At 43.5% G+C, this 144,179-nt stretch overlaps 1 pseudogene; it reads right to left on the bottom strand.

Moving 5' to 3' along the window:
• Positions 1–103,160: 103,160 nt before the first annotated feature.
• LOC144768040 (epidermal differentiation-specific protein pseudogene) lies at positions 103,161–104,310 on the bottom strand (annotated as a pseudogene).
• Between the last annotated feature and the right edge of the window lie 39,869 nt (positions 104,311–144,179).

A 144,179-nucleotide genomic window follows, 5' to 3' on the forward strand; every position in this document is an offset into this window, starting at 1 on the left:
CCCCACCCTCCCAAAGCCCCCCTACTCCCACACCCCCCTTGAAAGGCAACAGGACCGAGGTCCTTGCGATGGGAGAGCTGGTTCAAAACGATCTCCTCCGGTGTCATCACCCAGCTATTGACAACCACGGGGGAAAAAAGAAAAAAGGGAAGAAAAAAAGTATATAAGACCCAAACTTTTCCCCTACAGATGGCCAATACCCCCACTCAAGGACCCTTAGGCTCTTAAAGAAAGAAAAAACATAGAAAGGCACAGCTTTAGGACCTAAAGTGAGTTTGAAACCTCCTTAGCCTGTACTTCAAAAACCAAAAATCTGGTCTGACCCTAATAGATAATTTTCAGTTTGGAGGTAAAGAGCAAAAATACTTGGGCTCCCTTTGATTGAAGAGGTGCTATTAGCTGTCGGAGCTGCCACCTCTGCTCAACCGTAGCTGGACAGAAGTCAGGTCTTACAAAACACTCACATCCTTTCCCAGCCCACCTCCTATCTGGCCTGGCTAAATCATAAATCTTCTCCCTGGCAAGATAGTTATTCAAACATATTAAAATAGCGCAAGGCTTATCATTGGTCTGGGCAGTCCGCTGCCTCCGCTTAAATGGGAAATGGCGTGCCCGCTGAACTTCAAGTTGACAATCTGTAGTAGCTTGGGTTTGTTTAGAAATCTCATTCACTCAGAATGTCTTTATTACTGCATTCTTTATTCTATGTTCCATAAGTGTCAGTTGCCAGCTTTACTCTGTAGCTACAGTCGCCCTGCTCTGATGGTCCAGCTTATCTTCTATAAAGCTACAAACTGGCTATAACATCGAGTCTCCATTGCTTGATTACAACATCCTTTTTAGCGACGGGTCCTGGACCATCACACCGAACCCACAACCGGCGAAATCAAATTGGCAAAATCAGAATAAAGGAAAGAAGAGGTAAAGCGTACAAACAACGGAGCTCTTCTGTCGATTTGACGCTTAAAGTAAGAGAGACATTTTTTAATACTTGCGGAGGTGTTTATGTAAAATGGGAGCAGGGCGGAAGAATAATTAAAAGGAAAAGAACGGAAAAACGAGAACTGGAACGCAAGTGCGAGTGACTCAGAGCGTATGCGTTTCACTGTAACGAACTTCGCACTTGAGGTTGGAAGCGCGATGAGATCATCTCGGCACAGGCGTACTTCTGCATTCCACAAGTGAAACGCATGGCCATTTTAATGATGTCACTATTGATCTCACAATTGACTGTGCTTCTTGATGATTAGAAGTTTCGTGCCAGACAATTCCAAACGTGTCACAAAGGGAGCGGGAAATAGTACTTGTATAGTAAATTTCTTGGACTTGTTTTATGTGAATTCATTCATTGGGCACGATTGTCAAAAGGATATTATTAAAGCGCTGATGTGCACAGCAAATGTAGACAGCATGGTCTACTGTCCATAAATGACACGCTGATGTGCACAGCTTTGCACATTTTTGCTGAAATAAGTGAAGTCTTTATTACGCTCAGGTACACAACCATTGTTTACACTCGCAAGTGGAATTTTAAATTGAAGTTAAAACAAAAGCTACGACAACGCTGATACTTACAGCAAATTTTGTTTTTGGCTTAGAATCATAGAATCTACTCATATTTGATTCTACACTGACATCTAGTGGATCTTTTTGGTAGTATTTTTTTTCAATTTTAAAATATATATACCAGTTAACAATTTGGCTAAATTCATATAAATATGCAGAGTGTAGCACCTCCTTCACCGTTTTTGGAGACACCTGGTGATCCACCTATTAAGTGGAAACAGTGGTATGATGGGTTTGAGACTTATTTAGGTGCTATTGGTGCGTCAAGGTTCAGACCAGAAAGAAGGAAATATTTACTATTGTATTCGTTAGGGTATGAAGGAAGGGAAATCCTTCAACATCTTCCTGCTATTACGGTTGACGAAAACAATCCTTTGGATGAATACCAAGAGACATTAAAAAAACTTGAAACAAGGTTTGATGTCCAACCAAGTATAGTTATGCTTCGACACAAATTTTTCAAACGCAAACAACAAACTGGAGAAAATGTAGACACTTATATTACTGCGCTGAGGAGCTTGATTTCTGAGTGTCAATTTGAAAACTTTACAGATCAGTTAGTTAGGGACCAATTTATTTGTCATTGTGTTGATAAGAACATTAAACAGAAGCTTTTGTCACTTGGGAATCCAACGTTGGAGGAATCTATTAAAGTAGCCAAGAGCATCGAAACATCTCAGTTATCAACGAAGGAGTTGGAGGAAGAGAAGAGAGAACCAGTTTCTATAGTTAAAACAAAAGACAGTAAAACTCAAGATACTAAAACTACGGAAAACAGAAATTTTGACAGGCAAAATTCTTGGAACAATGCTAACCCATTCTTTTCTAGAACCAATATTTGTTTTAGGTGTGGTTTTAAACCACATTTTGGTGGTGCAAGGTGTCCGGCAAAGTCAGTTGTGTGTAAAAATTGTAATAAGTTAGGACATTTTGCCAAAGTCTGCCAAACATTTAAGAATAATTCACGTCCTAAACCTGTTCAAGTAAAATGTGTCACCGAACAAAATATCCAAAGTGATGAAGAAGACTGTGTTGCGAAAGAATTAAGCAACATGGTGGTTGTTGTCAGAGATGATGGTGTCATTATGGGTAATCCAGAGTTATGTGTTGATCCCTATGTAGACATTTTGGTTGGGGATCGATCTTTACATTTGCTTGTTGACTCTGGTGCTCGCATTACAATGATTACTTTAGAGCTGTTCAAAGCAACCTGGCCTAAAAGATCTTTGTTACCCCCTGATAGAAAAGCAATAAACTATGAAGGTCGTGAAATCAACCTATCAGGGTGCATTGAAGATATCCTAGAGTTTAAGGGGCGGAGGATAGCCGGAAAGATTTATGTAGCCCATAAAGGCTTGAATATTCTGGGCTGGTCCCACCAAGGCTTATTTGGAATGGTACTTAGACCAGGATCAAAAGAACAAGTTTTGGCTATAAGAGATCATCCTGATCTAGAAGATCTTGTAAGCCATTATCCACATGTTTTTTCTGGGGAATTAGGCAAGATAAAAGGATTCCAACATGAAATTATTGTAAAAGAAGGCACCTCCCCGGTTAAACATAAACTAAGAAATGTCCCTTTTAGTATAAGACAAGACTTAGAAAAGGAATTAGAATCTCTATGTACTAAAGGAATAATTGAACCTGTAGAGTCCTCTTTATGGTTGTCCCCCTTAGTAGTGGCTCGGAAACAAAATGGTGAGTTGAGAGTCTGTGTTGACCTTCGTTGCCTGAATAAGGAAATATGGATAGATTCTCATCCTCTCCCAAACATTAATGAAATGTTGGCCACACTTAAAGATGCTAAGATTTTTACAAAACTAGATTTGGCTTCAGCCTACCACCAGGTTGTACTTGCTCCACATTCAAGAAATCTCACGGCTTTTGTTTCTCCGTTTGGAACATTTCAGTATGCCCTTTGGTCTCTCTTCGGCAGCGTCTGTATTCCAACGCCTAATGTCAGAGATGCTGAAGGGGATCAAAGGTTTGTCTGTGTTCCAGGATGATGTTCTTATCTTTGCTCCTGACAATGCAACACATGACAAGATTTTAAATGAAGTATTGTCAAGATTTCAAGAGAAAGGTGTGGTGTTACGAAGAGACAAGTGTGTTTTCAGGGTTAATGAGGTTGAGTACCTGGGACATTTGGTGAATGAGAATGGTATTTTTCCAAAAGTGAGTTTAGTAGACTCAATTGTTAAATCTAAAGCTCCTTCAGATAAAGCTACTCTTAAATCTTTTCTTGGCATATGTGAATTTTATTCTCGTTTTGTGCCAGATTTTGCAAGCAGACTGAGACCCCTCTCACGTATGTTAATGAAAGGAGTTGTTTTTGATTGGGATAAAGAGTGCCAAGAAGTGTTTGAGTGGGTTAAACAACAGTTGACATCTCCTAAAGTTCTCAAACATTATGATCCATCTCTTTTGTGTACTCTTACGGTAGATGCCAGTAATGTAGGATTGGGTGCAGTTTTGGCTCAAAAGAAGAATGGAGAAGTTAGAACAATAGGTTATGCATCCAGGGTATTGTCTGCATCAGAAATAAAATATTCTGTTATTGAAAAAGAATTATTGGCGTGTTGGTGGGCCGTTATGAAATTTAGGAATTTTATTTGGGGACGGAGGTTCTGCCTCCAAACAGATCATAAACCTCTTGTTTTTATTCTTAGTGGCAAGAATGTAAGGGCTTCCACACCTAGAATTTCAAGATTTTCCTCTAAATTACTTCAGTTTGATTTTTCAGCTGAATACATCCCTGGTTCCAAGAATGGGTGTGCAGATTTTTTATCCCGTTCTTCTGATGTTGTTGAAGTTGAAGCAGATCTAAAGGAGGAAGATCAAGAAGATTTTATTGTTGCAGCTGTAGATGTTCCTCATTTGTGTGCAGTATCTGAAGGGACGTGGCGCAAAGCCCTTGCAGACGATTGCTCATTAGCCAAGGTGATGAAGTTTGTAGAAAGTGGTTGGCCTAAAGAAAGGAATTTATCTTTTGATTTTAAAACTTTCTTGCAGGTCGCAGATGAGTTAACCATCAAAGATGGATTGCTGCTTAGAGGGGAGAAGTTTGTCCCTCCGATTACTTTAAGGGCAGATTTAGTTAAGAATTCTCATGAAGGACATTTAGGAGCAACTTTAACTAAGAAAAGGGTGCGCTCTTCTTTTTGGTGGCCTTCTATGGATAGTTTTGTCGACGAATATGTAAAATCTTGTGTTATTTGTTCTAGCTGTGATAAGGCTACTAAGTTACGCATGTCTCCGCTGACTCCCATTTTATTGCCTTCAGCTCCATGGGTTAAGTTAGGGTTGGACATTGTTGGTCCTTTTCATGCTCTGGATTCTTCGTCAAGATTTGGGTTGGTCCTCATGGACTATTATTCTAAGTGGCCAGAAATCAAATTTGTGAAGGAGGTGACTTCCAGGACGGTTATTGATTTTCTTAATGATGATTTTTTCAAAGAGGGCTATCCTGAGTTTTTGATCACAGATAATGGCACACAATTTATTAGTTTGGAATTTGAGAGTTTTCTCCAAGGTTGTAGTATAAAGCATTTAAAGAGCTCAGTCTATCATCCTCAAACCAATGGTTTGGTTGAGCGTATGAATAGGGTGTTAGGCGAATGTATCCAATGGGCGTTGTCCAATAAGTGCATTGTAGCCAATTCAGTGAGGAGTATGTTGTGGTTTTACCGTACTATGCCTCATTCAACTACAGGTGTGTCACCTTTTGAATTGCTTCGCGGACGCAAAGCTGCAACTTTATCGTATCCTGCGTGGATGTCTAAGTGGGTGAAAGGGAATGTTTGGACTGATGAGGGTGTTAGAAGTCATGTTGAATCTGTTCAAAATAAACAAAAGTTGTACTTTGATGACAGAATGCGTGTCAAGGACATTTGTGTTAAGCCAGGTGATGTTGTGTGTGTCAAGAAACCAGTTCATGTTCAAAAAGGGTTCTCTAAGGTTGGTTCTCCATCAAAAGTATTGGATGTGAAAGGGAATGCTGTGAAACTCAGCAATGGTCAATGGTGGAATAAATCTCGGGTGTTAAAAACATCTACACACTCATGTCCTATGTATAATGGTACCCAGCCAGAAAGTTCCAATTTTACTCATTCAACTCTGGTGAACAATGGTACTCATCCTGGAACTTCAAAGTCTTGTATAGATAGTGACAATTTGAGGCATAGCATGCGTGTTATACGTATTCCTCTTAGATACAGGAAGTGATGTATACTTTTCATACATTTTATATTTTTAGTACTGTATAATTATTTCCATTTAGACAACTTGTAGTTTTGGGTTTTTTTTATGTTTAAGTTTCCTTTTTGTCTGTTTGTAAAGGAAGACCCATGTAGTAGTTTGGGTTTGTTTAGAGTTTTATTTATTATAAAGAAAGACCCATGTAGTAGCTTGGGTTTGTTTAGAAATCTCATTCACTCAGAATGTCTTTATTACTGCATTCTTTATTCTATGTTCCATAAGTGTCAGTTGCCAGCTTTACTCTGTAGCTACAGTCGCCCTGCTCTGATGGTCCAGCTTATCTTCATTAAAGCTACAAACTGGTTATAACATCGAGTCTCCATTGCTTGATTACAACACAATCCCATTGCTTAGCCTCCGGAAATGCTTCAGTAAACAGTTCGACCACAAACTGCCCGTGTCCAAGCCTTTCAAGGTCTGTGAGTTTCCACAACATGTCCTCCGTTTGAGTTTTAATTAGGTCTGTAATACCCCTCTGAGTGGCCTTGTCATCTTCCAGAGTGGAAATCCTCTCTTCCGCCTCACCGTTTCTAGAGGCAATGTCAGAGCATGTTTTTGCTACACTTCGAATTGAGTTTTGCACCCTTCGGCATGCGCCCTGAGTTCGCACACTTTCTTGCAAAGTCTCTTCACATTGGGCCATAATGGTCTGATAAATTACTGCAAGTGTCATCTCCCCTGGGGGTCGGTGAGAGGAATTGCCCTCATTCCCACCCCTGCATCAGTAGAATTACCCTCCGGACCAATCTATGTGGAAAACAAATAGTCCCAGACTAATGAGCCTGTATTCGGGCATGATGTTGGGAGCCCCTGCTCTCTAGCTGCTTTCTGGACTGTACGAGGACCATAAGATGAGGCTTCTGAGTTTAAAACTTCTTTATTTCGCCAATCACCCAGCTCGCTGTTGTCATCAGTCCAATCTTTATCCAAGCTGGCATCCTCCTCAGATGACCCAGTATGCTCAGATAGGGAATAGAATTTATCGCAACCTTCTATATCTCTAGCTTCTCCATTTAAATTTGCCATAACACTCTATGAGGCCTCTTGGCCCACAGTACCTAACACAGTTTTATTTTGATGCAGCAGCTTATCAGTCCTTTGGTCAGAGGGGGCTCCAGAAACAACTGTAGGCACCGTTGAAACTACCACTCCCAGAGTTCCACTTGGCAGGGTTGAATGATCTACAATGTTAAAGGGAGCTTCGGGAATATTATCAGCACTCTTGCCTCCTACCTCCTCCTGATGCCCATCCACGCTCGTAGAATCAGACCCCTGGGCCACTCTATCTAGGGGGACCGTACTGTCATCCAGTGCTGTTGACCCCAAAAGAGACAAAGAAGCAGCGGCATCCGCCTTATCCGTGATGAAGGCTCCCAAAAGTTTTGGAGTAGCTGGTGCTGGCTGACCGTGTTTGTTCTGTCAGCTGCTGCGGCGTCTTCTTCTTATTAGCCTGGGCTTTAAACATAACGGGGAGGGTCTGTCTGGATTTAGCTGTTGCTGGTATCGCTGTCTCCACGGGAGCCGACTTGCCATCAACCGCATCTCCGCCAACTCCCGCACCCAATAGTTGAGCTGCTGGTGACTGCCCCTCCACACCAGCTGACTTCACAGAGCCGGCTCCCGGGCTGTCGAGACACGTTCCGCAATGGCAGTGACTAGATTCCTCCCCTGAGCTTTGGGAGGCATGACGAAGCATGGAGAACCAGCCAGCCAAAACTCATCCATGTTAGGCAATTCTAAATCTGAGATTGCACTTAAAAAGCCTGTGATATTCCATAGGTTTGATTTCATGCTCTGCACAATACGCTGAAAACATTCATCAAAATATCTACCCAGTGGTTCATTTATAGAGCCATAACCAGATACTATAGGGCAGACAGTTCTCAGCTTGTTCTGCTCAATTTCCACAGATGGCTGTGTAGATTGTGAAGTTGCACTGATGTGTTAGATGCACTGACTTAGCAATTTGGAATACGAACTCTCTGATCCCTATTTTGGGCAGTCAGGATGAGCTGAGCCTAGTCCCTCTTTACTTTCTTCAGAACTCAGGGAGTACACCTGAAGGTGGAATGCATTGTTTTGTAAAATGTGCTGCTTTCAGTGGTGGAGGTTACCTTTTGAAGATTTTTTACCCTTACATTTCTTTCTCCCAGGTGACTCAGATACTTCCACTTCAGTTGAACTCATTAGACAACTAACCACTTGCAACAGTTATGGTTTCACACTACAAGTTTATTTCTCTCTGTATCATATTTGGTACTCCTGCCTGAATCGATACCTGCTATAATGAATTTCTCTCCATGGTGTTGTCAACACTCTATTTAAAATCACCTTTCTCAATAGTAAGTCAAAATAATGCAAGAGAGTGAGCATAAGAACGGGTCAGCATACGTCTGCTTCTAAGTGACAGCCAGAACCAAATATAGTTAAGCCTGAAGGCTTACATAGATTCTGCCTCTAAAAAAGTGTTCAAAAAGCTCTGACAAATCTTCCCAACATCATCTTTTATAGGGATTTAAACACAGAAGCCACACACATATTCAGTGGTGTGAAATGACAAAAAAGTATACACTAGTAATGTTACAGAAAACCAGTTATTATCCTAATACATATGACACATCAAATACATTTTGGAACACCTACTAATTGCATACTGTTTAATTAGCTGTGCATAGAAAATGAAGAAAATTACCTGATCTTTGTATGATGTGCTAATGCAAAAGACCATTCAACTAATGAATGGTCCCTAGAAAAAAAACTTGCAAATGACCTTTAAAGTTACAAAGATAGGAACATCTTGAAGATTGCTTCCTCAAGAAGAACACACATTAATACAGTAATGTTTTTCTAAATTAACAAGACCATGAAGGAACCTTCTATTTTGCTTTTTTCTGAAACGGATACTATTGCATATTTGTTCAGGGGTTGTATGGATTCCATGGAGCAAGCACACATATTCCTCCAGGTACTTCTCGCAAAGCAACATCTCTTTCAGAAATATGTAGAATACATTTTTATTGGATCTTTTCATTACATAACACAATAATAGGGAGGTAAAGCTGAAGGGAATGGCAAATGATGAAGAAAAGATGTGTGACTTTTAAATTGCATTTAAAGGGGGCTCGAATTTAATTTGCAAAAGAAAAAACATTTTCAGTCAAAAAATGTTCTAATGTTATTAATAAAAATCTGTTTCTCTTTAATTTTCTAGTTTGGCTACTGCTGTTCTCAGTACACAAGGACCAAGAAGGTCGTCAAGCTGGCATGTTCTTATGTTTTATGGTAGTCAGCAATAGTTTTTCATTTGTAAAAAAGCATCAGTGCTGGGCCCTTGTCAGAAGGCGACTGTAGCTTGCACCACCCTTTCTTCCTCCCAGCTCTGCCAATGACAGTAACTACTCAACTACTCACCATCACACTCCTACAAATGTGACAATATAAACTATTGGAGGCACCCAAAGCTGCAAGAATGACTTAGACAGCAGTTGTTAGTAACTTGAATGTATATTGAAATCATAAAGAACTGTTGTTGTGCTCCTCTCATAATTAAAGAAACAGCACCAACATGTGGCAGACTGTCATAGTGCTGGTGTTGACAATTAAGTGCTGGTGTATTACATGCACTCCTGGAACTGGGTCTGATGCCTTAGGTTGCCACCTGGCAACTATTCTGCAAACAAGGATTGATTGTCAAGATCTGTAAAAAAATATATAGTATTTATCCCCCTTTTTAAACATATATTTAAAACGTCAAATACAAGCAGAAGTCACTCTAAACTTATTTCGTAGCTGTTTAAATGATTTTTTTAAAATTATTTTAAACTAACAGGGGGAGTTTTGCCCAGTTTAAAAGAATGTAGGTGGCCTGAATCGACAAGTCTATATGTATGTATGCAGTATTTAAATAGCGCAGATTTAGTCAACACATTCCTTAGTCCATAAACATGGAGAAATTGCCAGTAGTTTTCTCTAAAAAGGATAGCCCTCCTTCTGATGTTCCAACTCTCCACTTCTGATGTGTCCACAAAACTGCTTAATGTCTCTTGAAGTCTGCGCTTTCATTGGTTTGAGATTGAAGTGTATCTGCTGTGCGTTGTTTTCAACAGATGTGTTTCTGCAGTGGTGATGGAACAGTTTTTACAGTAGGGATGCTGCCATCAGTGCTAACTCACTGACATCACAGGAGTAGTGAAAAATCCAAGCATTCCACAGAACACGTGCATCACATGAGCCAGGCCCACGTAGCGGGGGAGGGTATGTGCCCTGTTTTGCACTTTATGATGTAAATCCTTTTATTGTATTTTAGTTGCAAACAGTAAATACCGCACCCACCTACAACCACCGGCCGGTGGGGAATAGCATGGCTTATAGGCAGCTTTTAAGAGAGAGGAGTAGAAGAGAGAAAGAAGAGAGAAGGAGGAAAACCAAAGGAGTTATTAAATTTTTTTGTTCTAATTTTGCATTTTTAGTTCCATAGTAGGATGTGGGTTTATAGGGGAATAGGGTGGGAAGTGTTTTAATTGGGAGAGAAGAGGGACAGAGGCCTACCCATTGCCCAATGGTCAGCATGGTAGGGTTCTAGCCCTCGTGTGGCGTTGCCTCATTTCGGGAGGGTGCAGTGGGAAACCACAGGACCCTTAAGTACCAGGGGCAGGTGAGCTCAATGAACTCGGAGGACAAATAAGCCACAGTGGTTTCCCAGGTCTTATGAAATTTGGGCAGCATGAGATTAATTCTGTCTGTAATCCTTTTCATCCCCACTACCTCCCAAACTCGATGAAGACAATCTAGTTTTGATGGGATGTCTTCCGTACCCCACTTTGCTATTAGCACCTGCTTAGTCGCCCCAAGTGCCAAGGTAATTGCTCTCCCCCTACAGGTCTTTACAGGGTATGTAAGAGGGTTGAAAGTCCCAACAAGATGTAGCTAGGGAATCTGGGAAGCTCCATCTGATGGATATGGCCAACAACAGATAGGATAGTGTCCCAGAAGGCTTGTATTTTAGGGCATTGCCATAGTATATGGGTCAGTGTGCCTACCTGTCGGCAGTTATGCCAGCAGAGGTCATTGCTAAGGGTTCTCCAGCCGGCTATACGTGCCAGGGTATAGTACCAATAATGTGCAATTTGTAGTAGTATTTCCTTACCCGAGGTACTGCATGACGAATCCTGGACCCTGTGTATGATATCTGTACACTCCTTCTGAGAGAATTCCCGTTCAAACTCCGATTCCACGCTGTGCTGTGCAGGGAACCCAGCGGAGTTCTTGGCCTTGTTGAGAAAATTATAGATATCTAATAAGAGACGTTTGTTTGAGGTGTGGGTGGATTTGGTAAGGGGGCGACCTGCATGTGCGCGCACCTGTGGTTGTGTGTCCCAGTAGCGAAGTGCCATGTACTGCCAGTACACCTCCTTGGGAATCCCGTTACCAGTTGTGGAAAGTCCATAACTTCCTTTGTGTCAAATAGGTTGCCTAAGCATTTCCGGTTCACTTCCTGCCCTTTCAAATACGCGTTCCCTACGTGAGCCGGAGGGAAGTCCGGGTTCCCTGTACAAGGAGTCAAAAGGGACACAGCAGTCGAGAGCTTACATCTCCCCTGCACCTTATCCCATACCTTCATGGTGGATCTCAAAACTGGGGAGAGGCATACACCCAGCGGATGGTGTCATTTGGGAAGCCAGGGGACCTTCCAGATGTGGATACCAGCCACCCCTCTGTCTATAAAACACTAATGTTTTTCAGATTCTAGTTGGTACCACTCCAGCATACAGGGTAGTTGCACTGCCTAAAATAACACCCCAAACGTGGGAATCCAAGTCTCTCACCCTCCTGCTTCAGATACGTTAGGTGGCAAGCAATTTGCGCTTTCTCCCCCCATATGAAACCATTGACTAGTTGCTGTAGTTGAACCAATATCTTGGTTGGTGGACATAATGGGAGTGTCTGCATTAGGTAAAGAAGACAGGGCAAAATCGTCATCTTAAAGGCATCCACTTTGCCTAGCAATGAGAGGACGTGCTTCCTCCAACTATGCAGCTCTTGTCGAACCTTGGCCAGTATCTCAGAGTAATTCACCTGGGCATTCTTCACAGTTGATGGGAAGACCCAGATGGGATTTGGTTGGCTGGCAACAACAAGAAACATAATGTTGCAGCAGCCATTACAGGTGAGTTAATCTTTTGAAAAACAAATAAATGTCAAAGGTTTGGTGTACAGCCAACAAAATCGATTGCAGCTGCTTACTAATGGATGTATGACGTTACAACGCATGCTTTTACAACGCATGCCATTACGACGTAGGTTTTACAACGCAAGTCGTTACAACGACTTGCGTTGGGGGGTGCTGGATAGTGAATAGTTTAATTTACTTTTCCAACTCCAGTCCCGGGGGATAGTAGGGAAGGTGTTCGATAGTAAATTAAACTATTCCCTATCCTAGAGCGCCCTCCAGCGCAATTCGTTGTAATGACTTGCGTTGTAAAAGTTGCGTCGTAATGGTAGTGTGTTGTAAAAGTTGCGTTGTAAAGGATGTTTCCCCTTACTAATCTGTTAGTACATGGAAATAAACCAGAGTGATAGGGGTTCATTAAAATGTAAGTAGATGACCAGAGGACATTGATGGGAGGTGTACCCTTGACTTGAGATTGGAGGGATAGGCTTCTGCCCATAACAATGTACACTGGTCCAGCAGGCCCTTAGTTTTCTATGTTACTCTCTTGTGGAATGCAAAGGAAATATTCCAGTGATGGGATTCCATAATAGTCATCCCGTGAAATCTTTGGGATGGAAATACAGGAAATGTCATGATAGGAAAAATACATTCCCAAGCCTCATTGTTAAATTCCTATTCTAGCTTCTTCTTTAAGCAGGAGAGATTTTGTCATAAACTCTATTTATTATGGAGTGTGTTACCTAGCATTACTATTTATTTTACCAGAGCCATCCTGATTCACGGAGGTGCGATTTGTCCATCAGCTGTACAAAGGATCTGATTGTCCAAGTTATATGTCACTTTTGTGGTGCAGTCTTTCTCCTTCCTTTTAGAAAACATATTTGTATTTATTGATTTTGCAACATACAAAACATATTACAGATTGCATCTTTAGGCTGATGCATTACATAATCATGTTGCTATCACCATTGTACACAAATGCAATTGGAGACGGGGTAGCTAAGATGGGGGAGAAAGAAAGGTTAGGAAAGAAAAGAGTAGAGAGGGGAAGTAAGGAATGTGGGGGAGGGTAGCCAAAGAGTAATCAATGACAGTGTTCACTTAGAGCGATCAACCGATTGCTAGCTGATAAAATCTGAAATAAGCATACCTAACAGCTAGAGTAGACTATACCAATATATGAAAATAGGAACGGGTGGGGAGTTACTCTCGAGTGATTTACAAAGGTTACGTGGAGCATGTGGAAAGTAGCGACGTTTGTGGTACGGCCGTTTAAATGTTAGCCTATGGGCTTTATTTATTTATTTTTATTTAATAGAGTTTTATATAGCGCTGACTAGACCCGGAGGTATCAGAGCGCTTTACATGAGAATCAACAATGTAACAGAAAAGGTTCAACAATTACACAATAAATCCCCAAAAAATAGGCAATACAATTAGGAGAGGAGAGAAAGGTAAGAGAAAAGTAGTGGAGGGGGCAGGGGAGGTGAGAGAGGGAGGATAAGGGAAGAGACAATAAGGAGAGACGAAAAGAAGTCTGTCTAAAGACCGACTGGGTAGGTGAAGACCAAGGAGGGAATCCACGGCCCATCTCACCTGTAGCTAAACCAGGTAGCTCCATCAGGCATCAGACAAAAAAAGTTCAGTCTCAGGTGTCGAAGGAAGAGGTTCACAGAGAAACAGGATGGGAGGGAGAAACGGCAGAAAGACGAAGGAAAGTCTGCCCAAAGACCGGCATGCGCCTGCATGCATCTTAATAATGACTTGCTTCTTGCAACATTGTGTAATAGCATTCGCCATGGCCTGTGGATTTCAAGATTTAACAGAAGAATATTGTGCATGCCCACGGGCCGTGCAGCCCAGGGGTCACATTCCTCATTATTCAGCACAAGTATCCGCGACTCACATGCGACTTAAAGTAAATTATAGTCACCCAATGACACTGCAAATTAAAATCACTCTGCAACGGTCGCGCAAACTTGGGATACTAATTGTCTACCCTTTGTTAATGTATCCTTTACCAAACAGAAAGAGGCTTCATTCTGAATGTAATGCATTCCTGAAAGCAAGAAACCTGACAACTTCCTGAGGCATTGGAAAACTAAAAATTCATCTTTGTTTTAACACAGCTGCTGCAGTTCTAGAAACCCCAGAATGGCAATTGTGCCCGACACAGAAAATGAAAATGCTGCCCGTCGTGATGCGAGGAGGCACAATAGCGTTATCGATGTCACCCATGCGCAGAATTAGCCAAATGCGCAGTGAAATTGTTTTCTCCTATTATGCCCAGTGCAAAAAATAAAGCTGATTATAACCAATGTTCCTCAGACATCAGTGCAAATAATCAAGCGCCGGTCCCCACATGAAGGCAGCCACACGGCCCAAACTCCACCCCAGTTCCATATCTAATCAAGCTGAGGCATTTATCGGTACACACCAGCCCGGCACATTTCATGATAGGTTGAGGCTTGGCACTGGTTCGAATGAATGCCATAGCGTAGCGCAATGCTTAGCACGTAGCACCACGCTATGCTAAAATTGCCCTTCTTCCCCAAAACACAGCGGGCCTCATTTATGAGAAATGACGCAGCGCTGCATGAAAGCAGCGATGCGTTACTTCTCAGAGTGCACTCCTTGCGACATACCTGATACGTCATAATTAATGTATGACAAATCATGCCGCAAGGAATTACAGATACGTCAGTATTTCTGACGTAACTGTAAGCGCAAAAGTGACGCATTGCTGGAGTGTGTCACAAAAGTGATGCAACTCCAGCAATGCGTCCTTTCACATGGGGCAAGCCCCATGTGAAAGGGCCTGCGTCAGTCTAACGCCTGCAGTGAGGCAGGCGCAAGATTTTGACGCAACGGCTTCCTAGAAGTGATGCAGTGAAATCTCATAGATTTCCCTGCGTCACTTCTACGAGGCTTTTTGCGGGGGAACTGTGCAGGAAGAGGTACGCCGACTCCAGGAACCCAACAACACATTACATTTCAGTTGCTTATTGAGGCACTGGTGTTTGACAAATATGTCTGACAAATATGCCCCTCAGAGGCACGTGGCAACACATTTGCAAAGGCAGCCGCTGGCAGTAGATGTATTCCAACACTTATTCCAAACAGCCCAGAACAACAACACAAGGGAGGGGGATGTCTCGCGGTGGGAGGAGGAGGATGTCATGGGGGAGGGGGGATGTCGTGCGGGGTTGGGGGGATGAAATTAAATATAAAACAAAAGCACAACTTAGCTGACTGCTGGTCCGAGTCCGCGCCACCTCTGCTCCCCTTGGCGCCTTTACCGTGGAGTGGACCGGCAGCCCCTCTCAGACAATTCTGGCGCTGCTGAAGCGAGAGGATTGGCTTGGGGCACAGGTTATTCTTCGCCCCCAGCACGCCCATTAGGAGTCCGAAGGGCTCCTAATGGGCATCCGCAAAAAAGCACAAACACAAGTGCGCATGAGTGGGCAGGGGTAAAAAATGTGCCCTCCGTCCCCACTCATGCTCACTTATGGTGCTGGCAGCTGCCCCTGGTGAAAATCATGTTAGTCAACAATGACGCCAGACCGCCCACCCCTTCAGACTCTGAAGGGGTGGGCGGTCTGACGTCATGCTGACTGACATGATTGTCAGGTCTCCCTCGGCGTCTTTGAACTTAAGTAAACTGATTCAGTTTACTAAACTTCAGAAACGCTGAGGGAGCTGCGGGCGGGGGGCTATGCCCCCGCGCCCCAATGAACGCACCGCACCAACCTGTTAAAACAATGATTTCATCTCATGGTTTCAGTTATGTAGCACTCACCTCAACATCATCTCTTCTCTACTATTTACCCCTACTCAAATCAAGCATTTGAAACTAAAGTGATTTCTGACAGTATCAGTATAGCCTATTTCATCTGTAAGATAAGCGGCACAGACGTTTGGTATAAGATACTCAGCCAGATTCATGAAGCAAAATTGCGATCGCAATAGCTGCGAATTAGCTATTGCGATCGCAATTTACAGAAAAGCAATCCATCATGTGAAAAACACTGTTTTTGCGAGTTCGCAAAAAATAATTTGCGAATTCGCAAAATAAATCGCAGAATTTAGGAGGACCCCCAATAGCGAATCGGAAATTGTGAGAATCCATGGATTCTGCATTAAAATTTGCGATTCCGCTAAATATCCGCAAACGCTATTCATGAAAACTCGCAAATAGCGAAAAACCCGAAAATTGCTATTTGCGAGCCGCAATTTAAGGAGTATCAAAAGCAGGTGGTAACCATTAAGAAAAATAAAATAAAAAAATTAGCCACAGGTGCTGACCTGAACAAACACACTTAAGGAAACACAGCAGTAGCATGAGGACTCTCACAATGCCAGGACTCTACATGGTGGTCAGGCGGCGCAGGCTCCAGGCTGCAGCACGGAACAGACGCAGGATCCAGGAGAGAATATTCCGCCTGCGGGTCACCCTGCTGGGCCAAACAAGGGAGCAAATTTATGCTAAGTACCGCCTGAATGGGCCAATGATTCTTAAGCTGATCCGGGACCTTAACCCACTGATGCAGGACCCAACAAGGATGACCAATGCCGTGCCTACACATGTCCAGGTCTTGTGCTGCCTGCACCTACTGGCCTCCGGAAGCTTCCAGGGAATAGTTGCTGTTGCAGGGGGAATATCCCAGAGCACAATGTCCCGCTGCCTAAAGAGTTTCCTGGAGGCAATGCTGAGCCGCCTTCACCACTACATCTCATTCCCCACCACCCAACAGGACTTGAATGAGACCAAGGTACAATTCTACAACGTTGCCCAATTTCCACAAGTCATCGGATGCATTGACTGTATCCACATTCACATCTGCCCACCAGCACAAACGGAGTACATGTACAGAAACCGCAAAAACTACCACTCCGTCAACATCCAGATGGTGTGCAACGCATAGACTTACATCACGGACATAGTGGCACAATACCCGGGGAGCACACATGACTCCTTCATTTTCAGACACAGCGGCATTCACACACGACTGGCCAGGGGAGAATTTGGCGAAGGACACCTACTAGGTAAGTACACATGCCCCCATATAATACACTGTGATCATGTAGCTGCGCAGAACATGCACTCACCCTTTGCTCCTTTCATGCAGGTGACAGCGCCTACAGTCTCCGTGAGTACCTACTCACCCCTTACCTCAACCCTGCAACACCACGGCAACGGCGTTATAATGCAGCACACATCCGCACTAGGAATTGCATTGAGAGGACATTTGGGCTTTTGAAGAGCCGCTTCCGCATTCTGCATAAGACTGGTGGTGCCCTCAAATACGAGCCTGAGGTCTGCTGCCGCATTGTTGCCGTCCGTGCAATACTGCACAACATTGCTACCAAGCGCAGGATACCTGTTGAGATATCTGGCAGTGAGTTGGAAGGGGACAACATCCCACCTCCACATGCGCGTCATGCACCTGGGGAAAATCCTGCAAAAGGACACAGGCGCAGCAACCACATCACTAATAACTATTTCTAGTGCACCCATTCCCCTCACACAACACTGCACTCATGCATGACAAATGTAATAATGACATGAGTTGGAGTTAAAGTGAGAACATACATTTTTATTGTTAATTCACAATAATGTGGCCTTTGTTTTTCTTGGTGTCACATGAGGACAGCATTGCTTAATACCTCCCCATGCAGGGGTAGAGGGCTGGCTAAGGTGTCCAGCATGGCCCTACAGACAGTGTTCAAGGTGTCACTGGCATCTACGTCCAGACGCACCGATTTGTCTCTCAGGGTCCTGAGGGACGGTGTTGGGAAGTGATCCTGCTGTGGGCCTGCTGCTGCGGCGGCGTTCAGGCACCGGCGGCAAGGACATGCTGCTGTGGACGACGCTACCTCGCTGACATCGTCACCCCCCCGGTTCACCATGGGCAGTGGGCTGCATGCAGAGCACTGCTGCTGTCAGCAGATCAAGTGACCTGGCAACATCCTGGCAACACTGTACCATTTGCCCATGCATGGCAAGTGACCTGCGGGAGAGTTGCGATGTCGCATTGCCTACTATGTGGTTTGACCTTGTGTAGGCCGACAGGCGGGCCAGTAGTTGGCGGTGGCGGCGGCGGCTCATGTCCTGCTGGGCTACCAGCAGCTGACTATTTTCACGGACAGCTGCGGTCATCTGTCCGACATTGTTGGCAGTCTTCTGCAGCTGAAGATGTATCGCTGCCAGGTGGCACGCCTGTGTTTGGTGTACCGCCAGCATGCGGCGTTCAATGGCCATGCCAGGATCAGGTAGATGGAGTGCCCTGCCCGTGCCTGTTGAGGCTTGACGCTGCTGGCGCCCCAGTCCGCTGGACTGGGATCTTGCTCTGGCTGTGCGCCTCATCTGCCTCCTAGCCGCTGGTGGTGTGGCCTGTACAACTGCCGTGGGTGTCTGCTGGGGTGGTGGCTGGACACCTGTGGCTGCAGGGGTGGCCCTGTCCACACGGGGTGGTGGTGGTGGAATCACTGCAGGTGGCTGGGATGGCCCTAGTTGTAGGTCAGATTGGCCCTCAACCTCGGTGTCCTCCCGGAACTCATCGATATGTAGGGTCTCGCTGTCAGTGCTGGGTTGGTTGGCAGCACCTGTGATATGAAAGGGTGCATGATTAATGAAATGTATCTTGCACATGAATAGTTGCTACATGCATGCAGGCTTGCTTTCCCTGACTGGCTTTTGGAATTACTTTGATTTGACAGGTCTGGCTGTGTTGGGCTATCTGGGGAATTATAATTACACTACAACTACCACAATGCATTAGGACATTTCAGGTGTGCATGGCCTGCATTACTGGGGATGTCATTTTGCTAGCTCAGGAGTCATGGGCATTGTTAGGGGACAGGGTCGCAGTCGCATGGCACTTATCTTGTGTTTGTTGGCTGTGTCAGGACGAGTCCAGCTGTGTAACACCCACGTAGGCTTCTGGTGTGAGGGTGTCCTCGACAAGGTCTTCCAATGGAGTGTTGGGTGTGGCAATTTGATCCCCTCCACCGCTGGCAACTCGCTCCCCAAGCCTCTCCGCAATGCGCTCCTTTGCACGACCTCTCAGATCGTACTAACGCTTTTTCAAGTTGTTGATTGACCGCAGGGTCACCCCGACTGCATTAACTTTTGCGCGGATGCGCAGCCAGATCCGGCGCTTCTCTGCCTCTGGCACCCTCCGGGAGTCCTTGCCGAAGAGGTGTACATGGTCTTTAACTACCCCCTCTATGAGGTACTCAAGTTCTTGTTCAGAGAACTTTAATTTTCTCTTCCTTCCTTGGCCACTGCTCCCTGCTGCTTCCTGGGACATGTTGGTGGTATGTGTCCTGCTGGGGTGCTGCAAAATCACAGTTGTGGAGCTCTTCACAATGCTACTTCCACTGTCTGGCTCACTGATCTGTTTGTGGGAGGGAAAATCCTACTTCCTGGTTGTGATTTCATCAATGGGCTCGAAATGTGACTTCCCGTTTTAGCGAGATCGCAAATTGCAATTTCGCTAATTGCGAGATCGCAATTTCAACACGGAAAACGGGCGATTCTGCGAAATTTAAGCGATTGTGGCAAAATCGCAATCGGAAATTGCGGCTGATTGTGATTCACATGTTTTATTCACATTTCTTCATGAATGCCATTCTGCCATTTTCAAATTGCGATTCGCTATATTTCGCCATTTGAAATTCGCAGAATGGCACATTGATGAATCTAGGGGACTGTGTCCTAAAATTGGTAAAAGGATCTTAAATAGAATTAAAGATTGAACTGGGTGTATCATGGGTATGTCCGAATGGAGGTTTCATAATTTGCTAACCGTGAAAGCTATACGTGCCGTTAATTATATGGGAATAGCTCTTTTTAGGAGATGGATGCTTTATTGTACTGCGGCCATGATCTACGAGATATATTTGTCAGCATCATCAGCCTGTTTTAGGTGCAGATATGAGGAGGCTACTTAACTGCATTCACTGGTACTCACTGATGCAATATTGGGTTGATATGTTCTGGAAGGTGAGTGTACATTTGAAAACAAAATTAATGGAACTGTATGAGGCATTGCATCCTTCCCAACAACTCCCAATGTCAATTGGCCAGCTTCACCTTTTTCACGTCTCTACTCTAGTGGCCAGGTGATCTATTCTGACGAACTGAAAAACTAATATTGTTCCCACACTAGAACAGTGGATTGAAAAAAATGCAGAGAGTTAGAGGACAACAAAACTTTTGTGCACTTAGATCGGGGCAATAATAAAGAATTTCCACAATAGCAAAAACTGGGATAATTATAAAGAACCTCTAGGAAACTGATGCATTTTGGAAGCACGTTTTAAGGGGTAATTGATTTATGATTCCTATAATGTAGGTATTTATTTTTTTAGGTGTTGGAGAATTGTATCAAATGTCTGTTTTTCAAGGAGGAGCTTTGCGCGCATCCGTGATGGCCGCGTGAGCACAGGGCTCCCGAGACCCTCGCCGCCTCCCGCATCTATCCTGGATAATATCCTGATTTGAAGGAAGATCATTGAGGACACAGCCCGGCTGATTTACTAGCTGCTTTCAGAGACGAAATCGGACTTCGTGTTCCCGAGTTACGCCATCCTGTATTTTGTGGCCTTCTCCGTGGAGCCGCCTGGGCCTTGAGTTGTGGCTATACCCGGACAGTAATTCAACAACAACGGCTAATGGGGTTCAGCCCGCAGCCCCACTACACTTTCAGTTTTGTTTCTCCTGCCTAGCGTATCCCTTCATCGGGGTGAGCGCTGATCGCGACTGGCTCCTGTGCCAGTTCATTGGCTCGGGGCTAGCGAAAGCGTGGCTGTGAACTTATATTGACTCGTCTCTGCCTCTGGTGTTTTTGTGGGTCAACTCTAAGGAGCCATTTGGACCAGATCTCAAGCTTCCCTTCGGGGCACTCGGCTCGCCATGACGGGCAAGCCCGAGGGTGACAAACGGAAAGTCAAGACCACCTTCCGAGGAGGCTCAGCCCAGACGAATGTCATGGACCGCTACACACTTCCTAAAGGATCCCCCGGTGGCGCACCTAAGATCCGTGATGAGGCGATTGACGACCCTGCTATGTTGGCGGACTTAACGCTACAGGACATAATGGGCGCCATTGCTGGCATCAAGACTTCGATCGGCCAACAATATGATGCCCTGGCCCTGAAACTGGATACGGTGGCCATTGATGATAATCTAATCAGAACAGATCTGGCTAAGACAAACGAGAAGGTGAAGTCTCTCGATCTAAAGACATCCAGCCTCACGACGGATATGTCCGACTTCCAAACAGAAGTACACAACCTGAGAACTGCCAATGACTTCTTTGCTCATCGCTTGGAGGATTTTGAGGGCCGTGCACGACGCAACAACGTGCGTATTATTGGGGTCCCGGAAAACTCTAGTTCACTCTCTACTGATCTTCGTGTCGAGGACCTTATCCTCAATCATCTCGCACCCAAGGGCCTGAGCAAATCCTTCGCGGTTGAATGCGCACACAGGGTGCCAGGGGGACAGGCAAAGCCTGGTTTCCCCGCTCGTCCGATCATCGCAAGAATCTTTAACTTCAGGGACCGAGACGCCATCTTGCAGACGGCACGGACAAGTGGTCCTACGCAGTTCGAGAACGCCACGGTGAACTTTTATCCGGACTTTTCTCAGTCTGTCCAGAAGCAACAAATGGGATTTCAAGGGGTGAAACGGCGACTCAGAGACATGGAGTTGAAGTATGCGATGTTGTTCCCGGCCCGGCTGCGTGTGGAGTATGACAATCGGACATTCTTTTTTGTCCGGCCTGAAGAAGCGAGTGATTGGTTGGACACGCTGCCTGCTCGTCGTGCTGGCCGTAACCAAACTGGTGGCGCTGAGGGGGGCTTAATGGACCAAGAATGACAATGGTGTCTGAGTCCTGAACACTATCCACCATGGACAGCTACGGCTCACTGACTTCTTTGATCGTTCTATGTGTATCCTTGGGAGCGGCGGGGACAGAGGGACCCTTTCCTCCTCTGGGGTTTCTTTGTGTAGATTAGTTGTTTTTGCTAGGGCGACAGGCACACTGCAAATTGGGGTGGCTTCTGAGTCTGTGCAGGGGTGCAGGGTGGGGGGAGTTGTGTTGGGTATTACTGGGGGGAGGGGGGAGTGTGTGGGGATTGTTTCCTTTTTCTTTTTCTTCAAGGCAACGAACTGTTACGACTTCGGACATTGGTGTGGTGCTCGTTCTGAGATGGGAGTTCATCGTGGGCTTGGATGGGGGTAGGGGGTTGATGCTACTGTGCTGGAATGTGAATGGGTTGGGAGATCGAATAAAGAGGGGGGTGGTTATGCAGCTCTTGCGGCGCCTCTCGCCCGATGTTGTACTGCTACAAGAGACACATTTGATTGGGAATACTTGCCACGCTCTTAACAGGCGGGGTTATCGTCTTGCTGCTCATTCTGGATTTACTTCTAGTTCTAGAGGGGTGGGTATATTGCTTAAGACCTCACTCCCCCTCGAGGTTGATGACGTGGTCCTTGACACTAGGGGTAGATATGTTGCACTTGTGGGTAGGTGGGAGGGGAGAAAAGTTTCATTAGTATCGGTGTACGTTCCTCCTGGTTTAGAATCCACAACATTTGCAGACTTGGGGCGGGTGGTTTTGGGTCATCCGGAGGGTGTTTTGATACTAGGTGGTGATTTTAACTCCGTCGTCTCAGGCAGAGCGGATCGCTATCCACCCAGAGACCTTACAGCTGCGCAATCCTGGTTGGGTGGATTTTTGGAGACATTGGGGCTTGTGGATTGTTGGCGGCTTATGCATCCAGAGCAGACGCAGTTCACTTTCCACTCGGGCGCACATGGTAGTCTTTCTAGATTAGATTATATCCTGGTGCCGGCGGCCCAGTCCTCTTCGATTGGGGAGATTAGGCACCAAGCTTGGGGTGTATCGGACCACTCCCCTCTCTGGTTTCATTTTAACCTGACCGCGGGCGCTGAAGGGAGGTTGGCACCGATTAACCCCTGGTATCTTCTTAACCCCAAAACCCGTACTGAATTGATTAAATCATTAGATTTGTATTTTGCTGAAAACGTGGGATCTGTGTCCTCGCCTGTTTCATTGTGGGAAGCCTTCAAGACTGTTATCAGGGGACAGGCATTGTCTTTGATTGGGTGTGCTAAGAAATGTAGGAACGAGACAGTTGTACGCCTCGAGACAGAAATTACTGAGTTAGAAAGTGCATTGGAGCGAAACGTTACTCGGGACGCATTGCATATCCTCAGTCTTAAGCAATTACAATATAAAAATGTAGTTACTGATGCGGCCAAGATGATGAGTAGGGAACAGGAGGGACGACTGTATGATGTGGGTGACAAGGCAGGAAAATTGATTGCCTGGTTAGACAGAAAGGAGAGAGCGAGCCGTGTGATTCCTGTGATTGAGAAATCGGATGGTGTGCGTGTGACAGACCCTGTTGACATTGTTGAATGTTTTGCTGATTATTTCCGAGAGGTTTATACCTCGGTGTCCGACAGGCCCGAAGAGGATTCTCAGTTGTTACTTAGGGATATCGCATTGCCTTGCTTGTCAGAGTCTGATCGGGACTGTTTGGATGCTGCACCCTCGGTGGATGAGGTAGCTCTCGCGGTGTGCTCTATTCGCTCCGGAAAGGCTTTGGGTCCCAATGGCCTTCCCATCGAACTGTATAAACTACGCCCTGACACGCTAGCGCCATATCTCCGAGATATGTTTTTGGCTGCGCGAGAAACTGGCTCCCTCCCTCGGGATCAGCGTCTTGCGACCATTGTGGTGATCCACAAGGAAGGCAAGCCACGGGATCATTGCGCATCTTACAGACCTATCTCGCTCCTGAATGCTGAGCCTAAGATTCTTGCCAAGTTACTCGCTAACCGCCTGATTACGGTGATCAGTGATCTGATTCATCCGGACCAGTCGGGCTTTATCCCACATCGTAACACAGCATTGAATTTGCGGTGTTTGCATGGGGTTCTCGCGAGGGCAGCGGCATTGAGTGAACCGGCCATCTTGGCGTCCCTGGATGCCACGATGGCCTTCGACACAATCGAATGGCCGTATCTTTGGGCCACACTTGCCAAGTTCGGTTTTGGCGCTGGCTTTATTAGCTGGGTGAAACTCCTGTACGAGACGCCACTGGCGCAGGTAGTGGTGAATGGTCGGGTCTCCGTGCCCTTTGCTCTTGGGAGGGGCACACGGCAGGATTGTCCTTTGTCCCCGCTTCTCTTTGCTCTTGCGTTGGAGCCACTTGCTGCTTGGCTGCGGTGGGAACCCTCGATGAGGGGTATATATTGGACTCCGGACTTTGAAGATCGTATTTCATTGTACGCGGGTGATATTTTGTTGTACCTCACGTCTCCCCAAAAATCACTTAATGTGTTTTTCGACTAGCTTAACTCCTTCCGGAAGAACTCGGGCCTTGTTATCAACTGGTCAAAATCCCATATTTATGTACTCGCGGGTGGTGTCCCCCTTCTGCCGCGGGGATGTCCCATCCAGGTGTCGCAGTCTGGTTTTAAATACTTGGATGTGTTTATCTCATTGGACCCTGCGGTCCGCTATGAACATAATCTGCTCCCCCCACTCCAACATTTGCGTTCGGATGTAGTGAGCTGGCGCAAATTACCATTGTCTCCGCTGGGGCATGCGGCCCTTTTTAAAATGATGTCCTTACCGCGGTTTCTATATGCACTCCAGAACAGTTTTGATGTGATTACGTCGAAGTACTTCCGAGAGGTAGAATCCTTGCAGAGCCAATTGATATGGGGCGGACATTCGCGCATCGCTCTTCCAAAGTTAACGCTTCCCTGGTATGATGGCGGCATAGCACTTCGGATATTATACGGTATTATTGGGCTTCCCAACTTGCTGCCATCAACCATGGGATGTATGGTCCGGCGTTGAATCCAGCGTTTGAAATGGATAGGTGGCTGCTACCGGGTGGTGACTATAACAGGGCGCATTATTCGGGATCTTCCCGTCTGCAACTCTCAGGTCCCACCGCTATAGCCGTGCGAGTGTGGCATAGCGCGACTGCGGCTATGGGCTGGAGAGATAGATTAACCCGTGCAACTCCGCTTTATGCCTCCGTAAAATTGGGTTGTCTGTGGAAGACGAAGGGGTTTGACAAATGGGATACGATCGGTATTAGTAAAGTGCGTGATCTCTGGGTTAAGGGCAGGGTAAAGACCTTTTCGGACTTACAAGTTTAATATCAGCTGAGTGATAGGGAATTCTTTCGTTATGTTCAAGTACGTCATGCCTTGAATTCAGTTTTTCCTGTGGGTAGTGACGTTCCAGAATCCTCCCCCCTCGAAGATCGTATATTGGATGGTCATGTGCCGGATAGCACTATTTCTTTGTTTTACAAAAAGATGATCAATGACCGGTCGAGCTTGCTTGACCGCCTTCGGGACACCTGGATTGCTGATGGTATTGAATTAGACGATGAGGGTTGGCAATCTGCGGTCTCCTCTCCTAGGGAGGTTGCGATTCCGGCCCGCCTCCGCCTGGTCCAACTCAAGATCCTCCATCGAATCTATGTCACCGGTCCCCGCCTGATCCATATGGGCTATTCCGCGGATGGCTTATGTAGGCGTGGTTGCAGTCTCCTTGGCACCTTTCTTCATATAATTTGGGAATGGCCTGAGGTGGTGCATTTTTGGAACCGTATACATGATGTGATGAGTGATGTAACGGGTATTGTGATGATGCCAGAAGCCCGACAATGTCTATTGAATGTATGGGGACCGAATGATTATGATGTGTCACAGCTTCGATGGGCGACTCTTGCCAATATGATAGCCAAACGAGATATTGCACAATTATGGGGGTCCCAGAGGCCCCCCACAGTGACTGCCTGGAAAGAGAATATGGACTGGTGCATGTTTAGAGAGAAAACGGTATGTGTGGCGAGAGGTAGACCCAGAAAATGGGGGAAATTGTGGAACCCATGGAACTCGTACCAGGGAGATATATGTACGCCCCCACTCACTGAGATCTCTAGTCCTCCCCAATCGCCCTGACCCGGCATTCCTGCTATGGTGTGGTGTACCTTATTGTTGACATGCAACTCTCACCTCCGACCCCCTTACCTGTAATCGATAAATTCTGTCTTATGATATCGTGTATCTCCCGTCCTCCTTGAGCACACGCCTAATGGTTGCACTATTGTTATATTGCCTTGTTTGTTTTTTGATGTTTTATTATAATAAAAAGTTACAAACAAAAAAAAGTCTGTTTTTCTGTATTTTTTCACTTTTCTGTTAATTGTTTTTTCTTTCATGAAATGTTTGATATTAATTTAGTTACAATGTATTTAGTATTTGCTACAAATAACATTTTATGGCTGTTTTTGCTAAATTTCTAAAATAAATGTTTTAAAAAATGATATTTATAGGTTAAAAGTATTGTAATTATAATAGAGAAACATATGTAATAAAAGAATGCTTTTTAATTTTATAAAAACAGAACGTAAAAGTAAGCAAGGCAACAGTGAGAAATAAGCGAGAGAGAAGCAAGCAGAAGAAAAGAAGAAAGCAAAAGTGAATTAGGTAATGATGAGTGCCAGGAAAGAACTGTAGAAAAAGGTAGCCAATAGAAATCAGATGTAATCTTCTGATGTAACGTTAGTGAAGAAACAGTGTAGGAAAGTAGGATCTGCTTTTATGGTTACCCCCACTTTTTTGCTTGATCTGATGCTGTTTCTGACTAGTCTGACTAGGATCCTGCCAATCACGACCCCACTCGCTTTCTCCCCTAAATTGGTATGGTAAGTACTTAGGTACATCCCAGATTGGACACTGGTATAGACTTATCAGTCCCTAGTATATGGTACTAAGGTACCCAGGGCATAGGTACACCAGGGGTTCCCCATGGGCTGAAGCATGTACTATGCCACCCATGGGAAACCACTCAATTTGTGACTACAGGCCTGCCATTGCAGCCTGTGTACGCTGGTGCTAGAACCACTTACGAAAGATATAGGCTTCCCCTATAATCTAAGGTCCCTGCATTTGAATCCTATAATTCACCCCTAAGGCAGGCCTTTCAATCCTGAAGGCGGGGGGCCAGGTTCTTAGCTTGAGGGTGCCCCGGCATGAGCATGATACCCCTACAGCCTATGGGGTCCATTCACCCGGGTTGTAAGTGAGACAGCCATATAACATATAAATGTAAATACAAATGTAGTTAATTTATATAGCGCTGTATCACCGACCGGTTTCTAAGCGCTTGCTTTGGGAACCCGTCCTGGTTTTCCCCTGTGAGATAACCCATTACTGGGCATCCTCAAGGTGAAAGCCAGGCATCCCGCTGCGAGGGGCCGTCGTGGAGATTAAGCAAGCTATTGCCCAGAGTTGCAGAGTGGGACTCCATGATTGGAATAGGCACTGAGGCGAGAATTGTCAGGTCCGGGCAAATTTGAGCCCAAGACCCGCCGAGGCGGGGAATTGAACCCTGGTCCCGGCCAGACATCTGCATCAGGGTCTGCCGTTCCAACCACTTGAGCCACACTTCTCCACATAGAGTGGCACTGCATCATTACGCGATGACCATCTCAAAACTGGCTGTAATGAATCCTATCATGTTTGGTATCAAACATGTTGGAACCATACCCCCACACCATAAACGGAGTGGGAAGTATGATTCCATATACTGTAAAGCTACTCCAGGAGGCCTACAGAGCTCCCGGTACCAATCTTCTAGACCTGGACAGCACAACATGGTTGCTGCTGACCACAGACACGATTCTGCCCTGCTGCTGCTGAGCCAAGATCATGCAGGGGAAGGCAAACCAATAGGTATCCTGTCACAGGGAGGTGTGACCACCTCTCAGACAGGGGTTAGTGAATTGGGGGCAGGTGGGAGCACTTGCCAGACTGCTTGAAGGGCATACGTGGTGCCTTTCTTGCATAGTCTAGTTCAAACCAGCTCAAGGGAGCCATTGGCTCTGGCTCTGGTGTGAAACTGGTCAAAAGGCATCGGAGTATCCTCTCCACTGCCCGTCCCCTCCCCTGAGAGGGAACCCTGAATCATTCCAACCCTTTTCTTAGGCTACTTAAGGACTTATTTGAGGGTGGGTCCCTAGATTTGGTATGGGACAAGATTAATTTCAGACACCACTTCTTCTTCAACCGTCTGGGCACTCTAGACTTTGCTTGACTTTGCTCTGGGCACCAAGGCTGCATCTGGAAAGACTCCTGCTGATCCTGATCTCATCAACCTGCTTGTCTACTGCAACGTCCTTGCCTGTGCACCATACAAGAACCTTCAGAGGCCTGTAGGCATCTAAGTCATCTAAAGCAATCTCCCTTGAAGTGAAGGAGTCACTTCTCTGCATCTGCAGGCACCACAACTAAGCTGACTGGTCTGCTGATCCTGGGTTCCCCTAGATTCTGAAAGGCTATGCAACACAGGTCATGGTTTTTCACATCCCTCGAGGACTGCCCTGTCTTCTCACTAAGTTTGAGACCAGTATCCCTCTTCAGAACCGCAGGAACTGAAACCCTGTGCACAGCATCAAATTGCAGTTGCAAAGGCTTGTTGGCTTTCTTTCACCAAGATCTTTGGACTTCAAGTAGCCCAACCTCAAGGATCTCCAGTGACCAAGATATTTGTCCTCATCATATCACTTGCACCGTGGGCCTGCATCTTTTGTGAGCTGCTCGAGGGCATCATGCAACTGCAGTGCCTCCAGCCTGTGAGTTCTCTTGAGGGTCATCTTTGGATTCTTTGGGCTCCTCTGATTTCACGCGACCTGCCCTGATGCCCCTGCTTGTGGTGAGTCACCTGGACCTTGCTGGGCCCGGCGCTGCACCTTCTTCGCTTTCCACATTGGGGGCAGTTGCCAAGGCTTGTTGGTGCTCCTGACGGACCCTGACCCCTCAACCCTCGACATCCAACGTGGGACAGCTCGTGAACAGCTCCTTGTCTTTCACAGCCTCGCCTGGTCCTCACAGCTGTAGGTCCAAGGTCACTGTCATCTCTCCTGCAGCACTCAACATCGGTGGGCATCATCTTCTGTGCCTCCTGGTCACTCCTGAGTGGTATAGTCTCTGCACTCTCTGCTTGTAGGTACTTCTAAACTTGAACCCACCTTTGGGTTCCACTGCACACTTTCACCTTCCCCAGCAGCGGCATCTTCCTGAAGTCCTCCATTGGGTTCGATGGCGGTTTTCAACAACACTTCACACCTATGCACCTGGCTTCCCTGGTGTAGGTATCCTGATTCCTAGGGTATCCACGGGTGGGTGGGATCTCCAACCTTATGTCTCCCACGAGGTTTCTTCAGGGTCCACTGGGAAGAGTCCTTCTTTAAAATTGCAACCACGACTTACCCTTTGACTTGCATTGATCCCATAGTCGTGTTTCCACTCTACATGCGGCCTCCGTGGGGCTCCTGGTTACTTATCATGGGTGGTTCCTTTGATACCCGTCACTTCTACATCTTTTGGGTATAGTTTTGGCTCATGGCTCACATACCACTATTTTAGTATATGGTTTGGTCTCCCCCTGGTAACCACTGTGTATTACATACTACTTACCTGTTTCTACTGAAAAGTATTGTGTGCATTGTGTATATTTCCGGCTATGAGACATCTGTCTGTGCTAGTGAGTGTCTTATAATAAATACATGTTATTATAAATACACTGTGTGGTTCCTTTTCACTTAATCAAAATTATGTTTTGGTAAAACAACCTGCTTTACTCTCTTTCTGGGCAAAGCCTGAAGGCTGCTCTCCACAGCTACCACTTAGAGGGCTTTCTAAGGTTGTCTAAGACCACTAAAATCACGATAAGGGTTGTCTGGATTGGTGCAAGTGTACTCGATATACCAAGCCAGCATCTCACAAACAGTATGTATTCTATGTTCATCACATGGAAAGTTTCACCATGTTAATACAGATAATTTAGAAACATTTCTCCAAGATGATAGTATAACTTTGAAAGCAAGTGCGATTAAAAGATCATACAATTAAGTTTTTGGAGATAAATTATCAAAGCTAGGTGATAAAGAGCCTTAGAAAATATTTTGGAATTAAGCAGTATATGACATTTAGAAATCATTAAATATTTAGACCAAACTGAGTTCCAGGACTTTGTAACATGAGTACAATAATATAACAAATGTATTAAAATATCATTACATTTGGAACAAGACTAACATAATGAGGAAGTAGATGAATCATATTCAGAAATGCTTTCCTGAGTAACAACACCTCTATTGTAAATAAAAAAGAGGCACTACTTAATATGGGCAGCTTTGGAGGTAATGATTTGTTTGGGCAAAAGTCTTCTTCCCATAATAATTCAAGACGGTTTTTAATTGTAACATTACCAGGTATAGTATCATGGTAAACCATATCCAAAGGTGTGAAATTAATTGGTGTGGTTGGAGGGGGATGGAACTGGTGAGTGAGAAAAAAAAGTGGAGAGAAGAGGAAATTAATAGGGGTGGGTGGAAAAATTCACTCCGCTCGTTGAGTTTGCGGAATTCTGGAATACCGGGTTTAGGGTGTAGCGTGGAGTTATTAAAGAATTCAAACATACATCGCTTAATGGGATTTTTTTCTATGAGCGCATGCAAAACTTGTTTTGGAGCATTCTGGTGAGCGGTACAAGACTTTCCTGCGCCTACCGATGGAGCACAAGATGCGGCTGCTGCTAGTGGAGCTTTTGGCCACAACATCGGCTATTTCCTTATGCTAGCGAGCGCAAGCCACAGCAGCTGCACCTCGAGGAAATTGACTTTTCGAGAAGCAGCTAAATCTCCTTAAACACATTTTTGCGTTGATATTCTACTCCAGGGGTACTCATAGTACGGCCCGCGGGCCGCCAGCGGCCCGGCAAGCCTTCCTTGGCGACCCGTGGACCTTGCAGACATTGTATCAGTTTTAAAACATTTTTTTTTCAAGAGTGTCAGTAAACCTTGCCGGTTGCAGCAGCCTGGACTCGGAGAGGCTCTGCTCTATAAGGGCTGGGAGATTCCAGCCATAGAGTGGAGCTGCAGGGGCCTCAGAAGAGGGGAAACAGAACAAAGCCTCATTAACAAGTTAATGGTCTAAGTTTTAAAGACCTGTGAAGTGCTCGGGGCTGTGTGCACGCCAGGCAAGCTGTCTCATCCCGGGCTGTCACACACGAGGGGGGGGGAGACCCTTTGAACTCAATGGGCGTTGCACGCCTGTATGTGGCACGTATATTTCCTCTGCAGCAGGTCATGCTCCCCCGAGTAGCATTTGTTTTATCAACACAGAAGGGATCAAAGTCTGAGTCACCCAGCCTTACTTGGAATCTCTGCCCTCCAGATTACACCTGATCTCTGCCGCGGCGGTCCAGCCAGCTCTCGTGCACCCTCTACATTAGTTTGTCATTACTAATGTGCTGCAGATTTTGGGAAGGCTGGGGAAGGTTGTTCGATGTGTGCAGCAAAGAGCTCTTGACTTTCGTGATATTTCTAATAGAATTATTACACCTCGCCTAGACAGAGATAGGGAGACGGAGACGGAGAGAGAGGGAGAGAGTCAGGGGAGGGCAAGGGAGGGAGAGAGAGAGGGAAGGAGAGTCAGGGGAGGGTGAGGGAGGGAAAGAGTCAGGGGAGGGTGAGGGAGGTAGAGGGAGAGTCAGGGGAGGGTGAGGGAGGGAGAGAGAGGGAGGGTCAGGGGAGGGTGAGGGAGGGAAAGAGTCAGGGGAGGGTGAGGGAGGGAGGGAGGGAGAGTCATGGGAGGGGGAGGGAGGGAGAGAGAGGGAGGGAGAATCAGGGGAGGGCGAGGGAGGGAGAGACAGAGGGAGGAAGAGTCAGTGTAGGGCGAGGGAGGGAAAGAGTCAGGGGAGGGCGAGGGAGGGAAAGAGTCAGGGGAGGGTGAGGGAGGTAGAGGGAGAGTCAGGGGAGGGTGAGGGAGGGAGAGAGAGGGAGGGTCAGGAGAGGGTGAGGGAGGGAAAGAGTCAGGGGAGGGCGAGGGAGGGAGGGAGGGAAGGAGAGTCAGGGAAGGGGGAGGGAGGGAGAGAGAGGGAGGGAGAATCAGGGGAGGGCGAGGGAGGGAGAGACAGAGGGAGGAAGAGTCAGTGTAGGGCGAGGGAGGGAAAGAGTCAGGGGAGGGTGAGGGAGGGAAAGAGTCAAGGTAGGGAGAGAGAGGGAAGGAGAGTCAGGTCAGGGCGAGGGAGGAAGGGAGAGACAGAGGGAGGGAGAGTCAGGGGAGGGAGGGAAAGAATCTGGGGAGGGCGAGGGAGGGAGAGAGGGAGGGAGAGTCAGGGGAGGGCGAGGGAGGGCGAGGGAGGGAGAGGGAGAGAGAGTCAGGGGAGGGTGAAGGAGGGAGAGTGAGGGGGGGAGGGAGGGAGGGAGGGAGGGAGGGAGTCAGGGGAGGACGAGGGAGGGAGAGAGAGGGAGGGAGGAAGGGGGTCAAGGGAGGGAGAGAGTCAGGGGAGGGAGAGGGAGGGTGAGAGTCAGTGGAGGGGGAGAGTCAGGGGAGGGCGAGGGAGGGAGGGATAGGGAGGCAGGAGGGAGGGAGACAGAGGGAGGAGATGGAGAGAGGGAGACAGAGGGTGAAAAGGAGGGAGACAGCGAGAGAGAGTTAGGGAGACAGAGGGAGGGAGACAGCGGGAGGCAGAGGGAGGGAGACAGAGAAGGAGAAGAAGGGAGACAGGGAGACAGAGGGAGGGAGACAGAGGGTGAGAAAAAGGGAGACAGAGAGAGGGAGGGAGACAGAGAGAGGGAGGGATACAGAGAGAGAGAGGGAGGGAGACAGAGGGAGGGAGGGAGACAGAGAGAGGGAGTCAGAGAGAGAGAGGGAGGAAGACAGTGAGAGAGAGGGAGGGTGACTGAGAGAGACAGAGAGGGAGAGAGACCGAGAGGTAGTGAGGGAGGGAGACAGAGAGAGAGAGGGAGGGAGACAGAGAGAGAGCGGAAGGGAGACGGAGAGAGAGAGCGGGAGGGAGACAGAGAGAGAGAGCGGGAGAGAGAGAGCGGGAGACAGAGAGAGGGAGGGAGACGGAGAGAGAGAGGGAGGGAGACATAGAGAGAGAGGGAGGGTGACGGAGAGAGACAGAGAGGGATAGAGACCGAGAGGTAGTGAGGGAGGGAGACAGAGAGAGAGAGGGAGGGAGACAGAGAGAGAGCGGAAGGGAGACGGAGAGAGAGAGCGGGAGGGAGACAGAGAGAGAGAGCGGGAGAGAGAGAGCGGGAGCCAGAGAGAGGGAGGGAGACGGAGACGGAGAGAGAGAGAGGGAAACAGAGAGAGAAGGAGGGAGACAGAGCGACGGAGGGAGACAGAGAGAGAGGGGGAGAGAGAGAGAGAGAGAGAAAGAGAGAGAGGGAGGGAGAGAAGGAGAGAAGGAGAGAAGGAGAGGGAGAGGGAGGGAGGGAGACAGAGGGAGGAAGAGATAGAGAGAGGGAGGGAGACAGAGAGAGGAGGGAGACAGATAGAGGGAGGGAGACAGAGAGAGAGAGATGTGTGTATGCTTGGTCTGGTGGCTCAGTGGATGAAGAAGCCCGCTGCAGGGGCCTGTGTTCAACCTCAGGGTCACAGTATTTTTTGCTCCAGCCCCGCCCCCTCTCACTGACCCCACCCTCACCGGTGCGGCCCTCGGCCACAAATCACACTGTAAATTTGGCACCTGAGAGAAAGTTTGTGAGTACCCATGTTCTACTCCAATGGACCATGCAAGTTGTTTTTTTTTGCACTAGAGGACTTTTTTGATTTGACTTTATTCGTCAACAAGATGAAGTGTCTCAGAGACTCCAACCTCCTGTCCAGCAGGCTCCTCCCAGTGCTTCATCCATATACTGTGAACTTTTTTTTGGATTTGGAGCTGGAAGCATCACTCTCTTTGACTGCTGCATATATACTATTGGATTAAGGGACCAGGGGCCCGATGTAGGTCGGTCGGTAACGGCCGAAAATCGGTATTTTCGGCCGTTACCGACCGGTATTTAGTAAATGGTATGTAGGGCCCAGAATTTTACAGATTCGGTAAATTTACCGATCGGTAAATTTACCGAATCTGTAAAATACCGATTCGGTATTTATACCTATTCGGTATTTTTGATATGTAGGTGGGACTCTTCTGAGTCCCACAAGCCTTACAGAATCGGTATTTTACCATGAAATCCAACTTCATGGTAAAAAACCGATTCCGGTGTGCATGCACATGTGTGCATGCACACCTGTGCCATATGACAGGCAGACCTGCCCTTAGGGCAGGTATGCCTGCCACATGGCCCCCGAATCTTTTTTGGGGGTGCTAGAGGGTGTCAAAGTGACACCCCCTGCACCCTTGTCAAAATCGGTATTTACCGATTCGGTAAATACCGACCGGTAATGCCCCATTCATTCCTATGGGCTTCAAAGCCCATAGGAATGAATGGGGCATTACCGGTCGGTATTTACCGAATCGGTAAATACAGATATTTACCGATTCGGTAAAAGGAACATCTGGATGTTCCTACATATCCACCCCTTAGATTTACCGATTTTTTATTACCGAATCGGTAGGATTCGGTAATTAAAAATCGGTAAATCTATTTTACCTACATCTGGGCCTTAGTGTTTGTGATATCACAGGTAAGTTTAAAAACTGTTGCATAGGAGTGTTTTTTTCATTTCATTTTTCATCTTTTAATTATAAATGTTGGACAGTTCAGTAAATTTTCTCTGTGTTTATTAATAAATTTGCAATGTATTCATTTATTTTACTATGTGGCCTAGTCTGTCAATGGGCCATCCAGCTAGTACTAGCCTCGGGTGCTTGAAGCAACTGTTCCCGTGGTACATGGTGTTTAGAACATAATTTACTGTTTTAGTGTAGGGATGGCACTGGACTAAATAAACAATGTGTTTTTTATTGGGCATTTCACATTTTGTTCTGCAAAAACTGCATAGGCGGGGTATTAATTGATGTTTTGGTAGGATGTGTGTTGTAAAAAGGTTATAGCTCAGTTCATTTTAGTTTTTGGCATTGCTGAATTAATTGTAGTGTTTTCTTCATTGTTACCATGCCTCCTTTGTCTGGCCAGTGGGTGTGCTTGCCATAGGCATCTATTTGTCTTTGTTCTCCATGCCATATTGCCAGGGTTAATTTTTTACAGTTTATGTTCAAATGCCTTCATGAGTTCTTTGTTGTGGCTATGCCTCCTTGCCTGCTTTTGTTGTTTGACCATGTGGTTGGTGGCCATTTTGTCTACTAAGCCAATGTGCTTCTGCATGTGTTCTTTGTTGTAGCCAAGCCTTCTTGCTTGCTGTTTTTTTTTTACCATGTGACCTGTTCCATTTTCTATAGCCAATGTGCTAGCCATAGGCCTTCATGTGTTTTTTTGTTATGACCATACCACCTTGGTACTGTTGTTTCTTACCCATGTGGTTTGTGGCTATTTTGTGTAGCTGCCAGTGTGCTTGGGCCATAGTCCTACATCTGTTCAGGTGTAGCGGAGGACAGATGCACTGACTTAGCAGCTTGGAATACCAACACTCTGATCCCTATCTGAGGTTGTTAGGATGAGCTGAGCCCAGTCCTTCCTGGCTTTTTTTCAGAACTCGGGAAGTAGTGGCAGAGGTGGCATCTCATATGGAAAGTCGGAGTACAATAGAAAGTAAAATGCATTGTTTCATGAACATGTGCTGCTTTCAGATGGGGCAGGCACTTATTGAAGATTGTTGGTTGTTTTGTTTACATGTCCTGGTCCAGGCTGACTCAGACACTCCCACTTCAGCTGAACTCATTAGTCATCTAACTTCTTGGGACAGTTACAGTTTCACACAAGTTTATTTTTGTCTGGGAGGAGTGTCCTATCTCCTCTTAGCTAGCCAATTGTCTGCATCATATTTGGCACTCCTGCCTGAATCAGTACCTGTTATAATACATTTCCCTAAATACTATTAAAAATAATTAACCTTTACTGCTAGGTCTCCTTCCCCCCTGTGCTAAGCCTTTTTTGGCTAATTGGAGAAGTTTGCGCTTAGGCCACTGTAACCTTTTGTCCACCAAAGGTATCCACACCAAATTTGCGTCCTTTTATTCCTACAGCTTAACGATTCGAAAGGTATCCAGGGTTTGTGGATTCCCCTGGAGAGGATCAAGAAATTTGCCAAAATACAGTTCATTTTTCTTTTTTTTTAGGAAAAATGGGACAGAAGTGCTGCAGAAGAAAGCATCTGGAGTTTTCCCTGAAAAAGGTATCAACAAAGGGTTTGTGGTGCTAAAATCACAGTCGTTCCAGCTTTAAGGAACAGGCAGACTTTTGTCATAGACTATTTTTACTATTTTTTGTGCTTTTAACCTCCTTCCAGGTAGTGGTAGAAGTGGGTGTAAAAGCAATAGTGGATCATGGAGAATCATACATTTCTGGAAAGCAGACACACTTCTGAATTCAGAAAGGGGTCATTTATGTAGATCCTTCTTGGTGTTTTTTTTTTATAGAAACTAACAATTGAAATACAAAAATACTGAAATTGATTCAGAAAAAAAATAAATTGCCAACATTGTAAACTGTAACATCTTCTGAGTATGGCGAGTTTTTAAGAGCTATATACCGTTATGTCTGCTAGATCCTTATGGTTGTGGGGATATATAGGACTTGTAGGTTTACCAAGAACCCGGAGTACCCAAAGCCAACAACTCAGCTGCATCTTACAATTGTTTTTCATTATGTACCGGGTATATAGCAAATCATTTGGTAAAATATAGAGTGAAAAATAGGTACCAAGGAAACCTTTATATTTCTGAAAAGGGAATAAAATATAGATTTTAGAAGCAGTAGTTATTTGCACATCTCTGAAATTGTGGGTAACCATAAAATCATGTGAATTAGAGGACACTTTTCAAAATGACTTTTTTTTACACATTATCTTAAATTTGGCAGGCAGAAATGCAAAGAAAGTCAATTGGTAATAACACTGGGTCCACTATTCTGTGTTCCTCTAAGCTTCTCAATAAAAATGGTACATCACTTGTGTGGTAGACAGCCAGGGGAATCCATTATGTGGTGCCTTGTGTGGCTTCCACCAGCTTCTCTTACCCAGAATCCCTTGCATTTTCCTCACATTTCTGTGATGAAAGTTCCGGAATCTGCGGGTAGCCACAAACTTGACCCTCCCAGCATTTACTAAAGTCACCAAATGAAAATGGTACCTCACTTGTGTGGGTGGACATAGAACTCACAGCAGGAAACTGCCCAAAATTAGGCAATCTATAATAGATCTAACAACAATATGGCTACACTAAAAATAGTCTCACTTAACATATTTGGCCTCAACGATATTAAAAAAAGACAGAAGGTCGCAGTGGGGTTGAAATCAATGGAAGCTAACATCGTCTGTATGCAAGAGACACACATTGAAGGATCTCAGCAATATTTGCTTAAAACACTGGGGTATAAACTTATTATTGCTTCAACACAGGGCGTACGAACTAAGGGGGTGGCGATTTTAGCAAAAGGGGGCGGGCTCCAATTCAATAGAGTGTTGTCTGATAAATTCGGCAGACGGGCAATTGCTGAATGCCTGTATAATAGTGGGCTAAACAGACTGACACTTTGCACCATCTATGGGAGCGTTTCAGATGAACTAGAGATGCTGATTGATATATCCAACGAGCTAACACACTAGCCCCTACCCCTCATCATCTGCGAGGAACTCAACTTACATCTGCCAGGGGATTGGACAATTGGTCCTGATTACAAATATCATTCCATTCCAAGCTATTTGCTCCTGAGGCACAGCCGGGAGCAGGGACACACTGAAAGCTTTTTTAACTTTGTGTAAAATCGTGTAATTGTTTTTAAAAGGGATCTTGGGACTATTCACCGCACAGCGAGCAAAACGCTGACGCGGGCGGGTGCTTCACATAGACCTCACGCCATTGGCTGGTCCCAAGGCCACGCCCACTGATTCCTGCCACGCCCCCTTACCTGCTACAAAACGTGCGCTGACTACGAGCGTGGCGTTTCCAAGCTATTTGCTCCTGAGGCACAGCCGGGAGCAGGGACACACTGAAAGCTTTTTTAACTTTGTGTAAAATCGTGTAATTGTTTTTAAAATGGATCTTGGCACTATTCAACGCACAGCGAGCAAAACGCTGATGCGGGCGGGTGCTTCACATAGACCTCACGCCATTGGCTGGTCCCAAGGCCACGCCCACTGATTCCTGCCACGACCCCTATTTCCTCCCACTCCATTACCATAAAGGATGTGTTTGTGCCGGAAGCGCAGCGGACGAGCGCAGTGGGCGCGACGATTGCGCGCCGAAGGCGCGCATAAGGCAAGCTCGTCTGCGCTCGTCCGCGCCGAGGTAGTGCCATGGGCCACCTACGCTGCCGGTTACGATCTAACACTTCAGGAGCTACTCCCTGCCGGTCCACCATACTCAAGAGAGATGCTCCTTCAAATCGGTAAGCAGCATTCAGATAAAGGTATCCTTTCCTTAGTACCTACGTCACACCCTCTAGCTGATGTATTATGTGACGCTTTTCTGAATTGTGGTCTGCTAAATGTCAGGTCTCTTCCTAAACACTGTACTGAGATCCAATTGCTAATGGATTTTCACGAGTTAGATATTCTGTTCATGCCAGAAACCTGGACTCGCCCTGACTGCCTGGTCGACCCTGGTTTTGCCTGCCCTACCGGGTTTAAATTTCTCCACTCCCCTAGGCCCACTGGGAAAGGTGGAGGTGTGGGAGTGATTTTCAGAGCATCTTGCAGCATTAAGGTCCTCACATTAGACCCTACTCTGGGCACTGAGATACTGGGACTTTCAATTCAGACCCATTCTGGGACTATTGTCACAGGATTAGTTTGCTATCGCCCACCAGGACCGTTTAGCCTTCTACAGCAAGAAGCACTAATTACCACCCTGACCAATATCGCTCTATCTCACCAGAAGCTACTTATACTCTGTGATTTTAATCTTTGGCGCAATGGCACACTTAATCTAGCTTTGCAGAACCTCCTTTCAGCCTGTGATAGCCTTGGTCTCTCCCAACGGGCCTCTAAGGCCACTCACAAAGCTGGCCACCTTTTGGACCTGGTCTTTACGATACCAGATCTGGTGGTAATGGGGGACACCCTGCCGATGGATTGGACAGACCACTCACTAGTCAAATTTTTCCTTCTCAAACAGAAGGGTGCCAATAAACCCCCTGTTCGTACTAGGGAATTTGAGTGTAAGGATTGGAAGGCTCTTTCACGCCTACACTCCTCTGGTGATCTGTTCCATCTGCACTCGCTCTTTGAGGTGAACAACAGTACTGATGACAACTATAACTCTCTTTTCACCAGCATTTCCTCGGTTACTGATGCCCTAGCGCCTCTAAAAACCCGGACCTGTAGGAGAAAAGACTCTGCCCCATGGTTTAACGATGACTTAAAAATGTTAAAACTGGGATGCAAACAGGCTGAGAGAAGGTGGAGACGCGACTACAATGTAATTTCTAAAGAATTGTGGAAAACTAAAATCCTTGCCTATAAGATCCTTATTAAAAAATCCAAAGCTGACTATTACTCCTCTTTAATTTGTAACACCACCAACAACTCCAGGAGTATTTTCAACATCTTAAATAGCGTCACTAACCCGGAGTGTTGCAAAAATGCGATTGTCCCATCTCAACATCTGTGTGACAATCTGGCCACTTTTTTTAAGGAGAAAATAGATCTGATCCTTAAAGACCTGGATACCCCTCCTGACATTGATACCCCTTCTAGCCCATGCCTCGCCCCTTCGAGAGACAAATTACCTGTTTCAGTTTTATCCTCGGAAAATTTACTGTGCAGGTTCCTGCCGCTTACTTTTGATAATTTTTCAAAGCTAGCCAGGGGGATTGTCTCCAGGTCTCCTTTGGACCCGGTGCCTCCTAAAATCTGGAGGGAATTTCAGGACGAACTTTCCCCCCCCCTCTTTCTTGTTTGTAACCAATCCCTTGTAACTGGCACCGTCCCAGCCCACTGGAAACGGGCGTTAGTCTCCCCCCTGTTAAAAAAACCCTCCTTAGATGCTGACTGCTCCAAAAACTATCGGCCTATCTCACTGCTGCCGTTCCCCGCCAAGATAGTTGAAAAGGTGGTTAGCAACATTCTTTCCACCCACTTGGAACATCATCTACTACTTGACGAGGACCAATTCGGTTTTCGCCCTGCCCATGGGACTGAAACAGCCCTCATCATCGCCATGGACGAACTTCAAAGGCGTGCAGACAGAAGACAGGCTTCGTTTCTGATCCTGCTCGATATGTCTGCCGCCTTTGATACGGTGAACCATCAGATCTTGCTGAAGCGGCTGTCTGAGGCAGGAGTGAGAGACACAGCACTACTCTGGTTTCATTCTTTTTTGCAGGGCAGGCAGCAGGCAGTATCTATGCCCCCCTTCCAATCATCCTTTTCCCCGGTATTGCACGGAGTCCCGCAGGGCTCCGCTATTAGCCCAATACTTTTTAATGTCTCAGGCCGCTAATTTCACTCATCAAAGGCTTCGGCATTAGAATTGTCAATTACGCAGATGATACACAGCTGATCCTCTCCTTAGATGGAGAGGATTCCATCTCTGTGGAGGTCCTGCATAACTGTTTACGAAGCACGGCAAGGTGGCTGAAGGACAATTCACTTCAGTTTAATGTCGGGAAAACCGAGGTGCTCTTTAGTGCTGGTGCGAGGACTCCTCGTCCTTTTCCTAACAACTTGGGTTGAGATTCTCCAATCTTTATATTCACTAGCTAGTGGAAAGGCGGCAGGATTGGACAGGATCCCGACAGAATTCTGCAAGAAATTTGCTGACCAATTAAAAAGAATAATGGCAGCACTCTTCATTCATATATTCCAGGGGGAGAGCCCACCGGCCTCATGGTCAGAGGCTAAGATTGTGGTGTTCCTGAAAAAAAATAAAAACCCTCTTGTCTTAGGATCTTACTGTCCTATTACATTAATCAAAGGTGATTCCAAAATTTACTCGAAACTTTTAGCAACTAGACTTGCACCAAAAATAAATAAAGTAGTATCATATTACCAGCATGGGTTTATACCAGGAAGGTCAACAACTGACCATATACAACGAGTAATCTCTTTATTTGATTACACAGAGTCAACAGGAGACCCTATGGCGCTTATCCTGCTGGATGCAGAGAAGGCGTTCGATAGGGTCTCCTGGTGATTTTTGTGGGCTGCAATGTCTCATTGTGGAATCACCAACAGATTCATCAACGCTACCCAAAGGCTATACAATAATCCTAGCACCAGGGTATTGGTAAATGAGCTTCTATCGGAGAATTTTGCGATCTCAAGAGGGACAAGGCAGGGCTGCCCTTGCTCCCCTCTCCTTTTCGCAATTTACATTGATCCATTCATCCGATGGCTGGAGAACCTTGCATCAATCCCCCCGATTCAAATACGCAACCATAATACTAAAATCTTAGCATACGCCGATGATATCGCGCTTTTTATTAGGGATCCCAATCTAGCTATGCCTGTGATAGAAGAAGAGGCATATCGGTTTGGGCTAATCTCGGGCTATAAATTGAACTCCAATAAAACTGAGATTGTTCCTAATAACAAAATTACGATGAGAGACTCAAGAGTGACCAAGGAGGCCGTATATTTAGGTGTTAAAATAAACGCGAAAATTGAAAATATCGTTGTGAACAACATAACCCCTCTATTATTACGTACTAAGAAAGAGCTGATCCGACTGAATAATTTACATCTCACTATTGGTGGTCGCTGTATGTGATCAAGATGATTTTTTTGCCCCGTTTTTTATATTTCTTTCGAACTATTTGTCTTGAGTTTCCTCCCCATATTTTCAAAACTATAGATTCTATGTTTTCTAGATTTATCTGGGGATATAAGAAACCCAGACGGGCACTTAAATGGCTTATGCCACCAAAGGAGAGAGGAGGATTATCCCTGCCTAATTTTAAACTTTATTATTGGGCCACCGTTCTAAAATACTGTGTCAAAATGATCTCTCACGATCAAACCAGGCTACCGATCCCGACCCCGCAAGAAATTATACTAGGAGAAGAATGTACTGGCTGCTTCTGGCGGCATGTAAATGATAGCTATTTTAAGAAAGTTAAGTTCAAAACTATTGCAGGGGTGTACAAAGTGTGGAGCAATGTACGTAGGCTCTTGGGGTTTGGAAGATACTCATACTATACTCCAATGAGTCTTAATAATGATCTTCCAGAAATTTTTCTGGATAGCTGTATCAACAGATGGGTCACGGCGGGAGTGGTACAGCTGGGCTGTTTTTACACATCAGAGGGCTTTAAGATGTTTGAAGATCTACATGTAGAATATAATATTAGCCACACAGATTTTTTTAAGTACCTGCAGGTTAGAGATTTTTTAGCAAAAAAAATTGGCGGAAGGTGCCATTTCAGGAACAATCAACTGATTGATAATCTCAGTAAAAATAACACACCTAAGATTGGGGAAATATATGAGTCCCTGAATTCAGTCTTTCCAGATGATTTGAATAAACAGTATTCTTTTTGGCAGATCAAATTGGGAGTACAGCCTACTATTCCCCGCCACGCATACGAATTAACCCAAACATCATTAATGTCGATAAAATTACAAGCACAATGCTATAAAACATTCTTTTGTCTATATTACACACATGAGAAAATTGCAAAATGGGCGATAGGGAAGGGTACTACGTGTCCACGCTGTGCATTATTTGGGGCTGATATTATACATGTGTTTGCAACATGCAACACGCTAAATATTCTGATCAAAGATATATCTGAATTCTTGTCTGAATTGTGCCAAATAAGAGTGGACGTCTCAACTGAAGAAATTATGTTGGGGGTAGCAAACTGTGAGCGGCAATTAAAATATGCAAGGGTTGATCTTTGTGGGCATGGGAATCCTCCGACTCTGTATTGCTTCTTCTTGGCTCGATCCCAATTCCCCTACCTTCCAACAATGGAGGGCTAGGCTACTTGCGACCTGCAGTCTTGAAGTTGCAATTTATAAAAATAAAGGATGTAACAAAAGAAAAAAGGGTCTGCAGATCTGGGCACCGTTGCTGCAGTGGATTCAGAGACATACATAGGCTGCCATATATCCATTATCTCGTATTACTATCTATTCATCATGATTTAACTGCTTCCTCCACATATGTCCTAATGAACTTTAATGTATTAACCACGGATCTATGAATGTAATATGTCTTTTCGCATATTATTGGTCTTGGGGGGTGGGGGGTGGGAGGGTGGAATTTGTGTATATAATGGAAAATTGTCAATAAAAAGATTTTTTTTTTAAAAAGGAAACTGCCCAAAATGCAACGTGGACACATCACATTTATCCAATGAATTCTGACCCTTTTTTTGCAATGTGCCTAGCTGTGGATTTTGGACCGTAGCTCTGCCAGCACCTAAAGAATCCTACCTAACCTATAGATTTTTAAAAACAAGACCTCATGGGGAATCAAGGATGGGGTAACCTGTGTAGCTCTCTGTAGTGACTTAATTCTCCCTAGTGCATCCTCTTCTCAGCTGCTCAGCTAGAATGAATGTGATGCTTGCGTGGAATGTTGGAATGCCTGATGACAGTGTGATTGGAATGTTAGTGTGCTTGTTGGTATGTGAGGAATGACAGTTGAAGAGTGTAGGCTGAGCAGCAACCATCTAGCTCCTGGTGGGAAGTCTAATGAACTTAACAAGACTTATAACTTATATCTACTGAAGCAACCAATAAAGCTCTACAAGGAAATACATCCTGGCTACCTCTTGTCATCCTTGGAACCTACTTACAACACTCTCACCAGGTCCTCTTAACTCAAAATCCCTTTCAATCCTCAAATTTTGTCAAACAAAACCACATTTTCCACAAGTGTCGGAGTTGCAGAGTTCCGGAATCTGCATGGATTTACAACCTTCCACCCATCCAGCTTTTCCCAAAGTCTCCCAATAAAATGTATTGGTAGGTCTAGTCCCTGTGACAGGAAACATTTCTAATAACAACGTTGGAATTACATTTATCCACAGAAAACTGACCCTTTTTTTTGCAATGTGCCTGGCTGTGGATTTTGGGCTCGAGCTCTGCCGGCATCTAGGGAAACCTTTAAAAGCTGTACATTTTTGAAAACCAGATACCCAGAGAAATCCAGGCTGGGGTGACTTGTGTGGCTCTCACCTGGTTCTGTTAGCCAAAATCCTTTGCAAATCCCAAACTTTGTAAAAGAAAACCAACCTCACATTTCTGTGATGGAAAGTTCTGAAATCTGCAAGGAGCCACAACCTTCCACCCACCCAGCATTCCCCTAAGTCGCCTGATAACAATGGTACCTCATTTGTGTGGATAAAAAGACCTGCAAATTATTTTGGGGTGGAAACATTGGCATGCCCATTTTAGGCAGCCCCCACCCCTACTGAAAAAAAATCCCTGGTGCCTAGTGGGCTGTCTGGTCCCAAGGGGGCAGAGTTTAGGGGCTATTGCCCCCATCTGCCTCCTGGGGACTGTGGCATTTTAGTGAGGGGGTGGGGGAATTTGTAATCCCTGGTGCCTAGTGTGGCAATTTGTTTTGAGGTGGGGGCATTGGCATGCCCATCCTGGCCAGCCCCCCACCCCTATGTATAACAAAATTAAATAATCCCCGTCAACTAGTGGGCTTTTTGCCCCACAGGGGGGCAGATAAGGAGCCTATGCCCCCATCTGCCTCCTGGGCGTGACATAAAGAATGTGGCATTTCTTTTGGGGGTGGGGATATTGGCATGCCTATTCTGGGCAGCAACTGCCTCTAAAAAAAAAACCCTGGTGCATATGGGCTTTCCGCTTCCAGGAGGCAAATCAGCCCCACGAGTACCGAAACCATGAAACTGAAACTAAATTTTTTTTCTCAGTGTAATGATGTCAGCACGTCATGCATGCCATCATCGTTACATTGAAAATGTTTAAGAAGCCTCGGTTGGGGAATCTCAAAAGCCAAAAAAATATGAAATTCCTCTGCTGTTTGCAGCGAGGGATTTATTGCTTATGTGCACATGACGGAATGGTTCCATCATGAGCACCGAACAGGTTAAGAGGGTTGAGTAGTAGTTCTTTCGAATGACACAGGCAAGCTTTAAAATCAAAAGCATGAAGGCTTCTTAAAATTTTACAATATTAGAGAAAGCAAGCTAATGATGTATTTCTCAATAGTAAGTTAAAATAGTGCAAGCAAGTCAGCATAAAGTTGAGCATGAGACTTACATAGAGCATGCTGCTCCAAAAGGGGGTTACAAAAGCTCTGACACATCTTCCAAAAACATAATCTTCTAAAGGGATTTAGACACAAAATCCACACACATATTCAATGATGTAAGATAATGAAATAGGGACGAACTAGCAATGTATCAATCTATTAAACCAATCTTTATCCTAACACTTACAATACATCCAATACATTTAGGAACATCTATTATTTGCATATTGTTGAATGAGGTGTGCATAGAAAATAAAGGAAATTACCTGATGTCTGTATGATGTATAAATGCAATAGACCGTTCAACTAAAGAATGATCCATAGTAAAGACGCATGCAAAAGGCCTTGAAAGTTACAAAGACAGAAATATTCTGAACATTGCTTCCTCAAGAAGAACACAAATAAATACAGGGGCATGTGGCTAAATTAACAAGACCATGATGGAACTGTCTATTATGCTTATTTTCGGAAACGGAAAAGCACATAGAGAAACACATGCATGTGGAAAAGGCTGGTTCATATAAAATAAAATTGCTAATTTCTTTCGGCAAACATGAATAGACATCAATGCAAGCTTTTTAAGACCTAGTCATGCTAACTAAATTACATCTACATTATACATTATTTTCTAATTATTTAAAAAATTATTTTCAAGCTTAAAAGTTCCGAAAGCTTTATTATTATTATTATTATTATGCCCATTATGGTTAGAAGTAAATCTATTTATTACAGTTAGTGGTATTTTTAGTACACCACCACCAATCGCACTAATCCATTTACCCATTGTTTCAAAATCTTTACCAGTTTCTCTGAACCATTCAACATCTGTCTACCACACATCTGTTTCTCCCAAACAATGTACTTCACACAAATGGTTTTTATCATTCTACCTTTAATGTTCATGAAATTATCTGGCACTGCAGAACCTTAGTGCAACATACCCACCACCTTTTTTCCCAAAAGCATGTCTAAAGCAGGGCTATTCTGGAGCACCATTGCATGAATGGCAACCACTTCTTCATTCATTTTAGTTACATCCTTTACTGTATTAGTAGCCAAATATTCTATCAAAGGTGACTACTTTCTAATCTTATCATCATTCATAGCCAGATCAATAGGGGGCTACAGACATCATATACATCCAAAATAGATCACCCACTCCACGTTTCACTTTTTTGTAATTGATTCCACTTATTCATTCAACCTATTCAAATGGTAAATCATTAGGGAATTTAAAAGCTAAATAACAAGATCCTACCCAATTTCTTGCAATGTTAAAATAAGCGTTTTGATGCAAATGTGATGAATATGTATACATGCAGGGTGTTGACGTATGAACTGTGTAATTATGGCTAGACATACTTATTTATTCCAATCATAGCTGAAGTTTACCATCTATAATGCCTTGTTCACAAATCTTCCCAAAGCACCTACGTAAATATCCTGGGGTTGTGGGCATTCCATTGAGCAAACACACATACTCGTCTGGGGGCTTCTACCAAAGGAAAACCTGTTTTAGAAATGTGTAGAATACATTAAGAATGAATCTTTTGTATTCAGTAACAATATAATATGGAGATAAAGCTGAAGGAAAAAATTAATGACAAATGATGAGGTAAAGCTACATTACTTTAAAATTTCATTTAAATGGGGTGAACTTGCACAAGAAAAAACATTTTCATATGAAAATAAATTTCACTATATCTGTATATTTATAAAAATCTTTTTCACTTTAATTTTCTATTATGGCTACTGCCGCTTTTAGTACACAAGCACCAAAATGGTCATCAAGTTTGCTTGTTCTTCTTATGTTTTATGGTGGTCAGAAACAGTGTTTAATTTGTAAAAAACATAAGTGTCGGAGCCCTTGTCAGGAGGCAATGGTAGCTTGCACCACCACCCTTTGTCCCCACCAGTGCTGCCAATGACAGTGCCTACTCAACTACTAACTCAGACACTTCTACAAATGTGACAATTCAAACTATTGCGGGTCCTAAAGCTACAAGAATTGTTTAGACAGCATATATTAAATTTAAATGTAGATTGAATTAATAAACAACTGTTGTGGCGCTCATCTGAATATTAGACAAACTGTGCCACCATGTGGCAGACTATCATAGTGCTGGTGTCGACCATTATGTGCCGGTGCAAAGCACTAGAAACCACCCGCTCAAATTAAGCACTGGGCTGCAATGTCATGGGGTTAGAAAGCATTCTGAGAAAGCAGCTATAACAGCAGCATTGATATGTTGTACAGAAAGAAAAGAACTGCAGCACAAAATCAACAATAATATGTTTATTGCAAGCCAACCACCACTCTGCGTTGCTGTCGTATTACATTCACTTCTGGAACTGGGTCTGATGCCTTGGGTTGTCACCTGGCAATTATTCTACAATTAAGGCTTGTTTGTCAAGATTGGTTAAACATATATAACATATTTAAAATATCAAATACAAGCAGCAGTCACTGTAAACGTATTTCATAGCTTTTTAAATTATTTTTAAATGATGTTTTAAACAAAGCAAGAGAGCTACGCAAGTTTAAAGAATGTATGTGGTCTAAATCCTCAAGTCTGTATGTATGCATGTTGTATTTGAATAACGCGGGCCTAGTCAACACATTCCTTTGTCCATAAACACGGATAAATTGCCAGAAATTAGCCCTCCTTCTGGTTCTCCTACCCTCCACTTCTGTTGTTACTACAGAGCTGTTTATTGTCTCTTGCCTATGTTTGCATTGGTATGAAGTTGCAGTGTATCTGTTGTGCGTTGTTACCTCTTATTTTCAAAATGTCCTTTATTGGATTTTACAGCAATAATTAACACCCTTCCCCCCACCCACCTCGATCAGACAGGTACAGATATAATAATAGCATTTTACATTTCCTATTGTAGACAGCATATGTATTTTAGGGCATCATACATTTAAGGCTAGTATATGAGACTGGAGCAACTCTAAAGAATTTGACAACAAGAAAAAAGAAAGCAGAAGCACCAAATAAAATTAAACAATCAAAAGCTCAAAAGTGTCAAGTTTGAGCTGTGCTCCGAGCCGAGCCCTGAGCCAAACTCCATTGTAGTAATGAAGACCAAATGTTTAGTCCCCTAGTCCGCCGTTAATTAGTTTTTTCGTTTATAGATTGCAACCTCCAGGTTGGAGATAGCTAAAAGCCTAGCTAAGCATTGTTGGAAGGACAGAGCCATTGGATCTAGCCACGCAGAGGCTATGCCTAGACATAGAACCGCCATTGCAATAAGATTAACTCATGGCTATCAACGGAGTGATCCATATCGGCGGCCCCCAGCAGAATTACTTCACTGGATAGGACCATATTCCTTTGTAAGACAGTAGTCAAAAATGTCTCTATATCTTGTATTAACTTTGTTAGCCCACTACATAAGGCAAAAATATTAACGGAGTTGGCTTTAAAGGCATTGCATCTAGGACTGCATGTTCCCTTACCAATTCCCCATTTGGCAATTTTGTCTGGTGTATAATAAAGAGAAAAGCAGGTTTTATAAAACTGTGTCTGGAGTTTGGAAGACATGAGGATGGATTGAGAGAGAGATTAGGCATGTTTAAATCCCTCAGCGGATATATCTACTGTATCCTGCCATTTCTGGGAGGTTTTCTCTAGATCATCCGGAAGCATAGCTATCAGAGAGGAGTAAACTCCTCCAATAGTGTGGAATCTAGATTGAATGATTAACTCATTAAAAGCTGTCTCTTCACTCCAAACTTTCCCTCTTAGTTTTCGGATAAGAAAATCACTTATTTGTAGGTATTTAAAAGAAATCTCGCCAGTCCAGGTGGTACTCAGTTTTTAACATTTCAAAAGATTTAATCCCAGCTGGGGTGAAGAAAAAACCTAACTGTGACAATCGGGCCCTACTCCACCTAAGCAGGCAGTTATCTCTAAAGATGGCTCCTGGAAGTATAGGGTTATCTACTATGGGTGTGTAGTATGAAAAAACTAAACTGTTTGCGGACTATATATTTTTACACCTTAGGCTTGCAGAGCAAAATATAGGAACAATGTTGGCAGAGTTCAAGCAGTTTCAATCATTTGGAGGGTGTATAATTAATCACAACAAAACAGAAATATTGAGGTTTAACACCTCTTGTAATATTATCCCTGGTAAACTGACCCGATACCTTGGGGTATACATAACTAATTCTTATGCAGAGCTTTATTAATTGAATTATGAGGCAGTGTTAAAAAGAATCTGAGATGTATTAGATAGATGGACACTTCTCCCTCTAACACTCATTGGCCGAGTTGCTCTTATAAAAATGTTAATCTTACCTTTATTAATATTTGTATTCACAAATGTCCCAATAAGAATAAATACAATGCATTTTAAAGAATTTGAAGCACTTTTTCTACAGTTCGTCTGGAACAAGAAGGTACCAGAGTAAAATCTTCAGGCTGCAATTGAAATCTAATCAGGGGGGACTGGCATTGCCCCAGATATGTAAATATTGTGAAGTTTCCCCTATAGACATATTGGTTCGCATAATTGAATTTAAGGGTTACTTAGATAACTTATTTTTTAATAAGATGGCGAAAGAAGCTAGATTTCAGGCCCTAATCTTTGTAAAGACAACTAAACTCCTAAAAAAACTCGATATAAGACACTACAAGAGTATCGCATGAGACTCCAGTCATTATATTCTGTAAATGCTGTGTCTGCAGGATATGACTATTTGCAGCTTAGGGAATGTAAAGTTGGGGACTTACATATTCAGTGCAGTCATCCACCATCCAAGGTTCTGGAATGCAAACGACTTTAAAGAGATGGGTCACTTTTTGGTAGGAGGGAGATGTATTACTTGGCAGGAACTTCAAGCTGCACAGGGGGACCGCTGCAGGCTCTATTTCTTTGGATATCTATAGATTACTCATCTCGTGAAAAAATTGTGTCTTGCGTCCAGCGCAGGCACATCATCACTAAGCGGTGTGGGTAACTGGTACAGATTTCCTGCGGAGTCAAGGGGCATGCCAACTAATAAAGAATTTTGGGGATAAAATTACTGAGACAACGCAATGTTCGTTCTCTCAGGCCAAGTGGCAGACAATCTCACAACTTGGTAACAAGGCCTTAAGGGCTGCCAACTTAAAGCAAATGTCATTTTTGTCACATTGGATGGCATATTATACTCCTAAAACCCTCCAAAAATGTAGAATGTATCATGAATTAGATGATAGATGCTTTCGCTGCCAGCAAATGGGAGGAGGAGATTGGCTCCATACTTTCTTCAACCACCCCATACTGGCCCAGTTCTGGGAAACAATATTGTACACTGTTAGTATTGCCTTACAGATAAGAATTGCGGCACGCTTGTCAAAGTAGAGATGACCTTTGCCAAACTTAAAAAGGGCGGAGGATATTTATTGTGATATTATATTTATTTATTACTCTTCAGAGGCACAATCTTTGATTCTGCAGAACTGTAGGACAACTAGAGTACCTACATATTTAGAATGGCATAATAAAATGATTCGAACAAAGGGTCAAAGCTATTAATAGGTTTGTTGGGGTTTGGAAATATATGGAGTGAGTAGAATAGGGACAAAGTGTAAATCAGAGTAAATTATATCAGAGCTGATTGTGATCATAGAAAATCATTGGTTGTTAGGAGGGGCGAAGATGAGTTAAAGCACTTTATTGAACCTTGGCTGGTTGCAACTATGAAATATATGAAATATGTACTTTTTTTAGTATTTATTCATACTGGTACAATGCACTTTATCTAAGTCTGTCAGAGGCACAGTAAATCATGTTTACTGTCCTAGAAGGATACGTCTTTTTAAAGCAAGCAGATGTTTCTTAAACGTATTCCTAGCACAATGCGCTTTACTCTGTGTTTAAGAAAGGCTTAGAAATATAGGCCCACATGTATCAAAGCAAAAACCGGTCGCAAACGCGCAGATTCTCAGAATCTGCCCCTTTGCGACCGGTATTGTTGTGCAAAAATCACAATTTAAGTAATCTCTAAATTGCGATTACTTAAATTGCGATTGCATTTATTGGAATCTCAAATTGAGATTCCTTAAATACAATGCATTAAAGTGAAAAAAATAGCTATTCGGCTAATAGGGGGTGTAGGAAGGTGGCTACCTGACTATGGTTACCCCAGATTTTTTGCCTGTGTTTAGCTGGTTTTTTGACTTAGTTGACCTGGTTCCCTGCTAATCAGGGCCCCAGGCCATCTGCTCTCTCTGTAAAATGGATTCCATGTACCCTAGGTACATACCAATTGGAAATGGACTCCTTGTCAGCCCCTGTAGAATGCACTATAGGTGCACAGGGCACAGGAGCCACTAAGGCCTACCAGGGGCTGCAGCATATCTTTTGCCACCCCTGGCTGGTTCTTAAATTGACACAACTGGCTGATCACTCAGCTGGGGTAAGGTGGTGTACACACCCCTTGCTTAGATATAGTATACCTATGTCTAAACCTATATCTGGACACATGTAAACCTGTGAGCCACTCCTATAGACAGGCCTCACCAATCCTGGAGGCTGGGTGCATGGTTTTTATGTGAGATGGAGCTCTAGCATGAGCTGAGCCTGTCTGCAGCCGTCGGGAACAAATCCCTAAGCTGTTTCAGGATAATGCCATACCATATACTATTAAGTGCCTTATAATCCTCGCGGTTATTTAGCAACTCTGGTTTGGCTTTATCAAAACATGTCGTGTAAGGTGTCATACGCTTTGGAATACCATCCCCTCGCCAGTTCTGGCGACGGGGATGGCATTCCACCCCTCTAGAGGGGTAAGACATGTTACTTCACTTTAATGCGGTTGATTTCTCCAAAGGCCTTAAGATCCACAAAATGGATGCCTCTGCCACAGACAAATGTCTGGACCCCTGGAGCTGACCGAAACCCAGACAAGGGGGTCCTGGACAAAGGGTTTCCTGTCACAGGAGGGTGTCACCGCCCTCCAGACAGGAGATAGTGTATTGTAGCAGGGAGGTTTGAAAGAAACCAGACACTGCCTGGGGCGCACAAGGCTGCCCCTTGCATAATCCGGCCAAACCGGTTCTGGGGCACTCCAGCCCTCGTGCCAGGGCGGCCTGGATCAAAGGAAGGGGGTGTATCCACCCACTTCCTGGGTCCCACCCATAGGAGGGGACCTAGCAGGTAATCACGCCCACCAGATTCGAATAAGAGTGGGAGCAGTGCCAATGCACATCAGATTTCCTGGAAGAAACATTTGAAATGATATTCTGGACCCTTCGCCCTCCATCTCAACGTGGAAGCCCGAAGAATCTCCCTTGTGGTCAAGGAGTGACCACCCTGCAGCAGCAGGCACCATCCAGCCCTCGACGTCTACTTAGTTGCAGTTCCCGCCGGAACTCGAGCGACTGAGATCGACGAGATCAAGCCTGCCCAGCTTCTAACAGCCCGATCCACAGTCCATGCAAAGCTGAGACCCGTGGAGGCGACCGGAAGCGTGGGGCACGCCATCTTGAAGTGACCACGAGACGCTGACCGTGCAGCCCACGAGTAACCCTCGAAGCTGTACACCGGGGTTTGAGAAGCCCCCACCCTGAGCTACTCCTGAGCCGAAGTTCAGCCCTCCACACTCGACGAGTGCTGCGTGGGGCCCTTTGGCACGATTTGGCTCAACGCGTTGGCCCGGTCACTTGCCAGCTGGCTTGTGGTCCCTGTGCCGACGAACTACAAAAGAAGACTCGTGATTCTGGTTGCTCCAGATCCACACCAGCTCCCCTGAAAGGGAGCCCCGACTCTGACCTTCCTGGTCCGAGTGAGACGCCATCTTCCAATCCCGCGTGGATTGCTCTTACCAAGGCTTGTTTGCTCCAAACCGGAAGCCGACTGCACCGACGGTGAGAGCCTGCGTGGGACAGATCGTGACCTGCTCCTGGACGTCGCAGATGCCCCAGAGCCCACGTGACAGCGAAGAGAAGCGCCTCGACGACCACCTGATTGCGCCCGACATTGCCTGGTTCCGTCCTGGTTCCACCCTGGTCACTGCTGAGTGACCCAGACTCTGTCCCCTCTGCTTTCAGGTACTCTACAACTTGAGTCCACCCTTGGACTCCACCGGACACTTCGTCTTCACCCTGCCTGCAGCCCTTTCAGCTTCAAGCACCAAGAGCCTGCGTGTCAAAACCCGACGCCACTTCGACCCTGTGCACCCACTTCCTGTGGGTGAGGTAACTTTGCTCCGCCGGTGTTCCCACACTGGTGCACACCTCTAGGGTCTGTGTGTTAAGTTTTGTTCCTCTAGGTTCAGCGGAAGTGTCCTTAAACTTTAACTATTTGACTTTTACGCACCATTGGTTAACATTGGTGCATGCGTGCGCTTTCCGCACATCTCCCGAATCCCGAGGGCCATTCCCGACTTCAGCATTGCTTGTCCTGACTGCTCCCAGCGATTCCCTAGGCCCTAGGCCTAACCACTGTTCGAGTGGCCTCTCTTATACCACTTGTTTAGTATATGGTTTGAGTGGCCCCCTGCCCTCATCCATAATTGTGCAACTTTGTATGTTTAAACAGTGCTTTTGATTTAACGCTTGTGCCCCTTTATTCATAAAGAATACTGGGGATTGTTTTTAGTAATAAACACATATATTTTTATAATATATACTTGTGTGGTGTCCTTTCATTTGGTATTACAGGATTGTATGTGGTAAAACAGCTCGCTTAACACGACCTCTTAAGTTAAGCCTTTAGGCTGCTTAGTCCATGCTACCCCTAGGATAGCTTGTCTAATAAGGTTGACTTACAACCAAGACACCATAAGGGGATTGTTTGGTCAGGTAGTAGGTGGTTCCAGAATTGGAAACATCCCCTACCAGGCCAACTTCTCACATTGGTGAGCAGCGGTGCGGATTTGAGCTTGCTGTTGTTTTACCATTGCAATCTTTATATCAAATTGAAAGATCACATCAAGTACCTCTAGGTACATATAAAATCAAAAGCTTAGCATATTAAGTTCTACTGAACTTAGTAGTTGTAGGTTGAAGGGAGTAGCACACCCCTGACTACAACTCACTAGCAAGGTCCAGTAGGAAAACACTTAGTGTAGGTAAGTGCACCACTTACACCTCACTAGTAACCATGTCTGACACAGGAAAGGCCTCAGGGTCTAGTCCTGTGACAGTTGACCCTACCCAGGCAACTTTTGGATATGACAAACTAACCCGCAGAGACTTGATTGCCTTGTGCAAAGCAAGAGGGTTAAAAAGGGGCAGAAGCCCCACCTGCCTAATCCTGGTAGAAATCCTAGAACAGGATGACTTAGAGAAGGCAAAAGCAGCTTCCCTAGATACAGGAACTGGAGGGAACCCCCCTGCAGTTGATCCCCTTGAAGAGGAGGATGATGATGACTTGGATGAGGACTCAGATGTTGAGGACTTAGGAGTACAGGATCAGGGTAGCCAGGTTCCAGTTGGTAGGCTTAGCCAGGCCAACTTGGACCTACTGGGGAATGGAGAGGGCCAGCACCTCCCCAGAACCCAACATATGATTCTCCCAGGCAACAGAAGAGTGAGATCTCCCTCAGGGGACTCTCATCTTTCTAGTGCCTCCAGAGAATCAGAGAGAGGCATGAGTGCTTCTCAGAAAGCTGAGCATAGGGCTAGAATGAGGGCTGTCAGACTCCAGATAGAGAGAGAGGAGGTAGCCCTGAGTCAAGCTAAGCTTACCTTAGCTCAAGCTAAACTTGCCTTGGCAAGAGAGCAAAAATTGTGTGGCTTAGATGCCACTGGTGGCAGCAATATTCCTAAAGAGAAACCCAGGTCCTATGATAGTAGAAACCTGACAAAGATTGTGCCCCCCTTCAAAGAAGGGGATGACATCCACAAATGGATGACTGCTCTTGAGAGAGCCTGCATGGTACAGCAGGTTCCTGAGGAACAGTGGGCAGCAATCTTATGGTACTCCTTTTCAGAGAAAGGGAGAGATAAGCTCCTCACTGTTAGACATGAGGATGCAAACAATTACAAAGTCCTGAAGAGTGTTCTGATAGATGGGTTTGGCTTAACCACTGAACAGTACAGGTTGAAGTTCAGAGATACCCAGAAGACACAGACTCAGGACTGGACTGATTTTGTAGATTGTGCTACTAAGGCTCTGGAGGGTTGGCTACATGGCAGCAAAGTACATGACTTTACAGGATTGTATAATTTGATTATGAGGGAGCAGATCCTAAGTAATTGTCAGAACCAGCTCTTACACCAGCACCTGGTAGACTCTGATCTGACCTCTCCCCAAGAATTGGGAAAGAAGGCGGACAAATGGGTCAGAACCAGGATTAGGCCTAAGAATCAGGACAGTAACCAGAAGAAGGAGTCTACCAAGCCTCAAGATAAGGGTGGGGATAAAAATAAAGAAAAGACTTCCCCAGGGCCCCAAAACTCCAAGAATGGGGGTGGGTCCCAAGACACTTCTTCAACTGAGAAAAAGCCTTATTGTTATGCCTGTAAACAGGTGGGGCATTACAAAACAGACAACTGTTGTCCCAAGAATAACAATAAAGAAAATATACCTCCAAAACCAGCTTCAACACCTCCTGTTACTGTCAGCAGTAATCCCCCAGGAAGTGGAAGCACACCCAGGAATCTGGGTGGGTTTACTTTTGGAACTCAGGTGGACCCTGGCCTATCCAGGTCCCCATCACCCACTAATCTTGTTTATGAGGCTGGCATGGGGTTTGCCAACTTCTCTGCTTGCCCAAATACTTTGAGCAAGTATAGACAAGAACCCATCATCAATGGTTTAAGAGTTGAAGCTTTTAGAGACACAGGGGCTAGCATCACCATGGTGGCTGATGGCATAGTCCCCTCTAAGCAACTTTTACCTGGTGCCACATACCAGGTAATAAACATTGATGGCATCCAAACAAATCATCCCATGGCAGTAGTAAGTCTCAGCTGGGGAGGTGTCACTGGCCCAAAAAGAGTGGCAGTGTCCCCAAACTTGCCTGTAGACTGTCTACTGGGGAATGATTTAGAAATCTCAGCCTGGGCTGAGGTTGAACAGGAAACCCATTCTAGAATGGTGAATTCCCATGGAAAGGTTAGTGAGGCTGTACTGGCTACAGCCCCAATCCAAGATGTCCTTCCTGAAAAGGTTGGTAGGGCTGAGAAACTCTCTGCCCCATCTTTAGTAAAAGCTCTTCCTGAACAGAATAGCAAAGCTGTTATGATAACAGCAGAAACCCAAACTGAGTCTCCTCCTGAAAAGGTTGGTGGGGCTGTGATGGCCACAGCCCAAACTCAAACTGACATGTGTGTTGTGAAACCTGAAATGATGGATAACTCCACACAAACTGAGAGCATGGAGGAGGAAGAGAAATCTCCCCCTCACCAGACGTTAGGACAGGATCAGCCTCCTCAGGGAACTGATCTTACCCCTGATGAAGGAGCTGCCCCAGAGGTGGTTGGGCCTAGCCTGACAGAACCTCTGATGTCAGCGGACCCTTCCCAGGTGGGACCCAGTCTGGAGCAGGTAACCTGCCCCTCTCTCCCTTGCCTTAGCCAGCCCAGGGCTGCAGAGGACAAGAAGGACAGTGAGACCCGGAGGGCCCCCTGTCAAATAAAGCACCCCCATCAAAAGATTAGGTGCACCAAAACTAGTAGCCCTAGTAAGGTGAAAACTTTAAAAACTCCTAAGGGAGCCCCCTTAAAAACAGTTAGGGACCTCCCACAGATGGATTCTGTTGGGCACAGCCAAACCTGGGACCCAAAGGGCCCAAACCTGAACTGTCCCTCCAGCAAGCCAAACAGAGGGACCCAGCCTCCAGCTTTAGGTAGCCAGAGGTTGACCCTGAGAGCACAGTGCAACTCAGTTAAAGAAAGAAAGGCACACATGGTGGAAGATAATTGGAGGAAGCCAAGCCCTAACTTAGTAGAGCCTCACTTCAAAACTCCATATCCAAACCAGCCTTTAACTTTGCATAAACACACCCAAGGTAGTGATTCCCTATGGTGGAGACCCTCTAATACCCAAAGGGTGAGGGACTGCTTAGTGGACCATGAGACAGGGGGTACCCATGCTAGTGCAGGTACTTCCTTATATGGCCACTCAGGCAATATAGGCTTACCTGGCCAAGGATAGCCTTATCTCCTTTCGTTTGGGGGGGGGTTATGTAGGAAGGTGGCTACCTGACTATGGTTACCCCAGATTTTTTGCCTGTGTTTAGCTGGTTTTTTGACTTAGTTGACCTGGTTCCCTGCTAATCAGGGCCCCAGGCCATCTGCTCTCTCTGTAAAATGGATTCCATGTACCCTAGGTACATACCAATTGGAAATGGACTCCTTGTCAGCCCCTGTAGAATGCACTATAGGTGCACAGGGCACAGGAGCCACTAAGGCCTACCAGGGGCTGCAGCATATCTTTTGCCACCCCTGGCTGGTTCTTAAATTGACACAACTGGCTGATCACTCAGCTGGGGTAAGGTGGTGTACACACCCCTTGCTTAGATATAGTATACCTATGTCTAAACCTATATCTGGACACATGTAAACCTGTGAGCCACTCCTATAGACAGGCCTCACCAATCCTGGAGGCTGGGTGCATGGTTTTTATGTGAGATGGAGCTCTAGCATGAGCTGAGCCTGTCTGCAGCCGTCGGGAACAAATCCCTAAGCTGTTTCAGGATAATGCCATACCATATACTATTAAGTGCCTTATAATCCTCGCGGTTATTTAGCAACTCTGGTTTGGCTTTATCAAAACATGTCGTGTAAGGTGTCATACGCTTTGGAATACCATCCCCTCGCCAGTTCTGGCGACGGGGATGGCATTCCACCCCTCTAGAGGGGTAAGACATGTTACTTCACTTTAATGCGGTTGATTTCTCCAAAGGCCTTAAGATCCACAAAATGGATGCCTCTGCCACAGACAAATGTCTGGACCCCTGGAGCTGACCGAAACCCAGACAAGGGGGTCCTGGACAAAGGGTTTCCTGTCACAGGAGGGTGTCACCGCCCTCCAGACAGGAGATAGTGTATTGTAGCAGGGAGGTTTGAAAGAAACCAGACACTGCCTGGGGCGCACAAGGCTGCCCCTTGCATAATCCGGCCAAACCGGTTCTGGGGCACTCCAGCCCTCGTGCCAGGGCGGCCTGGATCAAAGGAAGGGGGTGTATCCACCCACTTCCTGGGTCCCACCCATAGGAGGGGACCTAGCAGGTAATCACGCCCACCAGATTCGAATAAGAGTGGGAGCAGTGCCAATGCACATCAGATTTCCTGGAAGAAACATTTGAAACGATATTCTGGACCCTTCGCCCTCCATCTCAACGTGGAAGCCCGAAGAATCTCCCTTGTGGTCAAGGAGTGACCACCCTGCAGCAGCAGGCACCATCCAGCCCTCGACGTCTACTTAGTTGCAGTTCCCGCCGGAACTCGAGCGACTGAGATCGACGAGATCAAGCCTGCCCAGCTTCTAACAGCCCGATCCACAGTCCATGCAAAGCTGAGACCCGTGGAGGCGACCGGAAGCGTGGGGCACGCCATCTTGAAGTGACCACGAGACGCTGACCGTGCAGCCCACGAGTAACCCTCGAAGCTGTACACCGGGGTTTGAGAAGCCCCCACCCTGAGCTACTCCTGAGCCGAAGTTCAGCCCTCCACACTCGACGAGTGCTGCGTGGGGCCCTTTGGCACGATTTGGCTCAACGCGTTGGCCCGGTCACTTGCCAGCTGGCTTGTGGTCCCTGTGCCGACGAACTACAAAAGAAGACTCGTGATTCTGGTTGCTCCAGATCCACACCAGCTCCCCTGAAAGGGAGCCCCGACTCTGACCTTCCTGGTCCGAGTGAGACGCCATCTTCCAATCCCGCGTGGATTGCTCTTACCAAGGCTTGTTTGCTCCAAACCGGAAGCCGACTGCACCGACGGTGAGAGCCTGCGTGGGACAGATCGTGACCTGCTCCTGGACGTCGCAGATGCCCCAGAGCCCACGTGACAGCGAAGAGAAGCGCCTCGACGACCACCTGATTGCGCCCGACATTGCCTGGTTCCGTCCTGGTTCCACCCTGGTCACTGCTGAGTGACCCAGACTCTGTCCCCTCTGCTTTCAGGTACTCTACAACTTGAGTCCACCCTTGGACTCCACCGGACACTTCGTCTTCACCCTGCCTGCAGCCCTTTCAGCTTCAAGCACCAAGAGCCTGCGTGTCAAAACCCGACGCCACTTCGACCCTGTGCACCCACTTCCTGTGGGTGAGGTAACTTTGCTCCGCCGGTGTTCCCACACTGGTGCACACCTCTAGGGTCTGTGTGTTAAGTTTTGTTCCTCTAGGTTCAGCGGAAGTGTCCTTAAACTTTAACTATTTGACTTTTACGCACCATTGGTTAACATTGGTGCATGCGTGCGCTTTCCGCACATCTCCCGAATCCCGAGGGCCATTCCCGACTTCAGCATTGCTTGTCCTGACTGCTCCCAGCGATTCCCTAGGCCCTAGGCCTAACCACTGTTCGAGTGGCCTCTCTTATACCACTTGTTTAGTATATGGTTTGAGTGGCCCCCTGCCCTCATCCATAATTGTGCAACTTTGTATGTTTAAACAGTGCTTTTGATTTAACGCTTGTGCCCCTTTATTCATAAAGAATACTGGGGATTGTTTTTAGTAATAAACACATATATTTTTATAATATATACTTGTGTGGTGTCCTTTCATTTGGTATTACAGGATTGTATGTGGTAAAACAGCTCGCTTAACACGACCTCTTAAGTTAAGCCTTTAGGCTGCTTAGTCCATGCTACCCCTAGGATAGCTTGTCTAATAAGGTTGACTTACAACCAAGACACCATAAGGGGATTGTTTGGTCAGGTAGTAGGTGGTTCCAGAATTGGAAACATCCCCTACCAGGCCAACTTCTCACAGGGGGAGCAAATTACCATGAAGTTGAACTTCATGGTAATTTGCAGAAACTTTGAAAAATGCACTAAAGTGCAATTTTCAAAGTTCCATTTTCACACACACATGCCCTCGGTGCATGTGTGTACAAGATGTACTCGTATGCAGATTTCAGTGGTGCAAAAGGGTGTCCTTTTGACACCCAGGCACCCTTGAAATTGCATTCTTAGTTTGTGATTCTCTAATTGAAAATGTCTTCCCATTCATTCCTATGGGCCTCTAGGCCCAAAGGAATGAATGGGGGGGTATTCCTTAATGGCGACTCGCAATTAAGGAATGTTTAGAAATCGCTATTTTTTAAGCAATTTCTACATGCATAGTCTTTTGCTATTCCATTTTAGTGAATCCATATTTTTCGCTAATAAGGAATCGCAAATGGCATTGTTGATACAGGTGCCAGATAGCATCAAAGCCATAACTGATCCCTGTGTTTTAATGAAGAAGTCTATTTATTATTTAAAAAAAATATCGTAATGGATTTTTTATTTTCCATGATTGTTCTATGCTTCTGCTCAATAACAAAAAAATAATAACTATCACCAGAATCAATGAATCGGCAGAAATTTGTCAGAAAACATTGGCTGACATTTGACCTCTCTATTAAATTCACAGAAACTGCAACATAATAAAAGCAAATGTAAGGGGAGAGGAGTTGGCCTAACGGCTAGGGCGCTCGACCTCGCACCTGGGGATCTGGGTAACGACGCCAAAACCTCCTGTGATTCTGGGCAAATCACGTAGGGGCATATTACCAACCAATAGAGATAATTTTTGTCTCTAACTTATTTAGAGACAAAAATTATCGCCGCACATCGGCGATTTTTATCGCAGATAAACCTTGCTATTAGCAAGGTTTATCGCAAATGCGATAAAAAACGGCCGCAATGCATGAATATCGCTGAAAAGTCAGCGATATTCATGCATTATCGAGCAAATGCTCTTAGCCATGTTATCCACCTCCCATTGGTTAACATGGCTAAGAACTGCTCAGGGCAGGTGTTAGCTTTTGGAGATATTCGCGCTCAGCGCGAATATCTCCAAAAGTTGGTAATAGGAGATAGCGATGTTAGCGACTGTTTTCAGTCGCTAACATCTTGGCACGCCCACTTTGCATGTCATTAGTGATAAATATCACTGACATGCAAAGCGGGGCCCAAGATGGTCACTATCTCCTATTAGCTGTCGCTAACTGGTGTTAGCGACAGCTTGGTAATAGGGAGATAATTTTATCTCCGCTTTCTTGGCTTTTAAAGCCAAAAAAGCGGAGATAAAGCCCCTTGATAATATGCCCCTAAATCTCCCCGTGCCTAAAATGGAAGTAACTGGAAACGTAAAATGTAACGTAACTGGAAAAATATGTCAAGCGCTCTGATACCTGAAGGTTCGGGTCTAGTTCGCGCTATATAAAACTCAGGAAAAAAAAAAAGTCCTCTTTCTATTACTCTTTCTCCTACCGTTCAATTTTTTAATGGGTGCTACGGCACCTCTAATACCCCTTATACCTTTGACTTTTCAATGCCTTTATATCTATTGATGTCTCTGTGTATGCTGGCCCTACTGAATCTCAAGTCTGTCTACAACCTGTTCCTGACTTCTGAATCTGTAGTCCCCTTTCCCCGTTGGAAATGGAGTGTGCTGTGATGTGCAGGACACTTTCTGCAGAGCTGGGTATTGCTCACCTCGGTCACCACATTTTCTTTGTTCATGTTAGGGTTCATTGTTTTATGTTCTTCTGTGCGTGCCCAGATCGTAATACAATCACCTTAAAACCTCTCATGTATTTGGAAAATATTGTTTGCACTGGGTAGTTGGAATTAATTAGAAATCTGATGGTCCATGGCTGAGATGGTTCATTTTTCAAAACTGACATCTGCAAGGATGTGGTCTCTCAGTGAAGGATACTGAATAGCTTCATTCTTCATTCTTGTCAATTGGTATACACCCAGAACAAACAGACATGACTGAGTGTGTAGCAGGTAAAAAGCAAACACTGCTTACATTTGTGGCTTTTATTTAAATAGATCCTATTTCTTAACTGATTATTGCACACATTTGTTGTGGATCTTTGCCTTCTCCAGTCACAATATCCTCTTCCCTAGTTCTTTCTATATACCCATTTTAAAGCAATTGCAATGTGTATTAATTTTGAGAGAACACCCTGCACAAGTTGCTAAAAGCTGTGCGTGGGTGGGTGTGGGCTAGGGGCAAGCAGGCCCTGTGCCCAACCTCTTTTGGCCAGGCATTGCATGTGGTTAGTCATAAAAGCCTGGCCACTGCCAAGCCCTGCGTCAAATATGCTATAGATGGCTGACCCTCTGCCGCCTCCTATGGCCTTGCGCCATGCATAGCATTAAGTTGGCTGCAGGGCTTGGCCTCCTCCAAGGAACAAAGGGGTATATTATCAAGGGGTTTATCTCCGCTTTTTTGGCTTTAAAAGCCAAGAAAGCGGAGATAAAATGATCTCCCTATTACCAAGCTGTCGCTAACACCAGTTAGTGACAGCTAATAGGAGATAGCGACCATCTTGGGCCCCGCTTTGCATGTCAGTGATATTTATCACTAATGACATGCAAAGTGGGCGTGCCAAGATGTTAGCGACTGGAAACAGTCGCTAACATCGCTATCTCCTATTACCAACTTTTGGAGATATTCGCGCTAAGCGCGAATATCTCCAAAAGCTAACACCTGCCCTGAGCAGTTCTTAGCCATGTTATCCATTGGGAGGTGGATAACATGGCTAAGAGCATTTGCTCGATAATGCATGAATATCGCTGACTTTTCAGCGATATTCATGCATTGCGGCCGTTTTTTATCGCATTTGCGATAAACCTTGCTAATAGCAAGGTTTATCTGCGATAAAAATCGCCGATGTGCGCCGATAATTTTTGTCTCTAAACAAGTTAGAGACAAAAATTATCGCTAGTTGTTGGTAATATACCCCAAAGTCTCCACTAATTTTTATGTTATTACTTTTCCATCTTATGGGACTCCCGCTAGTGTAAGGAAGCTGCATTGGCTGCCTCCGGAGTCTCATTGGGTTACAGTAAAACAAAAGCCATTTTTCCAATAAATTGGCCCTAAGGGGAGTCCCTCCAGGACTCACCCACAAGTTCCAGGGGTGAGCATACCCCTGCCATGACCCCTTGTGCTTTATTTATTTTCATTTCTTTCCTTTTGTAATGGCGGCCTCCACATTTATTTTTATTCTTCAGCCTAACAATCAGCACAGTGCTCCCGCAGCACTAGGTAGAACTTCTTACAAGATGTCCAATGGTAATTAGAAAAAAGCCCTCCGCAAATCATGTCACTCCATTATTTGAAGCTGTGTCCTGCAAAACTCCCACAGGACTCATATGAACCTAACCGTTCAGATGTCTAGAAATTGTGAACCTTAATATTGCAATAATTACATAGCAGATTTACACCAAATCAAAAAAAAATGTTTTCTGGGTAAAAATCTAGCTTTCTTCCAAATTTGGTGCAATTCCGTTCAGCCATTTTACCTGTAGCGCTGTCAACAAATCCCTGGGGAAATCACATGGGGAAATTCCATTTTGAGATCTCCTTATTTCTCCTCCCTGTTTGACTGCTCACCCCAATACTTTCAAGGAAGGAGATGAGGTGGATGGCCTATTTCTGGGAAGTAATTTGAAGATTCATGAAGCAGAGCCAAAGTTATTAGCAAACCAAAAAATCAATTTCCTATGATAACTAGGTCCTACCTCTAAGTACACATTGGTGAGTGAAGTGATGTAATATGTAAGGTTTTTTGCAGTGCGTGGCAAAGGTGTGCAATATAATTCCTTTCGATTTTTGGTTGTTTTGTTAGCTTAAAATAGTATGTTTTGACTACCAATTTAAACTCAAAAAACCTAAGGCAGACCCAAGAGACCTCAAGAACTTCTGGCCCATCTCTCTGCTCCCCTTCCTGGCCAAGGTCATCGAGAAAACCGTCAACAGACAGCTAACCCGATACCTCGAAGAAAACAGAATCCTGGACCCTTCCCAGTCAGGGTTCCGCAGCAACCACAGCACCGAGACTGCCCTCATCGCCGCCACTGATGACATCAGGACCCTGCTGGACAATGACGAGACCGCAGCACTCATCCTCCTAGACCTCTCTGCCGCCTTCGACACATTCTGCACCGCACTCTACACGGCGCAGGAATCCGAGACAAGGCTCTGGATTGGACCACCTCCTTCCTCTCTGGCAGGACCCAGAGCATCCGCCTCCCCCCATTCTAGTCTAGTCTAGTCTGGACATTTGTATTGCGCACATATCACGTCCAAGGGAGTCTCATGGCGCATGCAGACAGTCCTGAAAAGGAGATGAGCCAAGAATAGATCTAGCAGAAAAGCCAGGTTTTCAATTTTTTTCGAAAATTCATATGTTCTACGATAGTACGAAGGCTCAGACGTAGTTTGTTCCAGAGGGATGGTGCCATAAAAGAAAAGGCATTCCGTTCCAAAGCCTCCGAGATCATCTGCAGCGTACCCCAGGGATCCTCCCTCAGCCTGACGCTGTTCAACATTTACACGGCCCTGCTCACACATGAAGCCCGACAGCACGACCTCAATATAATATCCTACACCGACAACATTCAGCTAATCCTCTCCCTCACCAAGGAACCCATCACAGCCAAAGTCAACCTCCATGAAGGAATTAAGGTCATTGCCGACTGGATGAAGACCAGCCGTCTGAAGCTGAACTCGGACAAGACGGAAGTCCTCATCCTCGGCTCCAACCCTTCAGCCTGGGATGTCTCCTGGTGGCCGACGGCGCTGGGGGCAGCCCTGACGCCCCCGACCACGCACGCAACCTGGGAATCATCCTCGACTCAACGCTCTCAATGACCAAGCAAGTCAACGCCGTCTCCTCCTCCTGCTTCAACACCCTGTGCATGCTCCGCAAGATCTACAGATGGATCCCGACAGATACAAGAAATACAGTCACCCCGGCCCTCGTCAGCAGCAGACTTTACTACCGAAGTGCCCTCTAAGTGGGAGCCCCGACCAAGCTCATCAAACGACTACAAATCATCCAAAATGCCTCGGCACGACTGATCCTCGATGTACGATGCCACGGCCACATCACCCCCACCTGAGAAACCTGCACTGGCTCCCCGTCAACAAGAGGATATACTTCAAGCTCCTCACCCACGCACACAAGGCACTCCACAAGACTGGCCCAGCCTACCTCAACAGACGGCTCTCCTTCTACATCCCCAACCGCTAGCTACGCTCCGTCGACCTCTCACTCGCCACCGTCCCGTGCATCCGAAGAACAACCACCCGTGAGAGATCCTTCTCCCACCTCGCTGCCAAGACATGGAACACCCTCCCACTGAGCCTACGACAGACCCAAGACCTGCTGACCTTCAGGAGGATACTCAAGACCTGGCTGTTCGATCAGTAGCCGCCCCCCCAGCGCCTTGAAACGCTCGCAGGTATGTAGTGCACTTTACAAATGATTGATTGATTGATTGAAAATAACAAGAAAGTTTCTGCAATCTTTGTTTTTTATTGAATTTCAATGTAACGTATTATTTTAGCTCCTAACTATAACGTCGGTTTAACCTTTGATTTATTTTCTTTGAATTTCTAATGTATTTGTAATGAAGAGTAGGATGTCCTTCACCATGTGCTTTATGGGTTGGACGCAGGACCTAGAGTTTCATGTTGGTGGTCACAGCAGGTTTTCATTGCTATGGCACAGAGTTTAGGGGTGGGCGGAGTTTGCATAGTCGCGCTACGCAAAGTTCAGCAAAACAAAAAAATCTCTGCGAGCCGCAGAATTCCGCATGCTCGTGAAAGTTCTTGTTCTGCCCGTTGAGGTTTCATTTTTGTGACAGGAGCATTTTGCCAGAATGAATCCTGCCCTGTATATTTATCCAAGAAGATGCCACAGTTTTGTGTAATACCCCAACTCAACTGGAGTACTTTCTACTGGCTAATCAGTAAGTGCTACCAGCGCGAATAGTCGGGTTCCCTGGAGTTTCATGTTGGCAGTCAGAGTCTCAGTGCAACAGATCCGTTTGCAGTCACTAAGATACCCAAACCTCAGGATTTTTTGGGTATATAAGTGAATTTATGAAAATTCTTGTGAACATTGACACAATTCATAACTTTCGCACCTTTCTACAGGCACTTCGCCCTGGTTGTCAACATGCTTACGTTTCTTTTCCTCCAGTCTGAGATGGCGCCCGTAATCAAGACCATCACAATAGTCCCTCGTTTCTTTCCACCATTCACTCACGAGCAGACGTTTGAACACGTTTCCGACTGCACACTTCCCACAACTTCGTCAAACTCAGAGCATGTCGCGCTTGAACCACGCGAAGCACTACTAACCATTCTAGTAAGTACCTCTTTTGGAGGGACCAGTGGCACTAATCCTTATACAGCATCGGATTAACAATTCCGTATGCTTACGTTTGTTTTAAAGGTCCGTCCGGAACCCTGCATTCACCGCGTAAGTGCACCTACATTTATGATCTCACATCCGAGCAACTAACAAGCACTACATGTTCTTGAAACACAATATATTTAACAGCACCTTACTCCAGAAACGTTCACCACACAGAGAGGCATGGTTGTTTCACCTATTCACTTAAGTCAACCTAATTACCACTCAGGATAGCTTTTTGACGCATTGCATGACATCACCCACCTGAGAGATAGAACAAGTTCTGCCCAAGAAATAGCACGAACTAACGCATGCGATATGCACGCCAATTTCTATTTCACAGATCCGCAGCATGTAGTATGGTAGTAATAGCAACAGCATGGACCCTTAGATAGGAAACACGAATTGAGACAGTTTATTGACACATATACTTTCTTTACTTTTAGAATTATCCCCTGATGAAGGGTGAAATGATCACCCGAAATGCATTGGGAACAAATGTTACGGTGATTTAAACTCTTGAGAGAATGTACTGGACAAATTGTACAATGAATGCATAAGACATTTTTTGATCATGGAAAAAATGATTTGAAAGAAAAATAAAAAGCAGCATTGCTTTCTGAATTCAACTTATCTTGGTTTCACTTTATGAACTGGAGAAAAAAACCTACGGGCTTTCATACAGCTGTGCACCGAGGAGCAAATCCAAACACTGGAGTTGCTTTGTAATAGTCCTTGATACTTACGCTGTTAGGAACAGACAGCGATACCTCATCAGCACGCTACAAACTAAACAAGTGGTACACTGCTGGACTACTCGGCTGTGCGAGTCCACTCACTGTTGTGAAGGGATCAGGTCCAGTCTTCTTTCTCAAAGAGCAGGGCATGTTTCAAGCAGCAGGGCAGTACTCTGGGGTACAAGGCAAGCCTTAAGCAGCAGGGCAATCCTCTCCAAGCAGAAGGCAAGTCCTCTGGGGAAGAAGGCAGTCCTTTCTATATAGTGCCCACAGGTCCAGGAGTGCACTGACGAGTGGCAGGAGGTTCAATATTTTTACCTGCTGCTAGGCTTTGAAGTGTGGTATTCCCTATATGTGTTTCCTGTAAAGTTCTTCCCTTTGCTTGTCAAAGATCCAAGAAGTGTGTGGTGACAAAATACTGGTGTCATGGTCCTTTGTGTGTGCTGGAGGCAAGCACTTTGAAATGCAAAGGTGCAGGGCACAGCACCGACCCCATGATGGCTCATCTTGTCCAGACCCACGTCCTATTAATCACTGTCTGGGCCCAATACACATTCTTAAGATTGGAGCGATTAACACATTCAAAGAGCTGGAAACACATAGAAAGCCTAAGAAGTTTTTGGAGGAGGAAAATGCAAAGGTTCTAAAAGTGGCATTTTCAAAATTATAATCTAAAATCTGACTTTATCATTAAAGGTAATTGTTAAATACAATTTATTTGAGTGTAAACACCATGGGCCTGATTCACAAAAGTAAACTTACACTTTTGTGTAAGTTTATGATTGTTTGGTATTCACAAAGGGATTTATGAGTAGTATTATTATGAGTGGAGAGTCTCCGCACATAAAAGATAGACTCCCCTATCTCTATATGTGTGAGGACTCCGCACTTGTAAAGATACAACTTGTAAATCTCTTTGTGAATACAAAACATTCGCAAACTTACACAAAAGTGTAAGTTTACTTGTGTGAATCAGGCCCAAAATCTCTATCAGTTTTCAGACTAAAGTTATCAATTATTATATGTAATATACTTACCCAGTGGTAGTCAATTAGAGAGATAGCCTTTGAAACAGTGAAACATAACCTTAGGAGTTTTTCACTGCGAGGAAATGTAAAACTTAAGCACACATGTCCTACCTTTTAAATGAAATGCATCCTGCACTAGAGGCATTTAGTACCTATCTTAAGGGTGATTTATTAGTATTCACAAGGAAGTTTTAGGCCTGGCAGAAGGTTCATTTTGGCAGTTCAAAAATGGCACATTAGAAATTGGGTTTCTGGGTGGCAGTGACATGCACCCAGGAACCACAATCTTAAGTCAACAACACACCCTTAATTATCCTATGCTTACACTCTGTTAGATTGGCACAGAACAGTCAGGCTTAATTTAGGAGGCAATGTGTAGCGCTTTGTGCAATGCATCAAACAGTAGCACAGTGAAAATACCACAAAAAGACACTACACCATGTTAGAAAAATAGCATATATGTTTATGAACAAAACAAGACCAAAACAATAAGGAGAAATCAAGATATGAATTTTGAGAACAAGTGCCAACAAGGGCTATCTAGTCACTCTAGACCAGGTCAAAACCAAACATTTAGGCTGACTGCGATGAAGCATGGTTTGCAGGGACCAACCTTTACCCACAGCAAAGTACCTTGTGTGCGTGGTCGGTGAAGATCCGATGTGTGGCACAGAGAAGGCGATGCATCCTTGCCAATCCCTTGGATGCATGGGATGTGTTCGTTCCATGCCATGCAAGTTGGACATTCATCGAAACTGCAGGAGATGTGCCACACCAATGCCCTGTACTCCTTGCAGCAACTGGGATGCGTCATGGTCAAAAGAGATGTGCCAGCTCAGAGCGGAGCTACAATAGGGATGCATGGATTATGGTAGGTACAGCACTTGATACCTACTTCCAAGGGCCCAAGACTTGATTGGCCACACTTGGCAGGGAAAAACATTCCGATGGCAGAGTCCAGGTGCTGTAGATGGATGATTAGTAGTCTGTGATATCCGTGAGACTTCAAACAGAAGGCAAACCACTTTGGTTCTGGGTTGAAGAGAAACAGGTCTCCTCCTTCTCACTCTCAGGTGAGAAGGGCAGAAGGCAGAAGGTCAGTACAGCAGGGTTGTTGTTCAGCAGAGGTCAGCAGTGGGACAGTCCTTTCAGCAGCACATCAGTCCTTCTTTCTAACAGAACGTCAACAGGTCCAGAAATGTACTCAGTTGGTAGAATCAGAGGTCCAGTACCTATGCCCAGTTGTACCTTTTAAGTGGGGGAGAGTTCAAAGATTGACTTTGAAGTGCACAAAGTCCCTGACATTGCTACAATGGCTGAAGACTCACTACAGGGGGGAATGCAGCTCTTTGTGTGGGGTAGGACATAGCCCATTCAGGTTTAAGTGCCAGTTCTTCTCTTATATCCAGCCCAGGATACCAATCAAAATGTGGATGGCCCATCCGTCACACCAAGCTCCTTTGTGTGTGGCAGTCTGGAGGGGATGCACAAAGCCAGCTGTCACCCAACCGAGACATGCATTCAGAGACAGGCTGAAGGCACCAAATGGTTACAGTAAGAAAATAACTAAGTTTCCAAAAGTGGCAGTTTCAGAATTGCAATTTAAAATCCAACTTTACCATAGTTTTTTTCAATTGTGATCCCAGAGACACCACATCTGGGGGTCGCATTTCTTCCCATTTAGAAATTACACTTATTAAATGTAATAAGGTAATTCCAACGTTAATCAGTGATGAAAAACAAATGTCAATGTTTTTTTCACTAGCAGGATATGCAAAACTTTAAAGTGCATGCCCTATCTCTAAAATATACTGCACCCTGCCCTTGGGCTGCCAGGGTCTACCTTAGGGTGACTTATATGTATTAAAAAGTAAGATTTAGACCTGGCAAGAGGGTTTATGTGCCAGGTCGATATGTAATTCTAAAACTGAACACACAGGTTCTGCAGTGGCAGACCTGAGACATGTTTAAAGGGCTACTTGAGTAGGTGGCACAATTAGTGCTGCAGATACTTTAGGAACATTTATTTTACAGGTCCTGGACACATGCTCTGCACTTTTACTCGGGACTTATAGGTAAATTAAATATGCCATTTGTGGACAGGCTAATGATATATATTTCCTACTGGCAGTCGCCATTAGGTAGTTATAGTTAGGACCTAATTTCCATAGGAAAAGCGTTTTATAATTTGCCAATATCTTTGGTGCCATTTGAGGAATCTTCACGAAATTCTCAAAACGAATGGGGCTGACTGGTCAGCTCGAGTCTTAAAAGTTTCGGGGTTATTCGTCAAGCAAGGGCAGAGAAAAAAGGGGGGTCCCAAAACGAAACGCATTTTCCCCATGATAATTTCCATAGGTTACAGCCCAAACTGCTGAATGGAATTACCACAAATTTGGCAAAAAGATAGGTCTTGGTCTAGAAATCTTTTTTTTTTTTTTAAATGGTGGAAATCCGTTCAGTAATTTCTAAGAAATAATTAAAAAAAAATATCGCTATCTGGGCGGAGCCTAACCACACATCTCATCGTGAGATCTGATTGGCTGTCAGCCCTCCAAATCAGGAAGTTGGTAACATAGTCACAAGAAAACAGTGGAAAAAAGATAAAAAACAAGAAAATGGGGCAGGGTAAAAACACCCTGACCCCCTAGGCCTGCTCAAGGAGTCCCACAGGGACCCCCAGGTACAAAAAAAGTGTTTTGTTTTTTTAATCTGCAGATTTCGCGCTGAGTGCGTAAATATTGTGGAGAATTTTTTTAAAAAAGAAGCACGGGCCAGGTCCTGGGGGCTATGCATAGTAAATTAGCGGGCGGTGGGGGCCCCCGCAGCACCGGGGACTGCCACCTCCCTAGGGCTTTCCATAATTATATGTGGGGGCACACGGCCCCCCCCACATCCCTGGGGGCCACTAACTCCCCAGGGCCTTGTTTTATAAATGTGTGGGGGGGCTCCTTCCCCCACACACTCCCTGAGGACCACCACCTCCCCAGGGTACTGTTTAAGTATATGCGGGAGACCTCATGGGCCCCTCAACCCCGGGAACCGCCACCTCCCTGGGGCACTAATTATTTGAATGCAGGGGTCAGTGGTGGTGCTATGATTTCAAAGCCACAGGGAGGGGGCCGGGCAGCCTCCCCTCCTGGAGCCCTCGATGGCCCTGGGGACCGCCACCCCCCAGGGTCCTGCAAAGTCCGGGATACCGATCCCAGGACATTGCTGTTTGCTATTGCAGGGCGGGAGCATGCCTCCTGCCCTGCCATAGCAAACCCTGCTTTGCTTTGTTGAAGCAAGAGCAGGTTTTCAACGAAGCAAAGCAGGATTGCGCAAGAGGAGCTTCATGTCAGCAGCTCCCCTTGCTCAAAAGCAATACCGGTTCCCACAGGCAGCAGGGATCTGGCAGGGACCGTGGGGGCATTGGTGCACCCCCACAGTCCCCAACACAAAGGGCCGGCCCCAGGTGATGGAGTCCCTGGAGCCAGGAGTGGCCCCCTCCCTTTAGTTTAAGTACTTCTTTTGCCTATTACTCTACTTCTCTTGCTTTTTTCTGCACATCTTCTGCCTCTTTCTGTGCTTTTCATGCCTCTTTCTGCACCTCACTTGCCTCTTTCTGCAGTTCTCTTGCCTCTCTCTGCACCTCTGCACCTCACCCTCTTCCTTCCTCACCACTCTTGCCTCTTTCTGCATTTCTCTTTCTCTGTTCTGTACTTTTCATGCTTCTTTCTGTGCCTCTCTCGCCTCTTTCTACACTTCTCTTGCCTCTTTCTGCACTTCTCTTCTATCTCCCTGCGCATCTCTTGCCTGTTTCAGTACTTCTTTTGCCTATTACCCTACTTCTCTTGCTTCTTTCTGCACATCTTTTGCCTCTTACTGTACTTTTCATGCCTCTTTCTGCACCTCACTTGCCTCTTTCTGCAGTTCTCTTGCCTCTCTCTGCACCTCACCCTCTTCCTTCCTCACCAATCTTGCCTCTTTCTGCATTTTTCTTTCTCTTTTCTGCACTTCTCTTGCCTCTTCCTGTAACTCTTTTGCCTCTTTCTGCACCTCTCCTGCCTTTTTCTGCACCTCACTCCCTTCTTTCTGTACCTCTCTTGCCTCTTTCTGCAATTCTCTTGCCTCTTTCTGCACTTCTCTTCCTTCTTTTTGCAAATCGCTTGCCTCTTTTTTCACTTCTCTTGCTTCTCTATGCACCTTACATGTCTCTTTCTATACCTCTCTTGCCTCTTTCTGCACCTCACTTGCCTCTTTCTGTACTCTTTTGCCTCTTTCTGCATTTCTCTTGCCTCTATCTGCACGTCTCATCCCTCTTTTTGTGCTTCTCTTTCTTCTTTCTGAACTTCTCTCTCCTCTTTCTGTATCTCACTTGCCTCTTTCTGCACTTCTTTTGCCTCTTTCTACACTTTTCTTGCTTCTTTCTGCACTTCTCTTGTCTCTTTCTGCACTTCTATTTCCTCTTATTGTACTTCTACTTCTTCTTTCTGCAAATCTCTTGCCTCTTTCTGTACCTTACTTGCCTTTTTCTGTACCTTTCTTGCCTCTTTCTCTACTTCTCTTGCTTCTTTCTGAACATCTCTTGCCTCCTTCTGCACTTCACTTGCCTATTTGTGTACCTTACTTGCTTCTTTCTCTGCCTCTCTTGACTCTTTCTGCTCCTCTCTTGCCTCTTTCTACACTTTTCTTGTCTTTTTCTGCACCTCTGCTGCTTCTTTCTGAACTTCTCTTCCCTCTTTCTGCCCCTTTGTTGCTTCTTTCTGTGCTTCTTTCCTCTTTGTGCACCCCTCTTTCCTCTTTCTGCACCTCTGTTGCTTCTTTCTGACCATTCTCTTGCTTCTTTCTGCACTTATCTTGCTTCTTTCTGCACCACAGGGCTACTTTTTATCTGACACCAGGTTCAGCATTGCACACATGCAAGTGCAGAAAACGGCTGCTGGCCTCTGAACTGCCATGCCTTATTATATGCTAGGGAGGTTTTAATCCCCCTGCCCTATTATGTACTAGGGCCTTACAGGGGAGGTCATGCCAATCACAGGGGTACCCCAACGCATAGTGTATCTTAGTATATGTAGGTGTTTTCACTGTATTCTAAGTGTCTTTCAGCATAGTACTTGCTCTGGGCCTGGTTAGGCAGAGCCCAGGGTCAGTCATAGTCAGTTACCACCAGTACTAGTCAGCAAAACGTTGGGGGGCGCACAGGGCATAGGATGACTTTGCAACAAGGGCTCTTTCTGCAACTCTGTTGGTTCTTTCTGCATATCTCTTGCTTCTTTCCGCACCTTTCTTCCTCTTTCCGGACTTCTGTTGCTTTGTTCTGCATTTCTCTTGCTTATTTTTGTGCATTTCTTCCTCTTTCAGTGCATGTCCTACCTCTGTAGGCATAGTTAGAAATTAACATTTAAAAAACCTTAAAAATTCACTGAAAAAAACCCAGGGTTCAGGGATGTTATAGTTAGAAATTTTAAAAAAATTGAGACGTTACAGTTAGTTGGACATTTCACTCATACAAAACCAGAGAAATTCAGCTGTTATAGTTAGTTGAGCTAACTATAACTATTGTCCCTGCAATGCACTGCTGATGACGTTACATATTACTTCATCCATGACATGGTCAGTGACATCATTGATGACACCTCAAATGACATCACTGATGACATCATCCACGTGATAATCTGATGCACCTCCTCACACCCTAATATAACCTTTGATACACCCACTCTAAAATACAGACTACCATTTTCGAAACCATAGACATACCAATACCAGTTACTACATACCCACTCACCGATTCCTAGGTCTACACACACATCCACTCATTCTCCCATTCAGTCACTCATCCCTGCTATCACTCATCAATACAGCACTATCATTTGCACTCATACACCTATACAGACACTCACATACCGCCAATCATCAATAGATTTATTCGCACCCCTAGTCAGTCATGCAAAGAATCAATCACACTCCTATTTACTCACCTATTCAGTTATACACACACCACCTCACTTTTTCATACAGGTACTAACATTCTTGCTCTCTTATACAATCTCTGATACAAGCACACGCTCATCCATGCAGCCACTCTCACAATCACTTGCTCTCACATATAGTAATTTATATACTCCAACACTCACATATACTGCCTTTCACATATGTAATTACTCACACATGTACCACTGGGACATCCATTAACTCACCAACACACCCATACACACACTCACCCACCCATACAGCCCTTCACAGATGCACTCTTGAACCCATACACCCAGTGAAACACCCACTCACACATCAATGGACAGACTCATACCCCCCACCCACCCACCCATACAGACACTTAGGCACCCATGCAGATACTCAGACATCCAATCAATAACGGCATAGACACTCATGTTCCTACTCACCAACCCATGCAGCCGCTTACACAGCAACTGACAGACTGATACAGACATTCACACAGTTCAGTCACAAACCCATGCATTGCGTAAGACACATTTAATCACTCACATATACAGTCAGTCTCACATCTACTAAATCATCCATTCAGACACTTACACACCTTGGCATATATATATCTAAAAAAAACACGTATATATATATATATATATATATATATATATATATATATATATACATATATATATATCAAGTCACTCACTCCACTCCAGAGGCGGGTGCTACTCCCCTAAGACAGCAAAGATCTCCAGAGACACAGCGAAGGTTTGGCAGGAGCTTTATTAACAAGAACAGTGGCAGACCGGCTTCGGCTGTGTGCCTTCCTCAATGCCTAGTTCGTTTGCAGTGTCCGCCCTACACAGGGATTTCTTTTAAGCTCCTCCTCACAGTGGTGGCTGGATTCACCTGCTTCAGATTGTCTCTGCATGCGTAGTGTTGGGGACTACCAGTCCCAAGGTGCAACGCGCTGACAGTTCTGATGCAGTGGTAGGGTTTACACGTTCTTTTCCTTCACAACTTGTGGCTGCCAGAAACCTCCATCTCTCAACCGCAACCTCCGAGGGAAACGCATCCTAGGCACAGGGCGGGTATCGGCATCTCTCCGTACCTTCCATGCCTGATGTTGTGTGGTGCATTTCCACACCTCGGGGGGGGGGGTTTCGTGGCGGGCTGTGGCTTACTCCGACTCCTCGGCTAGGCAAAACAGTTTCTTCAATGCTATCCACAGCCGCTTACAAGAGGGTCTGTGGCGCGCGTCATTGAATCCGCGCTAAAATCAAGTCACTCACTCCACTCTAGAGGCGGGTGCTACTCCCCTCAGACAGCAAAGATCTCCAGAGACACAGCGAAGGTTTGGCAGGAGCTTTATTAACAAGAACAGTGGCAGACCGGTTTCGGCTGTGTGCCTTCCTCAATGCCTAGTTCGTTTGCAGAGTCCGCCCTACACAGGGATTTCTTTTAAGCTCCTCCTCACAGTGGTGGCTGGGCTCACCTGCTTCAGATTGTCTCTGCATGCGTAGTGTTGGGGACTACCAGTTCTAAGGTGCAACGCGCTGACAGTTCTGATGCAGTGGTAGGGTTTACACGTTCTTTTCCTTCACAACTTGTGGCTGCCAGAAACCTCCATCTCTCAACCACAACCTCCGAGGGAAACGCATCCTAGGCACAGGGCGGGTATCGGCATCTCTCCGTACCTTCCATGCCTGATGTTGTTTGGTGCATTTCCACACCTCGGGGGGGGTTTTCGTGGCGGGCTGTGGCTTACTCCGACTCCTCGGCCAGGCAAAACAGTTTCTTCAATGCTATCCACAGCCGCTTACAAGAGGGTCTCTGGCGCGCGTCATTGAATCCGCGCTAAAATCAAGTCACTCACTCCACTCCAGAGGCGGGTGCTACTCCCCTCAGACAGCAAAGATCTCCAGAGACACAGCGAAGGTTTGGCAGGAGCGGTCGCCAGTAGGTATATATAGTTAGGATATTTTTCCTATGGGATTTTTGAAAATTCTATGTCGAATAACTTTGGTGTTTGAGGACGGAATTGGCTGAAATTTTCAGGAAAATGGAACATTTTGTTTCTGAGCAGCCCCTGAAAATTGGGGGGGGTTTCGTCAAGGGGGGGCCGAGAAAAAAGGGGGGTCCCAAAACGCGTTTTTCCCATGCAATTTTCCATAGGGCGGTTGGACTCACTTTTAGCTCGAACGGCTGAAGGGATTTCCACGAAACTTGGCAAAATTGTAGATATTGTTTGCCCGATGTGCCTTTGCTAGGTCTCAATATATGTGCTCCAGTGGATTTTGATAAATTAACGTTCCAAAAAATATATATATCTGTAACAGCGCTCCGGTTAGCGCCCCGGTTCGCGTACCTGACGCGTAACGGAACTTCGCGAAGCGAAGCTGATTGGCTCTCCGGTGTCTGTCAACATTCTAAACAGTCCGGAGCGGCCGCCATCTTGTCTCTCGGTAGGATCGAGAGACAAGAGGAGGCCAAAACAAAGGGGGAAATGACCATAAGGGGGCATAGTAGATCCTCCCTGACCCCCTAGGTTTGATGTGGAGGCTTTAAAAGGGCCCCGCGGGGCAAAAAAAATTTAAAAAAAAGTTTTTAATTTTCGTGGGGAGCGCCCGGTACGTGGTCCAGGGAGCGTACTATGAGGAAAAAAGAATGATAGACTTTTCAAATATTGTATGTTTATTGATTGTTCGTTTTTTTTTTTTGTTTTTTTTTATTTAAGTAGCAATATGTAGGTACCAATGCAGAGTCAAAAAACTAATATACACCATCTCCTTTGTAGATATCTTGCATGTTGTTTCAGAAGTTATTGTGGAATATGGAATTCATACCATAGTGTGTCAGGAAAGCAGAAACAATATGGAGGCAGGAGATGATAAAGAGATGTTAAATACACATTGGAGATAATATAGTTGGAGAAAGGAAGTAACTATGAGCAAAATTACTATGTAACATAAAAAAGTTGCACAGTATACTATAAGTCTGACTTTACATTATAATCAATTTGGTACTAGTTTATGAATTACATATAAAAATGATTAAAGTCTCGAACAATTTTTGATTATTAAATATAAATTTATGTTTGTGATTGTTTTTCAAAATTTAATAGAGCGTCTAACATTTGACTGTCTGAAATGTCGTTATTTTCAGTGAACATAACTTCCAACATTTGAGTGTCCGAAATGTCCTTATTTTGAGTGAACATAACTTGCAACATTTGAGTGTCTGAAATGTCCTCATTTTGAAGGAGGAAATCTACAGATTGTACACATTGTAGTAGTTCATGGTCCCGTGATTCATCCATGAATTCAATGTCATTTGGTTCAATGTTTTCTTGATTGGTCTCTGCAAGGACAATTTCAAATGACACTTTTTGTTCTCCTTCCATTTTGCCTGAAATTTGCATAAAAAATATATATATCAGTAGAGATAGGGCACTGTTGGGATTAATTTTAGATAGGTAGTTTTTAACAGTGAATTTATCTTTGGGCAGTGTATGGTATCAGACTGGAAGTAGAAATATAAAAAAGTGTATGTGATGAAACGTAAGTAAATTCATAATTCTACAAGACAAGCCTAAATCCATCCATAACTATAACAGAGAAGTCTATCTAAATCTATAACTATTACAGAGGGATAGTATATAACTATCAGAAAAAGTTTTCCATATTAACTTAAAGTGCACAATATACTTCAGTTTTCAAAATAACATCTTACCTTTTAAAAACAAGTTTAAGTTGTCAGTGAAAATGCTCTTGCAATGTACTTCAGGAAGTAGTAGTCAAAATGGCTGTGTTTCTCTCTCTTTCTTTATATATATTCAGGTACATAACCAATCAAATGTCAGGTAAAAAAAGTAGAAAATGAAAGTAACATTTTAATTGGTTGTCAATTCCAACACTTCAGATGTGTTTTTTGAAGTAATTTACCTCAGGGTATTTAGAGAGGTCTACAGGCTAAATGGCTAAATGGAATTCCAACCAAATTTGTGAAAATGGTAGGGATTGGTATGTAGTATGAGCTAATCTATATTTGGTGAAAGTGTCTCCAGTGGTTTTTCTGTGAATTACTTTCCCACCTTTTTTAAGCGAGCGCTTCCCGGGGCGCGCCCCGGTACGCGAACCGGCAGCGTTACGGGAGTCCTCCATTTTGTGTTTCGGTAGAATTGAGATACAAGATGGAGGGCAAATAATGTTCAGAATGGGTAGAAGGGGGCACGGTAGACGTATCCTGACCCCCTAGGATTTCTGAGGGTGGCTGAGGAGGCCCATATGTGCGAAAAAAAACATGTTTTTTCAAATTTTCGCGCGGTTAGCGTCCGGTGCGCGTACCGGGTAGCGCTCCGGAAAGCGTAAATTGTGAAAATTTGTAAAAAAAAAGTTACATTTAAAATGTGTTTATAGTGATCATAGTTAGGATAGCTCTGAGAAGAGCTTTTGGGTCTGTGGTAGATTTAGGTACTTATAAGTAGGTACCAATACATAGTCTTAAATTCAGGATGAAAACTCTGTTCCCCTCATCTGAGAAGTGAACTCCATCTTCTCTGTAGATATCTTGCATGTAGTAACGCAAGTTATTGTTGTAGATGGAGCCCATTCCATGGTCTCTCATGTAAGCTGAAACAGACTTATTTACATGCTTCCTCGATTTCTCAATTTGTGGACAAAATTCGTTTGACCACCTCCATTTCTGTCTTTGGCATATATTTGAATATACCAAGGCAGTTTGAGGAAAAAGTGCCATCAATTGCTCAAAGGTGTTCTTTAAAAGCATTTCCAGACCTACCCCAGTCAAAGTGCTCAAGTCATTTCCTCCACAGTGCACAATTAACAGGTCAGGTTTTGGCAAATGCAAAAAGGTTTTCACCAATGGTATCAATTGGTGACATCTTAATCCTCTGTGGCCAATCCAGTTGATTTCCACATTTTGTAAATTGAGGTTGTGTAAATTTCTGTTATCAGCATACCTTTGAGCCCAGTGGATGTAACTATGTCCAACAATCCAGACAGAAAACATGGTGAGAGGAGGTTCTGCTGCAGTCAGATGAAGTGTGGTAATGAAATGGCAGTTGAAACAGTAGGAGTATGTAATGAAAAAAACTGTGGAGTTTCTGTGCTAATGAATCAGTAGCAGTGATTGGTGGATTTTGATTGCTGAAAACAGAAAGTTAGGGTGCATGGATGAGTTCTTTGAAAGATGTAATTGAGAATGGTCAAGAAAAAATCATTTTATGAAAGATTGCACTGGATACGCAGGTGTACTGAGAGTTCAGAGTTCAATTGAAACATTGTTGTGTGAACTTGTAAACATGAGAGGTCTTTCAGGGGGTGGTTGCTATGGAAAAAAGGCAGAAAGGGCAGAGGGGGGAAGGGTGTTGATTTGAAAAAAGTGAGGGAAGAGTTTTGATTGGGTGACATGAGAGATATGTGTGATGAATTACAGCATTTCTGTGCCATTGTTGGTTGCAGCCTCTGGAGTGCATACCCTTATATGCTAAAGAAAAATTGGTGTGTGTCTGAGACTGTTTTGAAACTCAAAAAGTATTTGCTAAGGTGAGAAAAGATTCATTTAATTTAGATAGAGAATAGTATGCTTTAGGGATAAATTTATGAAGAAAGTTGTGTATTTAAAATGTTGCTTTGTGTCAAGTGTTTTACAAATAGATTTAGTTTCTTTGAGTTTCATAGCCATGTTAAAAGTGACGCAAAAGTGGTGGAAGGGCCTTAAAAATACGCTTTCATGTGTATTAGGGCATTTTAAGTCACTTCCCCATGAATGTGGGTAAATAAGTGATTTACTTGATGTGTTTAAAAACGTTTTTTGAAATCAATTAGGTTTCTTGATATGTACTGCTAGAGTTTCATAGGCTGCTTGAGGCATATTTACAAGGCCTTTGAGTCACTTTGATGTTATTTTCCCCATTTTAATTTAAGACATTTCCCCGTGGTGCAAAGTCCTTGTAAATACGCCCCCATGTGTGCTTGGCAAATTTAGACTTTGTTTCTTTGAGTTACATAGCCATGTTAAAAGTGACGCAAAAATGGTGCAAGGGCCTTAAAAATACGCTTTCATGTGTGTTAGGGCATTTTAAGTCACTTCCTCATGAATGTGGGAAAATAATTGGTTTATTTGATGTGTTTAAAAACGTTTTTTGAAGTCAATTAGGTTTCTTGATATGTACTGCTAGAGTTTCATAGGCTGCCTGGGGCATATTTAGAAGGACTTAGAGTCACTTTGATGTTATTTTTCCCATTTTAATTTAAGACATTTCCCCGTGGTGCAAGGTCCTTGTAAATACGCCCCCATGTGTGCTTGGCAAATTTAAGTACTGACAGGGTGTGCTTCTACATAGGACCTGTGTTGTGTTTTCAAATTATGACCAGAAAATCGTTTTTAAAAAAAAAGAAATGCTTTTCACATTTATGAGAAGGTCATATTGGTGTCTGCTTCTTTAAATAAATATTTCACTTTCCACCATGAATATGTGAGAATAATTTTCCTTGTTTGCCGGTTTAAAAACACGTTTCTTGAAGTCATTAAGGTTTCACAATATGTTCTGCAAGAGTTTCATAGTCACTATGATGATAATGATATACATTTAGAACTGTGTAGGAGGCATGGAGAAACTGAGGCTTCTGTAAGTGTCAAGGGAGGTGAGTAATGTACATTGCTCTGTTGCATACAGTCCTCATCTTCTGCGTACTCTTGGATATGCTAGACTACATCTGCACAATGAGATACCTAAGCTGAGGAAATACAGGTGATGTGATTGTGAATTGAGCATAAATATTTGCACGTTTTTCAATTACATCACCTGTGTTTCCTAACATTACGAATCACATTGTGCAGATGAGGTTTAGGCCTGTCCAGGGATATAGAGGAGGTCTGGCCTTTGTTCAAGAGTGCAGTGGACATGACTCACTTCATTGGTAGACCTGCACATGTATTATCTCCTCTGTACTCTTCAATAAGCCTAAATTTCATCTGCAACCCTGAGTAGGCCTCACCTCAAACAAACCTCTGGATAGGCCACACCTTATCGTCATCTTGAATCAATCATTTAAAATGTTAGGGGCAGATTTATGATGGCCATGCACCTCTTTTGCGCCGCTGTTGCGTCACTTTTGTGACGCAGCAGTGATGCAAAAGATGCACCATGTTTCAAGATAGGCCTCACTTCATCTGCAACAAGATACCGTCAGTTTAAACTGTATATATTTAGGACTGTGTAGGGGGCATGGAGGAGCTGAGGCTTCTGTAAGTGTCAAAGTTGTTGTATACAGTGCTCACCTTCTGCGTACTCTTTCATATGCTAGACTACATCTGCACAATGAGATACCTAAGCAAAGGAAACACAGGTGATGTGATTGTGAAATGAGGAAAAAAAATGCATGTTTTTCAATTACATCACCTGAGATACCTAAGCTGAGGAAATACAGGTGATGTGATTGTTAAATGAGCAAAAATATTTGCACGTTTTTCAATTATATCACCTGTGTTTCCTAACATTATGAATCACATTGTGCAGATGAGGTTTAGGCCTGTCCAGGGAGACAGAGGAGGTCTGGCCTTTGTTCAAGAGTGCAGTGGACATGACTCACTTCGTTGGTAGGCCTGCACATGTATTATCTCCTCTGTACTCTTCAACAAGCCTAAATTTAATCTGTAACTCTGAGTAGGCCTCACCTCAAACAAACCTCTGGATAGGCCACACCTTATCGGCATCCTGAAACAATCATTTAAAATGTTAGGGGCAGATTTATGATGGCCGTGCGCCTCTTTTGCGCCGCCATTGCGTCACTTTTGTGACGCAGCAGCAGTGCAAAAGATGCACCATGTTGCAAGATAGGCGTCACTTCATCTGCAACAAGATACCGTCAGTTTAAACTGTATATATTTAGGACTGTGTAGGGGGCATGGAGAATCTGAGGCTTCCGTAAGTGTCAAAGTTGTTGCATACAGTGCTCACCTTCTGCGTACTCTTTCATATGCTAGACTACATCTGCACAATGAGATACCTAAGCAAAGGAAACACAAGTGATGTGATTCTGGAATGAGGAAAAAAAATGCACGTTTTTCAATTACATCACCTGTGTTTCCTAACATTACGAATCACATTGTGCAGATGAGGTTTAGGCCTGTCCAGGGAGACAGAGGAGGTCTGGCCTTTGTTCAAGAGTGCAGTGGACATGACTCACTTCATTGGTAGGCCTGCACATGTATTATCTCCTCTGTACTCTTCAACAAACCTAAATTTAATCTGTAACCCTGAGTAGGCCTCACCTCAAACAAATCTCTGGATAGGCCACACCTTATCAGCATCCTGAAACAATCATTTAAAATGTTAGGGGCAGATTTATGATGGCCGTGCGCCTCTTTTGCACCTCCGTTGCGTCACTTTTGTGACGCAGCGGCGGAGCAAAAGATGCGCTATGTTGCGACATATTTACAACTTGATGCCCAAGAGTGCAGTGGACATGACTCACTTCATTGGTAGGCCTGCACATGTATTATCTCCTCTGTACTCTTCAACAAACCTAAATTTAATCTGTAACCCTGAGTAGGCCTCACCTCAAATAAACCTCTGGATAGGCCACACCTTATCGTCATCTTGAATCAATCATTTAAAATGTTAGGGGCAGATTTATGATGGCCGTGCGCCTCTTTTGCGCCGCTGTTGCGTCACTTTTGTGACGCAGCAGTGATGCAAAAGATGCACCATGTTGCAAGATAGGCCTCACTTCATCTGCAACAAGATACCGTCAGTTTAAACTGTATATATTTAGGACTGTGTAGGGGGCATGGAGAAGCTGAGGCTTCTGTAAGTGTCAAAGTTGTTGTATACAGTGCTCACCTTCTGCGTACTCTTTCATATGCTAGACTACATCTGCACAATGAGATACCTAAGCAAAGGAAACACAGGTGATGTGATTGTGAAATGAGGAAAAAAAATGCACGTTTTTCAATTACATCACCTGTGTTTCCTAACATTACGAATCACATTGTGCAGATGAGGTTTAGGACTGTCCAGAGAGACAGAGGAGGTCTGGCCTTTGTTCAAGAGTGCAGTGGACATGACTCACTTCATTGGTAGGCCTGCACATGTATTATTTCCTCTGTACTCTTCAACAAACCTAAATTTAATCTGTAACCCTGAGTACGCCTCACCTCAAACAAATCTCTGGATAGGCCACACCTTATCGGCATCCTGAAACAATCATTTAAAATGTTAGGGGCAGATTTATGATGGCCGTACGCCTCTTTTGCGCCTCCGTTGCGTCACTTTTGTGACGCAGCGGCGGAGCAAAAGATGCGCTATGTTGCGACATATTTACAACTTGATGCATCTAGGCAGATGTGTCACGCTGTAAAATCTTGCCCCACATGAAACCTGCGTCAGGTTTCATGTGGGCGTTTTGTTGCAGGGTGGGCGTTCACTTGCATGAAAGCCCTGTAAAACTAACACAGTGAAATTTACAAGATTTCACTGAGTCAGCTTTATGGCATTGCTGAATCAAATCCTTACGCCTGTTTGAAACAGGCATAAGGAGTGACGAACCATGCAATGTGTGGCTTGCCCATGTGCATTGCAGTAGTCATGTCGCGCTTGCGACATGATTCCTGCAATGCGCTGCTTTTGCGGCACAGATGCGTGATGCATCTGTGCTGTTTTTGCCCCATAGTGCTCCGTATTGTAAATGCGGCACACCATGGGTGGCAGAGCAGCGGCGCACTTTAACTGGTGCATCCCTGGGGATGCGCCAGTTAACATAAATCTGCCACTTTACATTTAAGTATGAGCAGGGGACACAGAGTCGGTGAGGCTTATCCAGGGTTAAGAAGAGATCAGTCCTGTTCATTGAAAACTTAGACATAGGCCTTATCTCCTCAGCATCGATAGACATGGCTAAATAATATCTGCAAAATGTTACTCTTGTTAAACAATTTTACTATTATAGTCTCTGAGATTTGTCTCTTACTCTGCAACATCTCATTGTTGTTCTCTTTCTTTAAAGATAACGAGAACATCAACCATGAGTGATAATGAGCAATCTGTTGATGTCGTTCTTATCATTGAACTTGTCATTGAAACGTCAGTGGAAGTAGATCCGTTGGATGAATTATATCCTGTGGATGATGAAGAATATGATGAGGATGCTGATTTGTCAGAATTGTATGACATAGGGTGGGCAGCTGACCTGCTCGAGCCTATTAACCTATAAAGACTTTTTTAAATAAATTTAAATTACTGGAAATGAAAAGTAACCATGTTAACCGTTTCATTTAAAATTAAATAGAACTTCAAAAACAGCTTGTGTGAAATGTCTTTAATAAAATAGTGAAATATGCTAATAAAATTAGTTGAGATTCACATATAAAAGAGCAAATGTCAAATGTAGAAGCATTCCATTTCTTTGCTACTATTTGTAAGTTTTAAAATTGTCAATGCACTCAAAATTATTGTATGTAGAATTGACAACTAGTGTGTTAATTTTTTGATGACTGTTATTGATTTACTGTTTGGTAATAGTGGTTAATAACATTTTTTATTATATTTTACCACAGATTCAACTGCAGATCATTTCAAAATTCAAGAATGCCTTCGAAGGAAAGAAGGAGAAAGGCTACAAAACGTCAAACACAGCAGCTTACTAAATGCTTGCAGCAGTCCTCTACAATAAAAACTCGTCAAGTCACCAAGAAAGCTCCGGGTAAGACAACGAAATCATTCCTAAGAAACATTTCCAGAAAAAAAGTATCAGTACAGAACATGTTTTAGTCCAGAAAAAGAGAGCCAATTTAAACGGAAAGGAAAGGCCAATCAAAAATGTTACTGCTAGAGCAGGAGATAACTCTGTGCATGGTAGTAGAAGGAAAAATCAGTTTAGGGACATTCGTAGACGAATGTTCCGCAACAGGATAATTGGCAATTTGTTAAAAAATATTAAGAAAGGTCAACAGAAAGTGGCTGTTTATAAAAGAAAGAAAAATCTTGAGAAAATTATTGATCAGGCATTCGAAATTAAGCGAAAGTTATTTATTTTGATAATCAATAGAATTAGGAAACTAAACAAGGCAATTTATGATTTCAAATCAAATAGTAGATGGAAGAGAACAGTTAATCGTAGTAATTTTTGTAAAGTTTTTTCAGGAGAATGGATGAATAGTTCAAGTTGTGAGGCATTTTTTAATGAGGAGAGTTATTTCCAGAATAATGATTTGGTGCATGCAGTTGACACCAGTGGTCGAGCATATGAGGTGAAAGATGGTTGTCCGGTTGAAAAAGAAAAACTTGTGACAACAGAGGCAGAAGAGGTGTTAGGTAATGAGGTTTTAGGAAAACGTCCTAAGGGACCAGTGTATACCTGGAAGTGTAGTAGTATTTGCAGTGTGCGACAGGATTCCATCAATTTGCTTTGTGATTTTCTACGGACATTTAATAAGAAAAGTTTGAAACAGAAAATGAAGTTGTTGCAAGAATTAGATCCTTGCAGAGTGAGAGAAGTGACAGGTTTGCATGGTCATTCATTGGCTTGTCTTTCCAGGAGAGTATGCCAGAGTATTTTTCATCATTTCAGGATGCTAGCAGTGCATCATAATAAAGTGAGGAAATGAGTTAGAATATTGTATTATGCTAAGAGTCCAGCAATTATGCTTAAACAATTATGCACTGCTCTTTTGCATGGTTCAGAAGTAGATGTGAAGAATATTTGTGCAGAAATGGAGTTTTGTTACTTTGCAAGTAAAGAGGAGAATGTTGAAATTGACCCAGAAGAAGAAGGTAATGTGGAAGAGAGTGTACAGATTTCCAGTACAGATAATTTTCAGAAGGAAATTGCCACGTTTCAGGTGAAATCAAGTGAGAGGCCTAATTTCACTTGTGTGTGTTGTCGACGCACTTATTATAAGAATCAGACTAAGTTAGTGGATTTATATGCAAAAAGTGAAAGGGAAAATAATAGTGAATGGAAGGATTTCGCAACATACTTGATGGTAGAAAATTGTTTTGATTTGGGATCGGATCTACGTGTGTGTACTTATTGTTGTAGCAAAATAAATCAAAACCAGATGCCTGCTAGAGCGGTTCATAATAATCTGGAATTGGTTGACATTCCTTCTGAATTGAAGGATTTAAATACTTATGAATCTATTTTGATTCAAAGTGTCCATCCCTTTCAGGCTATTGTACGAATGGAGCCAAAGACTGGGAAATTGCCTCCATCAGATTTACAGAGAGGATTAAAGGGAAGAGTTGTTTATTTGCCTCTAGATTTGAAGAAAAACATTAATACAATTGGAGTAGAGAAAGTGGAAGAGGAACCTCTGGTTATCTTAGTTAACGGGGTTCTAACAAAGAGTAAAAAAATCTGGCAAGATTTAGTGGATGTTAGGAAAGTCAAAAAGGCAACATTGTATTTGATGAAAAACAATCAGCACTACAAGAATGTATGTGTTGCAGAAGAGGAAGTAAGTGAAGAAGAGGACAGCGATTTGTGTGCTGGACAAATTGAGAAAGTAGAAGCCTCTAAAAATGAAGAAATATATGAACATTATAGTGTTCATCCTTTGCATTCCAAGGAAGTCATGGGGAATGCTATTGAGTTGTTTCAAATGAAACAAGCCAAAGGGAGTCCCATTAGTGTTTGGGAGGAAAGTTTGGAAGCTCGGTGTTTCCCACAGCTATTTCCAACAGGTCAAGGAGGAAGATATGATGAGCGACCTCATCAAATTCCTGCTTCTGAATACCGGACTTTACGATTGTATGCAGAAGATCCTAGGTTTCGTCAATGCATTCCCTATTTGTTTCATCTACTGTTTGAAAGCGATCTGTCTGGACTGTCATATGCAGTGAACCACATTTTGAAAAGTGGTGTACAGATGCAAAATATCTCGGCAAGGGACTTTATGGATAAAGTCAATGTGCAAGACAGTAGTTTGGATTCTCACCTGATTAATCTCATGGCGTGTCAGCGTGGTACTAATGAGTACTGGTACCGTCGTCATGGTGATTTAAAATGTATGCTGAGGAACTTAGGAACTCCCACATGGTTCCTCACTCTCAGCTGTGCCGAGTATGGCTGGGAAGACTTACTTGAATTTCTACGAGAGGCAAATGGAAACATTGAAAATATCGAATTCAAGACACCCGGAGAACTGTGCTCTTTGGATCCAGTGAATGTATGCAGGTACTTCAATCATAGATTTGAAGCTATGATGTCTTTCATAATGAAAAAGAAAAATCCACCTCTTGGAGAGGTGTTGGATTTCTTCTGGAGAAAGGAGTACCAAGCAAGAGGTGCTCCTCATATACATATGCTGCTATGGATCAAAGATGCACCCAAATTTGGAACAGATCCGGATGACTTAGTGATGAGTTTCATAAAAAAGTATTCTACATGTGCTGTTCCAAAGACAAAGGAAGAGAAAAGCCTAAGAGAACAAGTTTTACGCTTTCAAAGCCATCGTTGTGGAAAGTACTGTCGTCGTAAATTCAGAAACAAGGACAAGTTCTAAACAAAATGTCGTTTCAGCTTTCCACGACCGGTGATTTCTAAAGGAAGAGTGAACAGTTTGATGTCTTCGCTGCGACATAATGTGACGAGGAAATCACCCAAAAATACATACAATTTGAAAAGGAACGAAGAGTCCAAGTACATCAACGACTACAACCCAGTGATTTTGTCCATGTGGAATGCTAACATGGATATACAGTTTGTGGCTGATAACTGTATGGCTGTGGCTCGGTATGTGACATCTTACATCACCAAAAAAGAAAAGACAGAATTGAAGGATATGTGGGAGGACATTTCCCATGAAAAGAGCCTCAGTAAGAAGTTGTACAGTTTCAGTCTGAAGATGTTGTCGCATCGAGAAATCGGAGCTTACGAATGTTCTGACCGGTTATCCTCAGCAAGTCTTTATGCCAAATCTAGGAGTATCATTTGGGCGAGTCTTGGTCTTGCTGCAACGCGTAATCGAGTTCTGAAACATGTGCGGGAAATTGAGTATTTGGCGGAAAAGGAGCCAAACAGTACCGATATTTTGAAGACCAACATGTTGGATACATATTATCCAAATAGAAGCAGTCACCTCGAGAATGTTTGTCTGTATGAGGTAATACCAAATTACATATTCAAGAGGAACATCAAAGAAGATATTGATAAAGGAGTGTATGCTGTAATTGGAAGTGAGGGATGTCTGGTCAAGCAAAGAAAATGCCAATTGGTAAACCATCGAAAATTGAGTGGCGAATCTCCTGAAAGAAAAGAGTTTTTCTATTTAGCTCTTTTGCAACTTTTCAATCCGTGGCGAGCAGAAGAGGAACTGCTTGGAGATTTCCTCTGTTACAAAGACTCTTTCAATGCCGCCAAGGAGACCATAGAATGTCCTGTTTTTCCCAAATATCTAGAAATGTTGAATGCGGAAATCGAGCAGGAAGCAACGATTGCAGCCGAGATTGCTAGAGACAGTTCTCAGGACAGTCAGAGTTCTGTTTCATTGAGTCAGGATCCACTAGGAGGACCAGTTATCGAAAATGAAGCTGCCACTGCCATGATTGAAGTGGAAAGAGCCATGGCACATGCTCAGGAGGATGCGGTTAACTTAGAAGACTTGGAAAGACAACTCAACGTTGAGCAGAGGAAAATATATGACGAAGTTTACCAACCAAATTGATCATGGATTAAGTCATGAGAAGAAAGAGTGCTCATGTACGTCGTTGAAGCCTGTCCGACTGTACGTGAGTGGAGAAGCGAGAACTGGAAAAAGTTTCCTCATTAAAGCAATTTCATGTTATTTGCAGAAAAGGACTGAGTCATCGCTGTCTTGTGTTGTCACCGCTCCAACTGGACTGGCAGCACATAACATTAAAGGTATTACTTTGCATCGTCTACTGATGCTGCCAGTGGAGCATGATAACAAATTACAATACCACAAGTTATCTGGAGATGCTTGTTGTGAAGTTTCCAGAGTCTTGAGGAAAATGAAACTTCTTATCATTGACGAAGTAAGCATGGTTTCCAATGTCATGCTTGCCTTTGTGCATTTGAGAATGCAAGAAGTTCTCAAAACAGAGTATGATGTGTTATTTGGTGGCAAACACACCATTATTTTCGGTGATCTTCTGCAGCTGACACCAGTGAAAGGACAACCAGTTTTTAAACTACTTACGCATGAAGATACCAGGAAGTGCCTAGCGAGCATTGGCAACGTTAATATATGGTTAAACTTCAATTATGCTGAACTGCGTGAAAATATGCGTCAAGAGAAGGATGAAGATTATAAGAATATTCTACAAGATGTTAGAATCGGAAAAGAGACCGAGCATGGGAAAGAAGCTTTACATGCACGATTACTGTCAAATTTGTATCCAGAAGAAGACGTTGTGCCAGAGAATATTTTTCGGAAAATTACTGAGAAGAAATCTGGAATATGTTTGATGCCAACTCTTGCAGAATGTGCCATCTTCAACAACAAAATGTTGAATTTAGAAAACTAAGAGATTGTGAAACTGGAAGCTATTGACAGAATAGAGCATATGGGAGCAACAATTATTTTGTCTGAGAATTTGAAATCTAAATTGGATTCATTAGAGAAGACTATATCTAAAACTGCTGGTTTTGAAAAGACTCTGAATGTGTGCTTAAATTGCCGTATCATTTTGAGAAGGAATTTACATGTTGAAAGAGGTCTGGTAAATGGATCAATGGGTGATGTTGTTGATTTTGAGAAATACAGAAATAGAGATGGAATTGAATTTTTAAAAATTAAATTTGATGGCATTGAGGAAGTACAGCTAATTGGTCGTTGCTCTGCTAGGTTTTTGCTTGTAAAAGACATATGTTCGCCGTAAGCAGTTTCCTGTTTGCTTGGCATATGCGGTGACAATCCATAAATCGCAAGGTTTAAGTGTAGACAGTGCATTGGTGAATATTGGCAGTTCTGTGTTCAAGGAGGGTATGGCATATGTGGCATTGTCACGAGTCAGAACTTTATCGGGATTGTACTTGATTGAGTGTGATGTCACAAACATTTGTGCGGATCTAGATTGTATTAAGGAATACAATAGGTTAAGAAGAGAGTATGCGCCACATTTGCCTCAATATCCTTTGTTTGAGAAACGTGTGGTAGGCCGGAAACGAAGAAATGTGACCAATAGTAGAGAGGTTGTAGCAAAAAGACGAAAAGTCGATGAACCTGAAATTATAAGCAGAAAGAAAAAGGATTCTGTTGAAGATGTTGTTGGTTTTCAATTTGAAAATAGTTCTGGTGTCAACTGCTATACTAATGTAGTGGTTAATGTTGTCTTTTCTCTAGAAACTTTAAAAGAACAGATTGTGATCAATTCGGATCAAAGTTTTTGCTGTTTACTGAACTCTGTGTTACAGAAATGTAGCACTGATAGAACAAAAATAGAAAGTGTGTCTGAAATTCGAAATCTGTTAGACAAATGTTCAGGTCAAACGCAATTCTCTCAAAATATTCAGCAAGATTGTCAGGAGTTTTTAATATATATGCTTGATGTATTGCAAGATGAAGGTGTAGATGTAGATCATCTGTTTGGCCTTTCTTATCAATGGCAGCATGACTGTGAGAACTGTAGGGTATCAAGTACTACTAGTGTAGACTCAGAAAGATTCATATATTTAACTTTGCCAGACAGTAAATCAGTGTCCTTTAATAAGCTAGTAAAAGCAGCCGATCACAACATGGAGTGTAGCCAATGTAAGTCTGCAATGCTGTCCACATTATTTATACGAACATATGGCCAGTATGTCATTTTAATGTTCCAACGATGTAGGCCTGATGGAACAAAATTGACAACTTTAATTAAAAATTTTGTGGCTTCGCAGTTGTCAATATCAGGAAGGACTTTTGTAACTGCAGCAATTATATATCATGACGGTCCTTCAACAACATCAGGACATTACACAGCTTATTTGAAGTCTAGAAACGGCTGGTCATTCTGCAATGATTCTGTTTTAACTTAAAAAAAAAAATTGCCTTTTGACCTTAAAAAGTCTTACCTGGTGTTTTTACAACCAAAATTTTAGGGAAAGAATCTTGGGATTTGCTCTGAGGAATTTCAAGAGGTTCTAATGGCTCCTACACTATTTGGCCTTGAGGATAAGTGTAGTACAGAGTGAAAAGTTATTTTTGAGTTTTAAGTAGTTCCTGAAAAATAAGAAGGTTTTCTTACAGAAAGTGGTGGGCACGGATTAGTTAAAGGACAACAGAGTATTTCCCAAAGCAAACGGTGTTCTTACCATAACACTTGACGTCATGGAAAAATAACTGCACTTTGAATGAGTTCAGAAAAACTGTTTCTTTTAATAAGCTAATTCAAGCAGCCAATCAAAACATGGAATAGAGGTAATGTAAGTCTGCAATGCTGTCCACATTTGTTGTACAAACTTTTGGTTATAATGTCATTTTAAAATTCCAACTATATAAACCTGATGAAAGTAAGTTTTCAACTTTAATTACAAATGTTGTGGCTACACAGTCGTTGATTTTAGGAAGAACATTTGTAACTGCAGCTATTATATGACATGATGGTCCTTTGACAACATCCGCTTATTACACAGCTTATTTAAAATGTAAAAGAAGCTGGTGTTTCGGAAATGATTCTCATTTGACTATGAAACAATGTTGCCTTTTGACTTAAAATATTCTTACTTTGTGTTTTCACAAGAGGTAATTTAGGGTAGGTAACTGGCCTATAATGATTGTAGGAGTTGATATAATTTTATGTACTGTTTTAAATTGCTTTGTGATTAACAGTTATCAAGAGAATTAAATAATTGTAATAGTCATAGAGGTAGTGTAAGTCTGCCTCATATTAAGCAGTATCAGTGTCATAGGAAATGTGGAATATGAGTGAGATATTACTAGTACAGGATTTTGAAAGTGATCTTGAACGTTTTCTTTCTGAAAGTTGCGGAAAAAGAAAATGACGGGATTTGCTTAGAAGAATTCCAAGAGTTATAAATGGCTCTTACACGATTTGGCCTTGAGGAGAAGTGCGGTACAGAGCGAGAAGTCATTTATTGTATGTAACATATTTGTCAAAACGATGGAGCTTTTCTTTCAGAAAGTGGCGGGCTGAAAATAATAACAGCACAACAGAGTATAAGCTGTTCATAGGACATCCTTCGACGTCATGGACAGTAAGTTACTTTTAAGGAGTTCTGATTTCTGCTTGGTTATGTTATATGGGTTTTTTAAACACAATCATTTTGGTTGTGTTTTTTTCCCCCGCTGTTATATGATGAATACCTTCAACTCACTGTTTTTAGTGAAATTTGATATATTCTGAGAACAGCAAAAATAAACCATTTAACATGTATAATTAATTCTGTACTTTGTATAGTTAATTTTAATTTGTACTCGTCTTATCTCATGCTCACTCATCTTTTACTACCTTCTATCAATCCTCCTTACATACTCACATTGCCTTTTGTTTTATTCTCTTTCACCCTTGCTCTCTAACTCCACTTATCTTTCAACCTTTGTTTACCTAATCCAACTCTGCTTTTTTCTTTTCTCCCTTGCACCATTTTCCAGCTTTTAGACCTTCTGATTCGCTTGTCTTTTCCATCTTTCCTCCCTTTGTTTTCTAAATTAAATATTTTTGGGTTCTCCTGTTTTGGTGCAATCAGTTAGTATAACTCACCCTCACTCATTTATCTTTCTTTGTTGCCTCACTCAGTCTATATCTGACACTCTTTCCTTCACTTCCTCTGTCTCCTCTCTCCCTCACTCTCTTTTCCTTATTCACCCTTTCCTTATATAGTTTACCTTACTCACTTTCTTTTAGTAGCTTACACAACTTCAATTTAGTTTTCTCTTCTATCCTTCTTTTCTGTCACTGAAAGTATCTTCCTTTTTTTCTCTTAGTAATTTACTCTATTACAATTTCTTTTTGTCTCTGACTGTCTATCACCGTTTCTTTCTCTATTTTTCTGCATGTTTATCTCTAACTTTATTTCTTTATAAAATTGGATGATTGTCAATCTTTTCCCTTGTCTTTTCTAATTTTTAAATACATGTTTTAATATTTTTCAAATTTTTGTTGTTTCTTTCACAGATTGAAAGTATAAAAATAACAAGTGACTAAGTTAACGACAATTATAAGGTAAGTGTTTTGTACTCTTTTCGTTACATTTCTATCACATTTAACTTCTATTAGTTCCACTGCTTCATTTCTTTAACCCTCAGTTTTCTGCCTTTGCTACTTCCCTCATTCCTTTTTCTACTACTTACTTACTATACTCCTTCCACTCCTTTTCTCAGTCCCTCTGTTCTCATAGTTCCTCACTCCTGTTCACTCACTCCGTCTCTATTACTCTCACTATCTCTGACTCATCACTCTTTCACTACTTGTTCATTATGCTTTCGCCCTGTAGTTCAAGCACACTATGTTATTTACATTTCTTTGCTGTTTCAATCATTCTTTTTCTGTCACTTCTTCTTTTCTGCTTTCTGTTTATTCTCTCTGTTATTCCACATGTTTTAACCTTAGTCACTGTCATACATCTTGTTTTATTCCTATTTACTTTCGCTCACTGTTTTCTTAACACTTTCCCTCAGGGTTGTTCTTTTAGTCCGGTTCTATCCCTACCTCTCATTCCACATCCTTTACTGTTTTTCTTCTTAATTTCAACATTCACTCAGATTCTCTAAGAAACTCTTGTTTATTATTCTTCTACACTCCTTTTTTTCTTTCACTTCCTTATCTATTTTGTTTTTCACAATTATACCCTCTTCCATCTTTTCTTCGGTAAATAGATCTATTAAACAGTATCTCTGTGTTACTCCCTCTAGCTGTCTTTCTTTTAACATTACTCTCTGTTTCCTTCCCTTATACTCACTCTTCCTTTTTTTAAAAAAAATGTTTTTTTGTTTCGCTTCCGGTTCGCGTACCGGCGCGCGAACCGGGAAGCGAATCAAAAGAAATAGAGGTTGCCAGAGTGCTAAACATTCTAGCAATTTTTTATAAATGGGAGGTAGTTCTGAAAAGAACTTTTTTTTAATTGTTTTTGTTGTTTTATATTTTTTTATTATTTTTCTGAACATTTTTTTACTTTTTTTGTATTTTTTGAACAGTTTTATATTTTTTTTGTTTTTTTGGGGGGGGAAACGAAAATGATTCATTATAAAGAGCTCAACAGGAGCAACAAAAAAAAAGATAATTTATTTTCTGGGGCGTTTTGGACAATTATGATTGTCAATAGCTACGTTGATAACATTTATGCTACTCTCCCTGTAGCAAATCAATTGGCCGCAATAAACGCACACTTGTTTCACATTCCCAAAGTTCAGCTGGATATTTGAGACCGTCTCCCTCGCCTATGGTCCCGTCACTGTCTCTTCATTTGATGTTCTGGCCACAGGAGGGGGGTTATCCTGCAGGTCACGTACCTGCGCAGCACTAATTAATAGGGTGCCACCTCTCCATGTGGCGATGCATGGTGAAATTGCCATAGCTGTATTTCTTCTCAGTCCCTCTGGACAAATCTTTTTTGCAGATGAGACAAGTAACATAGCGGGCATTTACTTTCTTTTGGCCCCGGGGAAATTTGTAAAATTGCCAAATGAAATTTTCTTTTACATGGGACCTCCTTGGCTCCTCACGCAAAACCTGCCTTGTCCCTTGCTCCTCTTCCTCTTCTTCCTCTTCTTCCTCCTCTTGCTGAAGGACAACCTGAGGAGGTGGTCCTCTCTTCCTAGGATGTGGTGGTGGTGGTGGGGGTGCACCAGCTACAGCTACTACTGAAGCCATTTCTTAGTAAGGAAAATAGGTCTTCCTCTCACAAAGTTGAAAGTCAGAGTGAGAAAAAAGGTGGGGGCTTTCATCATTTTGGAAAAAAAATAGTTCTAAACCAATGAAAGTGTTATTTTTAGGTCACATGACCTAGCCTTACATCATTAGGAAACCAAAAGTGAAATGAACCAATAGAAAGTTTTATTAACAAGTCACATGACCTGTTACGCTTACGTTACGCGCTGCGCGCCGCGCCCCGGATCGCTTCCGGGGAGCTGCGCTTCGCGCCTCGGTTCGCGCTCCGGAGCACTTCCGGGTACGCTAACGCGGCGCGTCATAAGACGCATTACGCAAGAACGCCATACGTCGCGCTTACGCGACGCGTCACGATGTTGTTTTCTAACGCGGCAGTTGCGCAAACGGAACGTTTACCGGTTCGCGGACCGGATCGCGGCACCAAATTGAGCTAACGGGAAGCTAACCGGTTCGCGGACCGGGAGCAAAATAAAAAAAAATAATAAAAAAAAGACATAAAAAAATTGCATTAAAAAGATATAAAATATATTTTTCGAATTAAAGAAGAATACATTTTAAAGCTTTTGATATTTGCTATTAAAAAACCATTGAAATTCACTGAAAAAAACCATAGGTTATAGACCATATATAGTTAGGAATTAGCATTTACAAAACCTTGAAAATTCACTGAAAAAACCATAGGTTATAGACCATATATAGTTAGGAATTAGCATTTAAAAAACCTTATTTTACTCACACAAAACCATTGAAATTCACATATATAGTTAGTTGTACTAACTATATATCGCGCACCCGCAATCCACTGCTGATCATGTCACATATTACATCATTCATGACATGGTCAGTGACATCACTGATGACATCACTGATGACATCTCAAATGACATCACTGATGACATCACTGATGACATCTCAAATGACATCACTGATGACATCACTGATGACTACATCCAGTGACTGTATAATTCTGTAAAGTTAAAATATGTCTTACAAATTGAATAATGAGTGGATTTATAAGTGTCTGGATGAAGGATTTAGTAGGTGCATGACTGACTGTATGAGTGAGTGATTAAATGTGTCTTACTGAGTGCATGGGTTAGTGACTAAACTGTCTTAATTTGTGCATCATTGTGTCTGTTGTTCTGGAATCTGCTGCATGTGTTGATCATTATCTATATGAGTAACTATATGGGTTATTGATTGGTTGCCCAAGTATTTGTATGGGAGACTGTGTGTGTGTGTGGGTGGCTGGGAGGTGTATGAGTCTGTGCATAGATGTGTGAGCAATTGATTCACTAGATGTATGGGTTCAAAAGTGCATGTGGAAACATCTGTATGGGCGGTTGACTGTGTGCATGAGTGTATTGGTGAGTGAATGTATATCTCAGTGCTACATGTCAAAGTAAGTACATATGTAAAACACAGTACATGTGAGAGTTGACATATATAAATAAATGTGCATAACAGCCAGTAAATGTATGAGTGGCTGTATGGATCATTGTGAACTTGTATCCAGGATTGTATAAGAGAGTAAATATGTGTTAGTATATGTTTGAATAAGTAAGGTGTGTATAACTGTATATTTGAGAAAATGGAGGTGTGATTGATTCTTTGCATGACTGACTAGGTGTGTGTGTAACTTCATGGATGAGTGACAGTCTGTGAGTGTCTGTTTACACTGAGTGTATCTAAGGTTATATTAGAGTCTGAAGAGGTTCATCGTATTATCACATGAATGATGTCATCAGTGATGTGCTCAGTAATGTCAAATGAGATGTCATCAGTGATGTCATTTGAGATGTCATCAGTGATGTCATCAGTGATGTCATTTGAGATGTCATCAGTGATGTCACTGACCATGTCATGAATGATGTAATATGTGACATGATCAGCAGTGGATTGCGGGTGCGCGATATATAGTTAGTACAACTAACTATATATGCGAATTTCAATGGTTTTGTGTGAGTAAAATAAGGTTTTTTAAATGCTAATTCCTAACTATATATGGTCTATAACCTATGGTTTTTTCAGTGAATTTTCAAGGTTTTGTAAATGCTAATTCCTAACTATATATGGTCTATAACCTATGGTTTTTTCAGTGAATATATATATGTATATATATTTATATATATAACATACATATATATAAAACATATTTAAACTTTACAGAAACACAGTCACTAGATGATGTCATCAGTGATGTCATTTGAGATGTCTTCAGTGATCATCAGTGATGTCACTGACCATGTGATGATTGATGTAATATGTGACTTCATCAGCAGTGAATTGCGGGGGCGCGAGTTATAGTTAGCGAAACTAACTATATTGGATGAATTTCTCTGGTTTTGTACGAGTGAAATCTCCAACTAACTATAACGTCTGTGAAACCTGTGGTTTTTTCCAGTGAATTTCTAATGTTTTTTAAATGGTAATTTCTTAAAATAACCTTCCTGAAACCTATGGTTGGGAAAAGTGTTGTACTGCTATATCTATAGGGATCCACAAATGGAAGGAATCTATACAGGACTTGCACAACTGATAATGGTCTTGAGAGGTGCGACTTCTAATCATGGGTAAAAAGTGCAACCATTAGGGTCCAACCTTTGAGCCAACTACTGCATCAGTATTTTGGGTAAGTTCCTTTCCCTTTGGCACCTTTAGATGTATTCCTTGTTTTTGTTTTGCTGGGAATTATATTAAATATGTTCCCTTATTTTCAGACTTTTCCCGCAAACTGGGCTTTGACAGAGGTAAGTGCCTCCTCCTGCATCTGATGGAGCAAGGTTGCGCATGTAAAGCGACTTGCTTGTACTCAACCCTCTCAAATAATAGGTAACGTATAAATCAACATGTTTTGTCTTATTATTAATGCACCACATTACATTTCCAGTATCTAGGGGAAGCTTTTCTATGTGCTTTTACTAATCGTAATTCGTTTGTATTAAAATGGCTGCCGCAACACGGGAAATTCACTGCGCATGCAGCAGTCACACTCACGTGATATGACATACCTTTCGCTTGGTGGGAAACTTTTGCTTCTGCGCACTAGGAGCTAAAATGGCTACTCTATGTTTCACATGCTAATGCTTGCATGGCTGCTTTTATTAAGTTGTTTGTTTCGCTTAATCATAACGCTGTAGTCAAATATAAAATAATGGGAATAGAGTAGAGATAAGTGGTATACAGAACATTCATTTATTCTTTGTACTAAAACTGTTTCTTTTTGACTTTGGTACTAGCTCGTATTTGGGCCTGAAATGCACTTCTGAACTCCATCTTGGCAGGGACTGCGACTGTGCAGAAAAGCTCAACTCTCAGAAGCACTGACCTTTGAAACCCGGCCTTGTCCTGACTTGCTAGAAGATGCTCGTGGGAACGCTACCTCCTGACCCTTATGGAGGAAGCTTAACTAGAATATGGACTACATTGTATTTATTATTGATACATTCACTGCTGGGTGGAATAAAAGTGCATGGTAAATAAAAATATGGGCGGGAACGTTAGTTTCCATTTATGAATAAGAATGAGCTAATATTGGTATGGTTTGATGACCTCTCCCCGTTTTTGTCCAATCAAAATTGGGATTCACACATTTGCAACATTGGGGGGGGGGGGTACACTGCCCTGGAAAATGGTATAACTAGAGTAGGCTTAGCTAGATAGTTTGTTTGACTTGTCCGAATAGCTGACCTGTCCCTGACCCAACGCACTCAATAGGTGATCGAGAGCAGAGGTGCTGGGGGAGCACTCTGTCAGAAGATTCGATAACCCAATCGGGGTTTGGGAGCAGAGGTGTTGGCGGAGCACTCTGTCAGAAGATTCGATGACCCAATCGGGGTTCGACTGTTAGCTGCAGAGAGGGGAGTAACACAGGCTTTGCAACTTTAGCTGTGGGTGCCGGTCTTAACCTGGGGTGGTCCTGTCCTGATCCAATTTGGCTGTACCTGTCCTGATTCTGTCTGTACCTGTTTATCTTGCTGGCACCTGCCCTATCGGGGTTCTGTCCTTTAAACCAGCCCGTGGCCAGGGTTGGTCTTCACACCATTCTAGGTAATTATAATTTCCATGTGGGTATGTCATTGTATTTTTCCCTTTTTCTACCCGTTCTACTGTCAAATGCTTAAAGACAGAAGAATAACATCTTTGCATATCTTCATTTTAATCATTATCTTTCTAATCGAAAGATCTTTGATTTCAAATGCTTGGATTATGACACTTAAGAATTTTCATAGATGAAGAGTTTAAACCTTTCCCGAGTTTTTGGTTATATTATGAGTGCAAATGTTATATTTCTATTATTCTAACTCCCTTCATCCCTTAGGGCTTTAGGTACCGGTGACGTGGATTGGTAAGTCAAAGTGTAAAGGGTAAGAGTCCTAAGTTAGAATAAATACACTGATGTGGAGCAAAGGATTACCTGGTTAAAGTGTGAAAGGTTTATGGGCCCAGGTGAGTATGGTAAAACTGATCAGGTGACCTATGCGCTCTATCAGTATTTCTTTTGGTAGCAGAGGATGGTTAGCGATTAGTTAAGATAGGTAGTTAGTCAGTGAGTCGTGTTTTTCCCTTGTGCTGTTGACACTTTTTATGGTAATTAAAACACATCTATCAGGCTCTTGTTTGACATTCTTTGCAAGTGAATTTATAATACGCTTTAGGCCACATGCTCATCTGTTGGGTTGATACCTACTATTAATGTTAACTACCTGGCTACACTCTATGTAAGTTGATCTTTCTGTACTGATTCCTAGGTTTTTTCTCTTGAGTCATTGGCCCTCATTTTTATCCATTTATTGATTTATTTAGGTGTTCCATGTACCTCTAACCCCTTCCATATTTTAGTCTTGATGATGATTCCCCATTTCCTGTGGTATTGAAGCACTGTTGACTGTAGGTGCCAATGTCAAATATAATGATGATTATCGAACAGCACTGCTCTTTGTGTGTGCCGTGCTTACCTTTCTTACTTAACATACATTTTCTTTCACTTTGTCACCCCACTGTGTGACCATTGAGGACTGAGCACCCATACCTTATTATATCTTGTTGCAATTTTTAATGCAATGAATATCATGATAGATACCTTGATAAATAATGATTTTGATCTGTAATATTTCTGGCAGAGTATTTTTTGTTCTATAGTACTGCATGATGGCAATTTAGTCCTCTAATACATTTTATTTGTTTTTATATATTTTTCTGTGAGTAGTTTTGTTATGTTATCCCAATATATTTTGGTAGCTCAATGTTTCAGTAAGCAATATATTCATCCACAACTGTACAAAGATGTAATTCATACAAATGCACAATGCTTCTATTCATAGTAGCAGTTTCTAGAGTGAAGGTGCATCATCTCAATCACATGGGCCAACGTGATTAAACAATTCACAGGAAGCAGTTCAGATTGTGGAGGGTGAACTGTACATTCCAAACAGATTTTGTGACTGTAGAACCAAACTATTATAAATACCTGGATACCTTGGCTTTGTATTAACGCATAACAATTCAGTCACTAAATTAATCCTGCTGTTACTAGACTAGACACTGTGGTTTCCTGTCACCCACTGGTAGTTACAAGAAGATGCAGAGGATCTGGCACCTGGTGTGAGCTGGACAGCTGCACCTTGTGGCAGATACATTTATACCCAGGAGCTGCCCCCATGCAGTCAGTGTTCAGACTGGTTCATAGAGAGGGCAGATCCAACAAAAATCCTCTTCTGGCGCTATAACTGGGCAGTTGAGGCAATGTCTTGGAATATGAGGATTGAGGTGAGATGGAGCATTTGAGGCTGTACTTGGGAATATGAGGACCGCATTTGAGAAGAAGATGACTGTTCCGCTAGTCTATTATATTTGCAGCTTTTACATACCATGGCAATCATGGTTAATTTATGGCCGGTAGTATGAGTAACCTTTTATCTGTTTTAATATAAATATTGTTACCACGTTATTATTGTACGTTTTGTTGATGTTGAGTGATGTCACTTTCTGTATTATCATCAGGCCCAAAGGTTGGGTAGAGCAACTTCCTGTGATGATATCAGAGTCAAAGTTCATGTGTGGTAATTTCCCCTGCTTTCATGAGGAGAGAGGTCAAAGTAATTGAAATAATGTTTGCTACCCTGGCACTTTGGTAAACATCCAGTATATCAGTGCTGTGATGGTGACAATAACGTTTTCCAATCCAAAATACTGATCACACAAATGCTTGAAAACTGTTGAAAATTGTGATTTATTTGTTCTCAACCAGAAACAGATATAATCATACAGGAAATGAAAACATTGATCATTGACTAGATTCCCATACTGGAGAAAAACCCACAACAAAAAGTAATCCTTATTTCACACAAATGTACAAAAATGTACTTTGTCTATTTCATTTCATGGGGTGTTATTTGTTTAGATTTAAAAGAAGTACACAAATATTGTACGTAAACCAGCTAAAATGTAATATAATGAGAAAAAATGGCAAACAATCTAAAGTCGAGTAATCCAGTACAGCTGCACTTAAATGTTTCTCTATTCAGAGATATAGCTACCAACGGAGCAGCAGGTGCAATTGCACCTGGGACTAGGATCCAGCAGGGCATTCTGCACCAGAAATATCACTTTTTTTTTTCCACAAAAGGGTGCATTTTTGAGGCTTGCATTTGGGCCCTACGGTGACCTTGTTATGCCACTGTCTCATTGATTGGATGAATATTGACATATGTTAATGTACTTCAGTTGCACCTGCCTGGAACTCATCAAGTGATTCCAGGAAGGCATTAGCCGATTGGCGTGCTCTGCAGCTACACATTCCAATCAAGGGTAGGAAGTGGGCATTCCAGGCATGGTTAGTGATGTTTGTGGGCATTCACAAGTTCTTCTTCTTCCTCTTTCTTGCCTGGAATGAGTTGTAGATCAGCCACGCGAGAAGAGGAATTATCACCTGGACATGTGCTGGGATTGTAGGTTTCCAAGGATGAAAACCAAAAATTCGTAATTGCACAGGGGCTCCTATTCTCTCGGTGTAGAGTGCGCTGCTATGTGTAACACTGCAGAGGAATGGGATATATCTGTGAATGTCACATGACCTTCCAATGATTGGAAATTCTATACCGGGACCATGCATATTCCTGGAAAAATGTAAGCTTTCAAGTAAGATGTAAATCTACAATTGAATGTAGGTGTAAATCTACAAGTACAGCTTTAGGCCCTTCTTTGTGAATTGGTCTCATATTCTTCAAGTGTGATCTTCTGATATTGAAAAGCATAGAGATGGTCCTACTCACCCAGAGACTTATGCTCTTGCTTCCAGTATCTGGCTGATACAAAAACATTGAGCAGGGCACCAGTAATCTAATATATTGTACATCAACTAAAGCCTTTGGGACAGATGTTCGACTCCAGAGAACAGTAACACACAGTCAGAGTATGGATTTGGCTCCTGTCCTGTGGACAGCAGAAGATTAGATGTGCAGCTCTGACAATTGGGTTCTAGGGTATGAATTAGTTTGATTTGCACACGTTTTCAGCAAGTGATCTTTCAAGCAGAGATACTTAGGGGATATATATATATATATATATATATATATATATATATATATATATATATATATATATATATATATATATATATATATACATGTATAGCATGGAGTTATGCCATGTGCTGTACAAAACAGCCATTGTTGCTGCAATGACACAAAATGGCCAGACTATTGTCCTAGCAGAGTTTCTGCTGAGAGCAAACAGACATTGATGCAGCAGTAAACATCAGTAGCAAGGTATGGCACACCGGCAGGCACAAGCAAATCACTGCCGCAAAGCACCTCAAGTGTGCAGTCAGCTTGAAGTGCATCATAAATGCACACTGGCCAATCACAGCACAGCCTTAAGGTATAAAACAACCAGTCTTACATCGGTACCCCAGTGACTGCCATTGAGAGGTAAGAGTATAGCCTTGTCTTTCTGACCCAGTTCGTATATGCCATTGGTTGACATTCTTGTAAGGGGTCAGCGTTCATTGTTAACCTACCAGAAAAACACATTTTATGGCATCGAGCATTAGTTGGGTCCCAGGACGACTCCCTGCTAGCTAATGATCTTTTGTGAAATATCGTGTGTGAAAATGAAAGCGCTAAAAGAATCCTTTAAATATATCTCAGTTTAAAAAAAAAGCACAAATAGCAAATCAATGTTGAGGTATAGCCCCTAACAAGAAGGAGGTGTGGCAGGTACTACTATTTACTAATGGTTTCAGATTGCACATCTATGTAGATATCTGTGCCAGACTCACAGCGGTATGTGCCATATTCAGTCACCGTCTTACTCCCCTGGAAAATTTTCAGCTCCACTGGAACTGAGATGGTAACCTCCTTGCTCATGAAACTGACTGTTATTTTTGAGCGTGGTGGTACCTTCATCGGCACACTTAACTCTGCCTTCTTCCTCGTGGTGACTGCCTCAACCTCATCTTTCTTTACTGAGAAGGTGTTGGACGCCTCTGCTGAAATATTGGCCACTCCTCCCAAGCTAAATTCAGCACCCACCCTGATTGAAGACTCATTGCTGAATTCAAAGCTATGGGAGACATATTTCTCATACTCTTTGCAAGAAGCAGCAGTGAACTCCTGCTCACTATCTGTGTTGTTGACGTAAAAATACTGATCTGCCTGAATGTTCTTTTCACTCTCTATCTTTTTCTTGCCCCACAGAAGTGTGGCGGTCACAGAGGCTTTCCCACGGTGCAAAGGATACACATGGGATACTTGATCGTTGAAACCAATATCACAGTAGTTTGCCAGATATTCACCAGTCCTGGCTACAATATACCTCCCCCCTCTATTTGGATGTTCGTACAGAAGCCAAGCTCCACTCTGGACTCTGTGGGAGGATATCTTATCATTCATGTTTCCAAACATTAGATTGGTCTCTTGAGTCAAAACTGTTTGACTACCAGCGGCATTGGGATGCTCATAGACTGTGATCTTTGGATTGGTCAGGTCATCAGTGATCAGCCTCAGAGAAGATGCCTTGTCATTCATGTCAAGCGAAGGATGTTCTCCCTCCTCTAGAAGAATGAACCCTCCTTGGTAGTTTGGATGCTCGTACATTAGCCATGGCTGCCCCACCACCTTCACAGATGAGATGCAGTCTCCGAAGTTCTCCAATACCAGATTCACAACATCTGCTGTAAATGTTCTACTGAGCCCCTTGAACTGGCCATTTTCATAGACAGTGATGGTGTTCATGGTGATCAGCTATGAAGTTTCCAATGTGTTTTCTGTAGCTGACCCTGTGATCAAAACAACAGCTGGTCAGTGGAGAAACATCATACGTGATTGTGTGAAAACTCACAGCACTGTCTCCTCTTTTTAAAAAGGAAATAAGGTATACTTTGATGTCAATGTTCAATCTATTGTACGATTACTTAGTTAACCTATAAGTTACATAAAACACAAATACCACAGTGTGAGAGAACACAATAAACACTCCTAAAATAATATAACTTTCTTATATGAGAACATATTTTACAGCACTATATGATTAAAACAAAACTTTAATGCAGTGCATTAGAAAATTCTGATCACAACTGCTTCCCCTTTTTCCTTAAAATCATTACATTTTGATAGTGCATGCTAATGATGTATATGTAGCATGTCATGATGGTGCGGAAGGTAGTAATAAGGAAATTCCACAGGACTCTGGACGTTAATGTGTAAAGTGTACTGACTGGTAGTGTACAGCTAAAGCATAGAGCTAAGGTGCCAAATAACAAGCCTAAATGTGAAGTGCAGATTACATAATGAAGAATCATATGCAGGAACTGCGCATGGTCTGTGTTTTATAAGGCACAGATTTCTCAGTATTTTACTAGGCATAATGACACAACCCCTAAAGCTAAAGTCCAAAGAACACTGCCTGAAGGAATTTGTGTATTTTTATGTGCAGAAAACAAATTATAAGGTTATATATGGAAATGATACAGTGTCAACAATTTTCGAGACTTCATAAATAAGGTGCTGATGTGCCTAGGAGAGTACGACTCAAGGTCATACTGGGCTTGATGACACAAACCATAAATGCAAAGTGTGGTGTCTTTTAAAGTTCATTTTGTAAAGTGTGGATGGCTTTATGAAGGGTCGTATACAGAGGCTACACGTGCCTAGGAGACTATGGCTCATGATCCTACTGGGCATGGTGACACAACCCATAGAGCCAAAGTGCAGTGCATTAAAATGTATGTTTGATAAAATGGCAATTACGTGGTGACAGTTCCATACAGAATGTACCAAAGGTCTACAATTTGTGGGCCGAGGCAGCAGAATTGATCAAGTATTGTTGCAACAACGGGCCTTATAGTTAAGATGTTATGTGCCTATGATAGGGTGACTTCCAAATGGCAGCCAGCTTCATAAGTATTCTTGTGGGGGAGACATCTCAAGATCAGGCCGGTCATGATGGCTGATAGGGGGCCACAGCAGATTTGGTACTAGTTGTATGTACAAATTGAGGTCCATATTATTCAGATAAAAAGATCCGTAGTTTGTAAAGACCCAGCGACAGTGTTAGTCAATGCTTGTTACTTCAATACCAAGCCAATTTAATGTTACCAACAGTGGGAGATGAACCTCAAGTTGTGAAGGCTGTAGACTACTCATGTTCTTTAACAAGTTTCGGTCTTGCATTACAAATTTCCCAAACTTGGCCTTGTCTGCCACTGACTCCATGGTGTACAAAAGAAGGACGACCTCTTTAGCCGACGGAATCCCACGCTGTCAGTAGGCCTCAGTATGAGTGTTCTGTTTATCTTATATGCAATCTTCACCAAGGCTCGTGACTCACGCTCGGCTTGTGTCGGCATATTCTCGTGCCTCTGAGCCCAGGGTTCTGTGATGTAGCCGATAGAGGGAGTTGGAAGGCGGGCACTGCTGGTCGGGTTTTTCTATGCTGTTAACTTCAATAAACGAAGTTATTTCTCATTGAAGTCATTTGAGGTGGCTTTATTTACAACATTTTATGGTGACAACTCTTCCCACGCAACGCAGAGGGGCCCGTAATTTTGAGAAATAAATCGTCTGCCGAAGTCTGCCATCAACGGACAAGCAGCTAACGATTTACAGTTACACGGATAGAAAACCCGACAGCCTATTGACAAGGATTCAGGTACAGAGTGAAAGCGGCACTCTTGTACAAACAAGGTATGTTATATATAACCTTGTATTCCTAAGCCACGAGCGCTGTAAAATACAGAATCTCACCAAGGTATATTGCGCAGAAGCTCTAATCTTCGTGTAGGTGTCACTGTGGGACTTACGATCTCTCTGCCTGAGATGTTTTGGGCTAATTAACGCGATATACAGCGCCCCCACCGTTTCAGACTGTATTAAAAGGACGATACACGGCAGAATTCAAATCAAAAGGGAAATGCACAGTTAGTGGGCCCACAAGGAAAACCAATGCTCTGCTAGGAAGTTAAGCAAGTTGGTGAACATTTCCTGTGCTAATTCGATTAAAGAAAATATAATTCATATTGTGCCTCATTTTGGAACAACCTTATGAAGATACCTACATCTGTTTGAATTTACAGCTGTGACACACACACTTTTATTTAGGGTGCTACATTTTCTGCAACTGTGATACACACACAATACAAAGTGTGTCACATCATATAGTACTATTCAAAATGAATGTTAATAATACCATTCAAGCGCCTGTTCCGTTTTTGTCTGTTCCAGGAGAGCCTTACATAGATTGGGATGATTGGTGTGAGGCATTTGAAAATTATATTGTAGCCTTAGATGGCACTACAATTTGTTGTTACGGGCATTGGGAAAAGAAGGTCAGAGAATTTTTAAATACTTACCAACTCCACCAGTCGAGATAGATGACGTTTATAAAGATGCCTTATTTAGATAATATACAAGGTTTGCCAAACAAGAAAATATTGTAATGCGAAGGCACAAGTTCTATACTCAACCACAAAAACAGAATGAATCAATTGATGATTTTATTTCTAGATTGAGAGAATTGTCAATGAAATGCCAATTTGGTAACATGCAAGATGAAATTATTAGGGACCAGTTGATTGTGCAGTGCTATAGTAAAAAAACTCAAGAGAAATTATGGGCTGCAAAAAATCCTTCCCTCAGTGAGGCTATTACCAAAGCAAAGGTAGCTGAAGAAAGTGATAGGTGCATGAAAGAGTTGAAAACAATTCAACAAGCTAACACTTCAGATGTTGCAACGCTACAGCTTGATTCTAGTGAGACAGTAAATCCTATACGCACAAAACATACACAAAGTCTACAGATTAAGGCATGAAATAGAGGTACCACTTCATATACTAGACCCACAATATCAAACAAATATAGACAAAATACACGTTCATGCAATAGGTGTGGTAGTCCCTTTCATTTGGAGGATTCTAAGAATTGTATTGCCTTGACAAAAGAATGTTTAAAATGTGGAAAAAGAGGGCACTTTGCACGTATGTGTAGAACAAGTACAACTAAGAAAGTTGCGATGATAGAGTGTGATACAACTGATGATGAAAACAGAAATTATGATGATTACATCTGATAATGATCTTAGCAAAACTGATAATATTGTTTTGTCTCGCCCGAAAGCAGTTTTTGATATCAATGGGAGAACTCTGTCACTTATGGTAGATACTGGTTCATTATACACGATTGTCCGCAAAGTGGCAATTTGATAGTCCAGCTGCGGTGGCCCCAAGGGTTCAAATCTTGGAAAGAGCCTGGTCGAGGCTCGTAGTTGATTCCTGGGCGGCGCACCTGGAGGCTACGCTACCCCCTCGGGGAGTCAACCCGATCAGTGCTGATGCCAATCTTCACATCTGGCTCTCGGACTCGTTGGACACCCTCCTTCCAAAAAAGAAACAACTTACGAGGGGGAAGAGAGTGGGTTCGGCGCCTTGGTATTCGTCTGAATTGAGGACCCTGAGGAAGGGATGCAAGAGGCTAGAGCGGTCCTGGAGAAGAGACTGGAGTGAAACGAGCCGGAAACAATATCGTGCAGCTCTGAGCTGTTATAAATCTGCTATTCGGGTGGCAAAATCGGGATTCTTTGAAGAAAGAATAGGCTCTGCGGCCAACTCTTCCAAAGAGTCGTTCAGGGTCATAAAGGAATTACTGAATATCCCTGAACCTCAGGTTATCCATGAGGACCCACGCAAAAAATGCATAGAATTGGCCTCCTTTTTTAAATCTAAAATCGACAACATACTGGCTTCCCTTCCTCGCCAGGGGGAGGCTTCTTCCTTGGATGATAACTTCAGTTCCCAACTTAGGATGCGATCAGTGGAGCTGGCCTCTCTCGGTCCGGTCACCACGGAGGAAGCCCTCTCGGTTTTGAGGACCATGAAGAGTGGTTCCCCGAAAGACCCAGCACCTATTAAATATCTGAAACAGGTGGCTTCTACCATCGGCGGCCCAGTGACGGACCTTATAAACTTGTCCCTCACTCAAGGGATAGTCCCCCCCAGTTGGAAAGGGGCGGTGGTTAAGGCTCTTTTGAAAAAGCCTAACCTGGATCCCGCCGACCTCGCCAACTTTAGGCCGATCTCCTTGCTGCCGGGTATTAGTAAGGTGGCTGAGAAGTTGGTAAACAGTCGCCTGTCGGACATCCTGGAAGCTAACTCCCTCCTGGGCGATTCCCAAACGGGTTTTCGTCCCGGTCAGGGGACTGACACCGCCCTGTTGGCGGTCGTGGAGAATACAAGGAGCATTTTGGATTCGGGGGGATCAGTGGCAGTGATCCTCCTGGACCTCAGTGCTGCTTTTGACACCGTGGACCATCAGGTGCTTCTCCAACGGCTGTCGGGGGTGGGGGTCACCGGTGTGGCTCTCAAATGGTTTGCTTCCTTCTTGGAAGGTCGGACATTTGAGGTGTGGGAAGGCCATGAAAAGTCATCTACAATCCCTCTCCAGTGTGGGGTGCCACAGGGCTCTTCATTGAGCCCTACCTTATTCAACATTTACATGGCCCCCCTGGAGAGTGTGGTACTGCCGCTGGGTATTAAAATCATCAGCTACGCTGATGATACTCAGCTGGTGGTTGGCCTTTCCCAGTCGGCGCATCATCCCGACCGGCTGCACTCGTGTCTGGAGAAGATCTACACGTGGATGTGCAGCTCAGCGCTTAAGTTGAACGGCTCCAAGACGGAACTCATGCTGCTGGGGAACTCCTCTCCATCTTTGTCCCCCAGCAGCTGGCCTGACTGTCTGGGACCGGTACCCACCCCCAAGCAGGAGATCAAGAGCTTGGGGGTGTGGCTGGAGCAGGGCCTTTCGTTTAAAACGCATGCTAAAAAGACCGCTGGCGTGTGTTTTGGCCTGCTCCGCTCAGCCCGGAAGATCTTACCTTTGCTCCCAGCGTCCACTAGGAGGCTTCTCATCCAGGGATTGATCATCTCGCGGCTGGATTTCAGCAACGCGTTATTCCTGGGTGCACCTGAATCTACCCTGAACAAACTGCAGCAAGTGCAGAATGCGGCCGCCAGGCTCCTGACGGGTCTCCCCAGGCGTCAGTCTGCTCGTCCGGCGCTGAGGGCTCTGCATTGGCTCCCTGTTAGGGACAGGGTGAAATTCAAATCACTCTGTATAGCCCATAAAGTTCTGCATGGGGTAGGCCCACCTATTCTGGGGGAGATGGTCCAGCCTTACAAGGCTCCTCGCTCTCTTCGCTCCGACCATCAACATCTTCTTCAGGTCGGGAGGGTGAAGAGGGCTAGAACTGGTGGCAGAAGGTTTTCGATAAATGTGGCCACTTTGTGGAATTCTCTGCCCCTACAACTTCGTTCGGAAGCTAGTCTTCTCCGGTTCCGCAAACTTTTAAAGACGTTTTTGTTTTCTGCTTAAACCCTGCATTATTCTTTGGTAGTGTTATTATCTGGCGAGCGCTGGGATGCCTATTTGGTAACCAGGCGCTATACAAAACTCAGAATAATAATAATAATAATAATATTCCAAAGAAATTATATGACACTTCTTGCAGTAAAAATGACTTAATCACATCAGATGTCATTTTGAAAGGTTATCAAGGGGTAAGCATTGGAGTGTTAGATTATTTTAAGGCATGCAGTACATTTAAAGGAAGAGTTACCCGTGGCAAAATTTATTTTTCACCTCATGGTCCTGCCATTTTAGGTTGGTTGCACCAATATGATTTAAATATCAGAGTAGATCCCAGGGCTGACCCACCAGTCATGTGCGTTGAGACTGATGATAATGATTTAGAAACTTTATTGAGCAAGCATGGAAAAGTGTTTAATACGGTATTGGGAGAAGCAATTGGCTATCAACATGTTATTAAGCTTAAGAAGAATGTTTTACCTGTCAAACATGTTGCATGCAAAATACCTTTGTCTGCTAGGGGTGAAATAAGGAAAATTATCAAACAAATGCTTGATGATGATATTATTGAGCCTGTGGAAGCCACACAATGGTTAAGTCCGGTTGTTATCACACAGAAACAAGATGGCTCCTTGCGCTTCTGTGTGGACATGAGGAGTTTAAACAAGGCTGTAATAATGGACAATTTTCCTCTTCCCAACATTAATGAAATTGTTTTAGGGTTGGGTGGTGGAAAGGTGTTTTCAAAACTCGACTTACGAAGCACTTACCACCAGATCAAGCTTCAACAAGACTCAAAAGAATACACTTCATTCATCACCCATGAGGGTACTTACCAGTTTAAAAGGCTTCCATTTGGAATATGTTCGGCTGCAAGCACTTTTCAGAGAATCATTACAGACATCCTCAAGGATATAGAATGGGTAGTCTTCTTCAATGATGACATTTTAATATATGGTTTAGACTCCACCGATCACAATACAATTTTGGATAAAGTTTTGTCATGTCTATCTAGAGCTGGCCTAACGTTGCGCAAGGATAAATGTGTTTTTGCTGCCAAAGAAGTAGACTATCTAGGATACCACATTAGTGGTAATGGAATCCAACCTACGCATGATATAGTTAGTGCTATACTCAATGTAACAGAGCCAAATGATAAAGATAAATTCAGATCGTTTATGGGCATGGTGGAATACTATGCAAAATTCGTAAAAAAAATTGCAGAGAAAGTGGAACCATTGAGGAACATCTTGAGAAAAGGGAAAATGTTTGCATGGGGAACTAAACAAAGAAATGCTTTAATTTAATCAAGGAGAACATTGTAAATGCTAATATTCTTTCAAGATTTGTTCAGTCTTTGGAAGCTGGGCACTACTGGTCGGGTTTTTCTATGCTGTTAACTTCAATAAACAAAGTTATTTCTCATTAAAGTCGTTTGAGGCGCCTTTACTTACAACAAGGAGTCAGCGGGGATGTTGCAATGCCAGACTGTGGAGAATTATGTGTGCCAAGGATTCTCTTCTGGAGTTACATTGTCTACAACTGTTGATATTATCAATGGATTTCCGAATTGGGTTCAATTCTCTGATTGGAAGCAGGACTAATGTAGCAAAAAGTATTCGTTTTAAAATGTGCTTTTAAACTGCTTGATGGAGATGGGACTTGGCTGAGCTGAGCAGTTGTGGCGCCATAAAAAGCCCGGGTACAGAGGTCTTCTATGTCCTCTTCTAATAAACAATGGTACATTTGTTTTTTTATTGTGAATTTAATGCAAGTATAAATAATCAAATTGTTGTCCCAGTCCTCCCCTGCAAGTTGTAGATATTCTTTAGCTACCACCAGATTATTGGACCTGGGCTAGTTTGCAGATGTAAAAATTATTTTTATTATGGCCTTCATGGTGTTGTTGGGTGCAGCTGTTGCCTGAAAATAGTATTTAGCAAGAATTGCCTAGCTTTCCTGGTTTTGTTGCACCAGCCAAAATTCCAAACTGATCAAGGTACTCCTTGTGTGAGATGGGAAGTGGAATAACTTCTTGTAGACTTTGCACTGGATCTTTTCTACGGCAGTGCCCATCATTCCGGGAAATAATTGCTGAGCGTAGTTGAGGGAAGGGAGAAGTTTGGCACGAACCATCCTCCGAATGGCAGTAGTTGTGGGGCTGTCAAGTATTGACTTTAATATGCACAAGGCATATGTTGCCATTATTGCTTTGCTTTTCATTTTGTTTAGTTGCAAAGTCAGTCAGCCAGTTTCACATAGTCATGCTTCCAGATGGATATAATGTTGAACACAGTCCAACCTCAATGGCCCCAACTGGTAAGCCTCTTCTTAGGATATCTCCAGAAAATGTCTACTTTTATTTAGCTCCCATTAGCCACAAGCTCATTCCTGATATTGTATATGTTCAGGGCATTGAGGGCTTTTTGCAGACCAAATTTAGCGTAGTTGAACAGTACTAGATCGGCAGCATATTGTATGAGTGGAAGTCTCCAGTCTACAATTTTAGGTATGACTAGGTTGGCTTCTGTTAAGGCTGGGCCTACATCTGCGGTGTAAAGATTGAATAGCAGTGGCGCCAGCACAAAGCTCTGTTTAAAGTAAAAAAAAGTAAAAGTAAAGTAAAGTCCACATTTGTAAAGCGCACAATCACCCGTAAGGGTCTCTAGGCGCTGGGGGCCGTCGGGAAGATTAAGCGAGCTATTGCCCAGAGTCGCATGGTGCTGGGCTAACCTGCCGCCGGAGCTGGGGATCGAACCGTGGTCCCCAGATTCCAGCGTCAGTCGCCCTGGCCGCGGCGCCACACCTCTCCCTCTCAGACTACGGTCAGTGTCAATCTTGGAGGTGGCCATCTCCCTTAGGAACTTAACTCGTACCCAGGTCCTGGGGTAAAAGGACATGATTGCTAGTAGCAATTTGGATGCATCTTCCAATCCACTAACTCATGCCATAAGATGTTCCGGGCAACTCTGTTGAATGCTGCTGAGTTCTTGATAAAACAAACAAACAGCAGCAGTGAATGGTGGGTCCTGGCTTCATGGGCAAGGTATGAGAAGACAACTATACAGTCCACCAATAACCCACCTTCACGAAAGCCTGTTTGATAGAAGGGTAGTAGGCCTTTTGCTTGGGCCCATTGCATTAACTCCCGGAGCATTAGAAAATATATTTTCAGACTAAGAGATTAATTTCCTGATGATGTAAAGCCCTCACACATAAAGTTGTTTCAGTTAAGCCAGTTGGCTCGAGGTTTGCTAGAAGTGTAGGTTATAAAGCGCCCTTAAGAAATAGCATAAGAAAGTGACTGGATTGGGCAAGATCATTGGGAAATTTCCAAAAGCTTATTTTTGAAATTTAACAGCCGTTAAACCCAAATAATCAAATTTAGATGTGCAACATCAGAAAGTATTCCTTTATTAATATTTATTATATCCAATGGATTTATGGGAAAAGACCCCCTGTACACTATAAAATAATGTGTCCAAGCTTTCAAGTGAGTGTTAGCTCAGGTATAACTGAATGTTCTTACAGTGTTTTTATCCACACTTTAATATTTACCCCCATAGACCTAGGGCCAGATGAACGACGCACCAATTTGTGACTCACAAATTGCATTATATTTGTGATTCGCAATTTGCGACTCACAAATTGGGATGTACAAATGTGTCTCAGACACTGTTTGAGATTCCTAATGGGGTTTCAAATTGCATGCCTCATTAATATGACTGAGGCATGCGCAATTTGTGACCGCATTAGAAATGGCTAGCACTCACAGGTATGGTGGCTTGCTGGGATCAGCAGACAACCATGTACGTGACTGCTTTTAAATAAAGCAGTAGTTGTTTATATGCAGCCCACTTTCCTTAAAGGAAAACAGGATGTATTTTTAAAAAAAAGAAAAGTGAAACTTTTCAGTTTTAAGGGCAGTAGGCGGTACCTGGGACCACTACCTGCCCTTAAAAAATATTTTTTCGACCCATTCACAAAGGGGAAGGGGTACCTTGGGGACCCCTTCCCGTTTGCAAATGGATTGCCACCTATTTAAAGTGGGTGGTATATTGCGAGTGTTTTGAGACTGAAATTGCGGTCACAAAACATCCATCCATACAAATGCGATTTGCTATTAGGAAGGGATGCCCTTGGCATGACCCTTCCTAATAACAAGTCTCAAACCTCATTTTGCAAATCAATAAAATTTACTGATTCACAAAATGAGGTTTGTACATGGCTATGCCCTAAATTGTGGTTGTATATTTGGCCCATAGCTGCTGAATTTCTAAACTTACTTTAAACATGTGATTGTTGTCAAAGATGGCAGCCTAGTTTTTTTTTACCATCCACAGATTTAATGCTCTAGTTATTTGCTCATAAAACCAATGCCGGTCTTATACTGTGATCGAGAACAATGTCACATTGCCAATATCTATGTGTAATTTAGGCTTGAGGGTTCTCAGCCTGGGTGAGTGCTAATTCTCAACCTGTTAGATTAATCCTGCCCTGTAGCCAGCATCCAAAGCTACACTTTGGAGCTTTCCAACTCATCTTCCCAAACTCACACTTGCATAATCTCCACCGTTCACTAGGGAGATGGAAGCAAACAGATACATTCTTTGGCACTCGACCAGATTCTCTGACCCTGAAGAACACTCACCTGATGATAACCCATAATCCAATCCTTGTATATTGATACTTTCCATTTGTACTTTCCTATGTACTACCTTGTCTGGGTGCCTGATTGTGTCTATGACCCTCAATTATCTGTTGCAGGGGGCTGCTCTGTTCCTAGGTGGACCTGGTAGACCCTTATTAACTGTTGGGTTTAGAAACCTGTGCCTCTAAGGGGGTTGTGCTTTTGCAACTTCCTGGTTGGACCCTTATAAACCTCATAAAAGACACTACTTTCTGTTGGATATGCCTATTTATTTATTTATTTGCAAGCTTGTACCGCGCTAGGAATCGACTCCCTGAGGAGTATCTCCGCGCCATTGGCATCATCTGAGAGCAAAAAAAAGAAAGGAGGCCCAGTCATATGTCCTAATTCCCTAACCAGTTAGCTTAGTAATTGAAGAGGAAAGTTTTTTATTTTTTCCTAAAGGGAAGATGTTCTTTGCATAGTCTAATTCCAATAGGGAGTTCATTCCATAACTTCGGGCCGGCCACTGATAGAGCCCTTCCCCCTTGTCTTGTCTTACTGAACCTGGAGACACATAACAGTTCTTGATCTCCTGATCTCAGAGATCTGGAGGGAACGTATGGATTGAATTTTTTGGTCACATAATCTGGACCTTTACCAGTGAGGCACTTATGAATAATGCAGCAGGTTTTGAACATCACCCTCTGTTTCACTGAGAGCCAGTGAAGTTTAACTAAAAGGGGTTTTGAAGGAGTACGAGCCTGGACATTGAGAACAAGGCGTGCAGCAGTGTTTTGCACAACCTGTAGTCTTGCGATAATCCCCTATGATGCACCTCGATAGACCCAATAGACAATTGTTAATTGTTTCAGGGTAGCTGCACCTTTCAATTTTTCACAACAAAGCCACTCCTGGTTGAACTCCATAGACAATTGATAACTGCTAGTTTCGGGAAGCTGTATCTTCCAAGCGTCCATTCACAAAGACAAACTTAAACCTAAAGTCTAAGTTGACCTATGTGAATATGGCCTTTATAATTCAGGCCTAAATGTAGACTTCAGGTCTAAGTTTTCCTTTTTGAATTGTGCCCTCTATGTTTCCAGTGTTCCGCATGCAGTCTCACATCTCACAGAGGTCTTTTCAGACCAACCCTATTTCTTCACCCAACATTCCCTTATCTTCTGTCCCTCTTTTTCTTCTCCTGTCATGATTTTGAATCTCTCTCAACTTAACTCTCTCACTACCTTACTGACCTAGCTAGTCACAAATCTGTTCCCTCTTTTGCCTTGGTTATCGTCTCCCTTTCATTCTCCCCTGTATTCTCATCCATCCATCCCCCCCAGTGATTGTTTTCTTAGGGAGAGGAAATATGAGTGTGAAGACACAGATTCAACAAAAACATTAGAAGTACTTGTAATGTAAGACAAAATCCTAAACTTACTACCATTTTGGTATTCACAGAAGGCACTTACTAATTTTGGTATTCACAGTAGTTAGGAGCCCTAACCTTAGGACTCCTAAATGTCTTCTGTGAATGCCGAAAGTTAGGATTTTTCTCAGTTTAGGAGTAGTACAGTTAGGAATCCTAACTTTTCTACTCCTAAACTGAGAAAAATCCTCACTTTAAGACTTTCGGTATTCACAGAAGTTAGGAGTCCAACCTTTAGGACTCCTAACTTCTGTGAATACCGAAATGAGTAAGTGCCTTCTGTGAATACCAAAATGAGTAAGTGCCTTCTATGAATACCAAAATGGTAGTAAGTTTAGGATTCTGTCTTAAATTAGTCCTGTGAATCGGGCCCTACAAAATTAATATAGAGTTCAGGTTCCTCAACACCTACAATCCCGGGGTATGCTTGAGGATGTATACCCTTCCAGCTTCTGAGATATAGATGGTGCCCCCCGACTACTGCCCCTGCTGATGCAATGCTGGGGTTCTTAAGTTGTCAAACTTTCGGGTTGGAGAGATACTTGGCTTGAATCTTCATTCTCCCCATCAGTTGAGAGTAATCCTCCATTTCCTGAATGTTGGAGGATAGAACCTGGAAGTCTTTAACAAATGAGTGGGAGGTATAGACTGCATGAATATCGAACCGCATTACAAGACCTGAATGAGATCTTTTAAGGGCAGGCTCCACCTTCTTGCCAACTGGGACTGAAAACGTCACATCCTCTGAAATCAGGGAAGGGTCTCCGGGAGACTTGTCTAGAGAGGAGCCACAGTTTCATTGAGGGAACTCTTTTTTTCTTCTTGCCCAAAGGATATAGGCTCTCCATAAACTTTGCTACCAAGACCGTTTCAGGATCTTTCCATTCCCTCCTGAAATGATTCCTTTCTGCTGGAATAATCAGAGCCTTTGGGAGGAGAGTTTTGTGGAACTGACAGAAACCATCTCTATTAGTTCTACGTTTGGACTCTTCAACAGGCAATTTACATTTTAAGGAAAGATAAGTAAATATTGGTTTGAAATGCTCCTTCTGCATATAGTTTCCCTAAGTTACAAACCGGTCTCATCATCATCATAGTAAGAAGACACCCAAGAAGCGAGAGCATGGAGAGGAAACCGAGAAAAATCACCACCATGAAACAGGAGGAGATGTAGGCGCAGGAGAGGAATTGTTCCGCTGGTGGTTACAGCTGTCAGTGACCTGACCATGACTGTAGCTTCTTCTGACAGAACAAAGGGGACCTACACAGTCTATGTACAACTCCATGTAGATATCTGCTGATCTGCTGGCTGATGTACTCAAACAGGGATAAAAGCAGCCAAAATCCAATCCCCGTTAAATAGTGCTGAGGTCCTAAACCATAGGTGAGCAGTAACATGCCCACATGGGCTACAATGTACTTCTATCAAGAAACTCCTGTCTTTTTATTTTAAATGGAGCTCCAAGGAAGTCAACATAAGATCTAATTAACTTTATACAACAAATCATTAAAATGTAAACTGTGACCCAGACATCCTGCTCCTATCAATCAAACGCCCCTACCAGCCTATATACCTCAAGGTCGAGACTGGAAGTAGGTGAGATCAGTTGGATGAGGGTAAAGAGAGTGAGTCTACGCCCCAGCTTCAGCCCTTGCTGCCCAAGGCTAATACAAGAGTAGACTGGTGCATTAACTGAGGCTATAGAACAAAGGCCGTGCACCACACATGTATTCACATTAAGAGCAAGTGGGCCAGTGCACCACTTATCAAAGGGCAGAGAAAAGGGCCCCTGGACCTCACTAATCCTTTTGGGTTCCAGAGTAGGTTCCTTGTTAAATGGATGAAAAGTGGTATTTTAATACTTATTGTTGTTTCTGTGTTCTAGCAAAAACAATTCATGCACTAGTCTTGCAAAGGAAACAGGAAAATCAATACATTTTTTTTATTTAATGGAATAACACTAAAAAACAGGCATTACATCTCTAAATGATAGCAGGTGTAAAATATATTTACCTTCAGAGTAGCTCTCTTTCTCTGTGTTTCCTGCTTGTCTGTCTGTCCTATAACACAAAATAATGCAAAAGGTCAGCACACCTTTATTCTGTGTGGATCCTGCTGAAACATGGGAGGTGCTGCACTGATTTGTGCATCTTCACCACCCACCCACCTCTAAGCAGGGGTGTACTAGCAGAGGTGCAGCAGGTGCAGTGGCACTAGGCCCTAACTCACCCCAATTAATGACTGCAATACAACACTCCGGCAATGGGGCACCGAGATTGTTCATTGCACTGGGGCCCATAAGATCCTTGCTATGTCACTGCCTCTAAGCATCTTGCTAGAATTCGTACTCCTAAACTTCAGCTATTCACTTAATACACTTCACACCGAGGCATCATGTTGATGGGCTACAGCAAATTTATTAGGTAAACAGGGGATCGAGTGTTCCATTGTGCCCAAATATGACCAACTGAGTCACTTTCACAGGCGCACACTTGGATACCATCAACTGACACTAAATATCTCACTCACTGAGTCAATCCATCAATCCATCACATTTTGTATTCGATGTTACCGATAAAACCATAAGAAACATATGATATCATTAAAATTAACACTGTCACTCACTTACTCACCCGCAGAAGGGTTTGTTTACACCTTCACAAATGCATTCACAGTCACTCGCTCAGTGCACAATCATCTATACATTTACTTACACACTCAGTGCCATATTCAGTTACTTATACACACCTCACTATTCATAAAGATAATCCACAAATTAAACAATCACCCAATTCCCACATATGCACTCTCAGCATTGCATTACACACTAACATTTGAAAAACACCCACACTTGTCGCACCCACACTTTTTCACACGGAGTCACAATCTTTACAATCACCTGCAGTCAATTGTAAACACACACACATACACACATCCATTGACACTGGTTTGACCCTTTATTGTCACAAAACTGTGCATGTGCCTACCTGATGCGACCCTTCAGTGTCAGAAAATTGGGCATGCACCGACTTCCATATTCACTTGTATGCACACGCACACAATTGAACCTCCCACCCTCCAAGTCATCTGTTCCCTCATAGGCATTGTTCTGTCCTTCTCTCTACCTGCACCAAGCGTGAGATGTGGAGATCCCTGGCCCCTCTGTCACTTCTTCTGTTGTCCCACCTTTGTATCCATCAACAGCATCATTATTATTATTAACATCATGTATTGGTGTTGCAGTGTATTTTAGTGTAACGCGTGAGGATGCCACTTAGTGCTTAACAATCAAAGTGTGTTGTGTTTTTCAGTGTATTACTTTGTATCATCAAGTGGTTTTTAGTTTGAGAAAGTGTATCACAACATGCACTAATCACAACAAAGTAAATGTCGTAGTATCTGCGGCCTAATGTCTACCTGGCTTTAATGCACTAACACATGCAAACACTGGCATGACAAATGTTGTTTGCAGCTATTAGCACTTTAAATCCAGATCTATTGGCTTTGCCAATGCTTGTTAACATTTTCTCCTTGGATAGATCCCTTTCCCTATGCCCCTCACATGGGTTTGGTTGCATTCCACTGTCTTTCCAACCCTGGATACGAATTTACTCCAACCCTTTGCTGGATCAATTCTCTGACCATTTTCAAGATGAGAATGGGTGTAATTTGTGAATGTCCACAAACTCACCAGCTTGTGGTGTTCACAAGATCTTAAGACAAGCAATGTATAGGTTTGGCCATTTCCATCATTGCTCAGGGATTACTACTGTAGAATATACACAATTGTGCAGACACTCACTCATTAGTAAATGCATTGCCAGATGCTACGTATCATTTTGTGCCTACCTGACAGGAGTAAAAATGAGGGTTTAGTCATTCTCCCAATAACTGTGCTTGTGTGTATGTGTGGGTGTGTATACATGTGTGAGCGCACTCTTGTATCTGTGTAATTCAGATTAGATGTGACATGTCTGTGTGGGTTATACAGATCTGTATCTGCATGTGTATCTGCATGAGTGTTATGTATGTCAGCATGCATGCGAGTTAGGCTTATGAGTATGTGTGTGAAATGCATGTATGTGATGTGTCTGATTTGTTTATGCCCCAGTATAGGCAGAGTGACAGGGCATCACCACCACAATGACAATAGGAGTAGCACCTATTCTACCTACTCCCTCTCTGAGACTATGTTAGTTCACAAATAGGAGTGCTACCATCCATGCACAGTACTCACCAGCAGATAGATGTCCCCTCTTCAGTCTCTCCTTGCACTTGCCTACCAGACACCCACTATATAAGCCCTGGCTTCTGTCCCTCCCAGGTCTCCGAGGCACTATTTTCCATATGTAAACAGCCCCCAGTTGATTTTTAAGCAGCTCTCTAATCGAATCAGTTTCTAAGCATGCATTGAAATGTCTAATAATGCAAATGTAAGCACATGTCTTCAGGCACACAGAATACATTCTCAAAGTCAAAAGTGTGAATAAACCAACCCTGTCCAATATGCTGAGATGATGTGACACAGAATAGACTTGTAAGAGCCCTCTCATGACTAGCTGCACAGAGTGAGATCCTGACCTCGGTCAGCGATTGCTGCAAGTATTATATCAAATAAGTGATCGCAGGCTGAAAGTGCTATGCAAGTTTATACATTCATACTTGTACTTAAATTTGAAGTTAATAAAAGATTAAATCTTTAAGTTAGAAGTCCACATGGTTTGAATGATGGGTAACTTTCCAGCACCATTCATCAGACACTTTGCCTGCATATAGTCACTGTACGTCGCTGTTGACACTTTGTGCACACAGAGTCATAAGAGCACCTTTGTGCGGTGACATGAGTCTCGAAGTGCATTTAGGTATTTCATCCCATAACACCGTCTTCTAAATCCTTCACCTATTCTGGTTACAATATAGCTGTCTTACCCTTACAGAGTCAAGGGACTCATTTAGTTATTGAATTGAAATGAAATAGTATCTTGATTCCTGGAACATCAATGGTGAATGGGTAAGTGACCACATCAGCTACGAATATTGGCCACTTACCTCCTGCTGATCCAGACCACAGAAAAGGATTTATAACCATCTGATTTTATTTCCTTCCGTCGTTGAGTTCACCAAAAGGCTCCATCCAGGCAGTAAGAGCTATAGAAATAACTTTGACACAGACACATACAGGTAGACTTATCAAGCACAGAAATACGCCGGTTGCACAAAGATTCAGCACAAACAGCCTGAGTTCCTTTGTGCATGCCTGCGTTGGCATACATGAGCAGCTTAATGCCAGACCTGTTCCCTTTGCCATGGCTTCTGGGGGTCAATAGTCAGATATGGTAGCAGCAATCACCACTGAAACAGAAGGGATGAAGCCTTCATATTATATCAGAGCCCTGACACCCTGTGGTTGCACTAACTTCTCTATTTGGGGAACCTGTGATGATCCTTCTTGCAGGTAAGGTCCAATACAAAGAGGAACTCGGCATGTGATATGTGATGCCAGTGCTGCACCGATGTGATCCATCCCATTGCTGTCCAACATCCATGCAAACAGGAATGCTGGTTTGTGTCCAACCCAGACTCTGCCAGAAGCAACACAGCCATTCTCAAGCGGGACAACTGTAAATAAATGTGGCAGTCTAGTGTTTTATAGCATTTAATATTGGTCTCGGCTCAAACCCTTTCTGTGGAAGTGGTGGCAACTGACAGTCTAAACTGACGTAGTTTGACTGGGTTCATCCAGTTTAATGAAGTGGGGAAGCAGGGGCTGGAATCCTGGCCTCCAGTGGCAGGAAGCAAAACTAGGGCGGCTACACCTCATCACTCCCTGACCATGAAACGGTACTGCAAATGCCTAGAAAGATAATGGCACATCAGCAAAGAACCTTCAAGTCGGCCCTCAACAAATACCATCAATGCCTGGAAGACACTAAAAGATGAGCCTTGACAGACCGCATCAAAGTCTGCTCCAACCACAGCAAGGAACTTTTCTAAATCATCAGAAAGTTATCCTGCCATTCTGCCACTGAGAACAGCATCTTACCTTCCAAGAACTTTGCACACCCTGGCTGACTACTTCCACAAGATATCCACTATCTACAGCAACTATGAACTCCAACCCACTGACCCCTACAGTCTCTTGACGCCACTCACAACCATCTGCTCACTGTTGTAAATATCATTTTATCTTGTTATGTTATTGAGTCTGTTTTCTATCTCTTCAGTCTCATGTCACTGTTAGAACATTGCCAATGTTCCTTGTGTATCCTGGCTTCACTTAGATTCTAGTGTAGACAGTTGGAGCCTGGCCAGATGAGGAGTTGCACGTTTTATTCTGTGCTGCAATAAATCTCTACTTTGAATCCCATGAAGTGTCTGTCGGATTGATTATCTTCGTTTACAACATTTTGGCGAGAGAAAAACATCTGACCAGGCAGTGGAGTCATTTATCGTGCAGTGGACCCTTTACAGAATACAAACTGTGCTCGAACCCAACACTGCGTGTGGAGCATCGATTTGATATGCATACAGGATTCAGATGTGGCGATTTTAATATTCTTGAAGATTATTAGGACTTCGGTAAGCGCTATGTGAACAATTGCATGAACCGTTTGAATCAGGTTTATGAGCGTGTTAATTAGCAACTACTTGAATCGGTGACGTCTGTACTGTGAACAAGAGTCCTTAGCAACGGAAGAGCGTACGTTTTCAACAAAGGAGGAGTCAAGTTTTGTCATAATCTCCCTCGCATGAATGTTGAAGACAAAGTTCCCTTGTTGCTAAGTAGCCAAAGAGCGTCATATGTTCTCAAGCATCCATTGAGCATCACATGTTTGGAGCATTCATAGCAACCGTGCGTGAGTAAAGAAGACGCCTTCTGTCACTCTGCGCATGTACGTAGGACGTTAGTGGCCATTTTCAGCAAACCAAGTACAGAGTCAAGGAAAGGAAGCTGAAACGGATCGGGCAAAGACATTCTGAAATCAACTTGCATAACGTAAGAAATATTGAAGAGAAGAAACAATCGAGTGTAGTGCATTACGGTGTTGCGCTCACCCTCAGTGTCTGTGATCACTCTTTCAATTGTTTTTTTTTACTGTTTCATATTAGATCCGGAAGTTGTTCATTTCACGATCTAATCACAGGAACCTACTGTCAAGGAATTAACATCGCCTTTTCAAAATTTAGATCTTATTTGACTATATTGACATAATATGTTATGAATCTTTCGTTGGCAGTACATAATCATTAAGTTTATTACTTCTGTTTGCCTTACAGTCATTTTGGTTTTAGTGATAAGAAAAAAACTTTCAGGGAGTGTCCAACAAAGGTAAAATCATAGAAATGTCTCAGCAAGTAAATGTAGCTTTGCCACCTCAGTTTTTAAGTGAACCAGGAAATCCTACAATTTCTTGGAAAGATTGGATAGCGATGTTCTATAATTATATAGAGGCTCTAGATGGGGAAGAATTCTCACCTAAAAGGAAAAAAGCATTGTTAATGACCACTTTAGGTAAAGAAGGTCAGAGAATTTTCAAGTATTTGCCTCAGGTCTTACCATCTGTCAGTCAGTCTTCGCTAGATGAGTTTAAAGAAGCAGTAGCTAGGCTTGAGGTAAGATTTGCTAAAGAGGAGAACTTAGTAATGAACCGTTACACGTTCTATAAGAATAAACAAGAGATGAAGAGTCCATTGATGACTTTGTTGCCCGTTTACGCGAGTTATCAGTAAAGTGCAATTTTGGTCAAATGACGGACGAACTGATACGAGACCAATTAATTGTTCAATGTAACAATCGCAAAATACAAGAGAGACTATGGGCAGCAAAAAATCCATCATTAAATGTTGCAATTGACCTAGCTAAGGTTGTAGAGGAATCTGAAAAATGTATGAGGGAATTACAGAAATGCGGTTCAGAACAGGAAATTGCTGAGATATCCGACAAGAGTTATATTGTTAGTGATAACAGTGATAACGAGACTAGTGCCGTAGCTATTGTAAAGAAAAAGGGGTACATATTACAGAAGAAAAATTTCAATAGCAAGGTGCAGAACAAAATGTGTTCACGGTGTGGCAGCTTTTCTCATAGCTCAGATGCAAAATGTTGTTTTGCCAATAATAAGGAGTGCTTGAAGTGTGGTAAATTAGGGCACTTCGCAAAGATGTGTAAAATTAAGTCAAAAAGTAAAGTAGCTCTGGTGGATGATCAAGCTAGCATAAAAAGAGATATGAACAAAATCTTAGTTTTAGAGGACTCTGAAGTGAGTGTGTGTCAAGAAAAAAGAGAAAAAAGACCCAAAGCTAATTTTGTCATCGATAATAAGAATATAAGTCTAATGGTTGATTGCGGATCCAAGTGGACTATCATTCCCAAGTCTATGTTGAATCATCTTTGGGGTGATAGATCACTTGAATCCAGTGATATTTCACCAACAGGTTACCAAGGTGAAAGAATTGACTTACTTGGTTATTTCGATTGTGACATTTGCTTTAATAACAGGACTACTTTTGGTAAGGTATGTGTATCTGTTGATGGTCCGGCCATTTTGGGATGGATGCATCAATATGATCTCCAGATAATTGTTAACCCTAGAGCGGAAGAACAAGTTATGGTGGTTGATGATTTTAGCATCAATTCTATTTTACATAAGTTCAAAAATGTTTTTCGAGAAGAACTAGGGGAACTGAAAGGTTATGTTCACAAAATTCTATTAAAAGAGAAGGCAAATCCTTCTAAACACAAAGCTAGAAGAGTACCCATATCTGTGAGAAAAGAAGTAAAAAGTGTAATTGAAGAAATGCTTCAAGTGGTATAATTGAGCCAGTAGAGGCTTCCACATGGATTTCTCCAGTGGTTATCACCCAAAAACCCGATAAAAAAATTAGATTCTGTGTTGACCGTAGGTCATTGAATAAGAATGTGGTTGCCGATGGGTTTCTGTTGCCTAACATAGGTGAATTAGTTACCACACTGCAGGGTGCAAATTTTTTTAGCAAATGGGATCTCAAACATGCATATCACCAGATTCGGTTACATGAAGAGTCAAAACATCTCACGGCCTTTATTACCAGTGAAGGGTCAATTCAATTTACCAGGTTACCTTTTGGCCTAATATCTGCTTCCAGTGTTTTTCAGAGGATGGTTTCTGACATTTTTAAAGGTATAACAAAGGTTTTGTTCTTTCAGGATGACATACTTATTTTTGATGATAATGAAGCTGAACACAATGAAGTTCTTAATCGTGTCTTGACAAGAATAGATGAAGCTGATCTTACACTAAGAAAAGAGAAATGCTCATTTTTAGTTAAAGAAATGGAGTATTTGGGTTATGTACTCGCAGCAGATGGTGTTAGTCCAAAGAAACATTTATTGACAGCTATTGAACTGGCTCCCTGTCCGGTGGACAAAGATCAGCTTAGATCATTTATGGGGTTGATTGAATTTAAAGCTAAATTTGTGAGGGATTTTTCGAGCAAGACGGCTGTTTTAAGAACTTTATTGAAAAAGGGTGTAAGGTTTATATGGAGTACAGAACATACAAATTGTTTTAACTTGATTAAGCGTGAGTTGTGCCATGCGAAGGTGTTAGCGCCTTTTGATATTAAGCGCACTTCAATTCTCATGGTAGATGCAAGTGGTATTGGTTTGGGCGCAATTCTTTTACAGAAGCATGGGAATGAAGAGAAGACAATAGCTTTTGCGTCTAGACCTTTGACTCCTTCTGAATGCAATTATTCTGTCATAGAAAGAGAGGCGCTTACTGCTGTATGGGGAACATCTTATTTCAGAACATATCTGTGGGGCACCAAATTCATATTACGTTCAGCTCACAAGCCTTTGGTGAATGTGTTAGCTCCTGGTGTTGTGGGTAAGGGTTCACCTAGAGTAGCGAGGCCGGCCTCGAGGTTACAAGATTTTCAATTTGATTTACATTTTATTCAGGGATGGAAAAATATACAAGCTGATTGTCTGTCCAGACTTCCTGCTGTCGATAATAGTGTTGGCAATGTCTTATTGGAGTCTCAAGAAGAAGGAGCTGTTGCTTTCTTCAATGATGTAATTTCACTAGGTGACGGTTCTTTTACTAAAGAAGAGTGGAGTTGTATGGAGAATGATCTGGTTTTGCAGAAAGTCATGAATCTCATTAGAATTGGCTCGAGACGAGAGAGTACTGTAGAGTCTTCTGTTAGGCCATTCATAAAGATTCTTGATGAGTTATCTGTTTGTAAGGGTATGGTGGTTATGAGGAGAGACAGGTTTGTTCCTCCTCATTATTTAAGGCACAAACGTCTTAGATTAGCTCATGAGGGACATTTGGGCCAAACCCTCACTCAGCAAAGAATCAAAGTGAACTTTTGGTGGCCTTCTATTGATGCTGATACTGTTTCTTATGTTGAAAATTGCGGTTATTGCAAGAAAGGAGAAAAGAGGTTGAAAATTGTGGGAAGTCAAGGATGTGGAGAAATATTCTCACCTCAGGAACCATGGCATAGCATTAGTTTAGACTTTATAGGGCCAATGTCTGAAATGCCTTTTAACCAACGTTTTGCCATAGTAGCTATTGACAACTATTCAAAGTGGCTTACAGTGAGTTTTGTAAGTGAAATCACCACAGATTCAACTATTCATTTTCTAATTTTTTTTTTATTGATGAAGGTCTCCCCCCTGTTCTAGTAACTGACAATGGACACAATTGCTATCAAGCAAAATGAAATTGTTTTGGGAAAGTCGCGGTATATCTCACCATAGGACTAGTCTTTATAACCCACAAGGTAATGGCATTTGTGAAAGAGTGAATAGGCTGGTTAAGGGCATAATTCAAATGACTTGTTCTACTGGGTATTTTTCTAATGAGAAAGTACAAGAAAAGGTTTGGGCATATCGTTCCACCCCTCATAAGCAAGATCTTAAATCACCTTTTGAGTTGATGCGAGGTAGATCTCCTAACACGAAATTAACACCATTTTGGTTAAAGGAATTCAATGAGCTTATTCCAACACCTATTGTTGATAAAGTGTCAAGTCCTATTTCTGAAGGTGATCTTCTTAAGGTTAAACCTGGTCGGGTTTCAAAAGGTCTATCAAAATTTAGAGGTCCTTTTGTTGTAAAGTGTGCTTATCCACATTTTGTTCTTCTTGAGAATGGGGAGAAGTGGAATTATCGAAGGGTTGCTTTATACCAAAAATGTTGCAAGGCAAAGACAAATATAATAGTTTCTGAAAAGCCATTGCATTGTAATGGATATATGCTGTCCACACAAAATTATGGAGCTACTCAAAATTGTTTGAGTGTAGAAGGGAAGAAGGTGATGGTGATGCCTCACATAGTCTTGGATCTCAAAGTCAAGTCATTAATGCCCAAAATGACTTTTCTTCCTTGTCCAATGATTGTGTCAGGAGCTCACGTACTCGTCGTCCTCCAGGTTATTTGGATGACTATATTTGTTAACTTTTTGTTACATCCTTTCCTTATTTATTATTGTTTTAGTGTCCAGGGGAGGGAGATGTGTTGTAAATATCATTTTATCTTGTTATGGTATTGAGTCTGTTTTCTATCTCTTTAGTCTCATGTCACTGTTAGAACATTGCCAATGTTCCTTGTGTATCCTGGCTTCACTTAGATTCTAGTTGGAGCCTGGCCAGATGAGGAGTTGCACATTTTATTCTGTGCTGCAATAAATCTCTACTTTGAATCCCATGAAGTGTCTGTCGGATTGATTATCTTCGTTTACAACACTCACCACACAGAGCACCACAGCGATCATGAACTCCATCCACTCTGGAGCCCCCACAGACCCCTGCCCCACCTCCTCTATAACCTTAGGAGCAAGGAAATCAGCTATGAACTCACTTCTATTCTCAACAGATTCATCACCACAGTCACCTTTCCCACTCAACTGAAACACACAGAGATCTGACCCCTCCTCAAGAAACCATAAGCCATAGTCCCCTAGAAGACCAGCAACTGCTAACGCACCAAATAACTGGGGAACAAAAATCTGCTGGACACCTCTCAATCCGGTGTCCGCGCTAACCAAAGTACCAAGACAGCCATGATCACCGCTAAAGACATCATCAGGTCCCTCCTTGACCACTGGAAAACAGCGGCCCTGATGTGTTTCTCACCACACCCTCATCAAAAGATTCTGCCACATCGGATCCAAAAAGACATCCTCAAAGGGATCATATTCTTCTTCACAGGAGGAACCCAAAAGATCACTTTAGAACCCAAGAGCATAATCTGCAGAGTACCACAAGGCTCATCCCTCAGCCCCACTCAGGTCAGCCAGTACATGACACCCCTGGCTGACATCATCAGAACCCACAGCCTCCATATTATATCCCACACAGAAGACACCCAGCTCACCCTCTCACTCTTAGAAGACCCCACCACCACCAAGACCAACTTCCAAGATTGCATTACGAGAGTTGCCAGCTGGTTAAAACCACCTGCCTGAAGCTCAACGCTGACAAGACCTAAGGGCTGATTTTTTTAAACAGCACCTCCCCATGGAACGTCAACTGGTGGTCCTCAGTAGTCGGACCCACACTGACAGATCGGCATCATCCTGACCGGCAAACTCACCATGATATGTCAGATGAACGCAGTTTCCACTGCCTGCCTCCACATCCTCCCCATACTCTGAAAGAACTTCAAATGGCTTCCCGTCTGCACCAGGAAAGACATTTCTCAAGCCCTAGTGCCGATCAGCTGCCCTATGCCATTGCACTCTACGCAGAACTCACCACCCAACTCCTAAAGAGACTCCAACCCATACAGAAGTCAGCTGTCAAATCCTCCTTGATGTCCCAAAACGTACCTATTTCACCCCCTACCCCAGGAACCTCCACTTGCTCCCCATTCAGAAATGATTCCAATTCAGGATGTTAACACACGTCTTCAAGTCACTCCATGACCATGGACGAGCATACATCAATAAACGCCTCAACTTCCACCAAGCCTCCAGACGCCGGCACTCCACGTCCATAGCCCTCGCTCACACTCCCAGCATCTGCCGAAGAAAGAGTAGAGGACACTCCATTTCTTACCTCACCGCCAAGACCTGGAACAACCTACACCTCCAAACATCATCCTCTTTCCCTACATTCAGAAACTAACTCAATATCCAGCTCTTTGAGTGATCCCAGAGCCTGGATACCCTCATGGGTGATTAGCAACCCGGGGCGGGTAACTGCGCTCCACCAGGAGAGTTTGTGGAGATGTACCTACTCCGCGCTCCATTGCGAACGCGGAGGTAGGCAAAACTCCGACTCTGTGGCATAGCCGAGTTAGCCAGCCCCTCCACCCTCCCAAATTATTTAAAATTTTAAATAGAAGGCACTTACCTGCGCTGCTGTCGCATCCCCTGCCTGGCCGCTCTTTTTCATTGAAGAAGGACGCGAGGAGCAGGAAGGAGAGCAGCCAGGCAGGGGAGGCGGCAGCCACACAGGTAAGTGCCTTCTTTTTAAAAATTATAATAATTTGGGAGGGGGAGGGAGTGGAGCGGAACGAAGCGGAGCTCCACGGACATTCTTTCAAACTCCGTGGAGCTCCGTGTAGAGGCACTACGCCAGCTCCGCCTACCCTTAGTGATTAGCTGCACTCTCCAAAATGCAGTTGATTGATTGATTGGCTAGAGATGAGTGAAAATGTTGTTTCAAAGTTATAAAAAATGAAATGTGTTTTTTATCTAATCATGAAAATATAAAACTGAAGAGGCTCCTTTACTATTTGACAAGTTGGGATACTTGCTTTGAAAGAGAAACATTAAAATTTCAAGAGGAATGCAGCACTTATGACGTCACCCTTGACATAAAAGATAACTTCATAAATAAAATAAAGGATCTAATTAGAAACAGGACATTTTGCCTAACAATTAACTTTTTGGAATGACTATGAAGTCTTCCTATTTATTGTTCTATACATTGTGAGGTCATAAGAGTTCCATTTTGGCTGTGAGCTATGATTTGTGTGACAAATTATGGTTTGCCGGTCTTTAATGTCATGGATTTTCCAATGCTATTTTTGAACTATAACTGATCTTTAACGCTGTTTTTTCAAGCGTATTTCTGTTTTGTTTTGTTTTTAAATGCATTTAGGTGTAACATAACTTCATATTAACCGTACTTTATATATGGCAAGGTAAAAGTGTTCTGCTGATGGTCATGTGGATATAAGCGATGGGTGTAGGTTAGAGGTAACAGTTAATAAAATAGCCTTCGCATCATGCAGCAGTCTAAATTCCATGCACAATAGGTTTCAGCTGTGTGCAGTGTGAGTTAACTCCAGGTTCTGGCCACAGGCCGGATGTTGCACAAAGCCACTTTGAGGCTAACCACAACTGCACATTGCCGTTTGTCATGTTTAATGGTGGTTTGCTTCACTCAACCAAGCTGCGAGGGGGGCAATCACCAGCTACACATACACTTTAAAACCAATTCTGTAGCTCCACATGTGTGTAAATCCACCAAATAGTGCCAACATTATTAAGTAATCTACATGTTTTTAACCCTACTTTAACCACCGCACACGCCTTTTCTGGTCGGAATTAATCTTTGGACCGATTTTCTGTGTTTAACTTGACATGGTAAGCAGCCACTACAACGTGGGCATCACATTGCAATGCTCTTAAAACGCGGTTGTTACAACGACCGCGTTTTTACCACACACTGCTATTACTACGCAAGTCATTACATCGATTTTCAGTAGATGGCGTGCTAACATTAAAAATAGTATATTTTACTATTCCAACACCTTCCCTACTGTTACGTAGGCTGAAGTTGAAGTAGTAAATTATGCATTTCCAATGCCACCATGCCATCTACTGAAAGTCGATGTATTGACTTGCATAGTAATTGCTTTGCGTGGTAACAACGCGGTCTTTGTAACGACCGCGTTGTTATGGCACGTGTAGTGATGACTCGCGTTGTAACGACTCATATTCCTTGATATACCAACAGAAAATGAAATATGTCATGCCAAATTGTGTACACACTTGTCAAAGGATGTCAAAGTCAGTGGGAAATGAACACTTCTTGACCCTACATTTAAAAATATCCATAGGATCTCTATGAAACTCCCTTTGCCAAACCGAAGACCAAGACCCTATTATATTTTGTTTTCATTATTTGGTACGGCTGGAGTCCAAGTGTCCATTCCTGAGTTCAATACTGCCACTGTCTGCAGAAGCAGAGAAGGGCAGTGTCTGCATAGCACATGACTCTTTTTCAAAGGGAAACAAGTACACCAGTTCTGACCTTGTTTCTTACTGGTTTTAATCTTTAAAATGTTGGGTAATTCTGTGTCTTATACTCTGTTTTCCACTCTTACGTGCATCTTTCTCTGATCCTCGCTGTTGCTCTTGCCCTGTTTGCTGCGGCTGCAGTGCTGTTTGAGCAGTGGGCGGGATCAGGCCCTTACTCACTTCCACTAGGCCTGTTGTGCATGGAAGTTGGCAGACTAGTCTTGGCTGCCCTACGCCTATTTCAGACGCATGCAGGAGCTGGTGCACATCAGATGCAGACAGTGGCAGTGTTTGCATACCGCATGGCTCTTTTGCGAAGGGGAACAGGTACGCCAGTTCTGACCATGTTTTTAGCTGGTTTTAACCTTTAAAATTTAGTGTAATTCTGTGTCTCATACTCTGTTTACTGCTCTTACCAGCATCTTTCTCTGATCTTCGCTGTTGCTCTCGCCCTGTTCCACCGCCGCTGCAGTGCCATTTCAGTAGAGGGAGGGACCAGGCTTTACTCACTTCCACTGGACCTGTTGTGTATGGAAGTTGACAGACTAGTCTTGGCAGCTCAACTGCTATTTCAGATGCATGCAGGAGTGCAGACAGTGGCAGTGTCTGCATAGCGCATGACTCTTTTGTGAAGGGGAACAAGTAGGCCGGTTCTGACTGTGTTTTTAACTGGTTTCAACCTTTAACATTTTTTGTAATTCTGTGTCTTATACTCTGTTTACCGCTCCTACCTGCATCTTTCACTGAGCCTCGCTGTTGCTCTCGCACTGTTCTGCCGCGGCTACAGTGCCATTTGAGCGGATGGATTTTACTCACTTTTGCTGGGCCTGTTGCGCACTGAAGTTGGCAGACTCGTCTTTGCGGCTCTATTCCTATTTCATATGCATGCAGGAGCGGACATGCAGCTGGCGTGCCGAAGGCAAGCCCCTCTGCGCCCGTCCGTGGCCGGCCGGGGCTAGGGGCCAAAACCCCTGTCTGTTTTGGGGTAAATCAGTGCCTGATATGTTCAGCGGAGCAATTAAAAGAACTATGTCCTCCGGCTTCTGATATATGAAAGCACAAGTTATTTATGGTTGCAGCTTCTCTGAAATGCACTCAATGCTCATATAAAACAACTGTTCCTAAGGTAGGGCCTGGGGCAAGGCATAAGCTAAAACTAATGCTCATTAATTGCAGGTCTCTTAACAAACACAAGTTCAAAATCCACAACTGTATTCTAGACAATCATCTCGATGCCTTATTCCTCACAGAAACCCGGTTGAATGAGGACTCTGCCCCTGAGAGACTGGATGCCCTCCAGCAGGATCATGGCATCCTTAGATTGGATCATCAAATTAAATGCGGGAGAGGAACAGCCATTGTCTATAACTTATTCTTACAATGTACTCTGGATATGGCTAACATAAGCAAAAGTGAAACAGCCTTTTTTCAATGACAGCAGCTGGTAATCACACTGTGAAGGGTTTTTTGATTTACCGACCTCCTGGTCCCATCACTACTTTAAATATACAACCGGAACTTCGCTATCAGAAATTGATATTTTTAGTTGATTTTAATTTACACTTTGATGACAAACTAACTGTAAAGTCCAATCTCTATGGCAGGAATTAGCTGCTCTTCAGTTAACATTCAAATCCACTCTCCCAACAAACCAACAAGGCCATATATTAGACCCTATTTTCATTAATTGTGTAGATTTAAGAAATTAAACGCCTGACTGCAGTCCCATGGTCTGACCACCATCTCGTTGCTTTCGCTGTTCCTTTAGCTAATATCCCCCCTACAGCTATGATAGAATTATGTACGTCACACTGAAGATGTTCCAGATTTACCCCGGCAACCCTTATTCATGCACTCCAGCCGAGTCGCCCTCTCCTGGGAAATGATATTAAAGTGGCATGTAGCTAAGTGGATAAGTGGATCAAGGAAGCATTGTATATGCTAGCCCCTTGGACCTCCACCTTTCTGTGCAAACGGACTAAATCTGCACCATAGTTTAATGAAGCACTAAGATCAGCAAACAATCTTGTAGGCACCTGGAACGCATATGGAGAAGAGATTTCTCAGATTAAAATAAGACTGCCTATAAACTGAACTTAAAGTTTTATTATTCTCTTATCAAAAAAAACATGCGGCCTACTATAATGAAAGAATAGAGCAGGCTGATAGCTCTTCCAAAGAATTGTTTACCATCCCTAAAGAGCTGTCCTCACTTGCGAGAACTGCGACTCCTGTTGCCAGCTCTTCTGAGTCATGTAATCAAATTCCAGATTTCTTTGCTGAGAAGATAGGCAAAATGTATGATACCTTTCCGGATGAGGTTCGCAGTGGGATGCTCCTCCAATGTGAGAGGATCATTGTGGACAGGGTCAACTGCTTCTTTAAATTTGACCCACTCTCACTCAAAGATCTCAAAGGGATACCTTCAAGTATTAAATCTAGCTCTCCCACAGATCCAACTACACCTAAGGTCATGAGAGATGGCCTGGAGATTATAATGCGTTATATACGGCAGCTCCTTGAGCTCTCCTTCTCCGATGGTGTGGTCTCAAGATTATGGAAGCAAGCAGTTGTCCTCCCCCTAAAGGAAAAGTCTGGAGCTGACTGGAGTCACCTGGAGAACCTGCGCCCTATTTCACTCTAGCCCTATTTTTCCAAAATAGCAGAAAAGGTGGTGAATACACAATTAGTTGCAAATATTAACCAGCAAAGTCTACTTCACCCCACACAATCGGGTTTTAGAGCCTCATACTCTATGGAGTCAGCACCGCTCCTTGCTACTGAGACAATACGCAGACATGTGGATGAAGGGCAGACCGTTGCCTTGGTCCTATTGGACCTCAGTGCTGCCTTTGATACAGTATCCCACAAACTGCTTTTACTGCGTCTCAGATTAGGAGGGCTGGATGATGTCCCGCTTAAATGGATGGCTTCCTTTCTACAGGATCAGAGCTTCCAGGTGGCAAAACGTCCACATATTTCCAAAAGTATAGCTCTGTCCCAAGGGGTCCCTCAAGGCTCCATTTTGAGCCATACTCTTTTTAACCTTCATAATGCTCCCCTGGCAGAGATTGGCGAACGACAGGGAGTCAACCATTGTGTTATATGCAGATGACGTGCAATTGGTTGTCTCGCTATCGTACACCTCTGATGTATCAGCCATTAAGTACTCTTTTTGCCTGAAGGACTTGGCCTCCTGGATGACAAACAACTGCCTTAAATTAAATGGCAGTAAAACAGAGATCTTAGTGATGGGGAAACCCCCTCCATTTGGTCATCGGCATGGTAGCCACAGATATTGGCCCTACTCCTAACGCATGAAAACAGGTTTAAAACCCAGAAGTGTGGTAGGACTCCACTCTTTCCTTTGAGGCACTGACCTGAAAGGTGGCAGAGAAGTGCTTTGGTATCCGGAGAATGCTACAGAAAACTCTGGACATTCTTCACACCCAGCTAGGAAAACCATGGTCCATGCCTTGGTAAAATCCCAAATGGGCTATGGAAACGTTCTCCATTTAGGAGCAACAAAAAATGCCTTCACAGGCTGCATTGTATCCAGAATGCGGCAGCCAGCCTAGTTCTGAAGCTTACCAGGAGAGCTTCCATGGGGAAGGCTCTTGTTGTCCTGCATTGGTTGCCGGTTATGAAAAGAGTCCTTTTTAAAGCCTTAGGCATTAGTCACCGTAGCTTTCAGGGCAAAGGTCTGAGTTATCTTCATGGTCTACTTACCCCTTAAAATCCTGCACACCATCTCAGATCAACCGGGACCTCTCTGGTTAAAGTACAAAAAGTGAAAATGGGTGCGCATTCGTTCAGCTATCTGGCAGCCAAAAACTGGAATTCTCTCCCTCTCTCTCCGTGCGGAACCATCGCAGTTTCTCTTCTGAAACAAACAGGAAAACTGGCTTTTCCAGGTATAGTTCCTCTACTCTGTCTCCTTTCTCTGAAGAGTTTTGGCTCAGCACAGGGGGACGCCAGTGGGTATAACCAGGCGCTTTACAAGTGATATTTTTATTATTATTATTATTATTAATAAATTATTTTGAGAAGTAGCCAAACCATAGGCTTACAAACTCTTCACCACGTTACTTACAGCCAAGCAGTGATGCCAGTCCTGGGTACAGTGTAAATAAAATCTTATGGAAGATAGCTGAAATTTTCTTGCAAGACTCCCAGATCCTCTGGCAAACATGTGGGAAGTGGGACTCTCACAGGATTTGGATTTTAAAGTTCAGCGGTGATTCTACTTAACAAAACAGCATCAGAGTGAGTTGTAAACTTCAAGATGGAGCTCCTGAATTGTTTTGTGATCTCAGCCAAGGCAGAAACTGCGGGACCTAATGATATATTATAGTCTCACTTATTCTCTCCTTTCTTCCTCTAGCAGTCTGCTAGAGATTCCCCAGTTTTGCAGCTCATGTATGTGTGCCATGCGTCTCCTTCCTGGTGGCAGTGTGCTGGAATTCTCTACCTTAAATCCTCCGAGCCCATGACCAGCCTCCTATTTACCAAACCTTTTCATCAGCCTCTCTTTGCTTGCTTAACGATGCCAGTCCCAGACACCCCTTTCTGGGTAACTATACTCTATAAATTCATAAATGACTAAATAAAAAAAACAATGGTCAATTGTTTACTGGGCCTTGTCTGGGCGATTGGTGCTCCAAGGTCCCTGGAGATTAAGACACGTTGCGCCCAGAGTTGGATGATGTTAGGGCCCAGATGTGGGTGATGGAGGGGGCCAAAGGATATGGGGATGGCCCAACTTAGGGGTACGTGGTGATTGAGAAATGGATTACTGAGTTCATGGATTGATGGCTGCCTGAAAATATTAGTTCATGGATCGACTAGGAGTGTTTATGAAAGGTTGGATGGGTGAATGCATGGCTGAATGTGTTCATGAGTGCTTATCCCCTGCTTTCAGTAAATCAACCAGTTCTGCTTCCATTCCATCCCTCATCCAAGATTCTCACATCTATAAACATAAATATACTCAAAGTCAACTATCAATGAAGATGCACTTGCAAAAATAGTGGTACATATTAACTTTGCCAAAGTCAACTTGTTCACAGTTACAACCCGGGGATGCCAACTGTAGGTCCAGGAATGATTAAATAATTCCAGATTCCTAGAACAACTTCATTGGAAAAGTTTTCCATCTAGATTCAATGTATTAACATTTTTTACGTGGTTTTATGTGGATATGCTCAACATCTGTGGAGAATGTGAACCCTGATTGGACCCTACACTTCTACAGGATTCAGATTTGCATCTTAATTCTTTTTACTTCTGATGCTTTATCTGCTCCACTGAAGCCTCTTGGCTCAAGAAATCTTAAACTTCTGCCAAGTATTGTTTGCCAATGTAGAGTAGAAGAATATTAAGGGTGAGGCCAGAAGAATGAAGGTCTACACAGTCCCGGAACGTGTGCTAAAGAATTTCATTCAGCAACAGCCTGAGTAGTAGTGGGGCTGTGGTTGGCACATGTCCAGCTCCGAACTGATTGTGTTGGCCTCAGTGCATAAAACAGGGGTGTCCAATGCAGTTCTACAAGAACACAATCTGTGCCTCAGTTTAGGACAATCACTGGTTTCACTGCTGCCAAGCTCTGGAACTCTTTGCCACTCTCTCTTTGAGGAGCTTGAAGGAAGTTTCTTCCTTCAAAAAAGGGCTGAAGTCTTATCTCTTCTCTAGGGCAGAGTAATTGGTGCTTTGTGTGAGGGTAGTAGAGTTAAAGCACCAGGATACCCTCTGGGTGACAGTTCGCGCTATAAAAGTATGCGTTACATACATATGTATATCATTTCCATTTTGATTCAGTGAATGAATGTGGTTTTGTAGATACTGTGAATGTATCTGCCTCTCTTTGACCTGGTTTGAACATTTTTGGCACACAATAAGCTCACAATCAATTGCAAAATATGTAGTCTGCACTGAGGTCACAGGAATTGATAGTTAATTTAGTTATCTCATGATCACAGACTTGTGTATCTACAGTCGGATAATCAGCACCAGTCTGTGTGTAAATGATCAATCTCATTATCTGTGTTTTTATAGAGATCAATCAATCAATCTGGGGTTTGTAACGTGTAGCTTCTCACCCGAAAGGATCTCAAGGCACTGGAGCGGGGGGCTGCAGATCCATCTGGGTGCTGGGTTCATTCAAAATGCCAGATCTTGAGGTCCTTCCTCAATTGGGGAAGTGATGGGGAGGGCCTGATGTAGAGGGGCATGGTGTTCCAATCAGCGAGATATGAGAAGGATCTTCCTCTGGTCCAGGTCCTGTGGATCCTTGAGATGGTGGCCGGTGGCAGCTGTGTGGAGCGGAGGGGTTTGTTGGGTGTGAGAAATGAGAGGTTGTGAAGGTCAATAATTCAAACTCTTACCGCTCGGCTTGCACAGGAACAGAGTCGCTAATTTCCCGACTCCCTCCGAAGGATACCCCAGAGTCTGTTATAAAAACCCGACCCTTAGGAACCCTGCAGGGAGAAGGGGGAGTGGATAAAATAACAAACAATAGGAGAGACTGCTCTGGAGCTGTTCTTTCTGCTTCTCTTGTTAAATCTGTTCTGCAGTCGTTAACTTAGGAGAAACCTTGAAGTATATTAAAGACAATATATTAACACATCTCCTCACCTACTCTAACATCTAACCCAATTGCTAGCTATTTACCTTAAGGCCCTGAGATCTTGATTCTCTCCTTTCATTGTGTATTAGCCTTCTTCTCTAGTTTTCTTCTTCTTCTGATGATAACATTTATTTAAATAGATAACTGTTACTATGGTTATTCTATTTATTGTTCTTTTCTTTCAGTAGTATTCTAATTAACCCCTTACCAAATGTTCTTCTTGGTAGTTCTCTTAATCTTCCAATATCTTCAGGTATGGCTCCAAAACGGATTGTACAAAAAACTACACTCTCTAATTATTGAATGACTAGCAGCCCGTCCCGACGTTGTGCGGGTAGGCTTTGCGAGATGAAAGGTACTCACCAGCATCGCACACCCCGGACACGGGCACTCCAGCAGCATTGTTGCACTTCTGGGCATGTCGATGTCGGGTGTCGGTTCCGCGCTCCTGGCCGCTCCTCCCCGCTCACCAGCATCGCGCACCCCGGACACGGGCACTCCGGCAGCATTCTTGCACCCCTGGGCATGTCGATGTCGGGTATCGGTTCCGCGCACCTGGCCGCTCCTCCCCGCGCTCCTGGCCGCTCCTACCTCTGGGCATGTCCGACCTCGCAGGGTGTCGTTTCCGCGCTCCTGGCCGCTCCTCCTCGCGCTCCTGTCTGCTCTTGGCTCCTGGCCTACCTATTTACTTCACCTCAGAGATGGCGCTACTTCCAAGGGACTACTTTGGCAAAGAACGTACTTTGCCCTTCTAACATATATATTTTTTTGGTATATAGCCTATGTCCATCTGCTTACCCTGACAATTCCAATGATGTATTGGGTGTTTGAATTGGCTCTGTGGTTCCCGAGTTTACCCGCCTCAAAGGTTCCCAGTTGTCTCTTTATAATAGTAGTATAGATTATAAAGAGAGAACTGTGAAACTTTGTCCTCCGAACAACGTTTGTACGGGCTGCTAGTGTTTTAACGAAATAATGCCCCTGAATTATTTATAGTTATATTTGTGAGCATGGGGAGGTGTGATTTTGTGACTGTAGTTAATGGTGCTTTACATTGTTAATGCTTAACTGTCTTGCAGAAGGCAGTATTGTCTTGTGAGTGTGAAATTGGAAGAGAATGCCAAAGACTGTTGTATTTGAAAATGTGCAAGAGAGCTTGAATTTGTGGTGCTATTATTTGTAGTGTGTGCCCCTATGTATGCCTTTGAAAATAGGAAGTGTAATGAATGTTCTTGAACTTGTTTAATTTTGTATTGTGAAGTTTATGTATTGTGTGAATAGTATTTTGCTTCAGAGGAATGCACCATGAAGATAGCATACAGCAGCCGTTATTGTGAAAGGGTATTTTTAATTTGTGAAATTGCGATGTGTGTTTTGATGTGACAACCTGTGATGTAGGGCTAAGTGTGAAAGGGTGTTTGTGTTTGTGCTGCAATTACACAGATGAATGCGAGAAGTGTTTATAGTTGAGTGTTGAAGTAATGTGCGCTCACAGTAACCAAAACATTGTGTTTAGAGAAGCAAGTTTTATAGAGGTTTTGACAGAGCAGTGCGAATAGGGAAAGGTGGCTGAATTATCTATCATCCAGCACGTCTGTTTCCTGAAGTGCAATGAGGCTTATTTAATTCGGCATGTTTTTCTTTCAATGTCAGCCCCCTTCTTTGAACCTTTGATGTAGTGGAAATGCTGAAAGTGTGTCCGCCTTTGCTTAGCAATTAGAGCGATTCCTCCGAGAACGCCTTTGTCCAGCCCCCTGCAAGAACCTTTGATGTATGTTTAAATGTGAAAAGGGTTTGTTTAGTTTGTGCTGCAATTACACTGATGAGTGGGAGAAGGTTTTAGTGTTGCGTCTTTAAATGAGGTGCGCATTTAGAAAAGCAATAATTGTTGTTTTGCAAGCAGCTTTTATGGTTCTTGCGACGTTAGTGTGCGACAACGGTACTCGCAGTTAATTACCATACATCATGGCTGTTTCGGCATAGTAAATGCGGCTTTTTAGGTCTCGTAGAGAGACCTATTGCGGTGAAACCAAGACTTAAAGTAAGCTCTCTTAAAAAGCGTATTTTCAACAGTTCACGTGAAATCACGTGACCACAAGCCTCTCGTGCACGAGCTCGCATTCCATCATCAAAGGCAGCCCAGCCAGACCAGCCTCCCTCACGCAAGCTTCTCCCAGTCATATGGTTGCCCACCCCCTCCCTCTCCAGCGCCTGCCTTCCGTGACTCGCATTCGATCATCAGAGGCAGCCCAGCCCAGCAGGCAGCCCACCCCCCTCCCTCTCCATATGGGCAGCCCACCCCCTCCCTCTCCAGCGCCTGCCTTCTCTCTCACATCGCCTCACTGGCCCGTTTGTTACTTGTTTTACTGCCCGTGAGAGCAGCCCTGGAAAAACATTAGAATACGGTGACATTAAGGAAGATTCAGGTTAAGTTGGATTGTGTGAATGTTAATATCACATTGCTTTCTTTTAAACAAATTGAAGCCCTGTGAGGCATTTGAATTAACCGTGCACTTCAGATGTTTGCTTTGGAGGATTTATTTACATTTCATTGCCGTTTTATTTTTATTTTTTTTACCCAGGCCCTCCTGCTGGCCTTCCACCTACATATTCCCTCAGTGTTTCCTGCTTTTTGTAGAGGATTGCCACCAGCAGCATTTCTCCTCCCCTTACCATTTGCTCCTGCCTCCGAGAGCTTCAAAGGGATCTGCTTCCCCGCCCACTGCTTCACACTTCACGGCCTGGCGGCCGTGACTCGCATTTCTCCTTCCCCCTCCCCACAGCAATGCCAAGAGCTTGTATTTTGCAGTCACACACAAACCACACTGTAGTGGCCAGAATTCCTAGCCCCACTGTAGTTAAGAACACTGTACATCATTTCAGGTACTGGGGAACAGCCTGCATGACATTGAGCACACGGGCGCAGATGCCTCTTGAAATGTGTCACATTTGTGCAAGCCTCACAAATGCCGCTTGCCACTGGAATGTTACTGTGCAAAGGCAGCACCACTGTCTCTACGGCCTGCATGATAACCATGGTTTTCTTCGCACTTATTTGTTCTAATCACGCTAGAGCTTTTGTCTTCAATATATATATATTTTTTACTAAACATAACCACGTGGCAACGTTTGTGTCGTGATGAGTTGTTAGCTATGCATTTTCGTGTCGCATGCAATTTAAGTTGTCAAGGAAAATCGTATGGCGAGTGTTACAGGTAGACAAACATTTATACCCCCTCCACCATTCCCAGTGAAATCGGGGATGGTGTAATTTCACAGTGCCTCGTATTTATCATGCTGTGTGCAAGTGTTCCATGTCGAAGGTATGTGTGCGACAGTTCTGGCTGTCCATTCTGCACCCTCATGGGTTGGATGAGTGAGGTCAAATTCCTCTAAAATTGCAGGCTTTCGCTTCATAGCTGCTCATGTTATATGCCCTCCAACAGTGCACGGGCTAGAACGTGCGCAGCAGCGCTGCTTACTGCCTGCTAACTTGTAAAGCATAAACGTACCTATTTCTTGCAGCAGCCAGAGTATATCGTTGATCTTCATTATATTGTGCAAGGGTAGGGGCACGGGAGACTGCAGATGGTTTAATACTTCTCCCCTGACTAGGACTAGAAAGATTGTGGAAACGGTTGACTCCAAGTCTTCGACTGTATGTGCTGTGTAAGCTCCTACAGCGTCATTCATTGTTTCACATAGCGCTATCACATCACGTCAGAGCGCTAAATTAAAGGCGTTAGAAGGCCGACTCGCAAGCATCCGCTGCTAACATTATTGCTATTACCGATGATGCACGCGTACAGGCCACAATATAAACGTTCTCACATAGGTGACCCCGCTCCATCATCGAGGCATGCTTCATAAGAAGTGTGCCTAATAATGTTTGCTTTTTTTTAATACAGTGCTGCTTGGCCATTAATGCCAGATTATATTTCTATGTGTGTGTGGGGGAACTGAGCAGTAAATGTGGTAACACATTAAATCGTGCCATAGTTCGTATGTGGTCAAGAGCTGAATTAGCTTTTGTTTTTCATAGTCGCACAGTAGTTTTTTTCTTGTTTTTTTGTTTTGTTGTTTACTTTTCTTTCCTCTCCAGACATCCGCTGCCTGCTCCTGCTGTTTTCCTGCTACCCCCTCCTCACTCATCCCTCGCACCCCCTCCTCGCTCATCAGGTCTGCAAAGCTACACAGTGTGTCATTCATGTAGCAGTACCCTATGGGGAGTATACCAATGTCCATTTGACCAGCTGCTGAGCTGTAAAGTATCCTGAGCGCCGCATTGAAGGTGACGCTCGCGGCCGACCGAGTGTATTTATTTATTTATTTATTTATCTTTGGCTTCTTTTCTTTCCTCCCCAGACTTCCGCTGCCTGCCTCAGTTTCCCTCTCACCCCCTCCTGGCTCACCCCTCGCACACCCTCCCTGCTCATCAGGTCTGCAAAGCTACGGCCAGCTGCTGGGCAGTAAGTTTTCCTCCCACCCAACCATGGGAAGTCCCTCCAGTGAAAGCGCCAAGGCATATAGGGGGTCAGCCCCTGATTTTCAACACTGTTCTCTATCAAAACGCCAATACTTATTGTGGGTTTTATTAACCTGCCAGCAAAATATTTGTTTTGGTAAAAGTTTCCATAACAATTATGCTGAGATTTAGTTTGTTATGCATACGCTAGATATGAATTTCTGCCCTGTTTTCTGTGCCACAGTTTTTCTATTTTGCCACTATTTTATCTACTTCGGACCACAGCCACTGTTGCCGTGTTTCTCTTTTGCCTCTTTGTCCTTGTTCACTTTGCCCATATTTCTTTATCTGGCTTGTTTTTAATGCGTTTTACCGACTTGAGCCAGCTGAGCTGGCGAACAGGTTTATTTGTAAATCCTTTGAAGTGGATTTCGTATATTCTGTGACGTTGTGATATTCTCTAAAAGCAAACAGTTTGTTATGCAGAGCGATTTTTTAGTTGTGTGCTTTTGGTATCCATTTTTACGTAGCTGTCAGGGCAACCGATGTGTTGGGTGTGGAGGATCCTGTGACTTAATATCAGTGGCTACTTTTGTTTTCTGTGTGTCGGACAGACTTCAAGGAAAAATGTTTTAGTTCCTGGATGAACACTTACCCCTAAAGATTGCAGGTTGCGAATGTTCTATAAGTCCGTTGATATCAATGATACCCTGTCTATCCCCTAACCCATATAATTTATGTAAATTCTATAATGTTCATGGAGACATGGATATTCGTGATTATTGGGTGTACCCCACTGAATTTAACTGCATTGCGATCTGCTAGATAATCACAATAGGAACAGTCACAGATCTTTCTGATGTGAAGGAAGGATGTGAAGGTAACACTCAACACCACTCAGCACCACCACAGCATCACTCAGCACCACCTCAGCACAACCACAGCACCACTCAGCGCAACCCCAGCATCACTCAGCACCACCACAGCACCACTCAGCGCCACAACAGCACCACTCAGCGCCACCACAGCACCACTCAGCACCACCACATTTTCACTCAGCACCACCACAGCATCACTCAGCACCACTCAGCACCACCACAGCACCACTCAGCGCCACCACAGCATCACTCAGCACCACCACATTATCACTCAGCACCACCACATTATCACTCAGCACCACCACAGCACCACTCAGCAGCACCACAGCACCACTCAGCAGCACCACAGCACCACTCAGCAGCACCACAGCATCACTCAGCACCACCACATTATCACTCAGCACCACCACATTATCACTCAGCACCACCATATTATCACTCAACACCACCACAGCACCACTCAGCAGCACCACAGCACCCCTCAGCACCACCACAGCATCACTCAGCACCACCACATTATCACTCAGCACCACCACATTATCACTCAGCACCACCACATTATCACTCAGGACAACCACAGCACCACTCAGCAGCACCACTCAGCAGCACCACAGCACCATCCAGCAGCACCACTCAGCACCACCACAGCACCACTCAGCACCACCACAACATCACTCAGCACCACCACAACATCACCAACACAGCACCACTCTGCACCACCACATTATCACTCAGCACCACCACATTCTCACTCAGCACCACCACATTATCATTCATCACCACCACAGCACCACTCTGCACCACCACAGTATCATTCATCACCACCCCAGCACCACTCAGCACCACCCCAGCACCACTCAGCACCACCACATTATCACTCAGCACCACCACATTATCACTCAGCACTACCACAGCACCACTCAGCACCACCACAGCACCACTCAGCACCACCACAGCATCACTCAGCACCACCACTGCATCACTCAGCACCACCACAGCATCACTCAGCACCACCACATCATCACTCAGCACA

This window comes from Lissotriton helveticus, chromosome 7 (genome assembly GCF_964261635.1).
Source record: "Lissotriton helveticus chromosome 7, aLisHel1.1, whole genome shotgun sequence".
NCBI classification, from domain to species: Eukaryota; Metazoa; Chordata; class Amphibia; order Caudata; family Salamandridae; genus Lissotriton; species Lissotriton helveticus.